This window comes from Glycine soja, chromosome 12, assembly GCF_004193775.1.
Source record: "Glycine soja cultivar W05 chromosome 12, ASM419377v2, whole genome shotgun sequence".
NCBI lineage: Eukaryota > Viridiplantae > Streptophyta > Magnoliopsida > Fabales > Fabaceae > Glycine > Glycine soja.
In genome coordinates this window covers 8,235,029-8,346,673 of record NC_041013.1, presented here as the reverse complement: position 1 = coordinate 8,346,673, position 111,645 = coordinate 8,235,029, and the positions used below count along the sequence as shown (strand labels likewise).

The 111,645-nt window shown below is 34.0% G+C and overlaps 7 protein-coding genes and 1 pseudogene across 8 annotated transcripts; 3 read left to right on the top strand and 5 right to left on the bottom strand.

Annotated features, from left to right (window-relative positions):
• Positions 1 to 17,547: 17,547 nt before the first annotated feature.
• On the bottom strand, positions 17,548 to 19,459 carry LOC114380347 (protein MAIN-LIKE 1-like). Its single transcript, XM_028339350.1, has 5 exons — positions 19,235 to 19,459; positions 18,486 to 19,145; positions 18,120 to 18,401; positions 17,811 to 17,978; positions 17,548 to 17,727 (listed from the first exon to the last, which is right to left on the bottom strand). The coding sequence occupies exons 1-5, from the start codon at positions 19,457 to 19,459 to the stop codon at positions 17,548 to 17,550; spliced, it is 1,515 nt and encodes a 504-aa protein (XP_028195151.1).
• Positions 19,460 to 30,001: 10,542 nt separating this feature from the next.
• LOC114378401 (probable WRKY transcription factor 31) lies at positions 30,002 to 33,532 on the bottom strand. The gene is made up of 5 exons (XM_028336993.1): positions 32,895 to 33,532; positions 32,485 to 32,583; positions 31,788 to 32,345; positions 31,572 to 31,685; positions 30,002 to 30,869 (listed from the first exon to the last, which is right to left on the bottom strand). Exons 1-5 carry the CDS (start codon positions 33,294 to 33,296, stop codon positions 30,195 to 30,197), a joined length of 1,848 nt encoding a protein of 615 aa, XP_028192794.1. The 5' UTR covers positions 33,297 to 33,532; the 3' UTR covers positions 30,002 to 30,194.
• Positions 33,533 to 41,095: 7,563 nt separating this feature from the next.
• Positions 41,096 to 49,093, bottom strand: LOC114378263 (protein usf-like). The gene is made up of 5 exons (XM_028336830.1): positions 49,035 to 49,093; positions 48,820 to 48,917; positions 48,667 to 48,698; positions 47,365 to 47,556; positions 41,096 to 41,305 (listed from the first exon to the last, which is right to left on the bottom strand). Exons 1-5 carry the CDS (start codon positions 49,076 to 49,078, stop codon positions 41,096 to 41,098), a joined length of 576 nt encoding a protein of 191 aa, XP_028192631.1. The 5' UTR covers positions 49,079 to 49,093.
• Positions 49,094 to 51,660: 2,567 nt separating this feature from the next.
• On the bottom strand, positions 51,661 to 52,449 carry LOC114380346. Its single transcript, XM_028339349.1, has 2 exons — positions 52,093 to 52,449; positions 51,661 to 51,999 (listed from the first exon to the last, which is right to left on the bottom strand). The coding sequence occupies exons 1-2, from the start codon at positions 52,447 to 52,449 to the stop codon at positions 51,661 to 51,663; spliced, it is 696 nt and encodes a 231-aa protein (XP_028195150.1).
• Positions 52,450 to 53,365: 916 nt separating this feature from the next.
• On the top strand, positions 53,366 to 54,514 carry LOC114380345 (annotated as a pseudogene).
• A 785-nt stretch (positions 54,515 to 55,299) lies between these two features.
• Positions 55,300 to 55,797, bottom strand: LOC114380344 (zinc finger protein CONSTANS-LIKE 4-like). The gene has a single exon (XM_028339348.1). The coding sequence runs from the start codon at positions 55,795 to 55,797 to the stop codon at positions 55,300 to 55,302; it is 498 nt and encodes a 165-aa protein (XP_028195149.1).
• A 1,035-nt stretch (positions 55,798 to 56,832) lies between these two features.
• LOC114380343 lies at positions 56,833 to 62,241 on the top strand. The gene is made up of 5 exons (XM_028339347.1): positions 56,833 to 57,075; positions 57,166 to 57,454; positions 60,464 to 60,567; positions 61,063 to 61,215; positions 62,182 to 62,241. Exons 1-5 carry the CDS (start codon positions 56,833 to 56,835, stop codon positions 62,239 to 62,241), a joined length of 849 nt encoding a protein of 282 aa, XP_028195148.1.
• A 2,783-nt stretch (positions 62,242 to 65,024) lies between these two features.
• Positions 65,025 to 73,011, top strand: LOC114380073 (cellulose synthase-like protein H1). 2 transcript variants are annotated; one of them, XM_028338993.1, is made up of 9 exons: positions 65,025 to 65,317; positions 65,704 to 66,031; positions 66,363 to 66,485; positions 67,564 to 67,680; positions 67,942 to 68,154; positions 68,318 to 68,426; positions 70,258 to 70,445; positions 71,396 to 71,746; positions 72,402 to 73,011. In XM_028338993.1, the coding sequence occupies exons 1-9, from the start codon at positions 65,061 to 65,063 to the stop codon at positions 72,954 to 72,956; spliced, it is 2,241 nt and encodes a 746-aa protein (XP_028194794.1). In that variant the 5' UTR covers positions 65,025 to 65,060; the 3' UTR covers positions 72,957 to 73,011. The 2 variants fall into 2 exon arrangements, with proteins under 2 accessions (XP_028194794.1, XP_028194795.1); XM_028338994.1 differs by lacking the exon at positions 67,564 to 67,680.
• The last annotated feature ends 38,634 nt before the right edge of the window (positions 73,012 to 111,645 follow it).

Genomic DNA, 111,645 nt, shown 5'->3' with positions numbered 1-111,645 from the left:
CAAAATCATTCGAATGCGAGTGTCTTTTGACATTGATTAACACCCTTTAACCTAACGAAACCTATCATTACGTGTGATAGCTTTCCTTCCCCTGATATAACATAGATGCACAATATCTTAGGCGTGAAATAAACGTTAACTTTCCGTATCACTCATTTTCATGTTCATGCAAACAAAAGAAATATTAACATGCCAAACATACCCATTTAATGCTCTATAAAAACACATTCAATGAAACACCTTATATTTATATTTATTAATATAAAAAGGGGTTTGGTGACTTGATGGTGGTTTGAAATAGAAGTTAAAGAAAGGTGTCATTTAAAGTGTTTATAAATTTTGTGACTTACTACAAGACTCAAGTGGAAGGGACATTTATGTGTGATTTATTACGCAGCAAAAGCACAAGGGAAATTGAATTTATTCTCCTTTTTCCAGTTACGCAATAGCTGTGCAGCAAAATTCAAAGTTAGATATGTTGGTTGGAGCAATGTGCCGATTCTTAATTAGAGAAGGCTTAAACAGAATGGCGTGGCTTGTAAGGGCTTGAGTGATCAAAATTCAAGAGAGGCTTTCATCACACGCAAGTCACGTGGTCCTCTTTCCGTCCTTTTATTTCAGTGTGATCAGAAAAACAAAAAAAAAAAAAGGGTTTTGCGTAGTTATGGGAAGAAGAATGGAAGTGGGTCCATTTCTGATTGCATAAAGAAGCACGTGTGAATTAAGAGAATAATCGGCACGTTTTGTATACGAGTGAAGTGATGAAAGTATTTTAAGAAAAAACAAAGAGTTAAGCAAAATGAAAAAATTAAAGAGTAAGTTAAGCTATAACTCTCACGATTTCAATTTGAAATTAACTTTTGAATAAAATTAATCATTTTAAACTTGTCTTTTAACAGCCATTTTATCTTGCATAAAATTTGAGTTTATCTTTTCTATGTTTTTATGGGAGAACCGAAAGTATCATTTAATTGAGAATCATGTGTTAATTTTTTGAGATATTGAAATTCGTGCCTAAAAAGAAAATATTGAAATTCATTAACTATTGCAAACAAATAAGGTAAGATATAACTAATTACTTCAAATCCCCCATCTAAACATAATGTAGAAGCATATGTTATATGAAGTTTTGATGATGTCAAAGATAATTGTTTCTCAAGTTTAATCTAAGTCAAGAATTCAGAAATTCAAGAAAAATGATGAATTTAGTCCTTAGAATCTTAAAAAGCATTCCTTAATTGATGATGCACAGGTTTGGTCAAAAGATATTTTAGAAAAGCTTCTTGTGATTTCAAATATATGGTATTTTCTCTTTGGTAATCGACTACCAAAGGATGTAATCGATTACCAGTGGCTAAATTCATTTCTGAAACAAATTTGTAAATTTTGAATTTAAAATTTAAAGCCTGTAATCATTACACAAGGCTTATAATCAATTATCAGAAGTTTTAAATGTTTTATAACAGTCTTTAGAAATTTGTATTTAAATTTTAAAGCCTGTAATCATTACACAAGGCTTATAATCAATTATCAGAAGTTTTAAATGTTTTATAACAGTCTTTAGAAATTTGTATTTAAATTTTAAAGTCTGTAATCGATTACAACTTGTATGTAATCGATTACCAGACATGAAAATTCAAATTTCAAGTCTGAAGAGTCACAACTCTTTAGAAATTAATCGTGTAATCGATTACAACAGTTATGTAATCGATTACCAGTAAGGAATTTTCGAAAATAACTCCCAAGAGTCACAACTGGTCAAAAAGTTTTTGAATGGCTATCAAGGGCCTATAAATAGGTGACTTGGGACACGAAATTCCTTAGAGTTTTCTGAATAACATTGTGTTATCCTCTCAAAACAAAATTGTCTTATAACTCTCAAAATATTCCTTGGCCAAAACACTTGCAAATTCAACAAGGAATCTTGATTGATCTTCAATTGTAATATTCTTCTCTTAAAGAGAGAATTCTTCTTCTTCTTATTCTAAGAGATCTATTTAAGAGACCGATGGTCTCTTAAGTTGTAAGGTTATCTAAACACAAGGGAAGGGTTGTCCCTGTGTGGTTCTGACTTTGTAAAAGGCTTTTTACAAGACAGTGGAAATCTTAAGCGGGTTGCTTGGGGACTGGACGTAGGCACAGGGTATGGCCAAACCAGTATAAAAAATGAGTTTGCATTCTCTCTTCCCTTAAACTTCTTTTATTTATTGTTGTTTATATTTCACTTTAAAGAAGTTTATTTTGAATTGTTCTTGAAATAATTCATAATTAGGGTTTCATTATTAATTAAAAAGAGAGTTAAATTTAAATTGGGGATAGTTTGGTATCTTAATTCAACCCCCCTTCTTAAGATACTAAGACCACTTGTCTAACAAGTGGTATTAGAGCTTCATTCTTGTATAAAGATTAAAAGCTTCAAGAATAATGGCCTCATCAAACTATTTATTTCCTGAATGAAATTCTATAAATAGGTCTCCCATTTTTAAAGGCGTGAGTTACCATTATTGGAAAACCCACATGCAAATATTTATAGAGGCTATAGATCTAAATATCTGGGAAGCCATAGAGATTGGGCCTTACATTTCCACTATGGTGGCAGGAAATACAACCATAGAAAAACCTAGGGAAGAATGGAATGAGAAGGAAAACATATTAGTTCAATACAATTTAAAAGCCAAAAATATAATTACATTTGCTTTTGGAATGGATGAGTACTTTAGGGTATCAAATTGTAAAAGTGCAAAAGATATGTAGGATACCCTACAGGTAACACATGAAGGTACAACAGATGTAAAAAGATCTAGGATAAATACATTGACTCATGAATATGAATTATTTAGAATGAATCCAAATGAAAGCATACATGATATGCAAAAGAGGTTCACACACATAATTAATTATCTTGCATCTTTAGAAAAAATATTTCCAAATGAAGATCTTACCAATAAAGTTTTGAGATGCTTAAGCAGGGAATGTCAACCCAAGGTAACAACCATTATTGAATCATGAGATAAATCTAACATGTCTCTTGCTACTTTGTTTGGAAAGTTACAGGAACATGAAATGGAATTGATAAGATTAAATCAACATGAGGAGAATGATAAGAAAAAGAAAGGAATTACTCTTAAAGCTTCATCATCAACCCAAGAAGGAAGTGATAAAGAGGACTCAATTGAACTAGACAAAGATGATGATCTTAGTCTATGTGTAAAAAGATTTAACAAATTTTTTAGAGTAAGAGGAAATCAAAGAAGATCAAATTTTAAATCAAAGAAAAGGACAGAAGATTCATCCTCTACTCCAAGATGTTATGAATGCAATCAACCTGGACATTTGAGGGTTGATTGTCCAATGTTCAAGAAAAGAATAGAGAAATCTGAAAAAAAAAAAAAAAAAAGTCCTCAATGAAAAGAAGGCTAAGAAGGCCTATATTACATGGGATGACAATGATATAGACTCTTCTGAGGAATCAGAAAACGAAGCTGTAAACCTGAGTCTAATGGCTAAGAACTATGAAAGCGATGAAGAGGTAACATATTCTGATAATAACTTATCCTTTTCATTTGATGAATTACAAGATGTATTTACTGATTTACATAAAGAATCAGTTAAACTTGCAAAACTGGTTTCATCTTCTAAGAAAACAATTTCAAATCTAGAAAAAGAAGTTTTAAAATTAAATAAAGAATTAGAAAATCTTAAAATTGAAGTTATAACTTTAAGATCAAATGATACAATTCATTCTTCTACCATGCATGATAATATAGAAATATCTAATTCATGTAATTGTTGTAAAAAATATTTAGAAGAAATCAAAGATTTAAAAATTTCTCTTGCCGAATTTTCTATCGGCAAAAATAATCTAGATATTATATTAGGAAAGCAAAGGTGTGTCTTTGATAAAGCAGGGCTAGGATATAAACCTAATAAACAACAAAAATTTTATAAATTTTTTTTTGCATCTACACAAAGATATAGTTCTCCTTTCTTAACCTATTTTTATTGTGGCAAGAAAGGACATGGTACATCTACATGTTATTTTAAGAAAAATAGAAATAATATTAAAATGATATGGGTCCCAAAAGGATCTTATATCAAAACTAACACACAAGGACCCAAGGAAATTTGGGTACCTAAGTCATAAACTTGCTCATATAGGTTTTCTTGAAGAAGAGTTGGTACATAGATAGCGGATGCTCTAAACATATGACGGGAGATGCATCAAAATTCACTCATATTTCTCCCAAGAAAAGCGAACATGTGACTTATGGCGACAACAATAAAGGTAGAATTCTTGGAGTTGGAAAAATAGGTGTGAATTCATCTACCTTCATTGAAAATGTTTTACTTGTTGAAAGTTTTAAGCACAATTTGCTAAGTGTCAGTCAATTATATGATAAAGGCTATCTAGTATCATTTGGTTCTCATAAATGTGTTATTGAAAATGAGCATGATAGGAATATAAAGCATATAGGTTATAGAACAAATAATGTTTACATGATAGATTTAAATCAAAAACAAAACCAAGATCAATGTTTTCTTAGTAAAGATGATGATCCATGGTTATGGCATAGTAGGATTGTTCATATAAATATGGAACATCTAAATAAACTAATTTCAAAAGATTTAGTTATTGGTTTACCAAAACTCAAATTTGAAAAAGATAGATTATGTGATGCATGTCAAAAAGGAAAACAAGTAAGGGTTTCTTTTAAATCTAAGAATATTGTGTCAACAACTTAACCCTTACAACTATTACATATGGATCTTTTTGGTCCTTCTAGAACTATGAGTTTTGGAGGGAACTATTATGCTCTTGTTATTGTTGATGATTACTCTAGATATACATGGACATTATTTCTTACTCACAAAAGTGATGCATTTCATGCATTCAAGAAACTTGCTAAAGTTATTCAAAATAAGAAAAATCTTAAAATTGCATCTATTAGGAGTGATCATGGAGGAGAATTTGAAAACAAAGATTTTGAATCATTTTGTGATGAACATGGCATTGAGCATAATTTTTCTGCACCCAGAACTCCTCAACAAAATGGAGTTGTTGAGAGGAAAAATAGATCCTTAGAAGAAATTGCTAGAACTTTACTAAATGATACTTTTCTTCCAAAATATTTCTGAGCTGAAGCCGTAAATACTGCATGTTACATCATGAATAGAGCTTTAATAAGACCAATCTTGAAGAAAACTCCATATGAGTTATTTAATGGAAGAAAACCTAACATTTTCACATCTTCATGTATTTGGATGTAAATGTTTTGTGCTAAACAATGGTAAAGACAATTTAGGAAAATTTGATGCTGAATCTGATGAGGGAATTTTTCTTGGCTATTCATTGCAAAGTAAAAAATTTAGAATATATAACAAAAGAACTATGATTATTAAAGAATCCATTCATGTTTCTTTGGATGAATCTAATGCTATTTTGCCAAGAAAAGATATACTAGATGATATTTCAGAATCATTAGAAGAAATGCATATTCATGGAGAAGATCACAAAGGTAAAGGAGATGGAAATAATGAAAATTTTCACATTGGTGAAATTAAAGCAAATGTTGATCTTCCAAGAGGATGGAGAGCTTCTAGATATCATCCTCTTGACAACATCGCTGGTGATATATCAAAAGGGATAACCACTAGACATTTTCTCAAAGATATATGCAATAATATGGCTTTTTTTCTATGATTGAACCTAAAAATTTGAAAGAAGCCATAATTGATGAACATTGGATAATAGCTGTGGAGGAAGAATTAAACCAATTTGAAAGAAATAATGTTTGAGAACTAGTTGAGAAACCTGAAAATGACCCTGTTATAGGAACAAAATGGGTATTCAAAAACAAGTTAGATGAAAATGGCATAGTTATTAGAAATAAGGCTAGGTTAGTAGCCAAAGGATACAATCAGGAAGATGGGATAGACTATGGGGAAACATATGCTCTAGTTGCTAGATTAGAAGCCATAACGAATTTTAAACTTTATCAAATGGATGTGAAGAGTGTTTTTTTTTAAATAGCTTTACCACATTGTTGTCTATTAAGATATGGTCTCAAAGTTGTCTCACGTAACACTTCTTGAATATCTTCATCATCGACTTTACCATCCATTTTCGGTCAAAAGAGTTGGTCATTTTATCCAAAGAAATTGTTATTCCTTATTTTTCTCCAATCTTTCTCTTGTGAGAATGTGTCAAAAGAAGTTGAGCCTTGTCCTTTTTCTTTTGTATTAGAGCTTGGTTCTTCTAAGTCTATAATAGCAGTGACACCTAAACCTATGGATTTCACTCCATTTGTTTCTCTACTCATCGCTTCATCAACATCCATAACAATTTTAGCTCCATGACTAGTGACTCTATATTTAGCGCACAAATCCACTATATCATCCCAATTTTGAAGCACCTTGAATTGAAACTGTTTAGCCGATTTATACGAATAGAAAAAAAAAGAAAAAAATCAAACCCAATCTGCTTTGAATAACAAATAACAATATATAAAAGAATAATTACAATGCAATATTCATTCCAAGAATTTTAACTGTGATCATATGCTTAGTATCATCCCAATCAAACCCACTCTAGCCAAGGATGTCACTTACAATACCATACCACGATCTCCATAATTTGATATGATTTTTGACATTCTCCAATGTGACATTAACATTGAAGCTTTTAGACAACACTATGGCTGCAACATTCAGTGCTGACTTTTTCTAACCTTTGTCGCCCTTGTTTCCCAAATTCCTTTGATCTCTCACTACATCAACCAATACATGTTCCATCTCCAAATTCCATGTAAAATAACTTGTTTCCTTGTTATTTTTTTTTCTGAAACTTTTCTTTTGCCTGTCATTTTTTCATTAGATGACTTCATTGAAGTTAATGTCACTTATTTAACTTGTAAATAACAAATATTAGATACAAGCTACTTTATTAATTTGACTAGTCCACTACACAATCATAGAAAATATTTCAAGCAAAGTTTTTATGCAAAAACAAAGTACATAAAAGTCTATCTTCAATAACAAAGTACAATAGTAACAAAGTACACAAAGTTTGTCTGCAATATAGCAAATTACATATAAAAAAGAACTACCTCTAAGCAAAGTTTCTTCTAACTTGATAGTTAACAAATATATTCATAGCTAACGTATCTTGAAATCTTGTCCAGTTCTAAATAGCTTAAATAGTTGTAATATCATCTGTGACATTATTTTGAACTCTTTCTCTTGATTGATGGACTAACTCTTCATCAACAACAAATAAGAACTTTAAGTCTTGAACTTCTAAAAGTTGATCAGTTTGTCGCTCGTCTGTTATGGAATTGTGTAACACAAAACAAGCATTGATAATTCTTATTTGTGTCTTTATATAAAAAAAATTAAGGAGTTCTTAATATACTCCATCTTTTTTTCAAGATCCCAAACGACCTTTCTATTGCATTCTGTGCACTTGCATGATGGAGATTAAATAACTCCTTGTAACTTTGAGGGGTGTTTCCAATCCATTCATTTGTATGATATCTAGTCCCTTGATATGGTGCTAAAAATCGTAGACCATTAGTATGTCCCGCATCCACAAGAAAGTACTTACCTATCATGTTTAAAATAAAAATCATAGGCTTAAAGTAGACAAAAAAAAACCTATTTCCAAGAGATATTACTAGTTGGAATTTCAAGTTTGTTTTGACGACGTAATGCATCTTGTAATACTCAAGAATCTCCTAGCTTGCAGACCCTTCCCACCCAGGTAACATATAAATAAACCTTAAATTTGGATCACAAGCGGCTAACACATTTGTAAAGACATCACCCTTTCTATTACGATATTTGGGTCTCTGAAGGAGAAACTGTTACCGGAATATGTGTCCCATCAAGTGCTCCAATGCATTTCTACAAACAAGACAATTTTTTTTAGATTCTAAGAAAATTTTATAATTAACTAATCTCTCCTAACAATTGATAAACTTACCTCAAACCATCTTCACTTGTTTTCTTCCACACCTTCTAAAGTACAGAACTGGAAATTCAAATAGTCTTTGCTCACTTTCATTACCACTCTCAAGACATCATTGAATTTCCTAATGGTTTCTTTAGATCTACAATAACTAAATTGCACTACCATGTACTTTAGGTTGTGAGCAAAGATATGTAAAAACATTGATACTGCTTCAGTTGTTGGAACATTTCTTGTTCTTACTAATCCACCCCTCTCTTGTAAAAGTCTACAAAGGTTAAGAAATGCACTTTTATTAAGCCTCAGTTGTTCAATGCAATCTTTCTTTGTCCCTCTATAAAGACGATTAAGGAAGCTACAACATTCCAATTCCCAATTACGGGTTGGTTCCTTAACAAAATAATTATTATAATGCCATGTCACTACACCAATGGCCATATGAACAACACAAGCAACGGCTAATATGATTACCTTCTTATACTCTTCTCTTTTACGTTTTCTTGAAGTAATTGTAGTGTCAACTATGCTACAATCCATTTATTCTCAATCCAAACTGCATGATAATGATTTAAGATAATTTATGCATATACTGTTTTGAGATTTAAAACAAATATCTTCTTACAAAATACGCATACCAATACTAGCATTGCATGTCAATATGTCACATACTTTTGGAGATTGGACACAATTACAAAAGGAACTTCATAAGAAGCAATGCTATAATAACTAGTTTTGGCATATTCAATAAGAAAGGATATTGACGTTCTTAACAAATGTTCTTTCATATACATAGATACAAGACTGAATGTTACTTTTGGTTCATTAGATCATTTATTCTTATTTTTGTTAGAAATGTTAGTTATTCCATTAACTTAAAATTTTTGAAATAATTTATTTAAAAAAATGACAATTTTTAGTCAATACTATGTGTTTTTTCAAAAACAAAAAGCAACCCATCAATCACTACATAGACAACCAACACATACTACTCCCCCAATAAGCAATCAAACAATCAAGCAATTTCAGATCCAAAAAAAAGGCATCATCAGTCTCAATCTCATATCTCCAATTTCTCCATTCCTTCTAAGTACTTCCATCGCCATCATCGTCCTCTCCAACCACCTCTTCGTCGCCACCATGTGTCCTCATCGTCCCAACCCCTCCAGTATATTTCATGCAGGCCACCGAAAACAACCTCCTCCAACAACACCACTATGTTGTTCAGGCGCCACCACCTCCACCACCACACAAAAAAACTAGTCCAAATCCAACTCTAACCACCAAAGCCAGTTCAGATATTATTGGACAAGTGACCTCAATAACTTAAGAGAGGGGTGAATTAAGTCTTACAAAATTTCCCCTTAACAAACTTTTAACCCCCTTTTAAATGATAGGCTCAAAATGCAAAAGAAACAGAAACAACAATCAATTTAATAATGTTCTTTAAACGTGCAAGACAAAATTGATTGCAATAAAATAAATAAGATAAGGGAAGAGAGAATTGCAAACTCAATTTATACTGGTTCAACCACTTCTCGTGCCTATGTCCAGTCCTCAAGCAACCCACTTGAGATTTTTCACTATCTTTGTAAATCCTTTACAGACTTTGAACATACCTTGGGATCCCTCACCCTTGTGTTCAAGATTCTCCAAGAGGCAACCAGTCTCTTGATTACAATTCTCATAATCCAAGAGACAACTAGTCTCTTGATTACAACTGAGTTTCTGAGATAAACAGAAAGATTTCTCTCCTTTAGAGTAGATGATACAAATTGAATTGAAGATCCTAGAGGAATTTCTCTCTTTTAGAGATGATAATACGAATTGAAGTTCCTAGATGAATTCTCAATAGATTTGCAAGTGTTTATCCAATAGTTGTTGAAAGAGCATTTGACAATTAAGTTCTCTTAGAACATCTCTCTCTTGCTTTTCGAAGTCAGACACACATATATATAGACCCATTGTGTCTTTTCAAAATGGTTTGAAGAGATGTGTCTTTTCAAAAAGTTTTTCTGAAATTTTCTCATGGGTAATCGATTACAGGTTTCTGGTAATCGATTACACAATTATATTTTGAATGGTCATGACTTTTCAATTTGAATTTCAGGAGTTCCGTTACTGGTAACCGATTACAAACATCTGGTAATCGATTACAAGATTCAAAATTCAAATTTCAAAATCCTTTTTAAAAGCTGATTTGCAAACTTGTCTCCCAGTAATTGATTACACTGTCTGGTAATCGATTACCAGAGTCTTTGATCTCTTGGAAACAATTTGTTTTAAGGCGAAAACCAATCAACCAGTGAGATTATTTGAGGCCTTATCTTTTTCTTGATCTTGTTTGCTTGACCTTGAATTAATCTTGAAGCAATGCTTAACCTTTGAATGTTTGTTGAAACAACCTTGTTTGATTCTACTTTGACATCATCAAAACTCTGCATTCATACATTCACAGATATGAACCAAACGCCACGACCCACCACCCCAACCTGTCATTAATCACCCATATTTGGCCAAATATGCAAGATCAACCACCGCCATAACCAAATCCGAGCCAACCAACACCAACCAAAAGATAAAGAAGGGTTGAGGTTGGGAAAGATGAGAAAGAGACATCAAGGGAGTTAAAGGATAATTCTACTACTTACAAAACCACTTACTAACCCAAGAAAGAGGTCTAATATTTTTTTTTTACTTGGGATCACTTTTGAATTTTTTTTAATCTATATAATAGGTATTCTCTAATAAAAGATAATTATGTTCGAACTTTGTAAGATTATTATAGGTGTAACTGCATACTTAAGATCTAAACTTGAAAGTCGAAATTATTGATTAAATTGAAATAATTTCATATTAATTGATCTATATAATTTGGATTTTGTGTGCACATATGTGTTTTATTTGATAAAAATTGATGGACATCAAATGAGATAGTTGGTAAGGAACTACTTATCGCTTATAAGTAGTTAATTTTTTTATAGAAAAAATTAATTAGTTGGTTGAATTTGAAGTGTTTGATAAAATTGTTAATTAATTGGGTTAGTTGATAAATTATAAAATGACCTAAGACTTGTTTATCACACACATGTATGCACCCAAACTCACCCATGACGCATTCTGTAAATAAAATATTTTATTTATTATTTTTATCCTAAATATATATCTAGTTAATGAGCAATGAGTTGCTATTTTTTATTTTATTTTTTAGAGGGTAAAGGAGGAATTTAATTAAAATAACAAGAATAAATATGAGACGAAACAAACTGCACTCTATAAGCTCAAAACCAGTGTTTAAAAATGTTATCAATTAATGAAATAAATGTAATTACCAAACACTTTTACTTAGTTAAAGAAACTCAATTATCTGCTATGCTAGCATATCGCAAATGATAACATACTAATTTACATATTAATTTAATAAATGAAATTATAAAAATATCAAAACATGTTTGCCATATTAAATTGATTTAATAAATATAATAAGAAAAAAATGAAAATCATTCTGTTACAATATTTTTTTCTTCTAAACTTTGATCTTACACCAAATATGTAAAAAATCTAAAAAAAAATAAAATAAATTAAGATTATACTAATCACGCATGGAATTCATAAAGTTTCTCCATATAAAAATTAAAGACATAAGTGTAAATCCATTCTTCCCATACTGCCACCTTTGTGTTATATTACAAACTCATTCACCTTTTGATGTAGCTTTCCTTTGACTATGATCATGGAACAACATAGACTCAACCATCTTTCAATATTGCTTTGATTTGAGTATGATCATGTAACGAACGCTATTAAAATCTACAGCTTTACAGACTTTTTGTTTGTTTTACTGTGGCTGGTCTTGGGCCGGGTAGTGCTATGACTACGGAGTTGCTACATGCACCCAGCAATATTGCTGGGGCACCCAGCAAATAGTGAATGGACAATTTTACCCTTCTGCGAAGGCTGTTTCCGGAAGACGTCACTCCGAAAAACTTTCGGAAAAACCTTCTTCCGAAAGAAGAATGTGAGATTCCGGAAGAACTCCGGAATATGTTCCAGAAGGACGTGCTCCGGAATTTTTCCGAAAGAAGGGTCTTCCGGAAGACCACCTTCTTCTTCCGGAAGAAGGTTCTTCCACAAGTTATTTTGTTTTCTTTTTTTTAAATGTTGTATTTTTCTAATTATTTAATTTTAATAAATAAATTACGTTATAAAATAAATAATATTATTATACATAAATTATTAGTGAACATAATTATGACTAATATTTGTAATTCTTTTTTTACGTGCATGTAAATGTAAATAATAATTTGTGTGACAATTTAGTATAATTTAAATCATAAAAATTAATTAATTCATATATTTTATAAAAAAATATAAAATATTTATTATGATAACATTTAATTTGTATTACAAAACTTAATATATAATAAAAAAATAATTATAATTTTATAACAACGTGAAGTAAAAATAAATTTCATTTTATAATAATAACTAAAAATAAAATAATATTTAATGTATATGTAATGACGATTTTGCCCCTGTGTTGTTTTCTTTAAAGTTACTGCGCTGCTTTTTCGTTTTACACACTTCCATTTCACCTTCATCCCCGTCTTCTTGCTATTGCTATCCTTTTCCGTAAAAAGCTTTTCTGGTGGTCTCGTGAAGTAGTTGTTCCGTATTTGAAGATTTGGTGGTCCCGTGAAGCAGTTGTTCCGTATTTGAAGTTGTGTTAGTTGTTACTGTTCCTATTTCGTTGGAGGTACACATTTATCGGTTTTTTTTTTTTTCGTTTTCTGGGTATTTGTTTAGAGAAGATGAACAGTAAAAAGCTATTCCCGGAAGAACTTTTAACTACAGGAGGAAGTAGTTTCGGAATGAGAATGTTGAATTTCTAGAAGAAGTTCTTTCGAAAGTTACAATGCTTAATTTCGGAAGAAGTTGTTCCGAAAGACACTTCCGGAACCATTTCTTCCGGAATTGGACATATTAACTTTCGGAAGAAGTTCTTTCGGAAGTTACTATGCTCAATTCCGGAAGAAGTGGTTCCGGAAGTGTCTTCTGGAACAACTTCCGGAATTGATGATATTAACTTCCGAAAGAAGTTCTTCCGGAATGTTAGTTTATTAACAAATTTTTTTAATTATGTTTTAAAATTTATATATATATATATATATGAATATTATCATTTATAATATTTGTATTTTCAATTGTGGATATAATTGGTTTAATTAGGTATAATGATTTTGGTATAATATTAAATGATTTAGGTAACATAATTGTATTTTGTTGTAGTAGAAAAATGTTTTATTAGTTGTTTATTATAGTGTTAAGTTTAGTTTAAGTAAATAATATAGTTATAAATTTAGAATGTATTTGTATTAGTTGTTAATATGTTTGTTAGTTAATATGTAGTCAATTTGTGGATGTGGTTATATGATAATTTGAATATACTTCTATATGATGCATATGTCTTGTTAATATGTTTGTTAGTTAATATGTAGTAAATTTTTGGATGTGGTTATATGATAATTTGAATGTACTTGTGTATAATGCATATGTCCTTAAGATGAACGAAGATCAATGGACGTATGACTATGCGATGTCACAAGAAGTTCATATGGATTATGATTATGATAATGAAGAAGAATGTGGGGTGAATGAACCACATTTCGATTGTTCAAATGCTTTTAATACGTCTCAGGTAATCATAGATAATTTGAGTCATTTGGTTGAATTGATGTTTTGTATAAAAATTAATATGTTGGGGTTGCGTTGTAGGTATTTGGTACTCGAGATGATGTTTTGTAGTGGGCTCGAACAGTTGCCCATGAAAATGGATTTGTTGCAGTGATTATGAGGTCTGACACAGATACCGGTAGCAGAGGAAGAAGTTCATTTGTCTTAATTGGGTGTGAAATGAGTGGTACATACAAGTGTAGGAATAAAGAATTCGTTAGAAAAGACACTGGGAGTAGGAAATGTGGTTGTCCCTTCAAGCTTCGTGGGAAACCAGTGCATGGAGGGGAAGGTTGGATGGTGAAGTTGATCTGTGGGATCGCCTCCCTGTTGTTATTGTCACTGACAGAGACCTAGCACTGATGAATGCAGTGAAAACTGTGTTCCCGGAGTGTACAAATTTGTTGTGCAGGTTTCATATCGATAAGAATGTGAAGGCGAAGTGCAAATCTTTAATCGGTGAAAAAAATGACTGGGACTATGTAATGGATAACTGGGGTACTTTGGTTGATTGTCCGTCCGAACACCAGTTCGCTGAGTCACTTCAGAAGTTTCAAATTGCTTGTTCGCCTTGGCCGATGTTCATTGACTATGTTAACGACACATGGATTATCCCCCACAAGGAAAAATTTATTACAGCATGGACGAATAAGGTCATGCACCTAGGCAACACAACAACAATCAGGTATTAAGAATTGATTTTATTTGTTAGTAAGGATTATTAATAAATGGTATTTAATTGTTGTATATTTTTCATGTGTGTTGTGTATTTTAAATGTAGGGTTAAATCAGCTCATTGGGCTCTCAAAAGAGTACTACAAAATAGCGTTGAAGACCTATGTAGTGTTTGGGATGCCATGAACAACATGATCACCCTACAACACGTTGAAACTAAAGCATCCTTTGAAACCAGTACGCATGTGGTTGGGCATGTATTTAAAAAAACCTTATACAAGAGGCTTCTTGGGATAGTTTCAAGGGACGCTTTAAATCAGATTACTTTTGAGGTTGACCGTCTACGTTATCTCGACAACAATCCCTCTTCTTGTGGTTGTGTGATGAGAAGCACGCACGGTCTTCCTTGTGCATGTGAGCTTTCTAGGTATACTGCTGGCAGCATCCTAGTGGAGTGAGTCCATATTTTCTGGAGGAGACTTTATTTTTCAGACCAAGGGTTATGTGAGGTGGAAGTCAGCATCAAGGAAGAGATAGAGACCATATCTAAAAGGTTTGATGAACTTGATGTGTCTGGCAAAGTAACTCTGAAGAGTAAACTTCGAGAAATTGCATACCCTGATCATAACTCTATGTGCCCTCCTCCGTCAAAGGTCAACACTAAAGGTGCACCGAAGACACCGATGAAAAGAAGTCAAAGATCCACAAAGCGTGATCCGTCTTACTGGGAGTATGTTGATGCTTTTCATTCTGTTCAAAGCAGCAACTTTCCAGTCAAACGTAGTGCATCATGTTCTGAACCGCCTCAGCCAACAAAGATCATCCCGATGTTGGATCAATTTGCGTCATTCATTCAAGGTTTCATTCGTGACGTTGTGGATGTGAAAGCGGACGGTAACTGTGGATATCAGTCCATTGCCTCTTTATTAGGTATGGGGGAAGATTCGTGGCCGTTAGTGCATAACGAATTGATTAAAGAACTTGGCAGGTGGTCGCATGAGTACATGAACCTCTTCGGTGGCACAGAGAGATTTGAACAATTAAAGTTGTCCCTACTTGTTGATGGATTTTCGAAGGTATGTTTTTAGGTTAATTTTTTTAATAACAAACTTTAAATTACTTACATGTGTATGTTTGGTTGATTCAGGTTAGTGTGGACAAGTGGATGGATATAACGAAGATGGGATATGTGATTGCATCACGGTATAACGTAATCCTTGTATCGTTGTCCCGATAACAAAGCATGACATTTTTTCCTCTTAGAAGTCAACCACCACCTGATTCTTCTGGGCACCGCATGATATGTGTCGGTCACGTGTTTGGAAATCATTTTGTTCAGGTACATTGAATATAGTTAGTATAACAATTATGCAATGACTTCCCTGGTTCATTTGACTCGGTCACCGCATGATATAATCTTTGTTCATGTACAACAGGTTTATTTGAAAGACCATTGTCCCTTACCGCCTCCAACGTTGTTGTGGTCAAGCAATTGTTATTCTCAGGCAAAGCAATGGACAACTCCATATATTAGTAGAATGCAACAATACACAAGCTTGAGGTTATTCAAAAGACATTATGTCGACCTAAATGAAGACTAAACATGCATTATTTATGTAATTGTATTCATTATGCGATATAATTTGTTGTAAGCCATTAATAACCAATTAATATTATTAAGTACTCGTTTCGTTAAGCAAAAAAATTGTTGGTCCAACAAAAATCATTTACGCATATAGGATACATCATTGTCATAATTGACAACACATAATGACATGCATGCGTATTAAAGTTTGAGCGCGACACCACATTGACTAACTTGACTACACATTCACGCGTGTCTATTTTTTTGTAAACAAAGTGAAGCAATCTGTCGGTGACAACCATGTATATATATAGCAGACACGGCTAATAAATCACACATTATCTTACTTTCACATAGTCTCCCAATTGATACACAAAGTATGACATTTTTAGGAGAAACTAGTAGTCAGACGATTGTCAACTCAAGGTTGACTTTCATTTTTCCAAATGGATCGATTATTCACAATGATACTGGGGTTTACTTCCAAACTTCGACTCCGATGCCCATTCGAGTACCAAACAGTTGTGATTTTGCAAGCCTAAAAATCAGAATACACAATACTCTTCAGTTATCCGACAAATAATTTTTGGATGAAATTCACTACCGGAAGCCATTCACCCATATAGGTAACCAAATTCGTTTTCAGTGTATGAAATTGATAAATGATGATGATGTCAACACAATGTTAATGTGTAATGATCAATTTTCTTGTGTTGGTCTGATTGAGTTATTATGCACCATTGGAAGAACACCAGATGGAATAATAAACTTACTTCAACGCACTATGCCCCATACTCATGACGTGATCCTGTATTACAACGGGAAATGGAACATGCCATCGCAGAACAAATTTGTTGGATGCGCGTTCACAGGAAAAAATCCTAAGAAATTTCAAATTCCTTCAACATGTTCCATCGATGAACTGAAGGATTTAATAAAGCAAGCTGCACCTAAAGGGATTCCCCCCCTTGGAATTCACGAATCACAAACGGTAAGACGATTGTTTTTCCGCCAACCAGGTCGCTTTGAGTATTCAGATACGCTTATAAAATATGAAATTAATGAGCTAAAGACCAACGAATAACTGCTGAAGGTGTTAGTACAATCTAACTACTGGAAAAAATATGAATTTTTTGGGTTTTCTGCCTCTTTTTTGAGGTGTTATTTGATGGAACCAGGGAACGGCAATAATTTTTTTGGGTTCGTTGACGTCCAAACATGACAAATAGCGTCCCTCCAATGTCTTAAGCCACTCGCACACCCACGAAAAAAAACCCCAAACATGGGTACTTAAACATCAAAAAAAGGATCTGATTCCTATTTTTTTGGATTTTCTGCCTCTTTTCTAAAAAAAATTATTTTTAATGTAATTCTTACGAACAAAACTCATGATTTTAGCTTCACTTTTTTTTAAAAAAATTTAAAAACAGTCCAAAACTTCGCTTAAGGACCACGATCGAAATCAGAATCGATACGTCAGTTAATATCATAAAATAATAAACTGTGCAAAACAAGTCAACTATATTAAATTAAAAAGTGTAACAAATACAAAAAATCATGTCAACTACAAAACAAAAAATAAATACAATAATCAATGCTCTATGCGTCGTCTCTGTCGAGCCTTGACACTTCCATCAGCATTGGCTCCCCCTCTGGCGATTGTCAAGCAATCCTGCATAATATCATATAACTCTATGCTTGCAGCGACCATCCTAAGGTTGAGCACACGCTCCAACCTCTGTGCAATCGCCTCATAGCCATCGTAATCATCCTGTAACAGTCATTAAAAATATTTATTATAAAATTTAAAATAAATAACAACTCATCAAACATTAAACGCGCAAAAAATCTTACCACTGCAGGTGGAGGGGGGTCAAATGCCACTGGAATCTGGGGGCTGGGCGGCTGCATGTACTCCTCAGGGTCTGCGGCAGGTGCATCTCTGGGCTGGTCACCTACCTGGGTCGGTATCATGAATGGGTGAGATATCCAGAAAAACCACTCCATGTAATCCGCAGATACCTGCCCAGGCACTAGACAAAGCTCACCCACAGCTAGTACGTGGTCCGAGAAATGCATTCACCTGTCATCTATATCATCATGTGACAATTGAGCACTAACAGGCGGCGGAGGGATGCTCTGAATGTAACCAAACTGTCATACCACCCTCTCCGGTCGAGCTGTGACCACCATATGACCCCATCTCAGCTGACCCTGGAATGATGAAATCAGCTCAAAGGCCCTAACCCCTTGATGCTCAGTGTAAGGCAACCAGGACACATCTGTGATGGTCAAAGCATCACAACGTGCCCTGTACGGTGCTCCTGTGATTCCCTTCATATGCGCCTTCGACGTCAGCCACCGGGAAGCGCGTGGGGACGTCTCCTGGTATGCATCATATGTGACGCACTGATGCACACTAGGAAAGTGCTCATAGATCCAGTACTACAAAAAAAATGAGGTTAACATAACATAAAAACATGTTTAAATCATAATCGAACGTAACATATTTAAAAACACAAAATTTACCTGTAATAGAGTCAGGTACCCCGCAATCTGTCGTGTGGTGGTCCTAGAAGCCTCATCTAACTGGTCATACATATGAATCAGCGCGGCAACTCCCCAAGCATAACCATCACTCTGACCCAGGTCGCAAAAAGCGTCTAGGTGCACCACATGAACATATGTTTCACTCTTATTAGCAAAAAGAGTGCAATCGACCAGGTGCAGCAGATAAGCACGAGCTGCTACAATCCACCGCCGGGCCTGACATCTCATCTCATAAATGTCTCGAACCCATCTCAGCCGTACGTATGCCCCACGTGATCGTGTTGTCTCGGCTCTAGCCTCCTCAACAAACACCTCAAGTAACTCGGTCAACAAAAAGATCGCCTCCTCCGCAGAAAGAGCATGAAAGTTGTGCAACGCGCCAGTGATAGGGAAATGGAGGAGTGATGACACATCATCCAATGTGATCGTCAACTCTCCTACCGGAAGGTGGAAGGTGTTGGTCTCGCTGTGCCACCTCTCCACAAATGCGGATACAAGTCCAGGATCGCCAGTAACAATTGAACAATCGATCAGTGGACTTAATCCTGTGGCACCAACCAGTCCTTCAATCTCAGGCACGGGCCTCCCAATCAATGTCACCTTCCTCCCATGCGACACCAACTTTAAATCAGGACGTTCCTGATTTGAAGTACAAATTATACAATTATAAAAAAAAAAATTAATGACAAACAAATCAACAATGATAAATAATTAACAAATTAAAATACCTGTCCACTCCAAACGGCGTGTGCAACATGGTCCGCAAATGATGTCAGTACTGATGGGTCACGTGGCCCACCTGGGAATCCCTCAGCATCATCAGCATGTGACCCCTCAGCACCATCAGCACCCTGTACGTTCGCAGTCATCTCAGGTGCATCCTCAGCTATATCAGGGACATCCTCAATCATGTCAGGAACATCCTCAGCCATATCAGGTGCATCCGCAGTCATTTGATGAACCCGTTGCCTACGGGCTGATGCAGTAGGTCTACGCCTCTCAGAAACATCAACTGCATCACGGTCATCCTGTCTATCTCTGCCTATAAGTCTACCTATAGCACGACCTAAACCTCGTGTTCTAGCCATGATCTGCAAATCATGTGGAACACGTATTTTTTTTTGTCAAAACATACGCAACTTTCTTTATAAAAATAAAACAAGTCTATTTATAAACAAATAAGACTAATTTAAATAAAATTTGAAAACACACACGACATAATTTAAAAAAAAAAAACAACTTCATTTATAAAAAACACAACTAATGTAAAAATAATTAATTATCCACAACTTAATTTAAAAAAAATAAACAACTTCATTTATAAAAAAAACACAACTAATGTAAAAATAATTAATTATCCACAACTTAATTTTAAAAAATAAACAACTTCATTTATAAAAAAACACAACTAATGTAAAAATAATTAATTATCCACAACTTAATTTTTTAAAAAATAAACAACTTCATTTATAAAAAAACACAACTAATGTAAAAATAATTAATTATCCACAACTTAATTTAAAAAAAATAAACAACTTCATTTATAAAAAAACACAACTAATGTAAAAATAATTAATTATCCACAACTTAATTTAAAAAAAATAAACAACTTCATTTATAAAAAACACAACTAATGTAAAAATAATTAATTAGTAAACATCCACAACTTAATTTAAAAAAAAAATATACAACTTCATTTATAAAAAAAAACACAACTAATGTAAAAATAATTAATTAGTAAACATCCACAAATTAATTTATAAAAAGAACAACTTCATTTATAATAAAAAAAACAACTTTATTTATAAACAAAAAAACACACAACTAAAATTATATATAAAAATAAAACAAAAATGGGAAAAAAATTCAAAACATACACAACTTAATTTATATCATTTATAAAAAAATAGTATTTAAAAAAAAATTTACAAAACACACACAACTTTATTTATAAAAATAAACAACTTCATTTATAAACAAAAAACATAACTAATTTATAATTAAATAATTAGTAAAATACTCAACTAAAATCATATAAAAAATAAACAAAACCAATTAACAAAAATAACCAACTTAATTTATATAAATAACCAACTTTATTTATAAATAAAATACACTAATTTAAAAAAAAGAAACAAAAACACACACAACTTAATTTATAACAATAAACAACTTCATTTATAAACAAAACACAAATAATTTAAAAATAAATATTTAGTAAACATACACAATTTAAATTATAAAAAAAACAACTTCATTTGTCATGAAAAAGCCAAACCTCATTTTTTTATAAAATTTCAAAAACAAACACCTACTTAATTCATAAAAATAAAATAATCATTCATTTAAAAAAACAATATTTTTTAAAAAAAAAATAAACTTCCGGAAAAAGTAGTTCTTCCTGAAAATTTTTGGAAGAAGTGATTCTTCTGGAAAGTTCTTCCGGAACACTCAAAGGTCATCCGGAAGAACCCTTATTCCGGAAATTTTCCGGAAGAACTACTTCTTCCGGAAAGTTGCCGGAATAAGGTGTTTTGGAAGCTTTCCGGAAGAAGTGTTCTTCTAGATGACCTTTGGTTACTTCCGGAAGAATCCTTCTTCCGGAAAGTTTCCAGAACACCTTCTTCCGGAAGTTCCGGAAGAAGTCTTCGCGGGTCTTCCAGAAGACACCACTGTAACCACTCCTTTCCCCATTTTTTTCGGCGTCTTCTACCCTAAGGTTCCACTATCCTACCCTACAACTATACTGCATAATAAAAGCAATGTCAAGTTAGGAACACCTACCTCAAAGGATTTGCGTCTGAAGAAGAAAACAAGCAGCTGGGCTCGCGAAGAAGAAGAGAAGACGCGCAGCAGAGAAGAAGAAAACAAGCAGCGAGAAAGTGAGAGTGGTTCCGGAAGAGGAGGAAAGCTTTTTTAAATTTTTAAATGAAGGGCATAATGGCCCATTCAATAAATTGTTGGGTGCACCTAGCATGTTCCCTATGACTATTGGAAATTGTTAAACGTGCACCATTTTATCTAATTACACCCCTTGCATTTGTTTTTCTGACAAAAAATATCGCTTGCAGAAATGTGTTTCCGCTAATTTCAAATCAAAACAGAAATGGATTTTCATTTTGTATTGGTTTACAACGCAAAATAGCAATACGTTTTGTATTTTCACAATATAAAATGAAAACTTACTTTTGGTTTGTATAAGTTACTTTTTAAATTAATTAAATGAATGGTAATATAAATTATTTTTCAATTGAAATTTAATTAATTATGATACAATTTATCTTTTTTTTAATAGTAGTCGAATTAAGTATGATATAAATCAAATCATCTTTGCCTATTGAGAAGTTTAGCATACTTTGGACTTTGTAAAATTACACATATCTTGAGACGTTTTAGGGTGTGTTGTATAGGAGATTTCTTTCGTTGTTCTTAGTTCTTGGAGATTTGAAAAATATTCAAGTCAAGGTGGAAACCCATTAAGATGCTTTGAAAGTTAATGGGCTAGCTAAGCCCAATATGAATATTATTGCAAAAAAAATATTATTGTTATTTTAAAGAATAAAAGCTGGGGTAAATCATCATCAAAGGAAATGAATGTGCTGAAAAGAGTAGTAAAGCAAAAAGGTTGGTGTTGTGAAAAATTCTAAGGTGTAGTTTGTTAATAATTTGGGAAAATGAATGTTGTCATAGATCCTAAGTTTTGAATCCTAGAAAAACCATGATTTCTTTGTTAGTTCAGCCACATTACAAGTCTAATAAAGTCCTTAGTGATCCACATTGTGCATGTATGATAGCATTGACTGAGATGATGTGTAAAATTGAGAATTTTTCAATTCAGTTGTTATAATTGAAACACTTTTATCGAGACACTTGTGGGATTGAGAGAAACACTATCCTTGTGAGGACTGAAGTTGGTGATTATTCTTTGTGATCTGTCTTTCTTGCTAACCATTTCATTTGAAGTGCATCTTGTTCTGCTCCTTTTATGAACTTATGACAACTGTGAACTTGAGAATTGACCAATGAAACTTTTTGGAATGTATGTAGTTATCTCATGAATTGTCAATGGTAAACTTTGAACCTTTTCCTTTTGATTGAGTACAAGTAAAGATTTAAATTTGGGGGAGTTTGATAACTGCTAATTATGAGTATATTTTGGGATTAAATTATATAAGAATTTGTAATTTTTCTCTCCTAATTCTTCCTTTTTGAGCAAATAATTGTTAAATTAACATCATTTAAGTTTTTGTGCATAAAATATTTAAAGGGATGAATTTATGATACTTAGTGAGTAAAATAAAGCAAAAAAAAGCAGGGTAATTCAGGAAATCGAGGATAATTAAGAAAAGTATGGATAATTAAGGAAAATAGGTTAATTAAGGAAAACAGACTAATTCAAGAAAGTAGACACGGGCTTAGCGCAAGAAGTCCGCTTATCTAAGCTAATATGCACCTATAAAAGAAGAAAAGAGAAGGAAAAACATAAACAAAAATTCCAAGATAATATAATTTCTTATAGAAGGCAAAAGGTAGAAGAAGGAGAAGTAATTATTAAGAGTCATTCCTTCCTACTATCCCCTTTTCTTATCTTATTCCCCTTTACTAAATATTTCTCTCTTGCAATTGTAAAGTCTCCTATGACTATGAGAGGTTAAATCTCCTCTGTTGGAAACTTAACAATCAACTACTCTTTATGTAATTCTTCTTCCTATTTATTTATGAATATTACATTTGCATTATCTTTTCTTATGCTTAATATTATTACTTGTGATTTGATCACCCATTTGTATGGTAAGTTTTAGGAGTAGTGTTGAGAGACGTTATTTTCTAATAGAACTGAGAAAGAGTATCTAAATAAAGTCATTAATAGGGATAAATTGATATTTGTTTAACATGTTATACATATCTATTCTTAATGCAATTTACTATTTTAGCTCTGCAAAGGGATGTGAGACAGAAATAAATAAATTAGATTCTTTCATGCAGGAGACCAAAGTTAGAGTATACTAGTAGATGCAGGTGTAAATTGGAATAATTATAAATAAAGAAAAATTATTAACATTACATCCAAGAGTAACTCTGGTAGGCTAAGTTCTTAACATTTACATCTTCTAAATTTACTTCTACAAGATTATTGAGTTCTCTAATTTTCTCTCTTTAATTAATCAATTTAAATTCTTGTTTAATTTTTTCTCTTGTTTGATTTAATTTTCTACCAATTTAAATTATTATTTTTCTCATAACCTTTTCAAGTCAATTTTCTTTAACTTCATTTATTAATAAAATATTTATCTACCTAAGTACAAATAAAGTTCATGTGGATTCGACACTCGAACTTCTGTTTTAACTTTACTACTTTGGACGAATTGGTGTACTTGTCAATCCATCAACAACCGAATCGTAATTAGATCCAACATTTTAGAGATCACTTTTTTAAGGAGAACTCATTTTAATGTTATTATATAACTAGTTAAGTTTCTTGTGCCATATACAGGTATTAAATTCATATTTTATAATTTATAAGAGCACTTTTTATATTATTTGAATTTTTAATATATTTTATTTAGTTTCAATTTTAATAAATGTATATTAGTAGATAGAGGTGTAAGTGAATCAAACCCAATATGCGAATCCATCCAATTCAATTCAACCCAACTAGATTTTATGGTTGGATTGAGTTATTAGATTGGTTTTAGTTTAATGAATATGATTAAAATTGGATTGGGTGATGAGTTCGCAGGTTTGGACCTGACCAAGACCTAATCCAACCCGTGCACAATTAAATTACTAATATAGAAACCCTAAAGTCAACACATCTCATTCTTAAGGTAATAGATTATTTATCTTAAGATAATACATTTATTTTGAAGTTTGTCTCTTTTTTTTTGTTTATTTTAAGATAATAACATTATTTTATGAATGATATTATGTGTATATATTTATGTTTTATTTTTTTCAATTTATCATATGAATAGTACAATATTGTTTTATGAATACTGATTTTTAAAATATTCTTACCATTCTATAAAAAATATCTTTACTATTTTTGAGTTTGAAGATTTTTTCAAGACTTAAAGATGTTACATTTTTTTTAATAGCTTAATCCAATAACCAACACAATCCAATTTATTGAAGGTTGGATTGGGTTGGAAAAATAAACACAATTCAATTTAACCCAATTAAGTTTAATTAAATTGGATTAAAAAATAAAGAAAACTCAACTCAATCCAGGTTACTTACACCCTTATTAGTAAATATATAAATAAATATTTAAATATATTTTATATACGCACATGTGATGTGATGAATTTAAAAATGAAAATTATAATATATAATATTCACTAAATATATAGAATAAATTAATGTTGACTTAAGTTATTTTATTGGACAATTAATTAAAATTGTGCACATGTGTATTTTATAATAGTAAAATATATTTATATGAATTGACTTAAATTTTACCTGTGCAAATTAAAAAAAAAGAAACAAATCTATATTAATTGTGTTCATGCAAAATTTACTTTTAATGATAATTATTGTATTTTAAACTATACTTGTAATCAAATATTTTTCATATTTTTACTTTGATTAATAAAAACATACCATATCAATTTACATGATTCTTCAACCTATTATATAAAATTCGAATAAATAAATAAATAAATACAAAATCTAAGTATTCCAATTTGTATGGTTCTTATGTACTATAATTGATATAACATTTTATTGAAAATTAATAAAATAAAATATAAAATATAAAATATACATTAATTGAATTATTTGAAAAAAATAATATGAAAGTGTTATGTGATATCATTTTATAAAATATAACCTTCTTTTATATATAAATCATAGTAATTAATTAAATTGTTTGAAGATAATAAAAAAAAGTTGTTTCATCACATTAATTATAGTAATTAAAACTTTATACATGTTGTCTAAGAAGAATAATATAAATCATAGACTCTCTTCATTGTCCATAAGTCTCAGCGACCGAACCATATATCACAATTGTTTGTTTCCTTTTATTGTTTTAATTCTGTCTACGCCATAACACTAATCCCTTAGAACTTCAACGTTTTCAGTGACTTCATTCACCCAGAATCCAATGTTTTGGTATTCGTTAGTTAGCGGAGAAGGTCAAAATGAGATTGGAGTTGTGATTCCTAGTGGTTTCTGATGTTTTGACTTAGCTTTTGAGACCGAGATGTGGGGAAGAAGAACGACCATGCATGGTGGCTGTGGCTTGTTGATTCTGCGGGTATAAGTGAAGGAGCCACATGGTACGTAGTCCGAAACTATATATAATTGTGAAACTGAAAGGATAAATAGGAAATATTTATATTAATGAGTCTTGAGACCAATCTCAATTTGAATACCATACTTTAATTCAAGATTTTAATATTAAGATTTATGAATCTTTTTCTGACTTGTATATACTAAATTTTTTTTATTTTTATCTAATGTGAGATTTTATTTTCCACTTGTGCTTCAATACTATGTAATAATTTATAGTTGACTAGGAAGGCTAGGGGTAGATGGTGCTGAAAGGTTTCTGTTTTCGTCATTGTTTGTAATAAGGGGGAGGAATGTTGAATATATATGTATTGTGCTGAAACTATGTATTGCGTATATGTGTTCTTGTGTGAAGCAGTGTTGTGTGTTTGCTGACCTAATATACAAGGTTGAGTCAATGAAGACACCAGTAAGGGGCGACAAAGAGGTTTAATGGAGGATTGTTCAGGAGATTTTGGTGATTAATTAAGATGTGCTGGGTTGGAGAGAAGTAAAATGAAAAAAAAAAACTAATATAAAAGGCTTAATAAAAAATGGTGGATGAGGCATCATATTCAGAAAAAAAATCATTTATAATTAAATATTTTCTCACCAAACTAATAAAAATACACATTTTTTTTAAAACAAACTAACACATAATTAATTGAATAATAAAACAAATTATATAGTTGAATAGTTTCATTTCATCGTTTAAGAAGAGGTGCTCAAAACAAATTAACTAAAAACGGTTATCTTTGAATATTTATTTTTCTACGCAATCTTAATATCAATATTTTAAATTTTGGTTTAAAATCTGGCTTAGGTTTTGTTAAAAGATGACCAATACATAAGAATCAACCTCCTAAAATTCAAGATATAAATGATGTGTAAAAATTCAACGATGGCGAGAAAATTTACTACATGCAATCACTAAAGCTAACGTTAAATCATCCACATAATTAATCCAAAAATGAGACTTTACCAATCCAATTCAATAATTTATTTAATCAAATCAAAGTGGATGCATGTAGTGGCATGTCAATTGTACGATCACTGAGGGCTCGTGCAGTGGAGAACTATAATTAATCTCTGCTCATGATTGCACCAAATTTTGAAGAAAAAAGGCGATGCTTTACTTTTGGTGCTGAATAACACATTAGTCAGAAGCATGGGAATGGGCAATTAGCCTGACCATTCAAGAATCATAGCCTATTTGCTTACTTGAGCTTTCAAATTGGCAGCGAAGAAGGCATGCAACCAAATCAATGATGAAGCCCACAAGTCACAACCAACCCATCAAGACTTTACTGCTGAGTGCTCTAACTTCGATACAGACCAAACCAGTTCCAAACTGGACTCAAAAGTAATGCACAAAATCTAGTTAGCATTTCCCAATACTATAGTGGATTTGGTAATGTTAGGCATTGGCGTGTAGAACATAACAACAAAAGGCTTCAATGAATAGTAATCTAATTAATAGCTTGACCAGAAGCCCTATATATGTTGATCAAATAGGAGACATCGTTTTAGGTCTGGTAACCATGTTAGGTCTGTATAGTATACAGACGTTCATTTTAATAACGTATAACTTTATGAGACTTTTCTGGATTAAGATATTAAAAATTTTAAAAAATATATATATAAAAAAGTATTAAGGCATTTAATTAAGATTTTTAAATAATATAAATAAATTTTATGTTATTTAATTAAAATTATTTATAAATGATATAAATAAGTCTTTTTTTAATGCTATGGGTGTCGATCCAAAGAAATTTAATAGTATTTAATTAAATATTTTTATAACTTAATAAAAGTAATCTAGTATTAAAAAATATAAAAAAATTTGATGAATATTTTTAGTATGCATTTCGATGGATTTCTTATGACTTTTTAATAGAAAATATGTATCAAATAGTTACACAAAATATTAGAGATTTTCTTGGATTCTCTTTTTCTCTTTACTCATAATTTCTTCTTTCTTTCTTGAAAATAATATAGACATTTATGTATAACACTTCATAATCCTCAATATCTTATAATCTTCAATAACTACATGTTAATTTTACCATTGTTATGCACAAGATGCTTCTCCTTTCTCTTGTTTCTCCCTATCAACTTTTCATTATTAAAATATAAACTCAATTATTTGCTATATATTATGAACATGTAGACATTTTGGCATATAGAAACTTTATCTTTTTGTATTTTAACCTATGATAACTCTGCTATCTTTTTGTATTTGATGTTATTTATGACACTCATTGTGACTTATTTAACTTATTTATTATTAATACAAATACAATCATTTTTAGTTATATACTTAAATGGAGATTTGCTTCAAACACTATAAAGACTTGCAAACTTATATACATTTTTCAACATACAACATGTTGGAGATTTGGTTGACGAGGAACAACATCACTTTTAACAATGTAGGCTGAATTATCTAAAACTCATCTCATCTATTAAAACTTATTCATAGAAGTAGTTATGATTCAATTAGGAACCTTCTATTCTTCATGGTGCACCCCTATCTTGGAGCTAGTGTGCCTTTCCTCATGGCTTGTGGAGGCTGTTTTTTGTTTTAATAACTAGTATTATATTTTACTTTACCTTTCCAAAAAAATCATTTACTATAAAAAAAACTTGGCAATAACATAAACCTATTTTACTAGCTTCAATTGTCAATTGAATAGAATTTATTGTGTTCAAAAGTTGAATCAGATAGGATACATTACTTGACTCACTTATTTATTTTTCATGAAAAATTAAGGGTGTTAAAGGTTCGTTGAATTTTTATGAGGGAAAGAATTAAGAATTTGCATATTATCCATTATTTTTTTTTATAAACTTTTATAATTTTGAATGTTTTCTAAAAATTTATGGAGTCTTTTAAAATCTTGTAAAGTCATAGAGTCGTTCCAAATCTTGTGAATTCATATTTTATACATCTATTAAAATCTAAATTACAAAATTCAAATCATAAAAGTCTTTTAAATTTTTTTAAAAAATTATTACATTCTCACAAAAATCTTTTAATTTTTTTTTAAAATATATTAAAAAATATTTTAAAATCTTAATCCAATACCTACATAAAGTTATTCACATGCTTATAATTGCATGTAATTTTATATATGGGTAGGGCTTTTAATTTTATTTTGATGACATATGTTAAATTGTCTTTGTCACTTGTAGGTGTAGTTTAGACAAATTTTTTAATATACACTTATATGAAAGAAAAATAAAATAAATACGCAAAATTAAATCAAATTTTTAACATAATATCGATCTTGCCATTTTTAGAATCTCATTTAATTTCTATATAAATACATATAAAATTAATATATCATCATCAGCTAGACCATATATTAAGTTAAGGAGATACAGTGTATTAAATGTGCCTCCGTCACATGCATATATTCATCTCCTAAGGAAGGTTTGATGAATAAGATTTTAAGTCAACATTGCTCAAATTCATAGTTAGGACTTGACAAGAGATTACCATGAGCCTTACTTTATCTCCTTTTGCGGATGAATGATTTTGTCAAAGCAAAAGTATCTTTCGTCCAACAGAAAAGATACTACTAATAAAGAGAAATTTAAAACCAATATAGTTACTGTATAGTATATATATTAGCCATATATTCACTTGGAAAAATACTTTTTAAAGTCAAAGTTGAACAACAAAAAGTTACTCCATGTAATTTTGAGCTGTATTTTTATATATGCATAAAAATAAATAAGATAAAATTAATTATGGCCGAAATAATTTCTTGATGTCAAATTTTTAACATACTAGAAACTGCATTCACATAGCTGTTTGACCAGCAATCGTGCAACGCAAAAGGCAAGTTGAAGATGACTCTCTCTGAGTCGGTTTTTTATTAATTTTCTCGCTATAAAAATATCCTTACGCGTCCAAGCTAGAGTGACATACTCTTCAACCACTCTTAGACGATTTTCTTGAATTCTTTTTCCTTTCCATATAATGTCATTTGTTACACGCAATAGTGATATCTTCTTTTATCATCCCGATTTTTCTTTTTCACAAGATTTAGCTTCTACCATGAGAAAAATTACAAAGGAATAAGGACATCCAAGTCCATATTTTTTTCAAAATATGTGAGGAAACAAAAGTTGTTTCTTTTCTTTTATATATAAAATTTCTGTTTGTTTTTGTATGCAGTTTTCAGCAAACTACGACTGAGGGAGATAACAACTGATATAATTAAAGTCTATAACCAAATAAAAAATTATCTATGTCAAATAGTAACGGTTTCCTGCATCCCAAAAAAAAAAACAAATGAACAAATAAAAAGGTCATAAAATCAACTTAATTAATTTAATCAAATTAAATTAATGTCGTAAAAAAATTGAAAGGGGTCAACTAATTCCCTATTGGAATTGCTGATTTTATTGCTTTCCGTTGCCATTGCTGTTGCCATTGCCATTGTTGATGTTGGCTGTCATGTTGACATTATTGTTACTATTATTATTAATGTTGCTGTGTTGTTGCTGAGCACCACCAATGATGGAAGTGATAGCAGCTGCCAATGCTGAAGTGAAATTGGGATCAGTAGCAATGGCAGCACCAACTGTGTCAGCAAGGTGTGGTGGAACCTGATGAGGTTGGTAACCAAATTGTGAAGAAGGGTCTGCTGTATCATGTGATGACATTTGTAGGCCAGAAAACTTTGATTGGTTGTAAAGTGCTTGTCCGAATATCTGAGGCATTAAAGATGATGGGGAGTTTGCAAAATTCTGAGGGACACCAATTTGCAACTGGTTTGGATGCTGCTGCCTTGGGAACTGTAGAGGGTTTGGAGAATGAGTTAGGTCTAATGTAACTGTTGGGAATGGAGCAGAAGCTGAGATAGTGGCCATGCTTGAAGAGCAAGGAAGGAGTGTCCTTGTGAGGAAGTCTGCATTCATTATGCTGTCAGCACTTGACATGGATCCAGAAAGCAACATTCTTGCTGCTGAGGATGTGGTTTGTGCCATTGCCATTGCTGTTGGAGGCAAAGGATGGTTGTGATTTCCTTCATAGGTTGTGATAAGGACTGTTCGGTCTTCAGCACACCTTTGTACCTGTTAATTTTAAGTACCAAATGTTGGATTAGAAAAACCACTTGATTTTTAACCTACCCATGCTGAAGAACTAAAAAATGAGCCTTGAAACTAAACATTCTTCAATTTAATAGTAGTTTGTACTCTTATCAAACTTCAATAAATGAATCTCAAAAAATCATTAGGATTAATACTATGATAAGATATAAGATTGATTCACTGATAAATAGAGAAAGAAGAAGAGGAGAAACAAAGCATCAATTCAAAATTTAATTTTTCTTTTGCTAGTAGAAACTAATAATACTAATAATTAATATTTACCCAAAAAAAAAAATTAACATATATTGTATGCAAAATTGCAAACTTGTTTAGTAATAATTAATTGACTCAAAGATTTTAAATTGAGATTCGGATTTTATCAAGATTCTTGATATTGTAAAAAAAATTAGACAAATGCAATTCATATCATGCAGCCACAATTGCATTCACCAAACTTCAAAAATCTTAACTGTATTTTAAGACCTTTAAGCCAATCAATAAAGTTAATGACTAATGCCAAATATTTTAGTACCAAATTTGATTTTTTCAGTTCCTAATATAATTCTCTCCCTTCCACCTAAGGGTGTGTATTCAGCTCAATAAGTGTGGAAGTGTGGAATCATCATTAATTTTTGTTTCAAAACTGGAAATCAAGCTTTATAGTGGACATCACATATAATATACCTGTTTTCTAACTGGGCAACCAGCAGCCATGGTACATCTATAATAAGCTCTAGGACATGGGTTTCCTTTGGCCATCTTCTGCCCGTACTTTCTCCATTGACACCCATCAGTAATCTGAGCCAAAGTAAAAAACTTCTCCATCAGCTAAAATGAACAACAATTAACCATGAGAACAATTTTTCCAAAATTGAAGAACATGCACTCTTAATTACGTACCATGGGTGCTTCGGATCGAGCTCTAACAGAAACTCTTGCCTTCCTCATAGTAGCCTCAGCCTGAGCCTGATCAACATTATTATTCTTTGAAGGACTACTGAACCTTGGAACTTTATCAGCATGCCCTGAAGGACTATCTTCGCTCTCAATCCCTCTATCATACTCCTTCTCTTCTTCATCATTAACACTATTATTCCCATCATTGTTACTAGTCCCTAATCCCTTGGAAGCCACATCTATGTTGGGTGATCCTGATCTATCTTGACTTCTTATTCCCCCTGATGAAGATGAGGGTTCAATATCAGCGCTAGCCAACCCAAGATCCATAAACTGCCTTGACACCAATACCCCACCACCACTCTGACCCTGCTTCTTCTCTTTAACCTTGCCATCAGACACTTCTTGCTGATCTTCACCTTCCTCGCCCTTCCGCTCCTGCATCATATTCATAAAGTGCATCTGAAGCGCGTTGTAGTTGGTGTTAACCTCATCAAGCGTGTCCCTCAACTTTTGATTCTCCCTTTTCATTCTCTCAAGATCACCTTGAAGATCAGCCATCTGAACAAACGACGGTTCATGGCAAACGCTCAATTTTGAAATACCCCGAAATAAAACAAAAAAGAGAAACACCCCATGACATGTTGTAATATCATTAAATTAATTAAACTAGATAGGTGCTATACATATCTATCTTTACCTCTTTCTTAGTTTCTTTGTCTTCTGAATTGGGTGATATCTCATCTTCCACCATAGATTGATCGCTACTAGCATTGGTAGTAAGAAGATTCAGACAAGTCTATTAAACAAAAAGTATCAAATTCATTAGCACACCAACAAGATATGATCATACAGAAAAAGATTGAGCTCAATTTCAAAAGTTTGTGCAATTTTAAAACCATAAACCATACACAATATATATATATATATATAAGAACAAAACTTTCATATATGCACTTCTCTAAGTACTTTTGGTGTTATCTCCGATTAGAGTTGAATTTTCGTAATGAAACTCCAATTCTGATAGAACTCTAAAAACATCTAAGAAACTGTATCTAAGTTTTGTCCGTGATATAACATGTGAAATATAAAGATGAGTATGTGACTCACGTTTACTTTTAAATCCAACGTGGGTGGAGAGATGGAATGATGATCATTGTCGGGGAGAGAGGCAGAACCAGCCGCAGCAACGATGTTGTTGTCATCATCTTTGGTACTGTTCTTGTCGGAGAAGAAGTCCATCTCGGTTCTGCTATGGAGAGATGTTGGTGAAGAAGCATCATCATGATTGTCTGCAGAAGAACAGCTAAGGTTGATTCGGAAGGGGATGGTGTAGTCTTTTGTGGTAACTGTGGCATCCATGTTGTTGTTGTTGTGAAGACTGAGTTTTTTCCACTCGGGGTTGTGGCTGTTTGTGTCTTCAGCTGAGAAAGAGTTGAGAACAATTGGCTTATGGAGGAAGAAGCTCCCAATTGGATCTGAATCCATGGATAGCCCACCACGTCTAATCATAAATTCCAAGAAAGAGAAAAGAGAAAGAGAGATAGAGAGAAGAAGTCTGTGAAGGCTTTACAAAGGATGCAGTGGACTCGGCACAAAAATGGGAGAACTGAGACTGAGACTTGAGAAGATGACCAGAACTAGTGTAGTTGTTTTGTCTCTCTTCTCTTGGCTTTGAACGTTCAAGTATTATTACATTTGATCTGAGTTTTACATGTGGAGAAATACTTGTCAATATTAAAAGAGAATATAAAGAATGGTACATGACTACATATTCATCATGAGAAAAAAATATGCTCATAGTTGTTTTAACCTAGTTATGATTTAATTATATATGGGTGTGTAATTTTTTCATTTTATCTTCTAAACTGAAATACTTTGTTTGAGACGAATCCCATCTATTTGTGTTTTAAATTAAATGAATAATGGATGGATGATGAAGATAAGTACGAAAAGAAAATTGATTTTTTCTTGTTCAGTGACAAGATAAGTACGAAAATTAATAGTATAAAAATAGACAAATTTAAGTTTAACAAGCGAGATTATAGTTAACCGTTTGCGCAAAGGGGGATAAAAGTCGGTATAATTGTAACACATTAGAATTAAAATCCGTTCAATTTTGTGTATAATAATTATTTTTGTACAGCTCACTTTCTGTAATAGGTATATTATTATTTAATTTGTTTGTTTTGAAAGATAGTCTAATCTGAATAAGACCTAAATTAATTTTATTTTAAAATTGTAAAACGAAAATCACGAGAATAAAAGATATTAAGAAGTGGTGTATTTAATTATGTTACTTTTGAATTGTATACTTTATAAACTCTCATAAATATAAGTTTGAAAATAGAGATTATATTATTTTTCCAAACCTAATAGTATAGGGGAGATTGCTCATTCTTAATTATGGTGTATAAAAATTCAATTACAAATTTAATAACTTGGAAAGAAATTTTGGATACAAAGCCTCTCTCCCGGAACGTAAGTTAGTTTACCGAACCATATTCAACAATTTCCATCAATCATATGGGAAAAAATTGTCGAAATTAATATTGGTACATACACAAACTAAATTTGAATTAATTTGGAAGATTCCGTAAGAGATTCAATCTTGTTGTTTTCTTGGGATTTGGGAATATTATTAATAATATTAATTAGTATTTTTGTGTTTTTATTGACAAGGTATTGATTTGGTGTGAATGAAGGCATGAAGGAAGGAGAAGGACCCTATTGACGCGTTCCCAAAATTCACCGCCCCGATTGGCCCGGCGCATGAGGCTCGTGAAAAGTGTAGTCTCAATCAATGGTTGTAATGGGGCCCAGTGGGCCCCACACTATGACGACTCAGTATGGGTCCCAGCATACTTCTAATCTTGACTTGGACAATACAACACAAGATGGCGAACCTCAGACAAAAAAATAATTAATCCCTGGCTAATTAGTCTTATTTAATTTTCAACAATGATGCATGGATATTTATGTGACATTTTGGAAAAAAAAAACGACACAGGTGATGGAAGTATCAAATATAATACATGCTAAAAATATGTTTTTTGTTTTTATAAATATTAAAAAAAAATTGATATATTTTTTATCCTACTAAAATTAAAATGTGTTATTTTTTATCTAAAGTTAAGTGTGGATAAATCCGAGCCTATATGAAATTTTTTTAAAATTAAATTATAGGTTAAAATATATTTTTTATTCTTATAAATTTTGAAATATTCAAAATTCGTCCCTATAAAATTTTGAGTCTTTTTTTGTCCTCAAAAAATTAAAATCTATTACTTTTTGGTCAGGACATAGGTTTGTGCATCCAAACCTGCACGTCACTGTCTCGTTGGTTCCATTGATGACTATATGAGTGGGTGATTTTTGAAGATTAAAACCTACCACAAAATAAAGAAAAAAATCCACAAATTTGTAAATTCTTCTTCTCTAACTTTCTTCATCTTCTCAGCCCACCAAGCTAATCCAAGAGAGAAGTGAATTTGAAAGCTAGGTTGTTGAGTTTGTCTACGATGTTTGATTCCAATAGAACATTGAAATTGGTATTCGTAACGTTGAGTTTAAGAGTGAAGGTGTTAAGTTTTCATAAGGAATGGGGGTCAAAGAAGCATAAGAAGATGAGAAGGTCAATAATGTGGTACTGACCATTGTAGTTGAATAGAACATTTAAAAAAGAAAAAAAAAGAAATTATTTATTTAAATTCAAAGAAGGAAGAAAGTTAGGAAAGAAGGAAATTAGAAAAAAGAGATTTACAAATTTGTGGATTTTTTCTCCAAAATTACTCACTCTCATAGTTATCAATGAAACCAATGAAAAAATGACACGTAAGTTCAGATACCTGAATGTACCTCTGGGTCAAAAAGTAACAAATTCTAATTTTTTAAAGACGAAAAAAAGACTCAAAATTTTACAGGGATGGATTCCAAACATTTCGATATTTATAAGGACGAAAAATATATTTTAGCCTCTAATTTAATTTTTTTTAAAAATGTCATGTAGGCTTGGATTCATCTAAACTTGCTAAAAAACAACACATTTAAATTTTAAGAGAAAAAAAAACATATAAATTTTTTTACAGAAATGAATTCTGAACATTTCGATATTCATAAAGACGAAAAATATATTTTAGCCTATATGAAATAAACTATCAATTTAGTTCTTCAAATATTTTTTATAACTAATAAGTATATATATATATATATATATATATATATATATATATATATTATCTCTAAAATAATAAATATTTATTAATTTAGTTCTTACATTAATGATGTTTACTGAGGTTCAAAGACTAATTTAAAATCTTTTTTTTAATATTTAAGAAATTATTTTGTATGATTTTTAATGTTTGAGAAATTATTTATATAATTTATTTATTTTAAAGACTATTTAGAAAATAGAATAATATTTTAGGGATAATTAGGGATAAAAATTATTATTTATTCTAATAATGTGAAGTGATATGATATAATAATAAAAAAAATTATCTACACTTATATCTATCATAAATAATAAAGTCAATATTCTAATTTGGTCTCTATATTTCTTTAGCTGTAATCTCCTCTCTCAATACTTTTTTTTTTTTGGTAGCGACTCTCTCAATACTCTATTTCCAATTTTGTTTTACCTGTATTTTTGTTTTAACTACATATTACTATATCTGGTTTTATATTTTTGATACATCCATTTCCCTCAATATTTATTTAAAGAAATTTTAAATGTAGACACGAAGTGTAGTCCATGTATAATGCATATGAAAAAAATATGTTAAAAAATGTGGTCTTTTAAATGAATCTTCGTACAGTGAGAAATTAATACTTAACTCTCGACTTAGGAATGCCTGGGTCCAAAAAAAAATTCCATTTATCTTTATATTTATCCAAAAAAAAAATATAAGCATGGAATGTCTTTCTTCCACTAATTTAGAATTAAAGAGTGTTCATATGTAATTGTTGGTTGATTTTGGATTCTCCATTTTCTCACTGACATTCTCCTTGTATTAAGACTAAATTACAGTAAATTGTACTCTCTGGTGCTTAAATTACATTATTTCTTTATTTTTATTTTAGAGACTATATTACTTATCCTAAGAAATTAACATATGTTATAATCTAGTATATTTTTATGTTTAAAAATTAATATTAATTTTTCTCCTTTTATGACTCTTAATTTTATTGGCAATTAATTTAGAATTTTTCTCTAAACTTTGAAACTTTAAAAATGAAAAATAATTCAACATATATAGAGTTTTGAAACTCATAATTTGATTATTCAAAACACCTTTTTATTCATTATAGTTTGAAAATCAATAATATCATGTCGAAAATTGATTATTAGTGACTTTAAAAGTTAAAAAAAAATTCATGGAAGGTTCTTTCATGGATATTCACAACTACTAATTCATTTATTAAAATATATGACATATTAAAATCTTTTAAAAAACTGAAAGTAAAAATTTTAAAATAAGAAGAAGCGAGTGTAATTTAAGGAACTATTAGGAAATGAAAGTATATATATATATATATATATATATATATATATATATATATAAATTAAAGATAGCTAATATGAATTTAAAAAATTGATTAATATAATTTTCAAAATAATTAATATATAAATAAATAAAATTATCATCTGTTATTTTGTAATTGAATAATATTGTAAAGACATTTACATGTTTAATGCATAGATTATTTTCTGTAACAATAATACACCAGCTGGCAGTTTATGTGGAATTTTCAATTCTCCAACTGAGTTTTGTTAAGAATCATAGCAACTTTTTATGACTGCTTTTGGATTATTTTAATTAGAAAATTAATGAGTTTATGTTATTTATTTGATTAGAATATATAGGGGGGTTTTACTTCTTCGAGTCTAACATCACAGAAAGAAAGTGATGATGAACCTCATAATAATTTTCCAACCTAACTGGAACCAGCTTTTGCCTCGTTATATATAGTCCCTCTAATTTCTTCGGAGGTTCTAAGACACGTAACCAAAACCATGTGTTTTGGGTATGCATGTATTTAAACTTGAAAGAAACTCTGGATATTGTGGAAGACTTAATTATTGGAAAAACATATAATTATATTACGTAGCTTGATGGAAAGTGGATAAACTTAATTACTTTGGTGCGTCAACAAAGCTCTAATACGAAGAAAAATGAAAGAAATTGATAAATATAATAATAATAGTAATAATTAATATGATAAAAAATAAATGTATTTAAAGAGGTTACATACTTAGGATTCTTAAACTCAAAAGTTTTAGTTAAGTTAAAACAATCTTTATATATATAAAGCGGGAGAAGACACATGTGTGAATGCAATTAGGGATGAGATTTAGTTAGGTTTGACTAAAAATTATTTTAAATAAATGAGATTTATTTTTCAACTTTTAAGACTTAGGAAATGTCTGCTAGAGGATATTTTTTTTTTCATGTTTAAGAATCATGTTTTCTAAAAATGAATAAAATTTGTTTGGTTGATGATGATGAATTTTTAGATAAGTGTTTTATAAATCAAAGAGTTAGATGTATTTTTTATCAATTATTTAATTATTTATCATATTATATAATTTAATAAAGAATAACATGATATATTTATTGTAATAAAATAAGAATTAAACCCGTGAAAGTAAAATTTCCACCTCTCTCATGGGTTATTTTTCATAGGAAACTAATTAGACAATATTCTCACACAACATCCTTTCTCCCAAATTTTATTTTTTAAAAATGCATATCAAATATGAAAAATTAAGATAATATTTGATTTGAGTGTTTTCTATTTTTATTTTCAAAGAAAACAAAAAATAGGAGTACAAATACATTTGTTTAAAATTTAGAAAATATTTTAACAGGCTCAAAATTGAAAACAATAAATCCACATTTTCTTCTTAATACATGTTTTTTAAATATTGAAAATGAAAATTATTTTTAGAAAATGATAAAAAATGAAAATAGAAAATAAATATTCAAACCAAATGCTACCTAAGTTTTTCAACCCTATGATTCCCGAGAAATCAAAAACTTATTTCCAACCAAATGCATCCTTAAATCGAATTTGTTTTCTGGGTTCTAAATAGTACATGGTATAATATAGAGAGAACACATATACAGAGGAAAACAAATTGTTATATGCAACAATATTGCAAACCAAGCTAGAGAGCAATTTTATTTGTACTTGCTCATCTAACCATATATAAATTCTTCAAATTTTATCATTTTTACTATATTAATTTATGATTTCTATGTTTTAAAAATTGTTTTATAACTCACATTGAATTTCATTCGCACCAATAATATGGTAGTTAAAAAAGGGTCCTTGTTGTTAAGACATCCACGATGAGAATTGCAGCCTTCGCTTTGCAAGGATTCCCAGAGCACCGCAGAAACTCCTTCATCATCCTAGTACATACAAGACATGACATGACCTTGTAATACAATAGGATCATTTTCAATTTTTCATACACCTAATTGCAACAACTCGCCAAGGGATATTGTGGATAGGTTAGAGTTTTCGGAAGGCTTGTAAAAATAATTTAGAGAGAAAATAATAATTTGAGGGTTTTAGACGGCACAAACAAATTTGCTTTAGTTTTAAAAGTTGAAAAACTTAACTAGTTCAAAGAAAAAGTTGAAAGACAAAAATCACATACAACCCAAACTAATAGATAAAAATGCAATTAAGTCATTGTAATAAGGTACCATAAACCTGTTTTCGAATCCATGCTGTTTCTTGTGCTTGTGTCTATTTGTTTGTTTGAATTTCTATTGGTATACAAGATACTACGGATAAAAGTATAATGAATTTATAAAGTATATTTAATCATTTATCATTAAAATAAAGAAACTAAGACTTTATTTATACTCGACGTGTACTACGTTATTATTGCAAATACATATTTTAAATTAAATTAAAAAAAAGATCGATTTGTCATTATTATACATAAAGAGATTGGTCGGATTGTAGCTATTTAAGCTTTATATTTTATATTAGTCCTTTCTCACGTGATCGTTTTCTTCAAAGCCTTCAGATCCATGACACTAGCACTGCGTTCACACTTCACGCAGGCACAATAAAAAGCTAAAGTATCCACCAAAACTGTCTTTCTTCTTCTAAGTGCAATTAAATATGGAGATAATCAAATCAAATTTGACTACAATTTTTGTTTCCTAAGCTGTTTGAGAAGCCAAAATAATTGGTTCGTTGCGTAGTTATGTCACATCAAACTGAACCAGCTTATACATCTTCTAAGACGAATACAATAAATAAATTAACCAAAGGTGGACCTAAGAATAATTAAGATAAGCTCTTTGCAATAGACCGTGAACCCCGTGGCTCACTAGCACATGTGAACTATTCGATTCATACACGATCATCTCATCTCTTAAGATAATATTATTATAATATAAAGTCAAATTGCACCAAGGTTTATAAGGAAAGTGCAACATTAATCAGCTTAAACAAACAACTTCCATACTTATGAAATAAGAGTGAAGACCAATGTTGTTTGGTAAAGAGATATAAAGTTGATTTGTTGATTGGAAAAAGATGAAGGCAGAAGGGAGAGAGGAGATCCAAGTAATATTTCTAACAAAAATTAATAAATTAACATTTACCGAAAAAAAAAGTGATTTCCTACAATGTCAAAGTGTCCGCATATCTTAATATAGTAAACAGAGAGTTTTCACAAGCTATCCATCCATATTTTGACTTTGATGTTTGTTTATTCTATCTCTACCACAAGTTTGATTTGGCAGAAGGATTGATAAATAATACTTAAACTCAAATTTCTAACTAAAAACAAATTGCATAGAAAAAGACAGACAAATATGAATGGAATCATAAATCCGATGAGTTGTTGAAATATGCAAATCTTAAATCGTGTCCAAACCCATTCCAGTACTATTGACACCTGTCCAACACTCCTTGTATCATTAGCTTTGATTCAATTGCCATTTCAACAAAAAATTGTCAGTTTTTGCACGCATAAAAGCAAGACAAAAACTAGATCATAAAATGGAGAAATGATACCAATAAAGAAAGACCATATTTACTTATAAGGGTGTATGTATCCCACCCATAAGTAAATGATACCATACTATAGACAAACTAAAATCGTTTCAAAATTATTCCCAAGTCAAATTCCTCAAGTGTGTATGTATCCACCCATAAGGAAACAAAGCACCATATTTAGAGTTTATGGGGCCATTAAGAGTTATACTAAACTACTAATCAAAGATAGAATTAGAAGTATATCATGCTATCATACCATTGAGGCATTGTTAATAAATTATTTAGCTGGATAAATAATGTGTCATCCATGACTGAAAGCGAGACAATGCGAGCTGAACTGCGGCTTCGTCTTCGTCGGGCATTCCTATGCTCTTCCTCCTCTTGATTCCTTCTGGAGACCTGTGCATGAATGCATGTCCATTGCCAGGATATATGTGTATCTCATGTGGAAAACCAGATGTTTTCAGCTTCTCCTCCAAGGCCTTGGCAGTCTGAGACATCTAACAATATTCAAACATGATACTTGTTGTAACAATAAGTTATGACAAACCGAAAAAATTATTGGCTGAGTCGCAGACAATGTCGCTTTCTTTAAGACGTTTTGTGACACTGTAAAAAATTGTGCAAGCAGACTATCAACCACGAAGTTCTCAGGATAAAACAGCCCATATTACTGTATAAGATTCCCATTGCACTGAGAGAACCTTTCTAGAATTACACCTTCTTGTATGACTTGAAAAATCACTCTAAAACCACCTAAAAATATGACTTGAAAATCACTCTAACAGCTAATCGAAAATATGACTTGAAAAGTCACTCTAATAGCCAACCGAAAAATATGACTTGAAAAATCACTATTATAGCCAACTGAAAATATGACTTGAAAAATCACTCTTATAGTCAATCGAAAATATGACTTGAAAAGTCACTCTTATAGCTAACCGAAAATATGACTAAAAAAGTCACTATTATAGCCAAGCGAAAATATGATTTGAAAAGTCACTATTATAACTAATAAAAAATATGACTTGAAAAGTCACTTTTATAGCCAACCGAAAATATGACTTGAAAAGTCACTCTTATAGCCAACCAAAAATATGATTTAAAAAGTCACTATTATAGTCAACTAAAATTTTAGAGTGACAGAAAGAAAGAGGGAGAAGTTTGCCGAAAATGCATCGGCTGAAATATGAGAGGGAGAAAGAAAAGTTGAGGAAATGCTTCTCAAATGAGACAAGAAAAAATGAAAAAAGAGACTTTCTATATATAGGGAGTGAAACACTATTCAAGTGTTTATCTTGAACGATATGAGACTTGAAGCCTTTTTTTTCTCCATTTTTTTTTAAACTTTCATCCATATTCTTCTTTGTTCTAACAATAACGCATGAAGTAAAGAATTTGGAGACTCAAAACATCAACAAGTGTTCTCACCCACTTCCCTTCCCCATTTACAAACAAATATTTTCTAGTTAAAATGTCAGATGATGGAACTGTTGTAGCAGTTAAATGATGCAACTAGCCTGAAAATTTACATTGAGTGATGCCATATAAAACTTAAAGGAGAAAATAAGGTATTGCTTCAAGAGAATATAAAACTTAAAAGTTAAGGTTTTAGTTGTATTACCAAAGCAACCAAATTAACATTTATAGCATTTTACATCTTATGTGCATTGGCGGCATAAGAATGACAAAAAGGTTAAAGCCTAATAGGTTTTGTTTCTTTAAGAGGTAAAATTCTAGGGTCACAAGGTGGGGAAATTCATGGCCAGTAGACATCGAAGTTTTGTCCTTTATAAGATACCTCATGGGGAGAAATTGGACTGTGTATCATAAAAGCTTCAAGACTACCTCAACATTACTTAGGGTATGCTTTGCTTGCATAGGGAAGCAAAAATTTCCCAAATATCGCTTCAATTAAGCTTTATTTAGAATTGATTTTACGTTACACTACCCAAACAAACAACTTTAAAATCATTTATCTACAGTCTAAGCCAATCAATCACTAGGCTATAGATGTCCTTTCTTCCTATTTATTTTCTTAACCATAAAGCATATAATGATTTTCATTTCTCATTTACAACCCTCCATCATTAAGTTTTCTAGTAAGCACACACCATCTTTCACTATTAGAAAATACACTTTCATTGTCGATTATTTAGAACATTCTACATCGGTTTTAAAATCGATGTTGAAAGTGACGATGTTGAATGTATGAATGTTAACATCGATTTTGGAGAACCGATGTTAACATACATATAACAATGTCGGTTCTCTAAATAACCGATGTTAAACACAATGAACAACAACAAAAAAAGTGTACGCATGATGAACGTTAATATCGGTTTTCAAGTAAAACCGATGTTAATATATGTCTTTAACATCGGTTTTGCTAGAAAACCGATGTCAACGTTGATGATGCATACACTTATTTGGTGTAGTTCTTTGTGTATAACATCGGTTAATTATAAATAACCGATGTTAATATTCAAATATTCACATCTGTTATTTATAACTAACCGATGTTAATGTACACTAGTTGACATCGGTTATTTACAGATAACCGATGTTAAAATACAAACGCTGACATCGGTTATACACAAAAAACCGATGTTAATATACAAACGTTAACATCGGTTTTCTATTATAACCGATGTTGGTTATTATATTAACATCGGTTTTTGTTAATAATCGATGTTGTTTTCAAATTTTTTTTTATATATACTTTCTGTTTTTACAGTAAACCCAAAATTGTACCTGCCAAATGCAATTTCAGGAGGCCTAATTCACAACAAATAAACATTTTATTCTGCTTTCAAGCAGTTTTAATGATAATAAACATCAAATAATTGATTTATATATTATAAAGAACAATCAACAAATGAATTCAATGTTCATGTTACATAGAAAATGTCAAAAATGTTAAAAAATATCCCTAAATCCTAGGCCTGATCTCTAACTCAGAGATAAAACTGTGCCCACTGGATCCACAATGCTTTTAATCTCTCAGGCTCCAATGGTCTAGGGTCGTTAAAATACTGCATGATTAAATAAATCATATTAAGTTAATAATGTAATACAAATTATAAATAAATCGATTTTGTTTGAAATAAACTTACCGCTTCCCAATTATTTCTAAAAGTTCCTAAAATGATGGTGGACATCCAGTGCATGACATAGTAGCCGCACTCAGTAGTTACTTTTTGTCTATTACACTAAATACATAATGAAATTTGGATATTAATTAAACAACTAGTGTATAGACACATAAAGAAATATATATAAGTGGAAGTTTTATGTAAATGACGTACCTTGACGACAATACACCTAGCATGAGCCTTTGATTTAGGCTGTGGAGCATCATCAAGACCCTTGATAACATTATTCCATATGAGTAACAATTAAAAACTGGTGTTGTACGTTGAGGTATTACAATGAAAATGTATTGAAAAGAACACTAACCTATTAATAATCCCCTTAAGGTAGTTATCTGGCCTGTTATGCAATGAACAAAACCAGACAACTAAGTGTTCCTTGGGCAGAATGACCACCATCTGCCAATGTCCGCTACAGTGGAACCTAAAATGGGTTAGTACATTAGTAAACATTAATTAAATTTTTTTATTTTGTGACTTACCCATTTAGGTAGGCTCCAACATACACATCGCGTTGTGAACTCTGCATCCAACTCTTTATGTAACTTTCAGATTCAAATTGCGATTGCCCAGACCTCTGAATGGACTGAGGCTCGAAGAATCCATAGATATCAAAATTCCTCGCTCGCATACATGTTTCAGTGAGATGCCTGTTTATGTTAAGTCAAAGTTAAATATTTATGAATTGAAAGCCATAACTTAGGTAAATAAAAGCCTTTTATATAAAGACTTACAGAATCCACAACTGTAACACTGATATGCTGAGACATTGACCACCGTGTGTGATTTCGGAGAGGTCTTTGTGCTTTATGTACAGGGGAAAATCTGGATTAACGACCCCAAACATGGTGGCATCCCATCTAACCTGATAAGGCCTCAAGAAAAGCTCTAGGATGGTCAATGTCATCAGATAAAGCGGATTATCGACCTCCGGATCGGGCTTCGGAGGTGGTTTTGGCGGAGACACAACTACATGTTCATGAAACAAAGTTAAATAGCCAAATTTGAGGCACGCTTAATGAATTAATTTAAAAAGAAGAAACATATATTAATGACAATAAGTACCTGGTGTGATAAAGACTTGACCAGATGTGTCGGCCAAGCAAGGAAGGTGTGAAGTGTCTGCCCCACTAAGGAAACCTCATCAGTGGGTACAGGAACTGGAGCATCTGCATCTTTAACCTCGTCCACACTCACCTTTACTTGGTCAGGCAACAAAGGAGTGTTATGAACAAGAGTGGATCCCTCATAAACTCTCCCCACGACAACCAGGCGGGCAGGATCTGCTTCTATGTACAAGTCGCACCTGTTAGAGTCACCCGTCTCAGGATCGTTTCCTAAGGGATCAACACAACTCCCCTTTGTGCTCACCCGAGGACCGGAGGGACCAGGACCAACTAGAGGCTCAGGAGGTCCCTGAGATTTCATCTGTGACTGAAGTTGGCTGAAGGATGCCATGACCTGCCTCGTCACTTTCTCTGTGATGGACTCCTCTAGCTGGTCCCTGATCTGCTGAGTCAGCTGCTGTAATTCGTCAGGAGGCAGGGATGAAGCGCTGTGGGACGTCTGTGGAGCCGATCCAAAGTATTGCTTGATGGTGACACCGGCTCTAGCAGCACGGACACGTCCAAGGTGCTCTGGACGTCCAATATCAGTGGCCAGAACATCCTGACGTCCATGGGGGATGAACGATCCCTATGTGGCCTGCTCCTCAAACGAATCCTGCACAGAAAACACACAGTGGTACATGACATTCTCAAAATATTCAAACATAATTGTAATGTTTAGTTGAAAATGACTTACAATTTTCTGAGCGATTTCCTTTGCGGCCTCAGTCGTCATCTCCCATGTCTTCTTCGTGCGGGCAACTTCCACTTCACGTGGCATCTGACCGGGGATGGAGGGTCGATGACGCCATCAACGCTTCCTGACTGTGCAGCTTCCTACAGCTTCTTCTTGGTCTTCTCAGCCAGAAGTTTCTGCTCCAAATAATCATAACCCCCACGAGACAAAACGTGGGGGGCAGTATTCTGCTTCTGGATGGCCTGTGCCTTGATGCGCACATCCTGGAAAAATTAAACAATAATGTTTGAAATGGGTAGAATGAAGTATAACAACATCATGTTTAATATGAAAAACAACTTAAATGGCAAAGGAACATATCTCCCAAGAAGGGTCTCTGCGAGTCTGGCAAAATTGGGCCCACTTTTCCTTGTTGATGTCGTATTTGTCACAGACAGTGTCCTCGACACCGTCCTGATCGGCTGCAAGGGCCCATTTCCTCGTGAGGTCTGATTTAAACTGCCTCCATTTCTCCCCCACGGTCTGTAGTAACTTCCTTTTCGTCCTACTGTCAAAAGCCTTTGGGATATCAAATTCTGCCTGACAACATGAAACAAAGTTTATTTGTTACAATAATGAAATTTTTTGGCTATTAATTACACACAATCAAATAAGAAAAGAGAAATACCTGAATACCCTCCCAAATCAGGTCCTTCTGAGCAGTAGGGACCTCATTCCAGTTCTCGTAGGTGATGTCCACCTTATCACGTGCCACAATCCCCAAATATGTTCTTAATTTCTTCTTGTGGGGACCGTCGGCCTTCCTTGTAGCAGGATCAACATGCACCACTGGTCTCTCAACACCAGGTGGTCTAGTGGACAACGATCATAGACGTGAGGCTTTGCGTGTCCGCTTCACGGCAAACGTCGAAGCCGATGCGTCCGAAGTAGGAGGAGGAGGAGAAGGAGAAGGAGGAGGAGGAGGAGTAGTGGAGGCAGGTGGAGAACCCATGATCTTTTATACAATAACATACAAAATTGGATTAATGAAAAGAGGATCAGTCATAAGTTTTTTTTGGAAGGCAAAAGTATAATATTATTAAACAAAACCCCACCACATAAGGAGACAAGACAAATTAACCAAAGGAATCTGAAAGATAGGTAGTTGTGCTTTTTAATTGTGATTTCATCCATGTTTTTTTAAAATAACCGATGTTACCATCAACTACGTAACATCGGTTTTAATAAAACCAATGTTAACATCGACTTGATAACATCGGTTTTTACAAAACCGATGTTAACAACGGCATACTAACATCGGTTTTTCCAAAACCGATGTTAACTAAGTCTACTTATTTACAAAAATGCCACCGCGCTTTTTTTAACATCGGTTTTGGAATAACCGATGTTAAAGGTCCGATGTAGAAAGCACTTTTTTAAGTAGTGTTTGTAAAATCAAGAGTCCCTCTGCATATTAATCCTCACCAAAAGCAACTACATGTATGCTTTAGAAGGTAGGCAGCTCCCTTCCAGGAAAAAAAACAATGATATTTACTTGGAAAACAAGCCAGCTTAAAAAAGGAACAACAATGTGTGTTGCAAACATATTCTCATACTGTAACATTTGAAAATCCAGCAAAATTATCCAGCTCTCCAAAGTGGGCCTGAATAGGAGCCTTGGCTTGGGCAGGGTCTGCAAGCTCAGAAGAAGGAACTCCATAAAAAGCTACAGCAGCATCAACATTTGGAACCAAGACTGAGCTTGTAACAGAGAGAGCACCCCCCATACAAAATCCAGTAACACCAACCTGATGCAATTAAAGATAAATTCACAATTTGTTTAACCAGTGACTTATCTCAAATTTAAGCAAAATGGTATTTTTAAATTTAGAAAGTATTTAAAAAAAACAAAACAGAAAGAACAGAACAACCAGATTCAATATTATGCATCACTTTTGGCATGTTAATTCATGAGAAATAAAGGACCTAAATTATATGATTCGAATCAGAATTAATTCCCATGCTCTTTTACTTTCAAACTACATTAATAAGCACACTGTTGACAAACAAATCATGTCATGAGAAACAATATAACACACAAAAGCACATCAAAATTATGCACTGTGTGAAATGTTATAAAAATGCCTGTAAAATAATTCCCATCTAATTATATGAATCAATTCATTGTCATGATCATAATGCAAAATTTTCTGAAAAAAAATGAAAGGAAGATGTTTCCCAAGTACGATAAGTGTTTGGTTGAGCCTATCTTGACTCACTAGATTAAAATTCTAAAATATTTGCACCCCAAATTTTTGGAACAAAAATAAGAAGCAACATAGACATGATAATAAGGCTTTATCCGACTCGATAGCACCAGGCTTGGTCAATTTTAAAATTACCAGGAATTGTTGGATTTTCAACTTTTCATGGTGAATGCCTATGTATGGGAAAATCAATATGACGGGTAACATGTGTTTGCAACCTATGATTTGTAATGGAAAGTTTTTGATTTTCATAGGGAAGTCTTTTCATGATTTCCACCCTCAACTCTCAATTAAGCTATCTAATTATTTTAATGTTAAAAGGGGTTTGATGAAAAACTTATAAAATACAGTCCTCGTACCAAAGCAACAGTATAAATGTATTGTATTAGCTTATTCTATCATGCCTAATGCAGAGTATCAAACCCTCAAGCTAACTTACCTAATCTTAAGCAAAGGCTAGTTTATGCCTTCATATTCATGGGTTGATAAAACACAAAAAAACCTTCTGCAATCACAGAATGGTGATAAAAAGTAAAAACAAAACGATTCTTCAGACGCGGGTCAATATATAAGAATGTGACAGTAAAGTTAAGAGGGAGGCTAAAAATAAATCAATTTTTTTATCTTGACAACACATGATCAGGAACAAACCTTCTTTGAACCATTTGCCTTAAGCCAGTTAACTGGAAGCACTGATATCTTTTACAGCACCTTGCCAATCAAGACCATCAAACAAATGTTGTGCTTCTGCAACATCCAGACCAACCTTTCCTCTGTAGAGACTGGGCAAAAAAGCCAGTTAACTGGAAGCACTGATATCTTTTACAACACCTTGCCAATCAAGACCATCAAACAAATGTTGTGCTTCTGCAACATCCAGACCAACCTTTCCTCTGTAGAGACTGGGCAAAAAAGGCAAAATCCCATAAAAAATCTGAATACAGCATATGCTACTAGTGCATAATACAAAGACCAAAGATTAAGAGATTTTAGTTGGCAACTGGTAACAGATATCTTACTCTGGAATAAGAGCTTTATATCCACAACCAAGTTGAGAAATCATCACAGCATGATTTTTAATTTCAAAGTCCACACCCCACCACTCCTAAATCACAACAATTCTGATAGCACCAACAGTGGAGAGAACATGGAAGACATCGCGTTGGCACCAGAAGAAACACATAAAGAAAGGCCAAAGAGGAATACCACGCAACCCAAATACCTAGACAATTACGTATGAAGTTGCATGCATCCATTAGTGGGATTAGCATGGCCGTTAGTTAGTTACAGGCCGTTAGTTTGTTGTAACAGCACTGTAAAGTAGGTATGCACCATAGCAGTACGAGCACAATTGTATATAAAGGGTTTGCCTGCATGAATTAAACGTAGAGAATATTCAGAGAAAAAGTTTAGTTTAGTAGGAGGGACCTTGACCTCGAACCAAGACATTCCATCTTCTTCCTCTTGCTCTCAACAACTGGTCTGACCTGCCCTTTTCCATGGCAGAGCATGGAACCCGCCGCACCACCACAGATCGCCTCGAGGAGGCCATTGCTGCCCTCACCGAGAAACATTCTGACTTGGCCAACAAGTTTGAGGCCATGTGCGAGCGTCTCTCTCACATGTCTTCCACTACGCCACCGCCTCCTTAGGTCCCTCGGCCACCGGTCAAGCTTGACCTTTCGCGTTTTGACGGTCATGACCCGCTTGGATGGATCTTCAAAATCTCCCAGTCTTTCGACTACCAAGGAACTCCAGAAGAGGATCGTATCATGGTAGCTTCCTTCTACCTTGATGGTCCTGCACTCAGCTGGTTTCAGTGGATGTTCAGGAACGGAGTTATCACTTCGTGGCCAGCTCTCCTCCAAGCAATCGAATCTCGCTTCGCCCCCTCAATCTACGATGACCCACACGGAGCTTTGTTCAAGTTGATTCAACAAGGTACAGTAACAGAGTACCTAACAGAATTTGAAAAGCTAGCAAATCATATCACCGGATTGTCACCATCGGTTCTCCTCAACTATTTCATCTCTGGCCTGAGTCCCTAAATACGTCGTGAGGTACAAGCTTTCCAACATGTATCTTTACCTAAACCTACAGCTCTTGCTCGTCTTCAGGAAGACAAAATTAACGATCGCCGGAAACACATCCGGTCCTCATTTGGCCACCCACCACCAAATAACCCCACCCCCTCTAACCCTCACACTACCCAGACAGCTCAACCGAAACCCCCTTTCCTCCAAAGAACCCAAGAAGACATGGCCTACAGGCGCGAAATAGGCCTGTGTTATAATTGTGATGAAAAATGGAGCTCATCCCATCGTTGTAAAGGGCGAGTTCTCTTCTTTATCACAGAGTTTGATGAGTCTCCACCATCAGAGATGATCACAGTAGAACCCTCAAACCCTTCCGTGACCGAACCCGACCCAATCATAGATGATCCCAGCCAGCTTTTCGACCCAACTTCGCTTCAACCTTATATAAGTCTCCATGCCATGGCTGGCGTGCCGGCCACGGACACCTTCAGATTATATGGGCTTATCAACAACACTCGCGTCACCATACTAGTGGACAGTGGCAGCACTCATAACTTTGTTCAACCCGATGTTGCGAAGTTCCTCAATCTACCCATGCAAGATATGACGCCTCTCAGAGTGATGGTAGGCAATGGCTCCATTTTGGACTGTCGGCAACTGTGCCCTGATACCAAGATACTCATCCAAGATCACACCTTCGTCGTCACCTTGCGCGTCTTGCCATTAAGTGGAGCCGACGTCGTTTTGGGTGTGGAATGGTTACGTATGTTAGGCCCAGTCGTTACTGACTACACCGCTTTTACTATGCAGTTCACCTTTTTTGGTAGGCCAATTTAATCTCCATGTTGACGTTCAAGTGGACACCAACCCAATCTCGGCCTATCAGGTGAAGCGCTTGATCACCATTAACTCCACTTCGGGTTTATTTCACTTATCCCTTCTACCTATCCCTCAACCCGAAACAGCCAGTGACCCACCTCACCCCATTCCCGCCATTGATGAGCTTCTGCTCAAATATCAATCACTGTTTAACCAGCCCTCAAGCCTTCCTTCCCCTCGCCAACATGCCCAGTATGGTGCTCCTGTAATTCCCTTCATATGAGTCTTCGTCGTCAGCCACCGGGAGGCACGAGAGAACGTCTCCTCGTACGCATCATCAGTGACGCATTGATGCACACTCGGAAAGTGCTCATAGATTCAGCACTACAAAAAAAAATTAGGTTATCATAACATAAAAACATGTTTACATCATAATTCAATGTAACATATTACGAACACAAAATTTACCTGTAATAAAGTAAGGCACCCCCCAATCTGCCCTGTCGTGGTCCTAGAAGCTTCATCTAACTGGTCATACATATGAACCAAGGTCGCAGCTCCCCAGACATAGCCCCCACTCTGACCCAGGTCACGAAAAGCCTCTAGATGCACCACATGAACATATGTTGCACTCTTGTTAGAAAAAAATAGTGCAACCGACCAGGTGCATGAGATAAGCACGAGCTGCTACAATCCATCGTCGTGCCTGGCATCTCATCTCATAGATCTCCCGAACCCATGAGAGGCGTACATATGCCCTACGCGCTCGTACTGTCTCGGCTCTAGCCTCCTAATCGAACACCTCGAACAATTCCATCAACAAAAATATTGTCTCGTCCACGGAAAGAGCCTCGAAGTTGTGGAAGGCGCCACTGATAGGGAGATGGAGGAGTGACGACACATCATCTAGTGTGATTGTCAACTCTCCTGCTGGAAGGTGGAAGGTGTTGGTCTCCCTGTGCCACATCTCCACAAATGTGGATATAAGTCCAAGATCGCCAGTTACAACTAAACATCCGATCAATGAACTTAATCTTGTGGCGGCAACCAGCCCTTTAATCTCAGGCACTAGCCTCCCAATTAACGCCACCTTCCTCCCGTGTGACACCAAATTCGGCTCAGGATGCTCCTGAATTGAAGTACAAATCATTCCAAATACACAAATATAAAAAAAAGTTAATGGCAAACAAATCAAGAAGAAAAAATTAACAAATTATAATACCTGTCCAGTCCAAATGGCATGTGCGACATGCTCCGCAAATGAAGTAAGAACTGATGGGTCACGGGGCCCACCAGGGAATCCCTCATCAGCATGTGACCCCTCAACACCATCACGACCTAAGTCCTCTGCAATAGTCGCATCTACGTCCGCAGTCATTTGAGGTGCATCTTCACTCATTTGAGGAACATCGTCAACCATATGAGGGACATCCTCAGTCATTTGAGGAACATCCTCCGCCATATGAGGAACATCCTTAGTCACCTGAGGAACACCCTCATCAACTGCAATATGTTCATCTTGTCTACCTCGCCCTATAACTCTAGCTAAAGCACGACCTAAACCTCGTGTTCTAACCATGATCTACAAATAATGAAGAACACATATTTTTTTGGGTCAAATAAACTATTCATATAATTAAAAACCTACATATATTTACATAAATCTTCAGTCTTACGTTATAAACCCTAATCACACTACCCTAAGCATTGTTGACTACCCTAAACTAAACCCTACATACTCAACCACTAAACAAAAATATAAAATAAAAATATAATAAACAAAAATTTAACCTAATTTATAATATTTAAGTAATTTTTTTATATACCACCATGCAAGCATAAATATTTCTATCATTAAACATACACAACTTAATTTATAAAAAAAATAACAACTTCATTAAAAAAAATAATTCCTGTTTTCGGAAGAACTTGTTCCGGATGAACATTTTGTTCTTCCGGAACAAGGTTCTTCTAGATGGTTCTCTGGAAGAACTTCTTCTGGAATGTTAAGTTTCTTCTTCCGAAGAACCATCCGGAAGAACTTGTTCCGGAAACCAAACCGTTACAGGTTCCAGGCAAGTCTTCTACCCTAGAGTTCACTTCGTCTTCTACATCCAGCTTCTCCTAAACTAAATAAACAATCTAGGAGGGGAGGGGAGGGGAGGGGAGGGAAGATACTAACCTTGAGGCAGAAATGCATCAACAACACCACAAAAAGCTTCGAAGACGAACGGAAATGGCAGCTAGAGGGAAGAGACGCACACGGAGGAAGAAGGAAGAGAAGAAAAGCAAGAAGGCGGAAAGGTGGGGACTGTGATGGGTGCATTTCATTTTTAAAATTTTAAACAAGGACAATTTTGCCCATTCACATAATTGTTGGGTGCACCAGCAATGTTGGATGCACCTAGCATGTCCCAAAAGGTTGGAGATCAGAATTCTGTATATCAAGCCCAATTGCCTTCACAGGTTTCGCTCTAGGAATTGGCCCAACTTCAATGGCCCAACAAAAGAGATGGGCCACAGGATTGCTTAAGATCTTCTGTTGCAAGCATTGCCCTATTATTAGCACATTTTTTCGTAAGCTTACTTTAAGACAATGCTTCGCATATATGTGGATTATCAATTGGGGCATGTGACCAACCTTTGAAGTATGTTATGCCCGTCTCCTTGCATATTGCATCATCACCAACTCCAATTTCTTGCCCTAGGTAAGCATAAAAAATTTATATTGAAAACAAAACAAACTAAATGAATATGAATACATAACAAAACAAAAAATGTATAAGAGATTGTGCTCCTATCTCTTTATATTTTGTTCAGGGATATCATACACAAAGATTTCTTTAAAAATAATAAAGATAGTGTAACATTGTTAATTTAATGACTACTAACTTAAAGAGAGATAAATATAATTTTTTTCCTTATATTTTTAATGAACATGCAAGTATCTAGAGCTATAAATTTATATACACACGATGATACAATCTTATATTTTGTTTAGATCCAATTCCCTAGGTCAACAATATTATATCATGTTTATATTTATTATATAAATGACGTTAACTTAGTATATATATTGTTCAATCCAGGACCAAGGCATATGTATTCCCGCTGCTTTTCTAGTAATTTACAAGATATATATTGTATCAGAATATTTGGCAGAAGGACAATCAATTCGAGCATGGTGGAACAATAAAAGAATGTCAAGAATAACACCCATGAATGCTGGCTTTTGTGCATTTCTTAGTGTCCTACTTAAGTTGTTAAGAATATCTGAAACTGTGTTTGACATAATAAAGAAAGATTTACCCCCAGCTGAGGATGTTGGAGATGATAAGGATGCTGGAAGGTACACCTTCGATGAGTCCCTAGTTTTCTTGCCAGGCACTACCATTTTGTTGTTGCAACTGACAACAATGTTTATCAAGTTATTAGGGTTGCAACCACCAGTGCCAACTCCGAGTGGGAATGGAAGTGGACTAGGTGAGATTTTCTGTAGTGTTTATTTGATGATTTGCTATTGGCCATTTCTGAGAGGACTATTTGAGACAGGAAAGTATAGAATTCCCCAGTCCACAATATTCAAATCAGCTATCTTAACATCTCTCTTTGTACACCTATGTCGAAGGATCATTACTAGTTGATGGGGTTTAGAAACATGGATAAGCCATCATTTGAAACACCAGATAAAAAGTTACATTTGAAGAATAAATGCTTTGTACTTTCAACTTTCACCCCACATATTTAATTTACACATCATGTCATCACTACTAATTATATTATGATTAGCTAGATTCTGAAGATTGAGTATCTGACCCAGATCTGTACATTTCATTCACAACTTTTTGAAAAAATTTCTAATACCCTATTGGTGAGATGGTTGTGTTGTACTGATTGATATATAGATGAAAGAATCTACTTTCTACTCCTATCATTCTACAACTAAAAGTAATAAAAATATCAATTTTGATGCTTCACTGATACAATTGATTGATATAAACAATATATTTATAACAAACACACTCAAACAGAAATATAACAAATTTCTTCTAAAACCTAACTAAATGAGATAATATCAATACTAATGGACCTAAGGATAAGAAATGAATCGTAACACACACACACACACACACACACACACACACACACACACACACACACACACACACACACATATGAAGACGGTGTTACTCAAATCCGTCTTAAAATTACTTGTTCAATGACGGGTACTGCAATACCATTGTAGAAAGCGCAATGACATTTATTTTATAAAATAAATTATTTTATTTAAAATGATTTAAGACGGTGCGGATATGCACCGTCTTTGAAGTCAAGAGAGAACACGACGATGATTTTATAAACACCGTCTTTAATTGGTTTAATTAAAATTAAAACATAATGCCCGTGTATCTTTATCTGCTCTTACTTTTCACTCCAAAGGTTCTAGTTCTAGAGAAGTGGCTGTGAAGAAAGAAGTTTGGTGCTTGTAGGTGAACGACTCGAAGTTGCTCTGCACCGGAACGATGTCGTCGGCGGTGGCGGAACTTTTCTGCTCCGACTTTGGATCCATGGTCGCGTAATCTAGATCTATGTAAGGAACTGGTTCGATTTCGGAGAACAAGTACTGAGACGAATTTAGATCTGTCTTCGGATTAGGTAGCAGCCAGGACGCGGTCTCGGCCTCCTCGGTGCTAACGTCAGCGTCAACGTCGGCGTCGGAGACCTTGACTGAGTTTATGGACTCGAAGAACGACGTGACAGGGATGCGCTCGTGGCGGCTGGCGAGGGGGTTGGCGGAGTGGATATCACGGTTGCAGGCGAGGCAGAGAGCGGCGACACCTACATCTATGTCTACCTTGTCGAGGAGGTTCCTAATGATTCCGCCGCCGCTGGTGGCCTCTCCAAGAAGCTCAAAGGCTCCTCTCATCTCTCCTCTCAAAGGCTCCTCTGAAATGCTCAAATGGAGGAAGGAGTTGTCGACACCATCACGGAGGTACTTGTAACAACAATGTTTTGTGGGGCTTGAGGGGATTTGTTTATTATATTATTGTATGCTATTGCTTTACTTGTTGGCAGTTTTTTTTTTTTTTTGCAAGTTTCTTTTCTCTTTTTAACTCTTTTGTGCCCTTTATACCAAGATTTTGGATTCAAAGAAATTGATGAAGTCTTGCAATATTATCCCCAAGGACATCATGGAGTGGACAAAGATGGAAGACCAGTGTACATAGAGAGATTAGGCCTCCTTGTGGAGTCTCTTCGTGGAGTCAAAGACATCTTAGTGATAGTCCCTACAAGAACAGTCAGTGTGGTCCATGATGTTCTCTTGATTTCTAAGTCACAAATAGGTGACTTTTATACCATTTTCTCTGCACTTTCCTTTGGTTCAAACAAAAATTGGTGATCAGTGATCCACTGAAATTTCTAAAACTATTATGAGAAAAGTTTACTAATTCTTTAGACTTTATGGGATGGCTCATAGTTTCCCTTATTACTAGGATTTATTGGATGTGTTACTCTATGCTTTTTTCATAATTCATGGTCTAATGTTAACTTTTAAAATTGTTATTGTTGTTATTTCTATCTGATTACACACTAGCTTTACTAGGCTCTTGAAATGAGTTGACTGATTCTATTATTGTCATGTATTAATTACTCATTATAGTGATTAAATCAATCAATTGTTAAGGCTCTAGAATGGCAGTGTAAGGTCCGAGAGTAATTCATCATGTTCTTTGTAGTTAAATTTTTGCTTAATTAACAATATGTCAATGAATAAGTATTTAGGTATAATTATGTTTGTTATGGAAAAGAAATTTCTTCATTTCTAAGGCAGAGAGATGCTTCATGCTAATGCTATAACAGTCGTAACTATTAATAAATAAATAACACAGTAATAAGTTAATAAATAAATAAATAAATAAATAATACAGTAATACAGTAATAAGTTAATAAATAAATAGGTATGGCGCCTTACGAGGCATTGTATGGTAGAAGATGTAGGACACCTTTATGTTGGGTAGATTCCAGTGAGAGCATTGCCTTAGGACCTGAGGTAGTTCAGCAGACCACTGAAAAGGTTAAGTTGATCCAAGAAAGGATGAGAGCAGCCCAAAGTAGGCAAAAGAGCTACTATGATAAGAGAAGAAAGGATCTTGAATTTGCTATAGGTGATCATGTATTTCTGAGAGTCACTCCGTGGACTGGGGTTGGTAGGGCGTTGAAGTCCCGTAAGCTCACATCTAGATTCATTGGTCCCTTTGAAATCCTAAAGTGTGTCGGCCCAGTTGCGTATTAGGTGGCTTTGCCACCGTCTCTCTCAAATCTCCACGGTGTCTTTCATATCTCTCAGCTCAGAAAATATGTCCATGATCCGTCGCACGTGATCAAATTGGACAATGTCCAAGTGAAAGAGAACTTGACATATGAAACACAACCACTGAGGATCGACGATCGTATGGTTAAGCAGCTAAGGGGGAAAGAGATTCCCTTGGTCAAAGTAGTATGGGGAAGTGCTTCGGGCGAGGATGCCACCTGGGAACTAGAGGGTCAGATGCGTGATGCATATCCTACCTTATTCGATACTGGTAAGTTTCAGGGACAAAACCTTTTTTTTAGGGGGGTGGAATTGTAACAGCCGTAACTGTTAATAAATAAATAATACAGTAATAAGTTAATAAATAAATAAGTAAAAAAAATATAATTAGGTCATAAATCTCCACTATATAAACCAAATGTTAACCTAGAGTAGCTTTTACAAAACACTTCTGTCCCTTTTTCTTTTCTGACGCACAAGAACCCTAACAGAGCAACCAGAGGAGGAGCTCTAGAGAGCACCAGAGATGCCACCATTGCTAACAGAGAACATTTAAGCGACTACCTCGAGGTAAGGGATGAGTTACTCACGCTTGAGAATTAGAATGAACATGTGTAGGGATCCCTAGAGGGTCAATTTTGGGTTATTTTGGGGTGTTTATGAATTTAATTATGTTTTCATGTTTAATTGCGGATTGAGTGTGTTTGATGAATCAATTGGTGTTTTGTTGCGAGTTTGTTGTAGAATTGATGTGTTCATGTGTTAGGTGTGTACCTTAGGAATTAGAATTCCTTATAATTAGCATAAAAATTGTGTGGTGGTGATTTTGTTTATACTAGATATGTTGGCCTTTCAATCTTGTTCTTTTTATTTTTTTTTATTTTTTTTTTCACACCGCAGTGTATACGTGTACATATATATTGATACTATTTTTTTTTTACAAACTTTATATTTTATTTCACTTGGGTGATTTCTCGTCATGAAATTCATATGTGTAGGGATTGTTGGATAATTGAATTGGCTAAAATCATTAAAAGAAATTAACTAAAGTTGTATTCACATTGTAATTAGGCATTTTCTTGATGTTGGTAACTTAGTTGAAATATATTTAGAATATAGGTATACATGTTGTTCATAGAAATCAATATGAGTATATATATTTTATTGTTATATATATAATTTGTATTTACTTAATGATATATTTGATATTATTGTGATTATTTTATATTAATATATATTTAATACTTTTTATATGTTATATATATATATATATATATATATATTGAATATAATATACTTATATATATATTTTATGTGTATTTTATAGTTACTTGTTTATAAGCCTTGAAGTTAAATATTGTATGTTATTATTATTATGATACATTATTATTTAATTGTTGAGTATATTTGTAATTAGTTAAAGTGTGAAATGTTAAACTTTAGACATAAAATATGGTTGTGAATGAGTGTGTGATTGATATTTGTAGTGATATTACTTGTCATGTGAGTTATGAGTTATACAGTAACCTGACCAATGTTTACCTTGAGAGAACTTTTATGCGCAGTGTTAAAGGAAATTGTAGGATTCCTAGTTAGGATCCTGAAGGGTTAAACTATAGCGCAATTTGTTAAATATGTTTGAAATATAAGAGTGAGGTCGTGGGTATTATATAACTCATAAACAGTGTCTGCATGTAAAAAAAAATATTTTAGGGGTTGGACCTGAATCAGGAAGGTGAGGCCCAAACAGATTCTTCGGAGTCTAGGCCTTGGGCGTAAAGATACTCGGTTTGAGTGCTCCTTTAAGCCCATGTTGATCCCATGTGGTTGGAGCATTCTCGTAAAACAGAGTAACCCTGACTGGTCACCTTATGATGTTACTTAGTGAGAGTGACCGAGTATACCCATTGTGTGGTGTGCTTTGTCATGTACTCCTAAGCGCCCCAGTGTTGTTTTTCACTGACATGGTACCACATTGCATATAGGCTTGAGTCTTAGTATAATTGTTGCATAACGCTTGTGTTTGAATTTCATTGAGTTAACAATTGTGGTTGATGTTATTTTATGGAGTGTATAAACTTGAATGGGTGGGAATAATGTGTGCGATTTTGTGCAGTAATGTTATTTATATAAATTCAGCTTTAAGTATTATATGTTTCACATGCTCTAATATTTTATTATATACGAATGTGATAACTCACTCTCGGTGTGTGTTTGTGTTTGGGCTGATTGCCACTTTGTTTCAGGTGAGCCTTCATATGATGAGTTACATGCTAGAGATGGAGAGACTTAGTCTGTGATAAGGATATGCTCTGATAAGTGTGACATTGGGGCATAGGATTTTACTTCGCATATTATGATTTTCACATGTTATGATTTACTGAATGATATAATTGCGTTATACTTTTCTACTTTAGTTTCTTTTTATTATTTATTTAGAGTGGACGACCTTGTTTTGAGTCGGGATAATCTTACCTTTTATTAAAAAAAATTCTATTATATTTTTACTAAGTGGATGTGAACCTTTATCCTTTTGAATTGATTTAAATTAAATGTGTTTAAAAAGAAAAATTATTAATTAATTTTGCATGTTTTTTTTCCTTCTTTTATTATTATGTGTTTATAATCTTTTAATTAAATTTTGTATGATTTATTTAATTAGTTAGTTATAATTGTAAGGGTAGAGGGTATCACAAATGCTGCCATGATCCAAACCAAAGAAAATTACTACTATTGATATCTGACCAAGGCTATTGTTGTTGTTTGGAATTATATTACAAGCCTTTATATATGGTCAATTTGATACACAATTGGGTATGCAATTTAATATTGAATGATTCTAGTATCTATGGTCAAAACCTTGCATAACTCTCATACTCTGTATTGGCTGAACCATATGCACAGAGCCATGCTTTTCACATGAACAAGGACTTAAAATGTAGAAATTATCTATATGTCTCTAGGCTTTATAATGATTGCAAAAAATTGTAATTCTACACATCAAATAAAACTTTCATTGATTATTATCTAAATGCATGTCACTTATAATTTAGAATTTACATTCAAAGAATTAATTATTGTTTATTTAATTACTTTTTAGCTAAGGTTATTATGTATCACTTCCATTGACATTCACTGAAATATATGTAATTTGCTCTAGACTATTTTATGTCCCTAAATAACATAAATGTGGTGAAAAATCCTATTGAAAGTCATTATTTTCTTTTCTTCAAATAGACACAACAATAATTTCTTGATCTTAATTACTTTATTGTGTTAGCTGATGCACTGAATGCTGCAAGGCTTGAATCTAGTTTGAGACTACGGGGAGAGACTGATAATGAAAAGAAAATGGCCAGATTTAACTACGATGGTGTGTGGCTTGTTACTAGCACTTTCTTATACTCATGACGTTGTTTAATATTGATTAGCTTCTAACTTATGGGATTATTTGTAGCTTGTTACTAGCACTTTATTTATATTTGCAACCAATTGGCTACAGAGTGAGTTCTACAATCTCTATTTATATTTTTTAATTTTAATTTTTTTTAAGTACGAACTTATAAGTCATGAAAATGTTAGAATCTTAATTGAATTAAAATTAAAAAATTACAAACTTACAAGAATTATAAATGAAAAAAATCAGAGAAGCTAAAATTGGAAAAATATCAACTTATAGATATTAAAATTAAAAAAAGAAACTTATAAAAATTATAAATGGAGAAACACTAATTTATCTGGAAAAAATAAATTTAAGCCTTATATAAATTCAAATAAACTGTATAATAGGACTAATAAATTAGAAAGGGAAAGTATATATTTTTCACCTTAGCAGTCTTTTTTGCAAGATATACTTGATGTACTCTTTCTTTCTAGTAGGTACCTATTGATGTTTTTGAAGGAATTACTGATGAAGGTGTTGCCAAAGTTGTTGATGGTTTGGCTCTCAAAGTGGCTGATAGAAATAAGTTGATTGAAAAGATGAATAATTTGTATAAACTTTTTGTTGATTGTGATTGCACTCTTTTGGAAGTAAGCATTTGCAAGTTTTAGCCATGTGCACTTTATACATGCTTAACTTATGAATGTCTATAATGAAATTAATAATTTTTACATAACATGATAATATTGCATAACATCCCTTAGTCTTTGTTTTTTACTTTTAAATTGATCAATTTTTTATTTCTCTTACTATCATAAAATTGCATCTTACAAGATTTAAATTGCAGCATATGGAGATTCTAAATCCATTATTCTAGAGGAGGAGAATGAGAAAAAGGAAACTACAGAAGAGAGACTGCTTCAACTGATAAATCATTTGAAAGTATTCAATCTTACCTTCTTCGTTGTTGTCAATAATATACTATGAAATTTGAGAAAACAATTTATATTTTCACTTTATTTCTTGTTTTGTAGAGTTAGTTTAGGAAATAATGAAAACTACAGCTCTGTGTAAGCATGTTTGTCATTTTGTTGACTAACCCTCTGCCCTTACTTAACTAATAATCAATTATCATGTAAATTTTCATTTAGTTTCATGGATATTTACTTATTTACGTGTTTATTGATAACACTGGCTAATTGTAACTAACCAATCTTAATAGATAGACCCTCAAAGTGATCCCTACCCATGTTTCCTTCTTTGTGCTCATCTGCCTCTAATGCCCTGCTGCCCTTGCCTTTTTCTTCCTAAAGTACACCTTTTGATGAGTGGGAGTTTAATTCTTATCCTCACACTCAATTAACCTTATTTTTACATTTCATTAATAGATTAATAAGGTTTTTTTAAAAAAAAAATTAACATCTACTCATCCTAACCGTTAAATGTGAATTTTTTGTATTCTATTTGGGAATTCTTTCAATATGATAAATTGCAAAAATATGATACCTCTATTTTATACTTAATTGCTATCTTATTACGGCATCCAAGCAAGATGCTTGTATATTTATATTTTGGTGGAGTTCTCTGTAATTAATGCCTTTGAGTTTGTGGTACAGGACGCGCTGAGGAACTCTCAAAAGCAAAACAGGGCCTCAAGAAGCTTAAAGAACAACTGAGTGAAAATTACCTTGTTGGATTGATTAGGAAGTGTTGCACATTGGATCAGGTAGGACTATTTTACTCACAACTTTTCATTGTCCACTGCAGCTAACCAAACTGGTTTTTCTGAGTGATGAATGTGAGTCATTTTATATGGTTAGTGTCAATAGGGCCATGTTGTTGTTACATTTCTGGATGCAATTTTGAGCAAAAGTGTAACTACACATAATCCTAATTAAAAAATCTCTTAAGTTAGCCTTGAGTCGAACTCTTCACTAGTTTTTCTTCGGTATGATTTGTCATTGTTATTTGCTCTCCTTCTTACTTGTTTAACAAATATTTGATGACTTAGATTAGTTAGTTTTATGTAGTCTTTTTTTGTTTTTTTAAATTTCAGTTTAAAATCTATAAATACTAATTTGTGGAATTTTTAAATATTTCTTGTAGTGTTTTTTTGTTTGTTCAACTTCTCTTTATGTATGTTGTAAGAGATAATATCATCAATCCTGTCAAAGACGAGGTACTTGGTCCTCTTAATTTTTCTAAAAAATAATTATTTAATTTAAGAATTTGTCTTAGGAATTATAATAACTTTATATAAAAAATTATAATAACTTGTATTTTGTATGAAATTGTTTAGGGAATTTTTATTTTGTTAATCTCTTGTAATTAATATTAAAATTTATTTATAAAATTAATATTTAAATGATAAAATAAATATAAATAATTTGTGAACCTCGTATTTTGATTTAATCTATCATTTAAATATTTATTTAATAAATAAATTTTACTATTAATATTAATTACAATCATGTTAATATAAATTATTTTTAATTATTTATATTTTTTCTGATGGGATATCATTCAGAAAAAATATGAATAATTAAAAATAATATTTAATTCAAGAACGGTGCTTACGTAAATATCATCTTTAAAAGTAAACATTGTAAGACTATGTTTACGTAAATACCGTCTTAGAAATCTTACTTTCAAAGATGATGTTGACGTAATCACTGTCTTTGAAAGTTGCTTCCTTTCTAAGACGGTATTTTTTACCTGTCGTTAAAAGGTTTAACTTTTGTGAGTTTCTACGACGGTCAACGACCATTGTTGTATCTTGTTTTTTACCGTATTAGAAAAGTAATTTTATAATAGTGAAACAAGTCTCATAAGCTAATAAGGATCTTTAAAAGTGAGAAAAACTTAAGTATTTTAAGGACTTGAAAGCAATAAATTATTTTTAAAAAACCTCTAATTGCTTGCCGTCATTTGTATGACTCGTGCATCAACAAAGCGACAGGCTAACTCATATATGATAGCATCACCATTTTTCTCTTTAATTATCTATAGTTATATATAAAAACTGTCCAGAAATTAGACAAATGCTCCCATTTTATATCAACTTATTTTACCTTAAATTTTCTCTCTCTTTCTTTGCATTTTGCAGTTTGTTCTATATTTTATGCCAAAAAAATTTAAAAGAAAAAAAGGTCATTACACTGCAAGAAATGCCTAGAAGCCACCCTTGCAACTCGTCAATTTATCTCGTGTACGATTAAACCATAAACTTACCTCGATCATGTTACATGTGCAACTTATCTCATGAAAATTCTTGGTTACAAAATTTGCAATTAGTGTTCAAAACTTCAAATAGTAGTTAATTCTCCATCACCAACTCTTATTATTTTGACAATGTTATTCAAATGTGTAAGTTTAATTAACAGATAACTCACATGCAAGCAAAATGATTCCTTTAAACCACATGGGAGTAGTTGAGACAACGATCTGAATAACAGTGTGTTATTTGGAATTTACCCAAAATATCTCAATTTACTATGTAGTTAAGGCTAGTTAAGAAATCGCGAGGGGTGAAATTACGTGAAAAAAAATATTTGAATCGGCAGAAAATGAAAGAGGTTAAATGCACAGTATTGGCATATATACTTGTGATTCATTGCACTTCAACTTTTTCTAAACGAATCTTAATTAATGACAAGTTAGGTCTAAATATATTGTTTTCGTTGGTCATTTGTGTATAGAAGGGAAGTCACTTTGGCAACTAGTTTCTCTTACATATTTTGTTACTTTTGTTTGTTTGGAAAATAAATTAGAAATAAATGTTGTTTTTGTTACGTATTTATTAGTGCATTTTTTCCTTAATTGAGAATAAAGTATGCCCAACATGAAAGAAAATCTTGCATCAAAATAGAGGTGGAGGATATATATGCTATATACGTCTTTGATCAATCCCTTTTAGCAACAATTTGTGACCCGTGAGGTCTGAATACTTTTGAAAACTTATATGGACCGCAAAGTGTGTGTTTCTATATAACCTCTAGCTGTCCTGCATGCCTGCCACTACTACATCGCCTAGTGTGTGTTTCTATATAACAAATGGACCATATATCTTGTGTTGAACAATCGTGGCTAATAATTTATGTACCTAATTTTATCACATTTTTTGAGTGACATGTAACGATCTCTTGCTTTGTATCTTTTATATACGTATATATGGGATTCTAAAACCTCTAGATGACCAATGACAAGTAAGTAGAAAATGGGTGCAAACAAACTAACAATAAAACCTCCAATAATTGAGCTTCTGGCATAATAATAACAACAAAGAAGCATCTAGGACCAGCCAGTAAATGTTGTCATTTTTTGTCTCTTACTTGAAAGGGGGATCAACTAAGTTTTTTTTTTATGAGCAAAGGCAGAACATCCATTTATTAATTTTGATGATAAAAAAATCCATTTATTTGTTATAAATAACACCTTGGTTGATGATAATATATTATCATATACACACACCTTTTACGTATCACCTTAGTTTTCAATGGCCAACCAAAACTCTCTGCCCCTCTATGAGAAATTCTGGTACAAGCACAATTACAAAAGGGTAACGGAAAGCTTGCTTTCAGTCCTCCTCTTATGGTTGCTTGGTTACCGTGTTATCTCTATCAACAACTACTCTTTCCCTTGGTTTGTTGCCTTTTTATGTGAGTCGTGGTTCACCATCTCTTGGTTTTTAGCCCTAACCACTGAATGGAGTCCAGCAGTAACCAAAACCTACCCAGATCGTCTCTTGCAAAGGTATCTAATTATTTACTCCCTTTGCTAAAAACCGATTGCTGGCATAAATATTAAGTTTATATGGTATATATATATATATATATGATTTACTATCAATGTAATTTATTTATTTATTTTTATACGATTTAATCGCACAAGTTGAAACATATGACCTCATGCATGCTACTCTAATCTCCCACCACTAGGCTGACCTAGTGAATCATATACTCCTAATTAACTCATAATATTTACACTAACTGGTGCCATGCTGAACTAATAACAAGGAACAACTGGACAAGCCAAAATATATGGAATTTTTTTTTAGTGTATAATGCATTCATTGTTATAATTGATTGTGCATGTATTCCTTTAATTTGATGCTGATCATTGGTGAGTTTTGTGAGCAGTGTGCAAGAGCTTCCGCCAGTGGACTTGTTTGTGACAACAGCAGATCCTGAACTTGAACCACCGATTATCACAGTGAACACTGTGTTATCTCTGTTGGCACTTGATTACCCAGCTCACAAGCTAGCTTGTTATGTTTCTGATGATGGTTGCTCCCCTCTTACCTTCTACGCTCTTCAGGAAGCCTCTAAATTTGCAAAATTTTGGGTACCTTTTTGTAAGAAGTACGAAGTCCAAGTTAGAGCTCCACTCAGATATTTCTTTGACAAACCTGAGGTCTCCACAGCCAACAACACGCCAAAGTTCAAACAAGAATGGTTAAAAATGAAGGTAAGTTCCATAATTATATCATAATGTTATATACATAGATATATAATATATCTATTCCTTTAAAAAAAATAGATATATAGTAAATTTTATATAAAAGTTGAGGACAAAGGACAAAGAAATAGAAGCAATCTATAAAAGTTTTATGGTTAAATTAATAATTTTCAGTCCGGTCATGCACGTGAGATTATTTTTTATTGTAGATATTTTGAATTAAAAAATCTCATATTCAAGTTTTTACATAAGAACTAAATTATTAATTTAACTTAGGTTTTCTTTCACCATGTATAAACTTCTAAACGGTTTTGCCTCGTTGTGTGTTGGCACTTGGCAGGATATGTATGATCAACTTAGCCGCAAAATAGACTTGGATTCTTTTACAAAATCAAATCCATGTCTTGGAGAATTTGCGACTTTCTCAAACACTGAGAGGACAAACCATCCGTCCATAATCCAGGTATATATAACTACAAGGCTACTACATACTCCATTATTTACATCACGTGTGCTGAAGTTTTGGACGATACCAATAATAAATGTTATTCTTTCAGTATTCATTTACATTATATATCTGGTTTATCTTGTCATAATTGTTTTTCAATAGTGTTTTTTTTATTTTGATTTGTTTATGGTGAAAAAAAAACTAGTATACAGATAAATAGTATTGTTACACTAAGTATCTCAGATATTCATATGCTACAATATATATTAGGCTGTTGTTAGTAACAATGTAACATACTAACATATCAGTGTTATTGGACTAAAATATTTTTTAGTCCTTATAAATATATTTTTTATTTAAATCTTTTAAAAATATATAAATTTTAATTTTCATAATTTTTTTAAAATAATTCATATAACATAATATGTATCTAATCATTAATTTCATGTTACATTTCATGACATATATTTCGTGTTGTATGTCACATTAAGTAATGATAATTTTTTTCGATAATGATCAGAATTATAAATTTTGATGATTATCAAAATAAGAAAATAAAAAAATTGAAAGTAAATAAAATTAAATTTATAAGAAACAAAAAAAGAAATGATAAAATTACACCGTGTAATTTTAGTCAATTATTATATCATTCAACAACTTTTAATTAAATAATTTTTTTAAAAATTTATTATTTGATTGAAAATTTCTTTCGCATAGATTATATGTATAAAATTTCATATTAATTCAAAATTATTTGTCATTTCGTTCATATAAATTAAAATTGATATAATATAAATTTTTTAAAATATATTAAAATATAAATAATTTGATTAACTTCTAAATATTATTTAATTTAAACAAAATTTAACATATACAATCTCGATAATATATAAATGTAACTCAATTATTGGATTAATAAAAATTATATTATATATCAAATTATAGAATAATGTAATTTGATCATTTCTCGATAAAAATATATTAAAGTTGTATATATTATCTTTATTCATCTTATTCTGTCCTATACTAGTAAGAAATAAAAAGAAAACGTATTTAATAAAACATATATATCTTACATTTATGAATTTGTAAGGTTATATGGGAGAACAATGAAAGCCTTGCAGATGGATTGCCTCATTTAATCTACATATCTAGAGAGAAGAGGCCAAAACAGCCCCATCATTTCAAAGCCGGTGCCATGAATGTGTTGGTGAGAATAATCTGAGTTTTTTTAGTTTAATTTCTCAAATGTGAATCTCACTTTATCAAACTATATATACTTTGGTTAGTTTAGTTCAATTTAAAGTACTAAAGTCACATGGTTAGCTTATTGTATGCACTAGCATATCCAGTTTTTAACTTCTTTTTCATTTTTATTATCTCTGCCATATGTTTTTCAACATAAACTACTAGCACCTTTTCAGTCATACATATTCTTTACTTTAATTCAACTTCGTCAATTATATTTCAGACAAGAGTTTCTGGGTTGATAACCAACGCTCCCTTTATGTTGAACGTGGATTGTGACATGATTGTAAGTAATCCAAAGATTGTTCTGCATGCGTTGAGCATTTTGCTTGATCCCAAGGGAGAAAAAGAAGTTGCGTTTGTTCAATGTCCCCAACAATTCTATGCTACATTGAAGGACGATCCTTTTGGGAACCAGATGACAATTTTGTTCAAGGTGATCGTTATTAAACATTAATCTTTATAGAAGAAAACTCTTTACGCTACAAAGATAAATATATGTGCTGTCACAAAATATTAAACTTTTTTACTAGCATATATAAGTTTTATAAGTCAATTCCTCACTTCTCAAAATAAAATTCCCTTTCTAAATAATGCAGAACTTGGCGCCCGGATTAGCTGGACTGCAAGGACCTTTCTACGGGGGAACAAACTGCTTCCATAGAAGAAAAGTTATTTATGGTCGTTCTCCGGATAACATTGAAAAGGGTACTTTGTTACTATACAGAGATATATTTATATTTTCATTGATTTCAATTGGAAAAGGGTACTTGTTACTAGACAAAGATATATTTATGTTTTAAGGAGATAAATTACTACAAGAGTAATTCTAAAAGAATTATTTTACTTCCTCACTATTATTTTTTTAAAATTTAATTATTAAAATTAGTTAATTATTATATACTATTACTTTCACCCTTGAAGTTGTGAGGCATTGAATTTTTTTAAGATAATTTTACATACTAATTCAGATTAATAAATTAAAATTATTTTTTCTAGTTTTAAAATAAATTAAAATTATTTATCTTAAGTGAAAAAAGAGTATAGTTTTTTATAATTAATTAAAAAATAATTATTAAGATTTATTTTTTTATATTTTATTACATATATTTATGCATTTTTGCATAATTCCAATTATCAACTTGTAATTAACAATTATGATATAACTCTTTATTTATTAAATTAATAAATAATATGACATGTACGTGATAATAAAAATGTTAATTTCAATTTTCATAATTTTATCTATAATTTCACAATTATAATGTTTATTTATAATTTATAATTAATAATTATAACAAAATGTTATAAAAAAAATTAAAAAAATATTATATTGTATGTTGTAAAATTAATAGAATAAAAATAACAAAAGAGAGTATGAAAAGCAAAATATATGACATGTGTTATGCATATTATACATGAAATTTTAGCTTAGAGAAAGAATGAAGCATTAAATATAATAGTAATTACATTAATTGATTTTTCTTAAAAAGGCATTAATGGTAGAATTTAAATAAGATAATGGTTTAAATTTTATTGATCATTGAAAATGGGATTATTGAACCCCATTTTAACCTTGGATCAAATAGATAAACCCTTATAAAATAAATATGACATTAATTTTGTCCTTTAAAACTGCTAGTTTTTTAGTCTTCCGATCATAAACAGTGTGTTAATTTAGGTTATAACTCCTGGTACATACACCTAAGAACGTTTTTCATGTCATTCTTCTTGATCGAGATACTTTGAGGCATGCTTGATTAGATTAGTTTTTAGGAAAATTATTGCTTTCCAAAGGAAAAAAAAAAAAAAAACTCTCTTGTGTTGACTTTTGATTAGAAGTTGGTTTGAAAATAAAATAACCTACCTAATTTAAACGTTAAATTTATTTTGATGGAAAGATCAACATGTTAAGCATATCTATACTGCCCATAGTTTATAAACATGAAAATGAAACTCGTATTCGTGGTTATCCGTTTAAACCCATTGTGATTCTGACGGAGAATATTCGAGTTGACCAAATACAATTTGAGAATTACCTAACTTTTTTAATCGAAATCTGGGTTAGGGACGGGGATGCCACTACCTATCTCATACTCATTCTCATACCCGTCCCGATCATGAAATTATTAAAATTTTATTAATTACTTGTTAATTTTTTTATAATTTTTACATAATTTAATATTCTTTTCTTGATGATTTTTGTAGACAAATGTTCTCTAAATACAATTAGTTAAAAATAGATGTGTAATAATCAATTTTTTTAAAATCAGATTTTCAAAATAATTTTTTTACAAAAAAAATAATTACAAATCTAAACTAGGGACGGAGATACTCGATACCCGACAAGTACGGAGATAGGATAACAAAATTTAACCCGTCGGCTATTGGGAACAGGTACGAGTATATGTTGGGGAGTTGGGGTTGAGGACTGGGGAGACAATACTCATTCCCGTCCTGCCCCATTGTCATGTCTAATAATTTACTCTATTAATTTAATTTCTATTTATTATCTTACACATTCTAGCCAATTTTTCAGGAAGCGGCATATCAGACGAGGAATTCAAAGAAAAATTTGGGGCTTCAAAGGATTTTCTGAAATCAGCTGCTTTTGCTTTGAAAGGGAGGATATATTCGCCTAATGATATTAATATTTCGAATGTTGTTGACGTAGCAAGCCAAGTTGCCGGTTGTGGATATGAATATGGCACAGGATGGGGCAAACAGGTCTTAAAAATAAATATTTTAGAGAGTTTTTAGATCAATAATAATTCCTTTAAAAATATGCAACTAAACATGCACAATTCTTTCACTATTTAACTTTTGGAATTAGTTTTCACTATATATGTTTATACAACTACATATAATAAAGAAAGGAGTAAATTACATCAATATACCTTTAACTTTTATCAAATTACACATAATTCCACCATTTTAAATTTTCTTATACTAACTTTCCTTTAATTTTGAAAATATTATATTAACACTCTCTTATATGTTTGAAAATATTACACTGATATTCTCAATTCCCTCTTAAATCTTACATTAATATCCCCTATAAAGAGATGTGAATGTAATGATTAAAAAACATGAAATAATTATGTAATTACACCAAATTTGAAGAAATAATATTGTAATTTACTCCAAAGAAGAATAAATAATTTTTTTTAAAATAAATTACACTTTGAAGTTTTTTCAAATTATACACGATATCTTTTCTTTTATTCCCCTATACTAATTCATTAATTGTTTAAAAAATAATACATTGATATTCATTATACACTACACTAACCCATTAATTATTTTAAAAATATTAATTACATCATGAATTCATGTTAAGGAAGGTTATTAGAAACATTTTAAAAAAAATAAGGTATTGTATATAATCTGAAAGAATCTCAAAAGACGTCAATATAATTTACTCTTTTCTTCAATATGTGTATGTTTGTATAAAGGACATATCTAGTAACAAGAAAAAGTTAAAAAAAAAATTCAATCTTCACTATTCAACTATATACACACATAAGGTTAAGATATTACTTTGTCATAAAATGCTAGAAAAAGAGTACTGCTACAAAATTCATTATTTTATCTTGAAAGAAAAAAAAAATCCTCATTAGATTTTTGTCAAATTGATTGAAATGAAGTTGACGTTTTTTTCTTAAAAAAAATTTGAGGTGGGTTGGATATATGGATCAATATCAGAAGACGTACTCACCGGGCTGACCATACATGAGAAAGGTTGGAGATCAGAATTGTGTACACCAAGCCCAATTCCCTTCACTGGTTTTGCTCCAGGAGGTGGCCCAACTTCAATGGCCCAGCAAAAGAGATGGGCCACAGGAATGCTTGAAATCTTCATATGCAAGCATTGTCCTATTATTTCTTCCCTTTTCCGTAAGCTTACTTTGAGGCAGTGCTTAGCATATATGTGGATTATCAATTGGGGTCTGCAACCAGTCTTTGAAGTATGTTATGCATGTCTCCTTGCATATTGCATCATCACCAACTCCAATTTCTTGCCCCAGGTTAGTATACAAAAAATGTTGAAAACAAAACAAACGAATAACAAGAATACATCAACAAAACAAAAACTAATAATATCGTTCATTTTTCCAAGGTCCAGACAATTTTCTTTGAAATTGATGTTTAATATAGTACTACTACTATCTTTTAGTTAGGAAAACTACAAAAACATCTCTTATATAACAAATTATGCATACTTTTAATATTTGAGAAATATAAATTAGTGATATAATTTTTTATTGGTAGATAAAATTTACTTGTAACCTCTCTCTCTCTCTATATATATATGTGAAATGAGACCCCACCAGATAAAGAGTAAAACTCATATCATTACTTAATCTTACACAAATTCCACTTAATAATAGTTGGTATATTAAGAGATGGTGTTCCTATTATTTCTCTGTATATTTTATCTATAGGAATCATACACAACAGTTTCTTTTAAAATAACAAATATAGTAAAAAGTGATTAATGTAATGAGTGCTATATATATATATATGCAAGTATGTAGAGCTATAAATTTATATGCACATAATGATGCAACCTTATATTTTGTTTAGTTCCAAATTCGTAGGTCTAAGTTATATTATGTTTATATTTATTTCCAAAATATATAAATGAATGTTAATTATAACCTTGTATTTTGCTCAATCCAGGACCTAGGAATATGTATCCCTATTGCATTTTTTGCAATTTACAAGGTATATACTGTATGCGAATATTTGGCAGCAGGGTTATCAGTTCGAGAGTGGTGGAACAATCAAAGGATGTCAAGAATAACATCCATGAATGCTGGTTTTTGTGCATTTCTTAGTGTCCTACTCAAGTTGTTAAGAATATCTGAAACTGTGTTTGACGTAACAAAGAAAGACTTACCCCCAACAGGAAATGTTCTAGATGATAAGGATGCTGGAAGGTACACCTTCGATGAGTCCGTAGTTTTCTTGCCAGGCACTACCATTTTGTTGTTGCAATTGACAGCAATGGTTATCAAGTTATTAGGGTTGCAACCACCAGTGCCAACTCCGAGTAGGAATGGAAGTGGACTAGGTGAGATTTTCTGTAGTGTTTATTTGATGATTTGCTATTGGCCATTTCTGAGAGGATTATTTGAGACAGGAAAGTATAGGATTCCCATGTCCACAATATGCAAAGCAGCTATATTGACATGTCTCTTTGTACACCTATGTAGAAGGATCATTACTAGTTGATGGGGTTCAGAAACATGGATAAGCCATCATTAATAAATAAGGAAATGTTTGTTAATATATATAAAAATACCACAACAAAAAGTTGCCCCCTTTGATTTTAATTAAGATGTGTTTATGCCAAAAAATTTAAAAATAAATATACTATATCCTATTACATACGATTATTTTTTTATGTTTAGATAGTGAAACTAATAATATAATGATACTTTAAAGAAAAACTACTGATATAAAGATTTCTTTTTGTTTCTTTTTATCAATTTTTGATTGGATGATAAAGCTTTCACAATGCACTATTAAATCGCCTCTAATCACCACCAAATCTAATTTCATTGTACCTCCATAACCACATATAAAATGAACCAGAAAAAATGACTTTATACTTTCTCATTTGCATATAAAAAATGAAACAAAGAAAATCCAATGAACCAGTACTTATCGAAAGATGAAGAATTGTGATTTGTTATCACCTTTCACCACTAACTTTATCCAAATTCAAAGAGTATAAATATGATTTGTTTTATTGATTTTAAATTATTACAATTTAAGATAAATATACCTTTACTAAGGAAATATTACAATGATAAGAAATTATGTGATTTCTAAAAAACAAAGTGAGAAAATAATTGTATGTCTCAGAGGGATATAAGGAATAATCGATAAGAAGGTATTAACTTATTTTTCTGTTTAAATGAAAATTATCATTTTTTTCTTTTGTAGTGTTTTCTTTGTTAAACAAGTGACTTCAGATATCTTAAGAAGGGAGGTTGAATTAAGATATCAAAGACTATTTCCTCAATTAAAATTTTAACTCTCTTTTTTAAAAATTTTAATGTACCCTTATTATGAATTACTAAAAAGACAATTCAAAATAAACTTCTTTAATGCAAAAGATAAATAACAACAACTAAAAGAAGTTTAAGGGAAGAGAAAATCCAAACTCAGTTTATACTGGTTCAGCCACGTCCTGTGCCTACGTCTAGTCCCCAAGCAATCCCCTTGAGATTTTCACTATCTTGTAAAATTCCTTTTACAATGTCTGAACCACACAAGGACAACCCTTCCTTTGTGTTCAGATAACCATACAACAAGAGACCCTCGGTCCCTTAACCAGTTTCTCTTTGAATAAGAAGAGGAAGAAGAAGAATTCTCTCTTTTAAGAGAAAGATAATACAATGAAGATCACTCAATGATTCCTTATTGAATTTGCAAGTGTTTTACCCAAAGAATTTTTTAGAGGATAAGACAATTTGATTTTTGAGAGGATAAGACTTTTTTTTGTTCAATAAAAACTCTGAGGAAATTTGTGTCCCAAGTCACCTATATATGAAAAGATGTGACTGTTGGGAGTTATTTTCGAAAATTTCTCACTGGTAATCGATTACCAAAATGGTGTAATCGATTACACAGTTGTTTTCTGAAGAGTTGTGACTCTTCACATTTGAAATTTGAATTTTAACTCTGGTAATTGATTGCAGACTTTGAAATTTAAATTCAAATTTCTAAAGGTTGTTTTAAAATGTTTAAAACTTCTGGTAATCGATTATAAGCCTTGTGTAATCAATTATAAGCTTTCAAAAATATTTAAAAACATTTTAAAAACATTTCAGAAAGCATTTTGGTCACTGGTAATCGATTACCAAAGAGTAAATACCACTTTCATGAATTCTTAAAAAAATACTTTGGACATAACTTGTGCATCATCAATTTAGAAACTCTTTCTAAGACTCTAGAGACTAGATTCTTCATTTATCTTGTATTTCTTGGAGTCTTGCCTTGGATCAAACATAGAAGCACGTTTCTTTGGCATCATCAAAACTTCATGACATATTTGCTTCTACATTATTCACTCTTAGAATTGTTGTTATCAATATCTTCTCATGTCATCATGAGACCTTTTTCTTTCCTAAGAACTTCTTCATGACAACTTTCATGTATGCTCAAATTTCTTACACTCAAACCAGATAATCTCTACTTTGTCTTCCTTACTAACTTTCTTTTAAATCTTGCTACCTTGTCGACAAAAAGCTAGTTCTTAGTCTTTCATAATATCATCTAACAAATTCTTTTTTAGATTAGGGACATTTCATCTTTAGTCTCAAAGTAGTTTTCATCCTGAGAATTTTGTGTATCCTCACTCTCCTCCTCATCCTTTCTAACTTGGATAGACTTTATCTGTCTTTAGAGTTCCTAAATTTAAAAGCAATAGAATTTCTCTTCTTCACTAAACTTTTGTGGTTCAAATAGAGCTCACGGATCTTAGGAGATCTCAAAATATCTTCCATCTTTACGAAACTAAGATCCCCAGTTCTTGGAGAACAATGATCAATGATCTTAAGTTCTTAATTTCACTCCTTAAGAAGGTTGTCAAAAAGCTTGATGTTGTTTTCTTCTATGGTATCTATTTCTTAAGAGCTCTAAAATCGTTAATAAGAATTGTTTGGGATCTTCCAATTGTGTCATTAATGGCCTCATCTTCCTTCATATATCTAACCAGTAGCTAGATTGATCTTTGTCCTCATCATATTGCTACTACCTTCATGGTGTCCTATATCTATTTAGTTGACTTGAAATCGAAGACTTTAATATCAGATACCTTGCCTTTGCATTAAATTTCATCTTGTTGGCATCATCTTGTGTCCTTTCAAACTTAAGACAAAGAACTCCAAGAGATTAGTTCTTAGAGGTTCATGATCTACATTCAATATAATGACATAGGATACGGTGAGTGTATTTGTTAGGATGGGCTTTAAGAGGCCCAAATATATCTTTAAATTAAAGTAGTTGAAAGATTATATAGGTTGAAGTATATATTTGTATTATTGTTTTTATTATAAATAATGAGATGTTGACACTTGAATAATTATTATCCATTAATTAACATCCTTTAGGGGACATTCGATAGGACATAAATTTTTTATTTCTAGGGAATCATATGTTGAAAAACTTAATTTCTCATGTTTGGTAAGCATTTTAAGAAAATAACATTCCTAAGAAAAGATGTTTCTCAAAAATGTCTTTTAATTAACTTCCCACAAAAATTTTCTCTTGGGAACATTTGGAAATCGGCCTACTTTCTAAGGTTTAATTTTTCTTTTTTACAACTATAAAAACATTGTTATCTTTATTAAATTATATAATATGGTAAATAATTAAAATAATTAGTAAAAATATGTGTAATTCTTTGATTGTTAGGAAACTTATTTAAAGATTGTCAATTGTCAATCAAATAAGTTTTATTCATTCCCAAGAAACATGATTCCCAGGAATAAAAAAAAATCCCCTACCAAACACATTCTTAGGGTTATATAAGTGTATCTTTCTTTACCTATTATCATCAATGAAAAATATAAGTGTTATTTTTATCTTCTTCCTAGTTTTCTTTATAGCTTTTTAATGGTGTTTTCCTAGGAGTAGAAGTATAGTAGTTTTAGCACTCTAACAAATGTTGCTTTCATCCGCTTACTCACCTCCCACGTCACCAACCATCACCCACTATAGCTATTACTCACCACCCACACCCACCACCACCACCACCATCTACAGACATCTCTACTACCGTTCCCAAACCTCGCTGCAATGGCCATCATTGTCATCCACCCAACATCAAGATTTTCCATCATAACCTTATTATTTTCTTACTCCACCACCAAACACAAATCTGCAGTCCACAATCACAATTATCACTACCGCCATGGTCACCACCACAATGGCAACTGACACCAATTTTTCCCTTTTGACTCATACCCCTCACACATACTTACTCTTACCCACCCTTAACACACTAAATCTTCCAAACATTAAATTTAATCTCACGAATCCATCTCCATCTTTCCTTTCCGACCCTCACGCTCCAACATTTCCTTCATTCCCCTCACCACCGTTAACTCAAAACACCACCCCAATACAACCCTCTTTCATTGAAGCCTCAATGCTTTATTATGTTTTGTCAAATCCTCAACGGGGGGTTTTCAACCCACAACAACCTCCCCCTTCTCCCTTTCAATTTCAAAACACTCACTACAATGCTCGTTCTTCCATTTGTACCCCACCTTTCCAAAACCTTAACCAACATTTTTAGTTTATACACAACCAATATACCACCTAAAAACACGCATCAACCACCATTTCAACTACACTCCCACCCTACCCCTTGTTTCAATCACCACCAACAATAACATATGACACAAGCCTCTCACATATTCCCATGTTGTAATTGATAAATTCATATTTGACTGTATTTTGATGAGTTTTCATGTCATTTTCGTGCATTTTGATATGTTTTATTTGGAAAAATTCACAATTTAGTGTAAGTTTATGAAAGACAAGTGCTTAAGAGATTTCATGTAAAAAAAAAAAGCTAAATATCATGAATTTTTAGAGGTAATTAGAAGATCACGATCACGATAATTTTGTATGTGTGCGGTAATTTTGTACACGTGTGTTAACTCGTTGGCAAGTGTACCAAATCGTCACAAGTAGTAAAATTCTCGGAAGTCCGAGTGTCGAATCCACAGGGACTTTGTTTGTACTTAGATTAATGCAAACCCAATTTAAAAGCAAGAGATAAGAATTTAAAATAAAAGATAAAGAAAGATAGCAGATAAGGTAAAGAAAAGATAAGATATTTAAAGATAAAATTAGAAGATAAAAGAAAAGATAAGATATTAAAAGATAAAATTAGAAGATAAAAGAAAAGGATAAAAGATTGAAAGATCAAAATAGAAAATAAAATATTTAAATTGCGATAAAGATAGCTACTTCTACGAAATTCAAATAAATAAAATCTAAATCTACTAAATCTAAATACTTACTCCTAAAACCCAACAGTAAAATAAGGAATAACTACTTCTAAGAAAAACCAACAATAAAAATAGAGACTAAAATCTATATATTAAAATCGCTAAAACCTGACAAGTCTAATTAGCCTAGATATATGGATTCTGGATTTGTCTGTTATCAATACCAGTGAACTAATTCTGCCCCACATCTATCCATCTACTTGCCCCTGATGCCTCATGATGACAAGCCTACCTTAATTACCTATCTTCCAAATGCCCTTTGCGAAGACTCAATAACTAAGATGCCTTAAGATTACATTCTAGATATTTGCTAAAGCATGGGCATTGAGGCATTAAGTCATGCTAACCCAATGATTTATTTCTTTAATTGTTCTATTAAGCGTTACCCTCTCCCGAGTAGTCTAACCCTTAAAATCAATTCACGCATTCATTCCTTATCCCTAATTAGGCTTTACCCTCTACCGAGTGGCCTAAAGACTAACAGAAAACAAAGTCCGAGATGCAGAATAAGCAAGAAAGAAAAGCAGATAAAAGAAACTAGAAGAAAAACCCTCTAAAAGATAACCCGATAATTTCCTCCTTTTAGTGTTCTCTTAAGCGTTACCCTCTCCCGAGTGGCCTAACCCTTAAAACAAATTCAAGTATTCATTCCTTACCCCTAATTAGGCTTTACCCTCTTCCGAGTGGACTAAACCCTAACAGAAAGCAAGTTCAAAGATACAGGATGTAAAAAGAGAGAACGGTAAATAAATAAAGAACCTGGAGAGAATTCCTCTTTTTATTGATAACTCTTGAAATGATCCATACATCATTGGCTTTTTAGGTCTGCCAGGCCCTAGCTAGGGGATTAGCCACTCATGGTCATGAGGGCTTTACAATGAGAGGAGGGGTGAAAGAAAGAAAGTAAATGAAACCCCTAGGAGAGGGGGTTTTGTGGTGGTGTGTCATGTCCCTTGGACTGACTCTCTATTTATAGCTACTGAAGTGGGCTTTGGGCCTTCGTAGGCGCGCTTAGCGCGACACCCTGCGCTTAGCGCGTGTACTTCCTGGCCCGCTTAGCCCGTGGCGCGCGCTGAGTGTGCATATTGGGTTGGACCTTCTTCAAATTTTATTCTTTTCTTCAATTTTTCTGCCCTTTTTGCTTGTTACACCTCCAATTTTTATATCTGCACCCAAAAATTCAATTTAATTAATTTTCTAACTTTTAATCACAAATAACTGCTAAATAATTAATTTCAGGCCAATATTTGACTAATTTTCTACTATCAAAATACAATTATTTAGCAGTTATCAAAATCCCCCAAATTAAACTTTGCTTGTCTCCAAGCAAATAAAATTATTCCATTCTTAAGCAAAAATTTTCTCAAGTAAGTTCCAAGCATTCCAACACTTTCCATGACTTCAATTCCTTGATCCTTTGACTGGTCTCTTTGCATCTGTCATGATCTTAAAATAAAAGCATAAACACAAGAGCAGAAACAGGTCAATTATCTGGAATTCCAACAGGTCCAGCTTGCCTTACTTCCTTACAAAGCTGGTGTTTCTCTCTGCTCACAAGTGTCTGGTCAAGAGTTTGCAATTTTAACAACCTGTAAATAAAACTCAAGAGTTTTGTACTTCATCTCGGTTAAGGTTAGCCTTAATTACCTTCGGTGGATCACTAAGGACTTTTATGGCTTGTAATGGGGCCTGGCTAACAAAGAATCATGGTTTTTCTTGGAAATTCAAAATATAAGATTATAAGAGAGCATGCATTCCAAAAATTTGATTTCTTGCCAAGACCTATTTCCCACTTTAAGCCCCTTTTTGCCTTTAGCACTTTCCACTGACACTTCTCTTTTTCATTCTGGCCCTTTTTATTTATTATATATATATATATATATATATATATATATATATATATATTCTTTTTCTTTTTCTTTTTCCCTTTTTTTTATCTTCTTTTTTTTCTTTTTTTTCAATAATAAGCATAATAATAACAGTGGGCTCACAATTATTTAGAGGTGTTCTAGTGTGTGTTATTTCCTTGGGTACTTTACCCATTTGTTCAAAATCCCCCAAATTAAGGCCTTATTATCATTTGGAACCCTACTACTCTCTTAGAATCCTACACACGGTCAGGAATATCAATTTCTTGGCTTAGGGTTCTACTTAGAATAAATCATTATAATTCTTTCTTCTCAATATAGGTGCAAGGGATAAAATTATGTTGGGTTGGCTTTTTGGCTGAGTGGGTGAAATAAAGCAAACATGGCCTTGATCATATCCACCTTAAGTAACTAATTTTAACAGTCCAAGAATGACGCAAAACTAAGAGTTTAAAAACAGGCGTTTTCTCTCACAATTAAGGTCACACTCTCACCGGGATTAATTCAGTATTAGCGTACCAGATGTGTCCTCATTCCATCAAGCTAACCTTTCCTTTTCCGTGAATCATGTTTCATTCCTTGATCTAACTTTTGCTTCCAAGACCAGTGTTTTCCAATGACTAGTAGCCTTTCAAGTGTTGGACCTTTCAGAACAAACTCAGAATTGTCATTTCTCAAGTTATCATGCAATTTATTTATTCACGCATAAATTTAAACTACTGAAATTAAATTGCTGAAATCAAAATGCATAAAATCAAAATAAAGAAAAGAAATAACACAACTATCCTAAAAAAAACAAAATGCGATTAACTAAAAGAGAGATAAAGTAAGAAATCCTGGGTTGCCTCCCAGTAAGCGCTTCTTTAACGTCATTAGCTTGACGAGTCAAATGCCTTCAAGGTGGCATGAAGGTCACGTAGAATACATCTTCCTTGCATTTTCGCCTCTTAGTTAGAGACTCCATGAAACTCGTGTATTTTGGAAGCACCTTCCACATTATTGCAAGAGAAGTGGTAGCGATCAAGAAAAGAATGACACTTAAGGCTTTCTCATGTTTTCCATGCCTTTCTTCCTTGACAATCAATTGATGAGGAGGGGTATTGACTTGGAGAATACTTTCTTGCTAAATTTCTACTTGTGAGTACTTCTCCCATTGTTGTGCTTTCTCCTCATTTCTTTCTGTTTCTTCCTTCTTTTCTCCTTCCCTATCACGCACATCTTCCTCAGTTTTCTTTTCTTCCTCTTCTCTCTCAGTGAAAATTACTTTGCAATCCTCTTTGGGCTTCATCTCAGCATTTACCGCAAAGGTTTCAGTGGGATTTTCAGCAATTGACTTAGCTAGTTGGCCTATTTGTATCTCCAGGTTTCTGATGGCTGCATTTGTGCTCTTTTGATGTGATCTCGTCTCCTGGATGAATGCTTTTGTCTCTTGAGCATTTGCCTGGATGAATGCCTTCGTCTCCTGAGCGTTTGCCCTTGTCTCTTGGATGAAACTTAAGAGCATTTCCTCTATACTAATAGGCGGCTTCTCTTGCTGACTCGGACCCTGGCTAGGATGCTGATAGGGTGAACCCCCTTGGTTGAAGTTATTACTTGGATAATATCTCCAATCGTGGTCCTGCAAAAAATTATCGCTCTGATAGAATCCTGGTGGTCCTCTTTGATGGAATCCTTGATGATTATGACTGCCCATGTAGTTAACTTCATTGGATGCTTCATCTTGGACCATGCATAAGCCTGACTCATGTGTTCCTCCACATATGTGACATCCCCCTACCTGCATAACAGAAGAGTGAGAAGGACTTACCGCTTGCAGTTGCTGTGGAAGCTTGTTGAGGGTCTCTGTCAGGGCTTCTATTTGTTGGGACAACAACTTCTTTTGAGCCAAGATTGCATCTTGAGTGGTGAGTTTTAGAAGGCTTCTCTTTGTTGGTGCATATGTGTGATCACGAAGAATGGCGTGATCACTAGCTGCCATGTTTTCTATGAGTTTCATTGCCTCCTCCGGTGTCTTTAGCTTGATCTTCCCTCCTGCGGATGCATCTAGTAATTGCTTTGATTGTGGTCGCAGGCCATCTATGAAGATGTTTAGTTGCACCGGTTCACTGTACCCATGTGTAGGTGTTTTCCTTAGCAGTCCGCGGAAGCGGTCAAGTGCCTTGCTGAGGGATTCATCGAGAAATTGATGGAAGGAAGAGATTTCTATCTTCCCTTCAACAGTCTTTGATTCTGGAAAGTATTTCTTTAAGAATTTCTCTACAACTTCTTCCCATGTCCGCAAGCTATTCCCCTTAAACGAGCGAAGCCATATTTTTGCTTTACCTGCTAGTGAAAAAGAGAAAAAATTGAGGCGTGTTGCATTTTCAGGAACTCCTACTATCTTCATCGTGTTGCAAATGTCGATATATGTGGCCAGGTGTGCTTATGGATCTTCACTTGGTAGGCCATGAAATAGATTCCCTTGAATCAACTGGATCAAGGAATATGGATATGAGAAGTTGGCCGCCTGCACCTCTGGTCTGGCTATGCTGGTGAAGTATTGAGGTATAATAGGACTAGAGTAATCCTCTAGTGTCATCCTCGGACGATCTTTTGCCATGATGCATTCTTTAAAGAAGGAATGTGCACTGTTCACAAAAGAAACAACTACCGTGCACGTTATCACAGAATAAAAATTAAACTTAAATATCTTTTTTTTTAATTTTTAAATTTTTTATTTATTTCTTTTAAAAAAAGAAAAGAATAAAGAGAAAAAATTGAAAAATAAAATGAAGCAACTAAAAAAAATAATAGATACAAAAAAATAAAGTAAAATAAAATAAATAAATAAAAAAGTGAAAACTAATTGCTTTAAAATTGGAATATGCAAATAATCAAGTACGGAAAACAAAGTAATTTCCTCCTTTTAGTGTTCTCTTAAGCGTTACCCTCTCCCGAGTGGCCTAACCCTTAAAACAGATTCAAGTATTCATTCCTTATCCCTAATTAGGCTTTACCCTCTCCCGAGTGGACTAAACCCGAACAAAAAGCAAGTTCAGAGATACAGGATGTAAAAAGAAAGAACGGTAAATAAATAAAGAACCTGGAGGGAATTCCTCTTTTTATTGATAACTCTTGAAATGCTCCATACATCATTGGCTTTTTAGGCCTGCCAGGCCCTAGCTAGGGGATTAGCCACTCATGGTCATGAGGGCTTTACAATGAGAGGAGGGGTGAAAGAAAGAAAGTAAATGAAACCCCTAGGAGAGGGGGTTCTGTGGTGGTGTGTCCTGTCCCTTGGACTGACTCTCTATTTATAGCTACTGAAGTGGACTTTGGGCCTTCGTAGGCGCGCTTAGCGCGACACCCTGCGCTTAGCGCGTGTACTTCCTAGCCCGCTTAGCCCGTGGCGCGCGCTGAGTGTGCATATTGGGTTGGGCCTTCTTCAAATTTTCTTCTTTTCTTCAATTTTTCTGCCCTTTTTGCTTGTTACACCTCCAATTTTTATATCTGCACCCAAAAATTCAATTTAATTAATTTTCTAACTTTTAATCACAAATAACTGCTAAATAATTAATTTCAGGCCAATATTTGACTAATTTTCTACTATCAAAATACAATTATTTAGCCGTTATCAACGTGTGGTAATAATTTTGTATGTATGTGATTTGTATGTGTCACCTGTAAAGATGGCAAGAATCATCGTTGAAATTCAAATCCTAATTGATAATATTTTTTAATTAATGAAAGATAGATGAAGAAACTCCATAAAATGTTATAAATAAGGAATAAAGCCTCTATCTGTTTTTCAAAGAGAGTTTATTCTTGAGTTTTATTCTTATCTTTTAACGAATTTGAGAGAACCTTAAGGGTTGTTGAGAGCTTAAGAGTGTGGACAACACCGCTAGGATGAATTTATAATCATCGTTCCTTCCTATTGGTATGTCTATGTTTAGTTTTGATACGATTTTTAGTTTTGCTCTGATCATGAGTGGTTAGTCCCCCTTGTCTAGGTTATGATGTAATTGTCTAAATGTACTCCTCTTCTTATTCTTAATGGAATTTCTCATTGTTTTATGTTAATTAATTATCTTCCTTATTTTAATGTTTGTTTGGAACCGATCATTCTAATACTCAATTGATTGCATAATAGTGAGATCATTTGAATGTAATCGGTAGATCTAGGTAGAGAATGTTTTACACCAAATTGCATGATCAAATTGTTTAGGTAATCTCATATAGATTAGTTAATCTTTAATTAATCATCCCTATAATTGATTTTATTCTTTGAATTAAATTAATAGGTCTATGATCATTAGAGTATTGATTTAAGGCAAAAAAAAACATTTTTTGACCTTGATTTAGGCTTTAGTTGATTTTGGGAATCGGTAATTAATTAGGGAAGGAATTTCATTATGAGTAGGCTAACATATTTTACACATTAACAATCATCGCCGATAAATGCATCTCAAAAGTCATCATCCATGGCTACCACAAAGCCCGTACATCAAATTGTGTAGAAGAAGTCATTGTCAAAGATTAAGCTCATGGAAAGCAAGTTCTCAAAGGAACCCGCACATGTCGCAACACTCATAAAGAAGACGCACGTGAAGATGAAGTTCTCAACCAATGATATGGACATTATGCATAAAAAGCTTCCGTAGGTGGCATCGTGTTTCCAATCCCTTCCATTCTCCCAAATTGGAATGTGAAAGCCAAACTTGCACACATTTAAACCATCCATTTTACCCCATCATGTTGCAAGCATTGTACACCGACCACGTGTCTTTCCTAGCTCAATTGTTAATCCAATGATTTCCCAAAACCCACTCTCTAAAACCTTGACCACCACATCCCTTGCAGTCCCACTTGACCACAAGACACTTGTGCCCCAACCATTTCCCCATATCCCCAATGCACCATTAGATGTTTTTATAACTCAAAAGACCCTCCTACTTAAATCACAATCGTCCATTCCTTTGCACAAATCATCCATCATACCAACGTTGTTGGCTCCCCACCTATCCATTACCCTTAAAGTGTCTTTCATATTTTAGAATTTCAATTCATCTCCAATACATGATGTGCACCCCCCAAGCTTTAGATGGTTGGCTTCAAACTTTTCAACCATCCATTACCTACCCATCTTCACTTTCAATGGTTTAGAAAATTCTCAAAACCTTGAGGACAAGGTTCAATGTAGGCCTATGGGTATTATTAGGATGGGCTTTAAGAGGCCCAAGTATATCCTAAAATTCTAGTGACCTCCCCTGAGGTTTACTCTAATTATAGTTACACCCTTCCTTCTTTCACCCTACTCAAAACAACCTAAAATTTACATTCTCATTACACAAGTCTTCCATGTATCCCAAATGGTGTTAGTTTCATTAACAGAATTGTGCATGTGATTAACCCATGTTAGTTTCATGTTGTTTCCAAGAAAAAAAAAATTGCAATTGATCTATCGAATTCTAGTCTATATTTTTTTTAGAAGCTAATTGAAAATTGAAAATATATTACAAAAGGAACTTGTATTACAGCCAAGGATATGATCCTTGCCAGGCAAAATACACATGACAACCACGTCAACCTAACACCAACTCTCTCAACTTCCTTACCCCGATCACGTATACAAGGAAACATACTATACCCAAAACCACATTTATTTACGATAGAAACAAAAGTATACATAAAAAACTCTTAATATTAGAACAAATTATGACATTTAACATCAACATAGCTAATGAAACTTTAACTATTCTGATATGTTTTTTTATTCTTGGGCTCCTTACATTTGCACCATGACCTTCCGTATACCCTAAGATCCCATGTCCACCAACTGTTTGAAAAAAAAATCCATATTAAACCACACCCTAATATTCAGCTTCCATTCTATCTCAACTTCCATGTGGCAAAAGAACCACCATAAGCAAAGCACCAGTGCACGTTTGTCAACCTTAAACACACAAAATAGTGATAACATGCTTCCCCACAGCCATAAGATCCAAAAGACCTTCAACAACATCAAGATCGTCATCCTTTGCGGTTTCATCACCATCCTTGTCCTACGTGGCACCATAGATGTCAACCTCGACTCCTCTAACAACAACGTCATCAACCAGAACCTCATGGAAAAGACCAACTACATCCTCACTGAGATTCGATCCGGCACTGACTCCTCTAATCCCAATGACCAACAATTCTTCAACCCTAACGACACCTTCACCCTTGAGTAAAATCAAGAAGCAAGTGTTGACTGCAGACAAGGATGAGCGCCATCGAGGACAAGATCAATGAAAAGATGGTCACCTTTGAGCATCTTGACGACTATATTGAGGCCATGTGCACATCATCTAGATCTGCACCGTTGTACTCCATACCTGGGGAAGCCTCGTGCACTGCCATCCGCATCATAAATTTATGGGTTTGTATCAGTCTTGTTGAAACATCGATTCTTGGCGAATGAGTAGCATGCTCAGTGGTTCCTAACAGTGGACGAGCATCACATATTCAAGCGAGTGTTAACTCATTGGCAAGTGTACCAATTCATTTTAAGTAGTAAAAGACTCAGAAGTCCGAGTGTCAAATCCATAGGGACTTTGGTTGTACTTAAGTTGATGTTGTCATACCCTAATTTTGTCCGGGGACTATCGTTTGTTGATCTTTTGATCCTTGTTAGTCGACTTACTATGTTGAATGCCAGTTATAGTGCAAAACAGATGATCATTCAATGCTTTGATCAAAATTGCGAAAGATACCGAAGGGGAGGGGCAAAAGGGTCATTTCAGGGAGTTTTTTTGTCCCTAGCTCGCCCAGGCTAGCCTCTTGCTCGCCTGGGCCACCAAATAACTTCATGGTGAAGTAACCAGCTCACCTGGCGAGCAAGGTTACTTCAGAGTGAAGCAACAACTCGCCTGGGCGAGCTGCCTTTGTCCCAAATGCCTTGTTTTGCTATAAATAGGCGTGAAGAAGGGCTGAGAGGGGGGTTCCAAGGTCCAACATTGAGAGAAATTGATAGAAATCAGAGAGAAGAAGAAGGAAGAAGAGAAAAACAAGGCCGAGGCACTACCAAATTGCGACCATAATCGACTTCTACATCATTCTTCGTTTGTTCTTTGTTCGTCATCCGGTTGGTGTTTGTCTTTAAGGATTTGAACATGATGTATGTACCCTTAGGGGGGGTCCTCTTTATTGTTTTGTTCATCTTCATCTCCTTCTCCTATCATCGGTAATCGCTTTTCTTTTGTAAAGTAAGTTTTAACCAATCATTAGTGTCGCAAGTTATCTTAAAAAAAGGTTGAAGGTTAATAAGCAAAAACCATGATAAAACTAACTCGTAACTAATTTGTTTTTATCAAATATCACTTGAGATTGTTTCAAGGTCCAATGCCTTAACGATTCTCTCCGCTTTTCAAAGTTTAAAACATCGTTTTAAGGTCCAACGCCTTAAACGAATTTTGTTTTCAATTAAAATCAATCTTTCAAAAAACATAAAATCAATGTAACCCACAAACTTTCAGACTTAAAGAACTACGTAGGTCTAAATTCCTCATCGCACCTGAGGATACATAGGAGCAAGGGCAACACCCTTGTCGACCCCAAAAAAATAAAAAGGGAAAACACAAAAAAATATAAAAAGGGAAAATACATAATTTTGAAGTCACGTTTTTGCACACTCGATTAAAGGTTGTCGTCCCTTGTGACGAGCGCATGGGGTGCTAATAACTTCCCCGTGCGTAAATAACTCTTGAACCCTTATTTTCAAAATCTGCAGACCTCCGTCTTTTTGGATTTTCTAACGTTTTTCTCGAATAAACTTTGGTGGCGACTCCGCGCGTTTTCTTCACGAGAAGATGTGTCATTTTGTTTCGCCTCGCCCTCCCGCTGAAGGATAGGTTATGGTAATTGGCAACTCCATTGGGGACTTGTTAGAGAGTTAGGTCATTCGATCAGTGTGCAATGTTTTTATTGTGACTTCTTCTTTATTTATGTTCCTTTTTCCCTTTTATTTGTTTCTTTGTCCATATCTGTATATAACCCTTGCTATGTTGTTATGTTTGGTGTGTGGTTGTCTATCGATTACATTCATAGTTAGGAATATTTTTTCTACACACACATGACACCTACACCTCGCACACACATTGAGATATTGGACCCTATACCCGGGTCTATGTGAGCCATAAGGAGTGGAGGTTGATCTGTGGTCATGTTGGGTCTCCAACTCGCTTGATAACAGTGAAGCCTCATCTAGAGTTTTCCTCTTTTAGTGACGCATTGTCGTTGATAGTCCCTATCACCACCATGTATTACCTAAGAGGATGAAATCTCTAGAAGCCAGTAAAGTTACATGAAACCATCCTTGGGAATTATCACTAGAAGTGGACTTTTGGATCCTTTCCATTAGGTTCCTGATTTAGGGGCACATAGCAAAATCACTTTGGCATGTTCCTTAATTTCATCATGCATCTCTTCATGGCATCGCAATGGACATACCATTCCTACATTTATCATTTATCATTTATCATATTCATGCATTGCTTTTGCATGAGTCGTTGCATTATCATACATCTTCATTTAGCATGCTTTTGTTCTGCCAACTGCATACATTCTATTTTCATAGTTCACATGCATGATCCTTGCATTTTCCTCTACAAAACAAAAAAAACAAAAACAAAAGAAAGTCACAATGAAGCATGGAAGTTTACACCATATTTTTTGTTACATGTGTTGGGTACCATGTTGACGGCTATAAACCAACCATGTTGGGATCATACACTTATTTCTCTTAAAAACATGATTGAAAATCATGTGAACATGGTACCTAATGCATGGTTAACTAGGAAATGATGGTTCTTCGGGCATCTTATGTCGATCTCATAATTGCATTTTCCATGCATAGCATAAGTATGCCCTAGTCATTCATCTCTATGATATGTTATCGAAGTATTGACAATCAAATTTTCTATTCCTTGGATTATGGGGTCAAACCAAGCATATGTTTTTAAGAAAAGGTTTTCATCAAGTCAAGGTCAAGTATGGAAGTAACCAGCTTGCAAAAGTTGGGGCAAAAGATGGATCGAGTTACATCTCTTCTTTGTCTACTGCCAACACATGCTTGAGTTAAATAATTTACAAAAAAATAAGGACTGTTGATGTCCATGTTTTATTTCCAGTTTTACTTTGACTCTGACAAGATGTAAGGAACAATGTTGTTTAAATCTAAATTGCTTCGACCTTATGTCCTGTGTAAAATTCGCAATACTTCAACAATGCATCATTCACATACATCCATGCTTATTTTTATTTTCTCATTGGTGGCATTGGTAATTGCATTCTTTCCTTGAAATCAGAACTGTAATCATTGTAATCAAAAGGAAAGAATGTGCTTTATGGCGCCCTTACCAAACGCATGCCAAAGCTAGAGTAATGAGTGAAATAGAGGAGGTGCAAGAGCAGATGAAGGCTGACATCGAGGCCACGAAAGAGCAAATGGCCACAATGATGGAAGCCATGATGAGTATGAGAAAAATGATGGAGGTCAACACGGCTACACTTGTTGTTGCAAGTGCCACCACAGAAGTGGACCCGACTCACCCACCCGGCTTCAATCAAGTAAATCACCCAGCCTCGGATATGGTAGGTCAGGGAGGCAAAGAGTTGGAAAGTGCAGACAGCCCCCATTTTGTGCAAGTTCAGAACAAGCATTCCTTCCCACCATATGACTTGCCTCCCAACTATACACCACCCAATGTTGTACACATTTCCAATGAGAATGTCGAAAACTCCGCACCCATGCCCGTTGAGAGCCATCAACCCCAATCTGATCATGCACATGTCTCTCAACCCATGGGGAGACACATGAAGCACCCCTAGACCATAATCTAACTGACTTCAAACCTCACCTCGGATATGCCACTAAGGGGCAAGCATTTGGGTCATCATTTACGACTAACTTTTGTGATGAAAAGCTTTATGAAAATCATATTTTTTCCCCAATTTATGGTTCTTTTTGTAGGTTTTTACATATTTCTAGGTTTAGTTTGATTTTTATGCAGTAGATATGCCCATCAATGTGAATTAATGAGTTTTCAACTTCAGTTTCAAGTGAAAAGATGAAGAAATAAAAGGTTGTTGTAGTTGGTGTCTCGCTAAGCGAGGCATATGCGCTTAGCGAGCAACATCTGCTAAGCGAGACATCAGCCCGCTTAGCGAGTGAGGAGAATTTGGAAAAGAATCTGCCATGCATGCACACGTTCAGCGTGCCATCAGCTCACCCAGCAAGTAGTTTGTCCTTCTGGCCCTCAGCGAAAAATCACTAACTCGCGCTTAGCGTGAAAATGGCGTTAAGCGAGCCTTCGAGGTCAGAAAGCCCTTTAAAGGCTGAAGTTGGAAAAAATCAAGGGGGAGATATCCAAGAGCATAGATAGCAAAACAGAGGCGCAAAAACAGAGCAAGGAAGCCAAAAACCTCAACTTTCAAGAGGATTTTAGGATTAGGAGTAATTTCTAGGTTCCTAGATGTGGAGGAGACATCCCAACCACTGTGTAATTTGAATTTTGCTTCCAAAGCCTCCTATTGTAATTGAAAGGTGTTTCCTTGCGATGGAAGGCTAAGTTCTTGGTTGGGAATTTCTACTGAGCCTTGATGTAAATACTCTTTAATATCTATTGAATGTTGTTTTGATGTGTTCATTGCTTCTTTCTGCACTTAATTCCTTCATGCTTTTGGTCTGATCATCCATTTGTGTGTAAAGTTAGGATTTTTAGTATTAGGAAATTGAAATTCTGATACTGGGGACAGATGTCGTACAGGATGTCACGACATCACGCTTCAGAACATGCAGATTATATTTGACTGTGTGAACAGATTAAACAAGTATATAACACAAGAGAATTGTTAACCCAGTTCGGTGCAACCTCACCTACATCTGGGGGCTACCAAGCCAGGGAGGAAATCCACTAAAATAGTGTTAGTTCAAGGTCTAACAGCCACTGTTTACAACCTTCTCACCTAACCACTACCCGTGCAATCTCTACCTAAGAGCCACTCTTAGATATGAGAACCCCGCTCACTCCCTCTCAAACACTCTCCCGTGTTTACAAATAAATCAAAGACACACCAGAGATCAACTCTGAACAAAAGAGATCAACTCTACACACTAGAGATCAACTCTACACACAAGAGATCAACTCTACACACAAGAGATCAACTCTACACACAAGAGATCAACTCTACACACTCAGGTCCAACACTTGATGTTAGGGTACCATCAAGGTGGCTCACATAACACTCAAGTCCCAAAACTCACAAAATAACTCTTCAATCCCGGACTTGGTACAAAACTCGTGCAGCCTTCATGTTTATATAGCAGTGTGCGTTTCTGGGCTGCAACTGCTTGTGCTGGATGAGATCTATCATTTTCCTGAAAATCTACACTTAAAGATCTAAAAGATACAGTTTGATCTTTTAGTTTTTATCTTTAATCTTTAATCCCTGAACGAACTCTTCTACTTTGAAATTCGAACTTTAATTATCTTTTAATTCGTTCCTAAAGATAGATCATCTTATCTCTTGCTAACTGCACAATAATCTGTTAATGATATAACAGATTTATATGTCCAGTATTTTCGGGCCAGATGTCCTGGACATCGTATCCGACATCGTGAATTCTGCAGCTTCAATGCTTTTAGCAACTCCAGTATTTTCGGGCAGGATGTCCTGGACATTGTATCCGACATCGTGGATCCTGCAGCTTCAATGCTTTTAGCAACTCCAGTATTTTCGGGCAGGATGTCCTGGACATTGTATCCGACATCGTGAATCCTGCAGCTTCAATTCTTCATTTGACATTTCATCTTGCCTTATGCATTGTGCAGCCCGATCTTATTCTTTGACATAACGTTGGACATCATGTGCAGCAACTCCAGCTTTCCTTCATTGTCTAAGTGCTTATGTTTTAACAAAATCTTAGCCAATCTTTTAAAGCTTAGTAAAGCTAAGCACTAACAATCTCCCCCTTTGGCAAATTTTGTCTAAAACATACTTAGACACTTCCTGAGCAGGTACGAGCAGTTATGCAAGTGGGATCAGCAACTTTCATTATCAGAGTAATCAAGCACAGCGGAATCTGTAGTTTAGACAAGTTGCAAATCGTTTCCAGGATGTCAAGACATCTCACGTGACATCAGCTTTCTGCTCCTGCTCCCCCTGTCTCCATGCTCTTACTACAGCATCTTCTATCAGCTACTAGTCTTTTCCAGGATGTCAAGACATCTCATGTGACATCAGCTTTTTGCTCCCCCTGTCTTCATGCTCTTACTGCAGCATCTTCTATCTGCTACTAGTAGCTTACATCAATCATCATCAGCAGCAGTCTCCCCCTCAAAGTCATATACATACAACTCCCCCTCAAAATCATGAATCATGCATACATCGTATCCTACTGCCATACATCGTATCAATCATGCATAATACGACTATTGCATACATAGTATCCTACTGCTCAGAATCATGCATAATAGCAAGCATAATACTATTACTCCCAAATCATGCATAACTATTACTCCCCCTTTTTAGACAGAATTTGACAAAAGTAGAATGCATGAGCTTAAGGTGCAAATATTACAGACCAATAGTAACCATTGTTCAAAGGGACATGCCCCTTTAGCTAATAAAAGTAAAAATAAAGGTCTGATGATCATGGGGTGGCTTCAGAATCATCATCATCGGATTCTGTATCCTCTGCTGCATCTTCCTCTTCCTCAGCTGCTTCTTCTTCATCCTCAGCTGCTTCTTCTTCCACAGCTGTTTCTTCTTCATCAATGCCACTGTCTGAGAGCCTTTTAATCAGCCGTTCCAGCTCCATTTTCTTCTCTGTGGTGGCCTTGATGGTTGCTTCCAGCACCTTGCATGTGTCCTTGAGTTCAGCAATCAAAGCATCCTTAGACACAGCACCTGAGGCAGCAGCTTTCCCTGATGTCGAGACAATGTCTGGGACATGTGTCCCCTCAAACAGTTTGTAATGCAGGGATAGAGGAGATTCTCTCTTCATCACAGAGTCAGTGTAGTTTAAAATATTGGGATGTTGACTCAACATAATGCCACATAATACAGTTGGGAAGGCAATGGGTAATTTGACAGCAAATGATTCTGAATGCTTAACAGTTTGATCAAAAATATAGTTTCCAAAATTAAATTTGGACTTGGTTCCAACAGCATACAGAAATTTACCCAAACCTGTGGCAACAGTGGAAGTATGATTGGTGGGTACCCAGTTTGCAGCTCCAATCCTGTGCAGGATTGCATATTTCACACTTAGCTTCCCTGCAGACAGCTTCCCTTTCTTTGGCCAATGCTGGATTTGTTTGGCAGTGATTTCCTTGGCAATTTGATGCTCAGAAACAGTAATGTCCACCACTCCATCTGTTGGTCTGCCCAGGTATTTGTTGATCACAGCAGGGGAGAATCTAACACACTTTCCTCTAACAAACACTTTCTGATAATCATCACTTTTTCTGTTTGTTATGTCAGAGGGAATGTTGACAATGAATTCCCTGACTAGGCCTTCATAACAGTCTCCCAACTTGGTGACTGTCTTCAGTAGTCCAGCAGCCTTGATGAGGTCCATGGTCTCCTTGCAATCCAAGGCATCTCTTCCCAGTTCTCTTTCAACCGCAAGTCTGCGTTGATACACATATTTCCACTTTTCAACATTGCCAATGGAGTGGAAAGAGATGTTGTCCAATGGTGCATCAGGAACATTTCCAGGCACCTTTCTCCCAGATTTCTTGGCCCTCTTTGATGTCGAGACATCTAGTTCGACATCATCATCAGAATCGGATGAGGAAATTTCTTTCCTCTTCTTGGAGGGGATTGCAACCTTGCTCCTTCTGGATGTGGTAGGAGTGATTGGTGTGCTCTTCTTCTGGGCCATAGTTTTGATTCGTCCAGACCTCTTGATGGGGGTTTTTCCCTTTCTGCTTTGTAGTCTTTCTGCAATGCCAGGTGCCAACTTGTTGGCAATGGGTTCCTCATCAGATTCTACCTCTTCAAGGTCAATGAGGTCACCTGGAGCAGGTTCTGGTGCCCTTGGTGCAGGGGTCTTCTCTGTGGCTTGATCTTCTTCTTCTGTTGATTCCTCTTCACTGGGTGAAGGAAGGGCTTCAGCATTTGGAGCGGAAGATGTTGGAACATCTTTCTCAACATCAGGCACAGAAACATTCGGGGTGGAGGATGTTGGAACATCTTTTCCAGCATCAGGAACAGAGGCGTCTTTCAAAATGCTACTCACAATACTGCGGATCTTCTTATCCATCTCCGGGTCTACTTCCCTAGGACTTGTTGCAATGCTAGGGTTTTCAGAAATCTTCACACCCTGTTGTCGTTTGGGAACCAGTTTTTCAGGAACAGGGGCTTGACCAGGAATCATCTGTATGGGCTGGATATTGAATTCAGGTCGTTCCTGGTTTGATGGTGCAGAGGGTGAATCAGGAGCTGAAGTTTCTTTTGGTGAGGTAGCCATGGAGAAGCAGAGCGTTTGGAATGGTTTAGCAAATTTCTGAGAGCTGTTGGGGAATGCTGAAAACGAGATTATCACGAATATATAAGTTTGAATGAGGAATGTAGAGGGACGTGTGAAGCAACGGTCGAATTTGCTTTGGTTTAGTAGGGAACGTGCTATTAATGTTAAGTGAGATGTTTGAGCACGTTCAGATAGCAGTAGTTGCTATAATTCCTCTAGCAGACAAATGCCCAGCTTGCCCCTCAGTTTTTCAAACTGATTTGCATCCAATGCCTTTGTGAAAATATCTGTTATTTGTTCCTCAGTGTCAACATGCTCCAGTGTGATAACTTTATCATCAACAAGCTCTCTGATATAGTGATGTCTAATGTCAATGTGCTTGGTTCTGCTGTGTTGCACAGGATTTTTAGAAATATTAATAGCACTCAAGTTGTCACAGTATAATGTCATGACATCTTGTTCGACATTGTACTCCTTGAGCATCTGCTTCATCCAAACTAGTTGTGAACAGCTGCTTCCTGCTGCAATATACTCGGCTTCTGCAGTAGAGAGGGACACACAGTTCTGCTTCTTGCTGAACCATGAAATAAGATTGTTGCCCAGATAGAAGCATCCACCAGAAGTGCTTTTTCTGTCATCTGCACTTCCAGCCCAATCAGCATCACAATACCCAACCAGCATTGAATCTGAACAATGACAGTACATAATCCCATAGTCACTGGTGCCATTTACATATTTCAGAATTCTCTTTACTTGAGTCAAGTGACTTATCTTAGGATTGGCTTGATATCTTGCACAAACACCTACTGCATAGGTGATGTCGGGTCTGCTAGCTGTTAAATATAGTAAGCTCCCAATCATGCTTCTGTACAGACTTTGATCAACACTGGTGCCAGCTTCATCTTTTGACAGCTTCAAGTGAGTAGGTGCAGGTGTTCTTTTATGGCTGGCATTCTCCATCCCAAACTTCTTGACAATGTTCTTTGCATACTTGCTCTGTGAGAGGAATATGGAGTCTTCCATCTGTTTCACTTGGAGTCCCAGAAAATAAGTCAGCTCTCCAACAAGACTCATCTCAAATTCAGATTGCATCTGTTGGACAAAATGTCGAAGCATCTCATTCGACATCCCTCCAAACACAATGTCATCAACATATATCTGTGCTATCATCAAGTTTTCAGCATCTTGTTTGACAAAGAGAGTCTTGTCAATTCCTCCCTTCCTATACCCTTGCTGAGTAAGGAACTCTGTTAGCCTTTCATACCAAGCTCTTGGAGCTTGCTTCAATCCATAGAGAGCCTTCTTGAGCCTGTACACATGATCTGGATGAGCTGGATCTACAAATCCCTTTGGCTGCTCCACATAGACTTCTTCATTCAGGTATCCATTCAGAAATGCGCTCTTCACATCCATTTGGTACAGCTTGAATTTGAGGATGCAAGCTACACCAAGTAACAATCTGATGGACTCAAGTCTAGCAACTGGGGCGAATGTTTCATCAAAGTCTACACCTTCAATCTGAGTGTAGCCTTGAGCAACAAGTCTGGCCTTGTTTCTGGTTTTGGAGTTGAATACTCTATATGCTCTGCTGTTTGTAGAGTATCCCAGGAATATTCCTGCATCACTCTTGGGATCCATCTTTCTCCTTTGCTCTCTATCTGCCAAAATGTAACATGGGCTTCCAAAGATGTGAAAGTGCTTGACAGTTGGCTTCCTCCCTTTCCAGATTTCATACAGTGTGGTTGAAGTCCCTCTTCTAAGTGTGACTCTGTTGTGGATATAGCATGCTGTGTTCATGGCTTCAGCCCAGAGATTATAGGGAAGTTCTTTGGCATGAAGCATGACCCTAGCAGCCTCTTGTGTTTTGGAACCCACATCATCTTCCTTCCACTGCTGCTACTTTGAGTTCCATGATGTGGATGGCCATGCAAGTGATAGCAAAAGGGCTTTATGTGACCATACCTGCCACAGTAGTGACACCTCCACTTCTTTCTTTTGCTCCTTTTCTGCTGCGTTCCATGATGTCGAGACCGATGTTGTGACATCGTGGCTCCAGTGCTGTTTTTGGCAGGAACAAATTCTGTCATGGTTGTTCTGCCAGCAGACTTAGGATTAAATCCAAGTCCTCTCTGGTTTCCAACATTCTTTCCAAGCTGCAGCACCTCATCAAGCGTATCTGAGCCTTTATTCAGCATCTTTATTGATTTTGTCATGTTTTCCAGTTTAGAGTTCAGAAAACCAACTTCTCCTTTAAGCTCAGAGATCTCCTCTTCATGTGCCTCCTTTTCAGCCTCCAGATTTGCAATGACCTTCTTCAGTTGTGCTTCTTGCTGAAGAATCTTCTCACTTTTGATGCATAGTTCTCTATAGGATGTAGCAAGCTCATCAAAAGTGATTTCACTGTCTGTATCACTTGAATCTTCAGCAGATTCAAATCTCCCAGTGAGTGCATTCACATCTCTGTCAGAATCACTTTCTTGTTCATTCTCTGTATCAGATCGACATACAGAAAGTCCTTTCCTCTGCTTCTTGAGATGAGTGGGACATTCAGCTATGATGTGTCCATAGCCTTCACACCCATGGCATTGAATTCCTTTGCTGTGACTGGGCTTTTCATCTGACCTTTTCTGGTATTTACTGCCTTTCCTGATGTCGAAAGGGATGTTCTGGACATGTGGTTTCTGCCTCCTGTCCATTCTGTTCATCACTTTGTTGAACTGTTTTCCAAGGAGCACAACTGCGTTAGTCAGACCTTCATCAGTATCCAGGTCATACTCACCTTCTTCTCCTTCATCATTGGACACGAAAGCCAGATTCTTGCTCTTCTTTTCAGCCCTATCCGAGAGTCCTAGCTCAAAGGTTTGAAGGGAACCAATGAGTTCATCTACTCTCATGTTGCAAATGTCTTGGGCCTCCTCTATTGCAGTGACTTTCATGTCAAATCTCTTAGGCAAGGATCTGAGGATCTTTCTCACCAGCTTTTCATCTGTCATTCTCTCTCCCAAGGCAGTGCAAGCATTGGCAATTTCAAGAATGTTCATGTGGAAGTCATGAATACATTCTTCCTCCTTCATCTTCAGATTTTCGAATTTTGTAGCCAAGAGTTGCAATCTGGACATCTTCACTTTGGAGGTTCCTTCATGAGTGGTTTTCAGGATCTCCCATGCATCTTTGGCCACTGTGCATGTGTTGATCAGTCTGAAGATATTCTTGTCAACTCCATTGAATAGAGCATTCAAAGCTTTGGAGTTTCCAAGTGCCAATTCGTCTTCTTCTTTAGTCCAGTCTTCTTCTGGCTTCAATCCATCAGTGGGCTTTCCTTCTGAGTCCAGCATCTTGGGATGTTCCCAGCCTTTGATGACAGCTTTCCAGGTTCTGCTATCCAGTGATTTGAGGAAGGCCACCATCCTTGCTCTCCAGTATTCATAGTTGGTTCCATCCAGAATTGGTGGTCTGTTCACTGGTCCTCCTTCTTTCTCCATGTTCATCAGAATTTATCTTCCTAGGTCTCACTCAGTGATTTCGAGTGCCTGCTCTGATACCAATTGAAATTCTGATACTGGGGACAGATGTCGTACAGGATGTCACGACATCACGCTTCAGAACATGCAGATTATATTTGACTGTGTGAACAGATTAAACAAGTATATAACACAAGAGAATTGTTAACCCAGTTCGGTGCAACCTCACCTACATCTGGGGGCTACCAAGCCAGGGAGGAAATCCACTAAAATAGTGTTAGTTCAAGGTCTAACAGCCACTGTTTACAACCTTCTCACCTAACCACTACCCGTGCAATCTCTACCTAAGAGCCACTCTTAGATATGAGAACCCCGCTCACTCCCTCTCAAACACTCTCCCGTGTTTACAAATAAATCAAAGACACACCAGAGATCAACTCTGAACAAAAGAGATCAACTCTACACACAAGAGATCAACTCTACACACAAGAGATCAACTCTACACACAAGAGATCAACTCTACATACTCAGGTCCAACACTTGATGTTAGGGTACCATCAAGGTGGCTCACATAACACTCAAGTCCCAAAACTCACAAAATAACTCTTCAATCCCGGACTTGGTACAAAACTCGTGCAGCCTTCATGTTTATATAGCAGTGTGCGTTTCTGGGCTGCAACTGCTTGTGCTGGATGAGATCTATCATTTTCCTGAAAATCTGCACTTAAAGATCTAAAAGATACAGTTTGATCTTTTAGTTTTTATCTTTAATCTTTAATCCCTGAACGAACTCTTCTACTTTGAAATTCGAACTTTAATTATCTTTTAATTCGTTCCTAAAGATAGATCATCTTATCTCTTGCTAACTGCACAATAATCTGTTAATGATATAACAGATTTATATGTCCAGTATTTTCGGGCCAGATGTCCTGGACATCGTATCCGACATCGTAGATTCTGCAGCTTCAATGCTTTTAGCAACTCCAGTATTTTCGGGCAGGATGTCCTGGACATTGTATCCGACATCGTGGATCCTGCAGCTTCAATGCTTTTAGCAACTCCAGTATTTTCGGGCAGGATGTCCTGGACATTGTATCCGACATCGTGAATCCTGCAGCTTCAATTCTTCATTTGACATTTCATCTTGCCTTGTGCATTGTGCAGCCCGATCTTATTCTTTGACATAACGTTGGACATCATGTGCAGCAACTCCAGCTTTCCTTCATTGTCTAAGTGCTTATGTTTTAACAAAATCTTAGCCAATCTTTTAAAGCTTAGTAAAGCTAAGCACTAACAGAAATGTTTTGAATCCTTGGAACTGGATAGAGCAAGGCTAGATAACTGTATTGTCTGGACACGGAGTGCAGGGACTCTAGTTTTTAATATGTTGTGATCTTAATCTTGTTCGGTTAGGCTAAGTTCGAAGAGGGATCTGAGAATGGAGTTTAATTAGAATTAGCCCATTCACACGAGACATCGGTGTTTGGGATAATTGTCCTCAACATAGAACACAGAAACAACATTAGATAGAGAAAAACCCTTAATTGTATCAAGTTACTCAGTAGAAGGACCCAACGTTTTAATCATCTATTTATCTTTCGCATTTACTTAGTTAATTTTGTAGTTATCTCTAGAATTTCAACTATATCCTGTTTTTATTTCCATTTCATGATGTTATACAAATGTCTACTCATTAAATGAACATTTTTCTGAATGAAACAAACTCCCTGTGGATACGATACTCGGTCTTACCGTTTTATACTACTTGTGTGACACAGTACACTTGCTAATAAATTTCGTAGTTGTAAAGAGGTGAAACATGTACCCCTACCAAACACTTTGGAGGGCCCTCAGTATCGCCCACAACCACAACTCTAGCATTTTGCGTTGGAAAGATTGCCTCCTGTCAGGGGAGAAAGGGAGAAATTTGATCATATAGAGGAAAGGTTGAGGGCTATTGAAGGAGGCGGGGATTATGCCTTTGCTGACGTGGCAGAACTGTGCATAATGCCCGATGTCGTTGTCCTCCGAAGTTCAAGGTGCCAAATTTCGATAAGTACAAGGGGACTACTTGCCCCAAGAATTACCTGAAGATGTACAGCAGAAAAATGGGGGCATACGCGAAAGATGAAAAATTGTTGATGTATTTCTTCCAGGAAAGTATTACTAGGGCAGCCGTCACCTGGTATACTAATCTGGAACCTTCCCGAGTCCATTCTTGGAAGGACCTAATGGTTGCCTTCATTAGGCAGTATCAGTATAATTCTGATATGGCTCCGGATAGGATGCAGCTACAGAACATGTGTAAAAAGGAGTATGAATCTTTCAAAGAATACGCCCAAAGGTGGAGGGATCTGGCAGCTCAAGTAGCACCCCCAATGACAGAGAAGGAGATGATAACAATGATAGTGGACACGATACCAGTGTTCTACTATGAGAAGATGGTGGGTTACACACCTTCAAGCTTTGCCAATTTAGTTTTCGCCAGCGAAAGGATCGAAGTGGGTTTGAGAAGAGGCAAATTTGATTATCCTGCTTTGGTGAATAGTAAGCCTGGGCAAATGGAGAAAATGAGAAGGAGGGACGAACCCATGCTGTCACTGTCGCTCCTACATGGTCAAATTTCCCACCAACTCAACAATATCAATACTCAGCCAATATTAGCCCTTCTCATTACCCACCACCCTATCAACCAAGAACACTCAATCATCCACAAAGGCCACCCCTAAATCATCCAATACCAAACACCACCCTTAACACCAACCAGGGAAGGGATTTTCCAACAAAGAAGCCTGAAGAATTCACCCCAATTCTGGTGTCGTATGCTAACTTACTCCCATATCTACTCAATAATGCAATGGTAGCCATAACCCCAGCCAAGGTTCCCCAACCTCCATTTTTCTGAGGATACAACTCGAACGCAACATGTGTTTATCATGGAGAAGTTCTGGGACATTCCATTGAGCATTGTATGACCCTGAAACATAAGGTGCAAAATCTTATTGATGCAGGCTGGCTAAAATTTGAGGAGGATAACTGCTTGTGAATTCTGACATTGGCAAGCAACACTATGCATGGGGCAATTTGAAGGTTGTTGTTAGATGTCTCCAATGACTCATTAGGATTTTCAAGTTGATGCCATTACTGTAAACAATAGTCACAATGCTAATAATATGGATAAATTTGATGTCCTTATCTCATTCTCTCTTGATTACATCTTTGCTTATTTAACTTTCACTGGAATGTGAATGTAAGCCATTGGTTTCTTTGCTCAAGTGACTTGTGCTCCTGAGTTGATCTCCAAGTCTGTTCAATCAGATACTACTCGTTCTATACGTTTGGTAGGGGTGCCATAAACGAAAAGTATAAAAGAAGAAAAAGAACGTTTGATTGATTGTTTTTTAAATCAAAATAAGAAGTACAAACATTCATATGACCTCATTTTATCATTCCTAAAAGTTGTCTTTTTGAGAGAAAAGTGAGTTATCAAGAAAAGGAGTCGTTCAACTTAATCTATCAATTGAAAATCCTTTAAATGTTTCTCGTCCTTGAAAATTCATTTTCGAGAATCTACACAGTTTCTTTCATTTTTCCTTGCTACAAGGTCATGACAAAACACAACAATGGATACCTCAGAGCCCTACACTAGGGCAATGAGAGACACTATGCATGAGCCTCAGGCAAACCTAGAGGCAAATTATAAGTTCTCACCCAATAAGTTGAAAACCCGAAAGGGCGGCCTAAGCAAAAATTAGGATTGATATAAAAAAAAACAATCAAGGGCGTGTTATTAAGGTTTTGTCCCAAAATCCAAACTGCGAAAGGATCTAAGTCAAGATTTGAAATGACACATGGCCATGTTTCAACATCTCAAACACTAGTTTATCCTTTGCTACCCCCTCCGAGCCAGAGTATATTTGTTTTCTAAAAAGCAAAAAAAAAACAGCAAAAGCAAAATAGAAACCCTGAGTGGGAACCACCACTAAACTGGCGAGAAGAGCAATGCAAACAACACATGCATGAAGTTGAGCAAAAAAACAAGAAAATAACATCTGCCAAAGGCGAGTGAAGAAAAAAAAACACAAAAGATCTCCAGATTTTACAAGGAAGACACAAAAAGTGCAATAAGGATTAATGTATAAGACAAAAGGAGTAGAGTCCAACTCAAAAGTTGAAATGAATAAAGTACAAGCAAGACTCTCAAGTTCCTACTCAATATAGCCCTTAAACACTCTTTGAGCTTCTCTGATCTTTTCTTTCATAGCTCTCTTACCCCTAACCACGTTATAAGCCCAATAAAGCCCATGTGGATCAAGGAATGACTGATTTTGCTTTTAAGTTGGGATTCTGGAATGAAACCCGTACATGCTGATGATTGTTGAAGTATATATATATATATATATATAAAGAATCCTCGAGGTTTCGCACTTATACATTTGAGAAGAAAACTCATTCGACCAGGAGCTCGTGGAAAATGCCCAAAGACGATTGTGATAGTAGGGTACATTTGATGTTAGTCGCTCATGCAGACTTCTTAGGATTCCCTTTGAATCCAAGGGTGGCCTTTTGTTGTATAAATTCTTTCGGGATCAGCTCATGTCATCAAGTTTCAGCGAGATCGACAGACCCTTGGCATCACTCTATGACCTTAAATCAGGAAAGTTTCACTTGGTCACATACCAAAGTGTGACAATCCATTGCCATCCTTCAGTGGGGCGCACGATTGATCCCAAAGCCTTATGTTTTCTTGTTGTGCAGAATAATCAAAGTTTTTAAAAGGAATGGGACGAACCCTAGGATCAATATTTCAATTGATTGATTAAATGTCAAACGGCTCCACTGCCATCATCCAAAATTGTCAAGTGATTAAATCGAAACATACACTCTAAGGGAGTCCCCAAAGAGATTTGTGAAAGATAGGATGAGGTTGCATGAGCTATCACATCTTTCAAAAAGAGACAGTCAATCTGTGTTTTCCACAAAAAGAAAAAAAATCAAATCAAAATTACAAAAATAGGAAAGAATGTAATGAGCAATACACAATTTACATGATTCAAAACCATTTGCATTTTACTCCATTTCAAGATGAAGGTTTCATGCATCTGCATCCCAAAAATCATGTTAGGATATAAGTGCATAGATTTCTCTTTATATACCAAATTCTCAAATCTAATGTCCTATCTTTTGAGTTTAGGATGAGAAGCCCTCTCAAAGAGTCAACCTCTTTCTTTCTCATAAGGTTAAGCCCTTCAGTACTAGTACCTATTGGCTTGTTTCGTAGGACTCAAAGTCCTCGCCTCACTTTTATCTTTTATAGGACTCAAAGTCCTCTGTCTTTATCTTTCATAGGACTCAAATTCCTCTATCTTTATCTTTCATAGTGTAGAAGCAAAGCTTCATGATGAATCAAGAGTGATTCAAAGATGTTTTGATGATAACAAAGATGATAACAAAAGATGATGACAAAAAACTCGAAGGTCAATCAAAGAATGAGTTCAAGATGTTCAAGATAGAATCAAGAACACTTCAATATTCAAGAGGAAAGTTGAATTCAAGAATCAAGAATCAAGATTCAAGAGATCAAGGTTCAAGACTCAAGATTCAAGAATCAAGAAAAGGCTATTCAAGAATCAAGAAAAAGCTTAATCAAGATAAGTATGAAAAGGTTTTTTCAAAAACTGAGTAGCACATGGATTTTTCTCAAAACATGTTTACCAAAGAGTTTTTACTCTCTGGTAATCGATTACTAGATTATTGTAATCGATTACCAGTAGCAAAATGGATTTGAAAAAGTTTTCAAACTGAATTTATAACGTTCCAATTAATTTCAAAAAGCTGTAACCGATTACAATGTTTTGGTAATCGATTACCAGTGCCTTTGAACGTTGAAATTCAAATTCAAATGTGAAGAGTCACATCCTTTCATATAAAAGCCTTGTGTAATCAATTACACTGATTTGGTAATCGATTACCAGTAATTATTTCTGAATAAATCAAAAGATGTAACTCTTCAAAAGGTTTTTGACTTTTTCAAATTGTTTTTAAGTTTTTCTAAAAGTTATAACTCTTCTAAATGGTCCTCTTGGCCAGACATGAAGAGTCTATAAAAGCAAGGCTTTGATTTGCTTTTCAATATACTTTTCCAATCAATTATATACAATCCTTTACAAGCCTTGAATCTCTTTGAACTTCTTCTTCTTCTTTGTGCCAAAAGCTTTCCAAAGTTTTCTGGTTTTCTGAACCTTGAAAACTTGTGCTATTCATTCTTTTCATCTCTTCTCCCTTTGCCAAAAAGAATTCGCCAAGGACTAACCGCCTGAATTCTTTTTGTGTCTCTCTTCTCCCTTTTCCAAAAGAACAAAGGACTAACCTCCTGAATTCTTTTGTGTCTCCCTTCTTCCTTGTCAAAGAATTCAAAACGACACAGTCTGAGAATTCTTTTGATTCTTCCCTTTCCCTTATACAAAAGTGTTCAAAGGACTAACCGCCTGAGAATTCTTTTGTATCCCCATTCACAAAGTATCAAAGGTTTAACCGCCTAAGAGCTTTGTCTTAACACATTGGAGGGTACATCCTTTGTGGTACAAGTAGAGGGTACATCTACTTGGGTTTAACTAAGAACAAGAGAGGGTACATCTCTTGTGGATCAGTTCTAGTGGAGGGTACATCCACTAGGTTCAAAGAGAACAAGGGAGGGTACATCCCTTGTGGATCTTTGCTTGTAAAAGGATTTTTACAAGGTTGAAAGAAATCTCAAGGACTGCAGGTCGCTTGGGGACTGGATGTAAGCACGGGTTGTTGTCGAACCAGTATAAAAACTCTTGTGTGTTTGTCTCCTTCTTTCCTACTCTTTTAATTTCCACTGTGCATTTAATTTCCGCTTTTACTTTCTGTTAAGTTTCTCTTCTACTCCTTATTCTCTTAACAACTTAGTAAAAGCCTTAGAAGAGTAATTTTTTAATTAGTAAAAGTTTAGGAATAATTAATTCAACCCCCCCTTCTTAATTATTCTGAGGCCACTTGATCCAACACATAGGACTCAAAGTCCTATGTCTTTATCTTTCATAGGACTCAAAGTCCTCGCTTTTATTTTTCATAGGACTCAAAGTCCTCTGTCTTTATCTTTCATAGGACTCAAAGTCCTCTGTCTTAATCTTTCATAGGACTCAAAGTCCTCGCTTTTATCTTTCATAGGACTCAAAGTCCTATGTCTTTATGCTTTCATAGGACTCAAAGTCCTTTGTCATTTACATTTCAAAGACTATCAAAGTCTTTTGTCTTGCAGAGACAATCAAGGTCATCTGCTCCTTTACCTTTCAAAGACCATCAGAGTCTTTTGTCGTGCGGAGACTATCAATGCCATCTGTCTTTACATTTCCAAGACTATCATAGTCTGTTGTCTTGCAGAGACAATCAACCTTTACTTTTCAAAGACCATCAGAGTCTTTTGTCGTGTGGAGACTATCAATGTCATCTGTCTTTACATTTCCAAGACTATCATAGTCTGTTGTCTTGCAGAAACAATCAAGGTCATATGCTCCTTTACTTTTCAAAGACCATTAGAGTCTTTTGTCTTGCGGAGACTATCAATGTCGTCCACCTTTACTTTTCAAAGAATATCATAGTCTTTTGTCTTGTAGAGACAATCAAGGTCATCTGCTTCTTTACATTCCAAAGACTTCAATGTCTTTTGTCAAGACTATCACAGTCTTCTTTACATTTCAAAGACTTCAATGTCTTTCGTCAAGACTATCACAACCTTCTTTACATTTCAAAGACTTCAATGTCTTTTGTCAAGACTATCACAGTCTTCTTTACATTTCAAAAGACTTCAATGTTTTTAGTCATTTACGCTTTCAAAAGATGACAATGTCTTTATTTACATTTCAAAAGACTTCAATGTCTTTAGTCATTTACGCTTTTAAGACGAAAATGTCTTCATTTACATTTCAAAAGACTTCAATGTCTTCAGTCATTTACACTTTCAAAAGACGACAATGTCTTCATTTACTTTTCAAAAGACTTCAATGTCTTCAATCATTTACGCTTTCAAGATGAAAATGTCTTCATTTACATTTCAAAAGACTTCAATGTCTTCAGTCATTTACGCTTTCAAAAGACGACAATGTCTTCATTTACTTTTCAAAAAATTTCAATGTCTTCAGTCATTTACGCTTTCAAAAGATGACAATGTCTTCATTTACTTTTCAAAGACTTCAATGTCTTCAGTCATTTACGCTTTCGAAAGACTACAATGTCTTTATTTATATTTCAAAGATTTCAACATCTTTTGTCTTTTATAGGACTCAATGTCCTTGTCTTTGTGCTTCGTAGGACACGACGTCCTCTGTTTCTATGCTTTTAAAAGAAAAAGATATATATATATATATATATATATATATATATATATATATATATATATGTATGTGTGTGTGTGTGTGTGTGTGTGTGTGTGTGTGTGTGTGTGTGTATGTATATATATATGTATGTATGTATATAAAAAAAAGAACTTCAGATATCTTCTACTCTATAGAACTTCAATGTCCTCATGTTTTCTTGGTTTTCGCTAGTTGCCCGGTCAAATGGCAGGATCGCTCGAACAAAATTAGTGTCCTTATCTTTATTTCCAATAAAAGATAAGTAAAGAGGGGCAACTATCACACCCTAATTTCATCCGGGAACTATTGGTTTGTTGATCTTTTAATCCTTGTTAGTCGGCTTATGGTGTTGAACGCCAGTTACAGTCCAAAACAGATTATCATTCAATGTTTTGATCAAGTTTGCGAAAGATACCAAAGGGGAGGGGCAAAGGGGTCATTTCAGGGAGATTTTTAGTCCCTAGCTCGCTCAGGCTAGCCTCTGGCTCGGCTGGGCCACCAAATAACTTCATGGTGAAGTAACCAGCTCGCCTGGCAAGCAAGGTTACTTCAAAGTGAAGCAACAGCTCGCCTGGGCAAGCTGCCTTTGTCCCAAATGTCTTGTTTTTCTATAAATAGGTGTGAAGAAGGACTGAGAGGGGGGTTCCAAGGTCCAGCATTGAGAGAAATTGAGAGAAATCAGAGAGAAGAAGAAGAAAGAAGAGAAAAACAAGGCCGAGGCACTACCGAATTGCGACCGTAATCGACTTCTACATCGTTCTTCATTCGTTCTTTGTTCGTCATCCGGTTAGTGTTTGTCTTTAAGGATTTGAACATGATGTATGTACCCTTAGGGGGGTCCTTTTTATTGTTTTATGCATCTTCATCTCCTTCTCTTATCATTGGTAATCGCTATTCTTTTGTAAAGTAAGTTTTAACCGATCATTAGTGTCGCAAGTTATCTTAAAAAAAAAGGTTGAAGGTTAATAAGCAAAAACCAAGATAAAACCAACTCATAACTATTTTCTTTTTATCAAATATCACTTGAGATCGTTTCAAGGTCCAACGCCTTAAACGACTTTTGTTCGCAATTAAAATCAATCTTTCAAAAAACATAAAATCAATGTAATACACAAACTTTCAGACTTAAAGAACTACGTAGGTTTGAATTCCTCATCGCACCTAAAGATACGTAGGAACAAGGGCAACACCCTTGTCGACCCCAAAAAAATAAAAAATATAAAAAGGGAAAACACATAAAAAATATAAAAAGGGAAATACATAATTTTGAAGTCACGTTTTTGCATACTCGATTAAAGGTTGTCGTCCCTTGTGATGGGTGCGTGGGGTGCTAATACCTTCCCCGTGCGTAAACAACTCCCGAACCCTTATTTTCAAAATCCACAGACCTCTGTCTTTTTGGTTTTTCTAACGTTTTTCTCGAATAATAGTTGGTGGCAACTTCGTGCATTTTCTTCATGAGAAGATGCACCATTTTGTTTCGCCTCACCCTCTCGCCGAATGGTAGGTTACGACAGATGCAAACCCAATTATTAAGCGATTAGAAAAATTAGATGAGATAAGAAATTGTAAGTGTGAAATTTGGGGGTAAAAGGAAAAAAAAAAGAGATAGCAAGAAAACTAAACAATAATTTAAATGTAGAAAGATGAATTCATAATGTGATTATGTTAGGGCCTAGTATGCCAAAACTACTTGTAATGCAATGTTAATGATTTTCTCTATCTAATGAAATCCTTGTTTCTACCCACATCTACTAAGACACTCTATCTTTGATTTCTCACATGAAGAGCCTAACTTATTTATTCTTTTCTCCCAATTTTTTTTGCAAAGATAAAAATTAATAAATCACATTAAGATTAGAGATGCATGAATTGGGCAAAACAAATATCAATCTATTTCTAGCAATGATTTTATTTAGATACATTTCCCCAATTCTTTAGAAAATAACCATTTTTCAATGCATTATCCCCTAAACATTATATGGATGATCAAACCATAATAAACAGAGAAGCACAGAGAAGAGTAATAGAAACAAGATTGCATTGAATAGATAATGGAACAGAATTACATTACAAGAGTTTGGTCTGTCAGGCTCCCAACAATGGGGGTTTAGCCTCTCATAGCCATGAGAGGCTTTACACTTTAGGGGCTAATATGGATGGAAGAAGAGGTTGGATAACTAGAAGAAAGAAAGGGAGGAATGACTAAAGAAGGAGGGTTTCCCCTATGAAATAGGCTCAGGCTTTGGATTTCTTCACTAGAGAGCTTTGAGACTCAATGTGTCTTATATATATCACATGATGTTTTATCTTAAAGTTTTGAGATTAATTTTAGGCTTTCAAAACCCAAAAAGTTCACAAGTACTTTCTGTTGAAGAAGAACCTTTTTATGAATCAAAATATTTTAATGAAACAAACTTTTAAGAGAAAAAAAAATCTGAATTCTTTAGACTTATGTTACTAATGGTTTGTCTTAAGTGATTTAAAAGATAGGACCTAATCCAAAAGCATGGAGAAGGTGTAAAGAATGGGCCTATAGTGAAGAGTTTCCATGCTTAGGGTATGTCCAACTTCAGGAGCAAATACTAAAAGTAGGAGGGTAGTCATGTTTTCTAGTTCAAAGTGAAGATATCATAATTTGTATATGACTAGAAGTATAATTTTGGAGGTATCTTTAGTCAAAGGATAGATACCAAAAGCTAGACATGACTAAAAGATCGTCATAAGATGCAATTCAAAAGAAAGTTGAGAAGATAGACGTGTCTACATTATTCAGAAGCACTCACCAGAAGCAATAAAGGAAGAAACCATGCAATAATGCACTAAGGCATTACATCTAAAGCAACAAGCTCTCCAAAAGACACAAGTGATTCTAGAGAAGAAAGCTTGTTTTCACCTACAAATCCTAATCAAAGCAAGGCAACCAAAAAATAAAAGAAGTGTTCTTAACAAAGTTGTTGTGATATAAAGAAAGGAGAACACTCAATATCTACAAAAGACTCACTTCTCTAAAGTAGCAAACTCATGACTAAGTTGGAGAAAGGAGAAGTCATGAGCCACTAACGCGACAAACACAAACAATAACAATTTCAAAATTTAAATTGTGTTCAAGCTGTCATCTAACTAAGGAAAAAAGATGATCTACCTATTTTGATAAGGATAACACACAACGAATCTCCTTGTCCCTCAAGCCTCTCAAGAAACCAGCAATAGCCACTTGCAAGCTCTATGAAAGGAGGAATAGTTGTTGAAGCCCATTGCTAGGAAGGAAAATAGGATAGAGATTGTATAGATCAAGAAGTTGTATTATACGTATATATATCATTTTCTTCTAACAATAGTCTTCCTTAGCCTAGGCTTTCAATGACTTTAGATCCAAATCCATTTAGCCATAGAGTGTATGTGTAAACACCTCTTCAGTAGAGCCTTACTAATGAGTGCTTCCTAAAAGTTTTATTAGATATTTGTCCTTAAACAAAACCTTTTAGGATATGGAACATCAGGAGAGCAAGCAGGGGATTACTGCTTCTAGAAGTTGAGAGAATATGACAAAGTGTTGTGTGAGTCAAGTAGCAGTTGCTACTTTGGGTTTAAAGCCTAGAAAGGCTTTTTGAAACAATACTTGGGAAAAGCCTACAAAGACTTAGAGAATATTGAAGTGAAGCCTCAAGAGGCTTTTAGAAAGAATACCCAGGTGAAGCCTGGAAAGGATTTTAAAAAGAATACTTGGGAGGAGTCTACAAAGGCTTGGAGAATACTAATTGTAAGAGCTTGTGGAGGCTTCAGAAGAAATAATACCATGAGTGGTGCTTGTGTTAGTGGAAATCCTATAAGTGCAGGGATGGAATGTAGCCCAAGGTTGTTTACTTTCTTTTTGTTTTGGACTTTAAAAAGATATGTCTTTTTATATAATTCATAAGAATTTTTTACAAAATGTGTTTCAAGGATGATAAGCAACATCTATTTTTCTTTAGATAAGATAAAACCAAAATCTACATTAATTAGAATCTAAACTTTTTGAAGTAGCTTCTGAAACAATATTTCATGAGTAACTTGGAAGTATTTTATTCGACAATCATTTTCATCCAAAGAAATATAAAAGGATTAGCTCTTCTCGTAACAAAGCTTTTGAAATCAAAGCTAGTAGTCTAAAAAATAACTTCATAAATTGTGTGCTTTCTTGCAAAAAAAGTCACAGTCGGTCAAATGTCACTATTCCCCCCTATGACCTTCTAATCCACTTCATTTTCTAAATAAATTGAAGAGTTTGAAATAAATTAAAGCCTTACACTTTGTTAGGCATCAAATTATCATGTAGCAATGACAAATCGTTCAAAATGAATTGCTTATCTTAAAATGTTATGCTCTACAATGTCATATAGATTTAAGAACTTTGCAACAAAAAAAGATAAAATACGTCAATACTAAAGTTGTTAAAGCAACATTGGATGGGAAGAGGGAAAAGGTCGCAGGGTTCAATTTTCTCTCTGCTAACAAAACTAACATTCTAACAAACTAAAAATTTTATAAATTTTTTGACTAAAAAAATATTTTCTTTTTACTGGTACGAATTAGTAGAAACAGTTATTTATCTAAATAACTCAATTAATGTACTGTTAAGTCATCTGCTCATAAAAAATATTATTGAGCAACATTGTTTAATTTTAAATAACTCATATAATCACTTGTATGTTGAAGATATTCTAAGCCAACCATAGTTTTAAAGTCAACAGAATGCTTACTAGAGTAGAGTTTTTTATTTATTGATGTAATTTTTGAACGAGAGTGTCTTTAGGTGTCATTTTTAGGGACTTTTCTTCAACCATGGTATTTTTTCTTAATTTTTTATTTCTTTCAATTTATATTTTTTTAATATTTTTAGTTCTAAGTTAAATTTAACTATTGTTTTAAAATAAATTTTTAATAATTATAAATAACATTATATCACAATTTACCATAATTCTAAAACTGAATTTATATGTTCAAAAGTATTCATTTATTATAAATTTTAATTATAATATATATATATAGAATTATTATTTATTGTAAATTTAAATTATATAAATAAACATTTCTTTTGTGCCATAGATAACTATAATGCTAGTAAAAATAAAAAAACAATAACAAAATATTTGTTTTTTTTTAATTCTAAATTTGAAATTTTATTGTGTATTTTTTTAAAAAAAAAAGGCTTAAATAAGTTATCATACATAGAAAATAGATCGCTTTTAAATTACAATCTAAGATTTTTTTTCAATTAGGTATATGAAAAAAAATTATATTTCAATATATTACTTGTTGTTAGTCTCCTTCCGTTAAGTGATGATAGTGTCATGTCATTATGTCTTATCACTAACATCTCATTGTCACAAACATTACCTTTAATAACATACGTGACAATCACGTTAGTGATTAGGTTTGATGATGTATCACTTCGTCTACCATATAATCAGTTAACGGAATGAGACTAACGCATGTAGTAAATTGAAACATAATTTTTTTTTAGGTTGTTATTTGAAAAATAAAATGAATTTGTAGGTAATAATATGAAAATAATCTAATTTTTCATATGTGAAAAACATATTTAAACCATATACAGTTTGTGCTTTATTGTTTATGATCAATGTACGCATGCAACATGCATGTAACATATTATGTCTTTCCTCACTCTTCCTTATACCCA

Bases quoted from the DNA above. Each gene is read 5' to 3' on its own strand.
- LOC114380073 (XM_028338993.1), top strand. From the start codon at position 65,061: ATGGCCAACCAAAACTCTCTGCCCCTCTATGAGAAATTCTGGTACAAG. The intron at 65,318-65,703 runs GTATCTAATTAT...TTTTGTGAGCAG, and splicing joins CCAGATCGTCTCTTGCAAAG to TGTGCAAGAGCTTCCGCCAG. The intron at 71,747-72,401 runs GTTAGTATACAA...TGCTCAATCCAG, and splicing joins ACTCCAATTTCTTGCCCCAG to GACCTAGGAATATGTATCCC.
- LOC114378401 (XM_028336993.1), bottom strand. From the start codon at position 33,296: ATGATTAGACGTGGTGGGCTATCCATGGATTCAGATCCAATTGGGAGC. The intron at 32,346-32,484 runs GTAAAGATAGAT...TCGTTTGTTCAG, and splicing joins ACAAAGAAACTAAGAAAGAG to ATGGCTGATCTTCAAGGTGA. The intron at 30,870-31,571 runs GTATATTATATG...TAAAATTAACAG, and splicing joins GTTGCCCAGTTAGAAAACAG to GTACAAAGGTGTGCTGAAGA.
- LOC114380343 (XM_028339347.1), top strand. From the start codon at position 56,833: ATGGCGCCTTACGAGGCATTGTATGGTAGAAGATGTAGGACACCTTTA. The intron at 60,568-61,062 runs GTTACTAGCACT...TCTTTCTAGTAG, and splicing joins ACTACGATGGTGTGTGGCTT to GTACCTATTGATGTTTTTGA. The intron at 61,216-62,181 runs GTAAGCATTTGC...TTTGTGGTACAG, and splicing joins GTGATTGCACTCTTTTGGAA to GACGCGCTGAGGAACTCTCA.
- LOC114378263 (XM_028336830.1), bottom strand. From the start codon at position 49,078: ATGATTTCTCAACTTGGTTGTGGATATAAAGCTCTTATTCCAGA. The intron at 48,699-48,819 runs GTTAACTGGCTT...CAGTGCTTCCAG, and splicing joins AAAAGATATCAGTGCTTCCA to TTAACTGGCTTAAGGCAAAT. The intron at 41,306-47,364 runs GTATGAGAATAT...TAGATGTCTCAG, and splicing joins CTGGATTTTCAAATGTTACA to ACTGCCAAGGCCTTGGAGGA.
- LOC114380344 (XM_028339348.1), bottom strand. From the start codon at position 55,797: ATGAGAGGAGCCTTTGAGCTTCTTGGAGAGGCCACCAGCGGCGGCGGA.
- LOC114380347 (XM_028339350.1), bottom strand. From the start codon at position 19,459: ATGACTGCGGATGCACCTGATATGGCTGAGGATGTTCCTGACATGATT. The intron at 17,979-18,119 runs GTATGACAGTTT...GTGCCTGGGCAG, and splicing joins CAGCTCGACCGGAGAGGGTG to GTATCTGCGGATTACATGGA. The intron at 17,728-17,810 runs GTAAGATTTTTT...TGACTGTTACAG, and splicing joins ACCCCCCTCCACCTGCAGTG to GATGATTACGATGGCTATGA.
- LOC114380346 (XM_028339349.1), bottom strand. From the start codon at position 52,449: ATGGTTAGAACACGAGGTTTAGGTCGTGCTTTAGCTAGAGTTATAGGG. The intron at 52,000-52,092 runs GTATTATAATTT...ACTTCAATTCAG, and splicing joins ATGCCATTTGGACTGGACAG to GAGCATCCTGAGCCGAATTT.